The sequence below is a fragment of the Seriola aureovittata genome, chromosome 9 (genome assembly GCF_021018895.1).
Source record: "Seriola aureovittata isolate HTS-2021-v1 ecotype China chromosome 9, ASM2101889v1, whole genome shotgun sequence".
Lineage (NCBI taxonomy): Eukaryota > Metazoa > Chordata > Actinopteri > Carangiformes > Carangidae > Seriola > Seriola aureovittata.
The window spans coordinates 10,670,553-10,776,007 of record NC_079372.1 but is presented as its reverse complement, the minus strand read 5'-3'; the positions used below and the strand labels follow the sequence as shown (position 1 = coordinate 10,776,007).

Here is a 105,455-nt window from a genome sequence, read left to right as displayed (position 1 = left end):
GACAATAATGAGGGAAATAAAGTATGAAGAAATACTACAGATAAGACAATGAAATAATTAAACTGTGTCCCAAAACTGCAGACTAACATTAACAATATTGAATAGGAGAAAACTGATTAGATGTCAACAACATGTAACGAGGAACACAAAATGTATTTTAAAAAAAAAAATAAAAAAATCAGATAAATGAAACAGCACTGATGCAGAAAATTAATTCACCAGGATGTTAGTGTAGAAAATTACATGTTGAGTGGGTGAGTGACAGAATCAGTGTTGCTTGTGGAGGAAAACCTCCAGTTTTTATTTCAGACTGCATCTATATGTGCATTTCTAATTATTCAGAGAAGAAAAGAAGCTTTCTGTGCAACTGCTCATCTGTCAAAATTCTCTGTTAAACAGACAGTCCGTTAACTGTTGTGATTTAAAAAAAAAAAAAAAAAAAAAAAAAAAAAAACTTTTCAATGCAAGAAAAATGGACGTAAAAAGTGAAAACTTTAATTAGCAAAGGCAGGAGCATATTCACACAAGCAAACAAACTCGTGTCTGTATTAAGTGCAGAAAGCTGTTCAGATATGATTGTAAGGCATGACTAAGAATCTTAAACACAAAAACACTGAATCCATTTATCGTCACGCACATTCCCGTCTTAGTAAAACTCACTGTCACTAGCTAACATAAATACCATTCCTCGTCAACATTTTTCTTCGAATACAAAAATATGTTATTTAAAATTAAGTCACACTCCTATGTCCCCAGCAACTCAACAGTGCTACAGTAACATGTTTCTGGAAATGTGGGAAGGTAAGAACAAACAGAGAATTGTTACATTTTCAGAAACAAGACCAGGTCACATTTGATTGATTTTGCAATGAAGCAACAGAGGCATAAAAACTGAATGATGGTTCACATTTCTTAAGTGTTTCACATTAATGAATTAGACAGGAGCTGCATGTGCTGTGGCTCAATGTAATGTTAAATAATCGGGAATTTAAATTATCCCAGAAATGCCCAAAACAGAAATAAACCAACCTTTTTGTCGTTCGGATTTTGCACATTTGAAGGGTTCATCACCTTTTGAGGAGGACGGGTTCAGTGGACAACCTTTTCACAAAATGTATAAGCTACAACATAATGAAAGACAGTTTCTGCTCAAAAAAATACAAGACTGGTTCATCCTGAGTTATTAAATTTCACATCCAATATGATGAGTAGCACACAAATACACGTTAAACACACAAAGCAACATTTTTTTTTTTTAAACACAAACTAGTGATTTGGTTTTCAAGCACTCTTTCTTCAAAAGATCTGTTAATAACAGAGTGGTCTTGTATAAAAACTATTTCCATGGCAAACCACAAAAGACATATATACTGTATATATAAACCTGTTTCCACACGCAAAAACGTACACACAAAGAAAATAGCTCTGTTATCGTCTTGCAGCTCTTAATTGCTATGCTGTTCTGAAAATGAAGTTTCTGTATCAACACGAAGACAATGGAACTGAGATTTTGCAGTCACATCCCACAGCATTCATCTGGAGGGACAGAGGCACATTCAGTATGTGTTAAGGGCCTGTGGTGTTCTACTTTACGAGAACAGAGACCAGACAGAGGGCTTCAGTCTGACCTGTAGTCTGGAGAATAGAGACGCAACCTGGGGCTGCCGTTTGGGTCGGTTCTGTGTATTGTGCGGTTGAAGGAATTCCCCACTGGAGAGTCTAAACCTGAAAAAAAGACAAAAATACAGCACTGGGTAAATAAAGAATCTACAGCAGAATAATTCTTACTTTATGGAAAGAAAATAAGTATAAACAAAAGATAAGTAGAGCAAATCAGCTTATGACAAATGTGGCAGAATTTAAAAAGGGAATGCAACTTGGTTCAAAAGTCACAATCAAACAGCCTAACTTGTATTGATAACACATATTAATGTCTGCCACACATGCTGTAGCAGACAGAGCCCAGGCATTGCAGCAGCTTCATTTGTGATAAATTGGAGATTTGGGGACGGATACAAGGCTTTTTTCTTGGTTTTACATCCAAATGACCTTTAATTTACAATGGGTGAGGAAGCATTAAAAAAAAAAAAAAAAAATTCTGTCTGCAAAATAATTGTCTTGGATTCTATCAAGAACCCTCTTCTTTTCGTTTCTAATTAATTCTCAGTGGAGCCTTACAGCCGAGTAGCATCACAGATTTAGGGATTACACAAACTTCTCTTTATTCATTAAAAGGTCAGTGAACTATTGAGCTCAAATATATAAAAACATGCACTGACATATAGCAGTTAATCTGCTTGGATGTACGCTTCATGTATGTCTTTATTTGCTTAATAGCGGTGGCAGGAAAGTGTCACAGTGACAGTGTCCTACCCGTGATGTGCGGTGGTGTCCTCTGGATGAAAGCAGGGTGATAAGTTTGCTCCCTTGGAGAGAACACTGTGTGGAGGACTGCAGAGAATAAAAAATACATTATGTCTAAAAATACCCTCACAACTTTAAGTGCTTCAAATCATTACCACCACTGATGGGACACAAACAGATTTTGCCAAGTTGTGATTGTGCTTAATTTTTAAATGAACTTGTCAGATTCCTTTAGTAACTGAGCCAGCACTTGCAATGTTGGAGACATTTTCAAATTAATAGAAAAGAAATTACAGCATTCGTTTAAGCTACCCTTATTACATTTAGAGAGAAAAATAAAAGTAAAAATAAAATACAAAAATAATGGACAAAAATAAAACAGCTCTGTTCACAAATGCCACACAAAACTAAGTCCATCAAATAAGGAATGAAATTATGAGGTTGAAAACAATTACTGGTAATCCAAACATTTACCAGTGAATAGATGTTACTCATTATCATACAAAATAATCCTGTTATTTAGCATTTCCAAAAGAAATGAGGTGACCCACCGATGATGATGATGGCTGTACCGGCCAGCAGGGCAAACAGGGTGAAGAACATCATCTGGTAGCTGTTTGCGAAGCTCTGCAGGGAGTGGTCCCCCTCCATGTTAACAACTGGAGCAGCAGCTGCTGAGACAGAGCGGCGGAGATAACAGGCTGTCAAAACCTCTCCAAAGTACTGAGAACATACAACACACTAACAAATATTAACTATGGCACAGAGGGATAATGATGCTTGTTACAATGGTACTGAAATCTGAATGGAAGGATGGTTTTTGAAAACCTGCCTTGTCAGTTTGTTTATTTCCTACAGATGACGAATACAGATCATTGAACAAAACTACACAACATTTAAATATTTAATCTGCAATCATTCTTTCCAATTGAAACATCTCAGTGTAAACTCAACAGGCTGTGACTTGTACTTCAGCAGATGCCCAGTGCATATCCTGTTGTCCTCAGTAAATTTGGCTATGATTATCTTTCCTACTGCAAAATTATGACTATGATAACCATTACAATAAACCATCTGAGAAGTAATGTGTGGAAAAACTGTGGATAAAGGTAAGGCTGTTGTGCTGACACTGTACAATGCACCTGCCTTACAGTAATGTTAGCTTATCATGCAGTAAGGCGGTGGAGGCAAAGCAACTGAAAGGAACACTGTAAAAATCTACAACTTATTTTTGGAGTAGGCTGCATGGGTTGCAAATTAATTACAACGAATTACATATAAGTTGTAATTTGTTCAAACTTGATTTTTGAAATGGTGACAGCCCTATTAACTTTCCTGACACATAAAAAAAAAAAAAAAAAAAAAACTCTTAATGCAAAATGACTGTGGCTTGAGGCACAGTGACTTGTCATTTGCACTGAGAGGATATCTGACCTTGCATTGCAGCGCTGACATCAGCTACATGAATCAAAGTGACTGGGATGAGGAGACTCTGGCCGGAGGAAGTGCTGCTTATAGAAATAGAAGCAGAAACTGCTGCCTGAGGGTCCATGGCACCGACGGTATACTTTGAGAAACTGGGAAAGCCATGATGTACCTCCTTCTCTTGGACAGCAATGTTGGGAGAAGTAGACACCACCTAAAGACACAGAAAATTAAATGCTAACTTTTTTCTCTCCCTCCCCCCCTTTCATTAACAAGGGTCATAAACTGTAAACATTTAACAATGCCATAGTTTACAAGAGAAACAAAGTTGTTGTCTGACCTCCATGTTGGTCAGGGCGGCAGTGGGGCCGTAGATTGTGAGCTCAGCTGATGGATGCAGGTTTGAAAGCAGCAGTTCAGTCTTGTCGGAGTAGAGGCCTGGCTCTATGGGCAGCCTGGCACTGACCTGATCCCCAGAGAATGTACTGCCCTCCAGGCCTGCTTTCACAAGCAGGTTGGTCATGGACATGCTGAGCACACGGGTCTGTTGGTCAGACATTGGCTGCAAGGTCACGGAACATGTGTAGAGGCCTGGAGCGAGGATCGAAAGAGACAGAAATGTAGTACAACATAAATTATTGATGTGTGCCTTTGGGTCAAGAAATGACGCTGGATGTCACAGTGTCTCAAAAAAGGTGCAAGATGCATACAAGGAATATACATAGTATTCCCACTCCCATTTGTTAGGGAGGGGCATTGCTCCCATTAGGACCTCAGTGCAACTCAGCTGAATGGTTATAGCCTTGTACATACACAGTGGATCCCCTCAGACATAAGCAAACAACTGAGGTGAAGTCCCAAACCGCAAACACAATTAGACCAGTGCTTTCAAGCAATAGGGAACCTCCTCAGTTCAATATGTCACCTGGACACCTTTTATAGTCACTGCTAAATTCATTCCATGGGCAATGCAGGTATTGATTATGCCCTTGTAAACAGCATTTTCCTGCCCCTCGTGCAGAGAATACACATAAACACTGTGTCTAAGTTAGGTCAAAACATAATTTTATTTTGGAAAACAAAATGCTTCTAAAAAAAGGTAGAAAATGGTACGAGTGTCAAAGTATGAACAGATAAGAGAGGAAAGAGAAAAGGAGCATTCAGTTGATGTTAAACCACTAGGTTCAATACAATCCATGGTCTAAAGGTAAAGAGGAGAGCCCCAACGCCACAACCATGGTTCATCACCACAGGTGTGATCTCTGGTCTCAAGTCATCTCAGGCTTACCAATGCTGGCGTCGAAGCTGATGTGTGTTTTGATGACATCAGTAGCAGGGAAGTCAATAGCATCACTGGTGAAGCTGGGCTGGCAGCTGACCGAGGTTTCTGGATGCAGATGAGGAATAGCTTCAGTCTGGGCAGAGGAGCAGGTTCCTGCAGGGTAAAGCACATTGGAATAAGACATACAAAACCTTTGTGCTCCATCACACACAGTCATTAAATCGAGAAAAATTGATGTCAATATTAATCACTCTGATTTTTGTTTATATAGAGTTTTGAAAGAATAGTTACAACAAAAGTACATTTTTTGGAAATATGCTGGTTTAGATAGATAAGAAGATACCGCCTTATATCTGAGTAAAATATACTCCCACAGCCAGCTGATGGATAGCTTAGCTTAGCACAAAGACTGGAAACTGGGGGGACAACTAGTCTGCTTTATCCTAAGGTAACAAAATCCTCCCACAGCACCTCCCACAAAGGTTAATCAATACCTTATATGTACTTAGTTAAATTTGTGCAAAAATCACAGTGTAAAAAAGACAATTTCCAGATTACGTGCCAGACTATTTTCTAGTTCTGTGCAGGTGCCAGGAAGCCAAAAGATACTCCAGAAGTTACAAGTCACAGTCAAGAAATAATTGTGCATATATCAACTATAATAAAGACAGCAAAATATTGATTTCACACTTTTTTTTTTTTTTTTTTTTACAGATTAAATAAAACAAGATATAATGTGTTAATTAGTGATCTTTGGAGGTGTGGTCGGCTAAGAGAAGCTAACAGGCTGCTGGCTCCAGCTTCATATTTACTCTACAGACATGACAGGTATTAATCTCATTCTCCAATTCTCAATGGGAAGTGAATAACAGTGTTTCAAAAAAATGTTGAGCTAATCCCTTAATTGCTGCTTAACTATAACTGAGTCAGTTCCGTACCAATGAGGTTTGTTCCTCTATCTCTGGTTGTGAGTAGGACCTTTGTCTCCTTGCCGTTCCTGACTGGTGCAGCCTGTGCCATAGCTGCCGTTCTTGTAGCTGCTTCCACTATTACCTACAGAACCAGAGAGAGACAGGGAGCAGCCAATAAATCCAAAGAAGATTCAGTTGTGTGCTTGGAATAATCATATTATTATTTACATCCACAACTAATTGTTTTCATCAATCATGTTAGGCTGTCAGTTAAACAAACTAATTAAAACACAGTTGAGTGTTTCAATATAACATTACTGCTACCTCTATCACTGTCTCCTCTCACACTGATAAAGAAGAAAAAAAAAAACACATCTTCTTTCAGTTCATCTTGTTATAATGCTTATGAGCTTTCTGTTTAAGATAAAATACCCTGCAGTATATCTCATCAATCATCAAGCTCACAAGCAGGAAGGCACATGACTGGATAGAGTACGGTGACACTCCACGCACCACCACGTATGAGACTCTCCACAGTGGTAATGTCACGTATACATGAGGCATAAAAATGGTACTGAAAGGCCATGATGGATACAATATACACCTGTTGTACTCTCACTCTCGTTATGATATATTGCTGAAGGATTGATACAGTGTGATGCACTGGCAGTAGAAGATTAAAAGCTCTGGAGAATAGAGATGTCGAGAGTAGAAATAAAAGAGAGAAGAGACGTGAGCTGCTTGCATAATTACAGCACTCAGAACTTGCTTCTTGAAGCTCATTCATCACAGCAATGACTAAAAGAAAAAAAACATATATACTATGGTACACATTATGCTTCATCACAGTCTGTCAGATAGTTAAGATTGTACTTTCTACCTAAAGATGACATACCTCTCTGTACGTTTTCAAAACACCAGGTATTTCGTAGTACACAGTAACTGTCCCAGAGTCTCTGGCTACAGCTGCACCACTTTTAGGATCCACCTGAAGAACACCATTAGCTGAGGAACTCCAAGTACCATGAGCACCTGCAGAGAAGGCAGGATAATGTCCAGCTTTAAAAACCGCTTGTAAAATGAAATAGTATTGATGAAGTATTCCAATGGACTTGAGATGAATGGCACTCTATTCTTAAAAGGGAATTGAATAAAAAGCAGAGCAAGAAAGTTGGTGATGTAGAGGAACACAAAGGCAGCTAATACATAACTAGACTGTCATCATTACAGAGCCAAATCAAAAGCCAACATTTTATTAAATCCAAGATTTTTTTGCTTGATTTTGCTTAAATAACATGTGAACCTCTCACCGTCTGGGCTGTTTAAATGGGCAGCGAAGCAAACTACATCTCCCACCACCAGTCTGTGGGCCTCATGTGGATAGATAGCATGCTCAACAGGAACTGGGACATAGTCTGCGACTCCCATGTTTTCACTGTCCCACACTGCAATAAGGGTGAGGCCTACATTGACCGTCCGCACCGTCAGAGTGTGGTTACCAGGACCAGCCCCCACCTGCACCAGGTCATCTCTGCAGGACGGAACAGAGGTACAGGTTTTATGTTATGGATATATTTTCTATCATTAATAAAACAAATCATAATTGATTTGTAAGTGCTACCACCAAACAGAACTTTTGACTCTAAACCTCTGATATCAATGTACCAGAATGTTATTTTATTCATCATTTCTTTTAGAAATTCCTTTTATTTTGTGAAATGGAAATAGAGTATAAGCAATAAATAAAAAAAGAGATTAAGTATAGTGAAAAATTGGTGTTCTAAAACTATTTGTTAATCTTGACCCATGAAACTCTCACAAAGATACATTATAAATTATGTTTGGTGCATTTTGTAAAACTCTCTCCACTTGTTGTCCGTCTACCTCTACACTGACTGTCAAATACAAGCAAAGATTAAAAAATAAATAAAAAAATAAATCTAAATTCTAAGAAAACAAGATCTTTTGACCTAAATTAATTAAACTAAACCACAAACAACATGCACTCATCACAGACTTTATCAGAAACACCAAACTAATATTAGATAGTTCCTCCCTTTGCTCTCAAAACAGCCTCAGTTCTTTGAAGAGATTTTGCTCCATGTTGATATGACTGCATCACATCATTTCTCATCATCACATCACACTCGCGCTGCCAACCTCCGACCTCAGATCTGGTGACTGAGGAGGCCACTGAAGCACACTGAACTGATACCATTTTGAGACTTTTGCTTTGTGACAAGGTGCGTTAGCATGCTGGAAGTTACCATTAGAAGATGATAAATTGTGGCTATAAAGGGATGAAGATGACCAGCAACAATACTCAGACTGTGACATTAAAATCATGATTGATAAGTATCAAGGGGCCAAAAGTGCCAAGAAAACATTCTCCACATCAGTACACCACAACCACCAGCCTGGACTGGCCTGGAAAGTTGGGTCCATGGATTCATACTGCTGACACCAAATTCTGACCCTACCACCTGCTGCCTCAGTTGAAGTCCAGATTCAACAGACCAAGCAACGCTTTTCCAGCCTTCTACTGTCCAGTTTTGGTGAGCATGTGCACAGTGCAGCCTCAGATTTCTGTTCTTGGCTGATTGGAGTGGAACCTAATGTGGTCTTCTGATGTTGTAGCTCATCTGCCTCAAAGTTCAACGTGTTGTGCTGAGATGCTTTTCTGCTTGCCACAGTTGAAAAGAGTGGTTACCTGAGTTACCGTAGCCTTTCCATCAGCTCCAACCAGTCTGGATATTCTCCTCTGACCTATCTGGTGCTTACTGAATGTTTGTTTTTCACACTATTCACATTGTTTTCCCCACTCTGATGTTTGATGAGCAACATTAACTGAAGGTCCTGTATCTGATTTTATGCATGCATTATATAGGCATATAGGTGTTCCTAATAAGTGGCTTGGTAAGAATAAACACATCAAAAACACCTGGTAGATCTGTATCATTTTGGGATTAGCGGGTTATTCATTAATACAATTATTCATTAACAAAAGGTCAAACATTTGCAATATGAAGTTATTGTAACTAAGTTTAAAGAGGAAAGACCACGTCCTGCTTAAATCAAATTTCTCACTCTTCACTGCAACACTCCACATCCCATCATTGATCCCCATTTGACTGTCTGTTCATCCCCTTCTGCTCCTCATTCACCCCGCTCATCTTACCTGTCATTCTAATGAACTCATTTGTTATCATAAATGCCACCATCTTTGTTACTGAAGACCTTGGTAAACTGAATTGGGCCAATACTAAATGTGCTTAAATTAACCACACATTCAAGAGGTTTTTTAAAAAACAACACTTCATATGCTATAATGTTTTATTTCCCACTGCAACAGTCCAATGTCCAACTGTATTCATCTTTTCCCCCTGAAAAAATTGTTTTCACCTTCATCTCCAAGCATCCGTTCTGAACAAATGGTTCTGAACAAAGTGCTCCCACCACAGATATCAGTAAAATCCAACTGCCTCCTTGGAGACATAGGATCTAATTGCAGTCCAACCCTCTTAGTCCCAAGACTATTGGCCTTTTACTACTCTGATTTTGATACTTTTGCCCTAAAATTGTCTGTCAGCTCCTGGAGAACAAGGTAATAGAATCAATTTATTGTGCAGACAGATGAGGGAGTCCCTCATCGGGAGTGCAGCTCCTCCCTGCCCAACACTCCCATTATTTTAGCTCACTCACTCACGTGGAAACTAATACATCTGAAATGAGGAACAGCCCAATAAATTAATGTTGTGAACTCCACGTAGAGGCCGCCACTAAATCCTGCCATGACCTCAAGTACTCTGGCTACACTGTGCAAATAATAATGCTCACAGTCTGAACAAAAAGTTGTTTGATGTATCACAGCACTGGCTGTATACAAGAATGGAATTTTTTTTTCTTTTTCCAGTGTTATTGGTATACCTTGCATGGATCAATATCATAAAAATACAACATGAAAAATACATGCAAATTAAATTGTAAAAATGGATATTGTGTCAAGAATCAATGTTTGGCATTTTTACGCCGAGAACAGTGTTAGATTCCGACTGAAACACATTTTCTGTTCAGCTGGGAGAGGGTGAGTAGTTTGTGGGTTGACACGACTTGTCTGGCAGAATCTGAAATAGTGGGAGACATTAGGTCACGCTAGACTGAATGAGGTTGCACGAATGGACCACTCAAAAGAAAGGCCGCGGTACTCTCTCTCTATATATAGCCCAGAACAGCAGGATAACAGCTTTTCAACCTTGGGGTACTATGAAGGAGGCAAAACATATCCTCTTCTCACCTTTGTTTATCTGGACGTCATACTTCACTCATGATGTCACACAGAATGTGCGAATGAGTGCATGAATTATATCAATGAACGCATCTCGTAAAACATAATGAGAAGTGTTAAAGAACCTATAGGTTGTGTGGCTGACCTGTTTGTGGAAAACGTTAGGTGAGAGTTGGAGCTGTGTAGGACCTCTCCAGTGCTGGCATGAAAGTGGACAGTGAAGGTGAGGACTATGCCCAAGGGGAAGGCTTTCAGACTCTCTCTGGTGTGTGTGTGGAGAACTGGACTGGTACTGTAGCGCACATAGGACACAGGCACCACCTGAGAAATGAAAGGAGGAGTCAGGGTCACACTCTGTAACTGCAGGGACAAGGTCAGCTGCCATTTCCAGGGTCAATACTAATCCACTAAGAATAAGCCTGGAGCAGATATAACAACCAAACAGCTCAGCTGACAGATGGTTACTGTTTGATATATTACTATTTTAGAGAGATGTTACATAAAAATCTAGGACAGCAGAATATTCCTAATGTATTCTTGCTTGGGCCAAACAGATGGATAAAACAGTGCTTTCTGTAGATTAACAATTTTTTTTATAAAAACCAAGCCTTTTCTATACAAAAATAAAAAATGCTAGATGTACAGTACACAAGGATGCTCTGTATATTTAAAGAAGTTGCTTGAACTACCATTCTCTGAACAGCTCCCCTTTGGGAAGCACCGTTTTTTTGCTCTGCAGTGCATATTGTAATGACAAACTACTCTATCGTAATTTAGTGTTAAACCGAATGACCTACCTGAGATGGACTGAGATGGATTTCACTTTCAATATCCATCAGATACTGCTTTTAAAAGAAAAAAATCTAAAACACGTTTCATGCAGCCGCTCTCAAACTGACCTTCACAGCAAGGATGAGAGTTTGATTGACACCAAAGGTCTCTTGTGAGGTGATCAGCAGAGAGGAGATGCCAGTGAGAGAGCCAGAGAAGAGAAAGCCCTTATCATCCACTTGAGCGATAACAACCTGGTCGGGAAAATCCAGCATCCGATAAGAGAGTGCGCCCACACCATCCCTATTGGACAAAGAAGAACACAATCACATCAGGTGTCTCTGACTGATGTACATGTTCCTGTCATTTTGCATTGTGCAACAAAAGATGCTAAAGGAATCCACATATGCTGTGCACATGCTGTTAGAAGAGACAGAAACCACCGTGCAGGCACTTAACTCACCTGTTAGTTTGGAGTTTGAGGGCTGAGTTTGGAGCCATCAGTAACTCCCCCGCCTCTACTTCAGGGTTAAGCATGTGCAGCTTGTCATAGACCTTGATCAAAGCGAAATGTTGAAACTCCAATTATGAGAGGACTTTAATCATTCTTTGATGTTTAGGCACTAGTGACATGTCATAGTTTAATGCAGTTTGAGGCTGGATGCATTCAGCTCCAACTAATCTGCAGTCTTATCACTTCATGAAGTTAACAACTCCAGATATTCCAAAGCTCAGCAACTTCAGCACTCTGCTGCCTTAAATGTCAGATTTCACTAGTATGAAGAAGCAGCAGGGGAGCATGGTCATTATAAGCACAGAAGTCCATAAAATTGGTCTTTATAAAATATGTGCATATAGAGTGTTTATAATACTGGTGCTCAGGACACAAAGATACAGTGTTTACTTCAGTGTTTTTCAGGCGTATCTACAGGGAGTTTCAGTGCTGTACCTGGATCTGGATCTCATCTTTGAGCTCCTGAAGGTTCCCAAATAGCTGTCCAGTCTCAGGGCTAGTAACTCTCAACACCACCTTCAGCCCTGTCCGCCCTCTTGTTCTTCCAGTCACCATCATGCCAAAGTTGTGCTCTGACTGGAGCTCCACGTTCGCCTGAAGGAGACAGGCACCATTATGAGAACGGCAAAAATAGCAGCAGCAAATCAAATAAAAAGGCAAGAGTGATGAGGAAGCAGGGACAAGGCAGAGGCTGACAAGGAACCAGAGACAAGGCAGATGCTGGTTTTTAATCATACTGTAATGCAGAGACAGCACATCTTAAGTCAATCTGATAAAAGGATCGAAGGGACAACAGGGGCCAAAAATAGGAATGGTTCAGTGACAGAAACTGTATGTGATGTCGAATACAAGAGCAAAAACCCAGAGTGCAGGGTACCTCAGTGTGTCTTGACTGGACATCCACGATGTCTCTCTTGGTGGTTGACCAGTGGAAGGTTAGCCCAGGTAAAGCATTGCCGAAGGAGAAGGGTGTTTGACTATTAGTCAGACCCATCACATATACAGGCATCTAGAAAAGGGAACAAGCTTAATATCAAGGCAATCAGCGAGTACAATACTACCCGTAGAGAGTACTGAATTATTTTCTTCTGTAACTCTTCTACAAAAAATAAATAAATCATACCTGTGCTCCTGTCTTCATTCTTGTAATAGGTGCTCTGATTCGAATGGCTGTCAAAAACACAACCTCAACTTCTACTTGATCCTGAGAAAACAAGAGAATAAGCTTCTCATCTGTAATATATAAGTGAGCCACACACTTGTCCACATCACCAATATACAAACACTTACCTGAGAAACAACAACTAGCTTCCCGGTTTCAGCATCAACTGCTTGGACCAGTCCAGTCACAGTAACATTACCAATGGCAATACCCCTGACGTGGCCCATGCCGTTAACAGACGCTATCTCCTCATCGGAAATAGAGAAAAGGATATTGGACTGCGGCTGAGGGCCTCCCTCAGATGTGATCTATAAATGACAGGAGGAATGAGAAGGGGAGGGATGGTTTCAAAAAGAGAAAAACAGGAAAAAATGAGAATCATTCTCACATTAGAGACAGTGACAGTTTAGTCAATTGCATTCATCAATGCAGGAGTCTGATAAATCGCTGAAAGCTAGTATGCTTTATGTATTAAACTACTCTACTAGATTAGGAAAATGGAGATCCAACACAAATAACATGCAGTGCAGTGTGCTTTAATGTTCAGCAATTAGGATTCTTCTTGGATAGATGGTAAATGTTTTCTAATCAGAGCACGAGTAGAACCAAACGAAAGGCAAGCTGGATGTTTGAACCAGGAGCAATTAGGCAAACAACACCTTCCAGAAAAGTCCTGGCACAGTGCTCTTTTAGAAGATAAACTGACGCCCAGATGAACTTGTCTGGCAAGATGAACTGAGGCCAGCTGTTTCCAGACAGAGCCCAGGCATCAGGATTAGACATACCTGCATCATTGCTCCAATTAAAAGAGTCATTTTTCTTGGGATGAGTTTGAATGGAGGAAATACCTAGAAATAAAAAAAAAAGAAAAAAAAGAAAAAAAAGTTAAAATATTTGCACCTATGCAGTCAAACTTTGAACTAACGTTACAAAAATTCAAACAAAATTATACCTCAATTTGCTGAGGTGGGGATGAAATTTTTCTCCCATTTTTATCCACAACAACAGCGGACAGAGTGGTCTGACCAATTGAAACACCTTTCACCAGGAAAACAGCTGTGTCATTTTCTGTGGACTCTGCTAATGGTCTGCAAAAAAAAAAATAGACACTTACATGAATCCTTGCAAGTTCTTAAATCTAGCTTCTTTTTTTAATCTCTTACTTACTTTAGAGAGACTAGTGCAGAAGCTGCCTTGAGTTTTAGATTCATGAATTGGAAATAGCTGGCTGGGAAGGGCTTCTTGTTATCATCCAAGACTCTGACATAAGCTCTCACAGATTTGCCAATCTCCACCTGTAATCAAGATGAATGACATCCATCATTAGAAAAATAATTATTTTGGTTCACAGGTAGTTCAAACCTAATGACACTAATTCCAGACAGGCTAGCCTTCATGAAACTTGGGAAGGAAAGTGAGAAAAGAGAACAACCGTATTTAGTGTTCAGACATCATTGAGGCATTTCAAGAATGTGTGGTACTGACAATGGGGATCGCCTAGTCAATTAACACCGGGACCCTCCAAGATAAGGGATGAAAACTGACCTTGTCAACCACTCTCACATAAACCTCCAGGATGTCAGAAACATGTACTGTGGCTTCGGCAGGGGCTGGAAATGCCAGACACAGGTCATGAACCATCACCTTCACCAGCCCTGGGTGGACAGGAGAGACCTGGGCACACACAGAGAATCAAAGTGATATTTTCATTAGAAAAAAAAAAAAAAAAAATCCCAATTCTCTGCATTCACTGAAGCAATTTTGAGCATTGGTGTACTTGAATCCATTAACCAGCCAAAATAAAACAATCATTAGGTTTCTTGGAAATAATACACAATATTGCTCAGCATCACAATTGTTTATTCTGCAGAAATAATTCTTCACAAATCACAGTCTAGATGTTATTTCTTACCTGTGTTGTTCCTTGGGCCTCCTGGAAAACCACGTCTGCTATCCCTTTCACACTGGTATTGACAAAATAGTGTCCTGAACCCTCTCGTAGGGCCAGGTTCACCTACGACACAACATACATCAATGCATTGTGAGAGAACTGAAAATGATTACGTGTCTAAAATGATTCCATATTGCCTGTGTTTTTGTCGCCTTGCACCTGACATCAAAGGAGACCTCTGCCCACACTCTTAAATCCTCTTACACAGGTCACTAGCTGTTATTTAACCCCAACACCTGCCAAACATTGCCCCTGTATCACATAGGATTAGAAGAGGGAGGCCCACTGAGCAAAGTTTCCACTTTGTCTAGTGCAATAGTTATTAACATTTAAATTCATTCAGTTGTTGCCAGTGTGATGAAATTAATCTCCACTGTTTGATCTGCAGCAGAGAAGATTAAATAATTTCATCTATGATTAATTATCAAAAACTAATAATACTATATAGTAAAACAAGCCATGGGAAGCCAAGAGGTGGTGCTCACAACGCATGACATGTGTGTGAGGCCCCAACACTGATAAATCTGTCTCTTACCCGCACATCTGGGTGGTTGTATATGGTCACTGTGTCAGGAGAGATTTTCACATCTTCAACCAACAGGAGCTCCAGAGTAGCTGAGACAGGGGTCAAGGGGTCATACTGTCCAAAAGTGGAAGAAGAGTTGAAACAGAATTATTGCTATGGTTACATATGTAAATATTATACAAACAGACAATACAGTGTGCTGGTAATGCTCAATTATGAAGGGCAAACAGAGTATGAATAAGGAATAAGGAATTTGAAGCTGGGACAGATCAAAAGAACAACAGAAATGCAATACATGTAATTACAAGTTAAAAGTCTAGTGGAAATCTTCCAATGTTGGATGTTTGTCTGGTCAAAAATAACCTGACCTGATAAATATTTGACAGGGAGTGAAGGCATATTTAACTTTTATTTAATCATGTAATCTCATGAGCCCACCATCTCTTTGTAAGGGAGCCCTTATTGCAAGAACAACATTGATATTTTGAAAAATGTTTTATTCAGCTGCTTCTGCTTTTTAAGAGGAAGTGAAAAACCTTTTGACATCCCTTCATGGTTGAGCTGTTGGTTTTCACTTACTGGACTGGGAACCTTGGCTGCTGCTAGATGTGAAACCTGGTAACCGAGAGCAGTCACTGTAATGGCAGCGATGCCTGTCTGATGGTGCACAAGAACTGTCTGACGTCCTGCCACAGAAACAAAAACAAACACAATCAATGATTACATCAACACCAATCCAAACGTTTTGTCATCACTTATCTATAGAAACAAACAGGAAGAAATAAAAATGTATTCCCAATGACAGGTGAATCATAATGATAATATAATCATAATAATAATATAATTCCCCATCTGCCACCACTGTCTCAGAATTAAAGCCTGTTTACCCATTACTTTCTGAACAAAAGAGTGACGTTAAGCCGACAACCCACTGTCTCTTTAAAGCAAAACAAAATGCAAACCGAATAGGTTTAAGCAGATTGGGTATGTTTTACCGTGAAGTTTCATCTGTTTGTTGCCGTCCTCGAACAGTTGCAGCTCCATAGCCATAGTGGGTTCAATACTGGCCAGTGACACCTTCGTCGATTCCCACAACATGCTCAGAGAGCTGAAGTTGTCAAACTTTCTTCCTTGTTGATCAAAAGCAGCCAAGTCCAAAATGGGGTTGCGGTAATTTGAAACAGGTACCTAGAGAAACAGATTGTTTATATGATGGATTCATTTTGAAAACGTTTTACTTCTATTATGGAAAAATATCATTAATCATTAATATCATTTAGATAAATCTACTTTTTAATAACCATAATCTGTTAATATTTTCTCTTGTAGGGTGTAGGTATCGCTTTTCTCCCAAAACAACAAACACAGCTAAACACAGCTTGTTGACTTGTTACATCACATACACACCACTTGTTTGTTCTGCTGCAGCAGCGGGCAACTCAGGTCCAGTTGTGGGCTCGTATATACTGGGACTAGGGTGAGGCGAGACGGAGGAGCACATACAAACTTGACCACTGCAGGCTCCACAACAGGAAAAGGATTGGTTACACTGGCCTTGTTCCCCACCATCACCTCCAGCACCTGAATAACATAATGACAACTCAGTTGAAAGCTGATGGCAAAAGCATTACACTAATACAGCAAGGACAATCCCGTACACAGTGGGTATAACTATAACTATAGGTAGATTATAAGGCTAGAATTTAATTTTTTTTAAGAAAAAAAAAAGTTACGAAATCTAAACATACAATTCTTTATTTGGTGCATGAATTGTAAATAGAAACAATATGATTTCAGTAGATCTCACCTGCTCTCCCAGGGCCCTGCAGGTTGCTCTGACCCAGTGCTGGTTGTAGTTGTGAGATGAGGGACTAGTCAGAGTTAGTGTCACACTGGCCTCATCCTCAGCGCTCAAGTTGCAGAAGAACCTTGAGGGCTCTAAAACCCATGGCCGTGGCCCGCCCTCAAACAACATGTCTTTAGATGATCCCAGAGTCACCACAGCCACAGAGACAGGATCAATAGCCTGCCAAGTAACAGCATTTTTATATATGTTATAACAGGACATTTCAGGAATAAATGCTTTTAAAAACCAAAATGTAATAACAGTAAATATGCAAAAGCAAAACAGATATTTCACTTAAAAAAAATGAAAGCACATATTAATTTATATAAGCTTGGTTATTCTAGTGTAAAGAGGAACTTAACTGGGGAAATATGCTGAAATACACAGTATTACACAGCAAAGAAACAAAACTGGGTCAACCTTTAGCTGCCAGGGCACAACATGTGAAGAAACATCACAAAAATGTCTAACATTTTGAAGAATACTTCTCAATCCCATGATAAAAAAAAAAAAAACACAAAGTCTAAAAAGTGGCATCAAACAGCTTTTTTCTCTGTGTTTAATCTGAATGTAATATGCAGGAAAACCACAGCTACTGTTATCTGTGGATCAGGAAAGACTAAATGTTTCATGATAGATTGGGTCACCTCAACATCATACATATCATTCTGTCAAATTCAGATCCACAACAGCTGAAGTCAATTTCAGCCATGTGCAATACCATCACCCAGGCATAGAAAACAAATCAGTGGAGCAAGTGTATAATGCATTATTAAAATGCATAGAGCGCAGAGGAAACCCAGGAGGAGAAAATTTCAACACTCGCTGATCATCGCATTTCTGCTTTGACTCTAAGGAGAAACTGTGTGGGTGAATTGTGAGATTGTGTGCATGAGTGAGTTTGCTTCCTTAGAAGACAAAAGCTAACTGGTGCTTTGAAATGAGATGAAAGAATAAAAGAAATGACAACAAAGACTTCATGTAAAGTTCAACATTATTACACCTTGCAGTTGCCCCATAGCATTAAAAATATGTGAGGTAGATTATTAAATCCACAAAAGGAAATGAGCAGTTGGACTTTAATTTTTGAGGCCCTGAGAAAGTATCCATTATGTGCAAAAGAGGTCAAAAATGATAAGCCTCAAAGTTCATGCTAATCAACAAGATTCTGGAAGGACGAGACCTTTGGACTCACACGAAGAGGAAGATAGGCAGCGATGGTGATCTTGGCACTGAGGTGAACGTTGCCGTGGGTGTAGCTGACAGTAAGCGTGGTATAACCGGGCGCGAGGGCCTTGGCTCTCACTCCACTGCAGTGGTCCTGGCCTGGAGCCAACCTCCCTGCATCAGGAGGAGGAATAGAGGAAGCCAAAGAGTAAGAGAGAAAGTGAAATGACAATGTACAAATAACCACGGAGACATACTAATGTCTCTTCCCGTCTTAAACCACATTGGAGAACAGAGAGGTCTTACTATTTGTCCCAGCTCACTCTAATGATAAATAATACAAGATTCCAAAATGAAAAACTGTGGATCTTGCTAACAGATGAACTTTCAAAGAGATACACTTTGTAAAGACAATCCATCCAAATCCAAAGCCATAAATAATTAAAAATGCTTCAGTGTTAGAGGATTGTGCACAAACTGTTTGTCAAGCAGAAATCACACACTACTATTTCTTTAATTCTTCCTCCTTAATGTGAAACTGCTTTAGAGAGTGCACATCTTTGAGTAATGACTGTAATAAATTAGGTTTTTATTACAGTTACTACAGCAACAATCAACACTGAACACAAGATGTGCCCCTCCCACACAGGACTGAATACACAATAAGACTACACACATTATAATGAGCATCATAACTGGCCTCCTCATATAAAACAGCATCACTCCAGCATTGCTAAATAAACCTAAATATTTTCTCATATGTCTCAGGTTCAACCAACGATGGCCAGGAGTCGTTATCAGTGATAACTCTGACCGACTAACTGTCACTAAACAAACACAGTATGTGATGATAGCTGACCAGCTGCTACATATGAGAACATTGTGTTATTATTTCCATGAAAATTTGTTGCATTACATCTGACCTGGTCAGATCACCCAGGCTCACCATCTAGCAGTTGGAATACACCGTGGCTCTCTTCCTCAACCTGCAGGTCAAAGTGGGAGCAGTCGCTCAACATAACCCGCTCTTTCTCCGCTTCCTCCAGCAGGCCGAAAATCCTGAGAGGCAGATCCAGAACCAGACCCACCTTAGCCTCTACTGGGCAAGGAGCAAAGTCCATGGCAACGGGCTCAACAACATACACCTGAGGGAAAAGAGGTTCATAACAGCTTTAAGGAGTGTAAGATTCAGGACTGGGAATGACAGTAAAATGGGAAGATTTGAGCTATAATAATGTAATATAGTTTTGATATATAAGTAGTGGCTACTTTGGGAACAAAAATGATGAGCATCTCTCAAGTGTCCCAAGTAATCTTCCCCACCAATGTTTGGTGACAGGCACACCAGACTTAATGAAAATGCATGAACATTTTGTTTCAAATCTAAAATAATTCTCTATACCACTAAATACTGAGCCTAAACATCCATTCTGCTTCTTTGGAATTGTGTGGGTGTAGTTTTATCAGATTTGATTGATAGCGGCCTGGCAACCTCACAACTGTTATTACAACCGTTCTGTCTGTTAAACAGCAGAGACTGAAATACCTTGTGCAAAATAACCATATCTGTGTATTCAAGTGGGACCCCATCACTCTGTTAACATATATACTGGTAGTATATTGTGTTTTAGCCTATACAATAAACTAAAGTCTTAATCTACTAGTATGCTTTTGTTAAATTTTTGTAAATTATTATCTTAAACTACTTCCATATTAATATTTGACAGGTGTGTTGGTGTCTTCCATGTCAACTTACCTTCATTTGGCCAAAGTGTAGTGGGTTGCGTAGATCATGAGCATAAACTATACTGACGCCAATGTCACTGACAGTTGTCATCACTCCTTTCACCGTCACTGTGGCAACAGCTGTATTGGAGGAAGACCAGCTAAAATTTCCACTCCCTCCCATCGCCTGTCACAAACACCAGAGAAGAGTTGTCTTTCATTTTTGATTTTTGAGTGTTAAAATGACAAAAATCTTAATTTAGACTCATAAAAAGAAGACTAGTTGCTAAAAACACTATCATACAGAAGGACTCATGCTCAACACTTCTGTCCTATGAAAGATTAAAAGCCATTCAAGCACAGAGTTTCTCACGTGCTGAAAAGGAATAATTACCTTTATTGTGTACTGATAAGCTCCAACTTTGGGCTGCCATGGAAATGTGAGAATACTCGGACTAAGAACTATGGGGTTGTAGATTTCCACATCCTGTTCATTGTGGACTGGGTTGGCGAGTGCATGGACCCTTCCACTCTGAAACAGAACAGAGGCCACAGGAAATGATCAAGCTCTCTCTACTGAAGTGGGAGAAATGGGCAGAAGGTTAATGCAATAATTATGCTCCAAATGAAATACAGACTGATGGATTAAAGTTCCAATTAAACTCACTTCATCCACAACAGCCTTTAGGGTAGCATCAATGAGAGTCAGGCCTTCTTTGAGCGTTTTGACACGATGATATGATCCATTCAGAGAAGACTCCAGGAGTTCAAAGTACTCCGCAGGAAAATCAGTGCCGATACGAACATTCTGCAAAATCAAATTAACCCACACACAGAGTTTCAAACTTTCACAGCCAGTAGATTTCTTTTTTATGCATCAAGATTTTGATTTCATATTTTCAAACTGGTGACAAATCAGTGGTTTGAAATGTTGGTTAATAAAACTCTTAGGGCAGTGCAGGAAAATCCTATTCAAATTACTGGAATGAGACCCATTGTCTACGCAATGCCGCTAATAACACTGAACAAATAAGCAGCGCCAATGAAAAAAGTGTTTGTGAGAAAACCAAGCAAGGAAAACAAATTAGACAGCTTCTATAACTTCAGCAGAGGCTGTTTCCTGTTCTTATGAAATGTGAAATTTGATTTTATTGATAGCTAGAACAACCCACTGCTGGTCACAGGGCTAATCCAGTGAAATTTTTTAGCAACAGACATAGACATTCACACAGATACACAATTAACTTCTTTTTTGTAAATTAAAGATGGAGTAAGTGATTCTAGTCGACTGTACTTTTTTGGTGATGCAGGAACATCTACTGGTTCTCCACAACATAATTGCTTTGTCAAGGAGAGATAGCCGAGGAACAGAAGAACAAAAACTGAAAAATAAGCGGTATGATCAAGCAAGGGTGAGGAGCTGCACAGTCTAGGACTAGGAAAAAAAATTCAGCCCTGGACTTGTCTGCTGGGACTGGCCCGCACCGCGAATGACATGCACACACTGAGGGCAAGTACAGAGACTAACGGGGCTGGTAAAAACTTTATGGATGTTTTGACAGTCCACCAACTCAATGTGCATCCATGAATTTGGGGGGCAGAGCCTCTGAAGGAGCACTAACGTGAGGGGTGTATTTTCTTTCCTCTTGAGTTCAAATACCAACAGCTTTCTCTAGCATCCCTTACTCCACGTTTAACTTAGTGATTTCACTGAAGTGCACTTACATCAGAGAGGTAAATTTTGTTGCCGGATTTATCAAATACTTCGATGAAGACATCATATACTCTGCCTGTTTCGAGCACCCAGCTGTCTCCTGGATAAATTTTAAAACCTAAACAAATTAAAAGAGAGAGAAGTTAGCCAACTCTTATCTACTGACACTACGAATTACTTCTCATTAAGTTTTCAATGGTAGAGCGAGAAACACACCTAGGTAGCCTGGTTCAACCACATATAGAGTGCTGTTGGGTAGACGAGACACTCCTTGCATTCGAAGGCCTAAATGGAAGCTACTAAGGAAAATTAAATCAGGCACATTCATGGATAAAGACCAATTTTTTTTTTTTTTTTTTTTTTAAAACCAAATTCACAATACAACTAGTATTTTAGTCGGAGTCTCTGCTCACAGACAAAAACCAAGAGTTAGCGTTAAATCACTGCAGTTAATAAACACAAATTAGCAGATATATATTTTCAGCTTAAGATATCACAGCAAACTGCATTACACTGCCATTATAATAACAATTGTGATTTATCAGAAGGATACTCTTATGATCCAGCACCACGTTGATATGTCCAAGCTGAACTCCTGTAACTGTTGAGATGCTTTGATCCAGACTGGCCACAGCAACATCTGGGTTTGCATTAGGGCCAACCACACTGTTCTGAAGGTGCAGCTCATACTGATCACACGGCATAGACAGCTCTGGACAAACACAACACAAACACAAATTAACTTAAGAGGTGGCATTTCTGCACTACACAGAGCTTTGAAACTGGAACGGAAACAGAGCAGCTGCTCCGCTCGTCAAAGTGAGTGGCATCAATGACTTAACCAACATTTTTGCTTCATACTTCGATGTCGTCAACCGATTCTTAGGCTGTGACCTTGCTAAATACCGTTTCATAAATAGTACAATATCTAAAGTAAATGTGAAATGATCTGCAGAGTCAGACCTGTGATCGTGCCCTGTCTTATCTTCAGGACTTTGTATTTGATGGAAGTTCCCGCCAACAAGTAGACATCATGTGCAGGACTCAGCAGGATGTTCTCTAAAATCAGCAGTCTCACCTCCGCAGCACCCACATCCTGTGGTATGGATACCATAGTTACAGAACAACACAGCTTCAGCTACCCACCTTAACAAACCAGAATAAACTGGTTGGAGTATTTTCAGATTAATGATATAAATCAAACCAACAAATTTAAACTGCATATGGCCATTGGTTATTTTCTGAGTATTTTATATAATTACTTAAAATAACTTTTCTTTCTTCTTACTTTGATACTAGCTTGTCTGGATGATTACAAAGATATAAGGTTTGCCTGATGAAAAGAAATGTGAGCTACAAATTCCTTGAAAAGAAAGAAATACAACTCAACTGCCACTGCTGCTTTGGCAGGAAGGAGCCATTAATATTATGCAGTCTTTAGCTATTTTTAGTCTGAATCTGAGCAGATAAGTGATCACAATTAGGGCACAGTTAACCAGAACTTATTCTCATCTTCTGATTTCTTTTTTTTCTATTATAAATTGACCAGACAACCCTTGTAATAGTTCAACTTTGGGGTTGTGTCAACAGCCAAGAAACACGTTTTTGTACAACCTTACAGCTTACCTTATATAATGACTCTTGTATTTTGGCCTTCAGCTTAGCATGCCCTGTTTTCAGTCCTGACACCAAAATAATATCGCCCTGTTTCCCAACACGCTCCATTTCAGATATGTACCCAGGGGGCGTGTATGTGGACTCAGAGAATTTAAGCACCCTTGAGGAGAGAAAAGAGACAGATTAGAAAATACGTTAGAAACTGAACTCGGTATGGGCACTTGCATCTGCCCTCAAGAATGATTCATTTTCAGAGGAAGAGGAAACAAGAAGTTAAATACAGTCAGCACACTACTTTGGTAAAACAACAAGTGTTAGGTTAGGTTAGCATATCAGTGTCAGTTGACAAATGTATAGTTACCCTTTGATTTGCTGTAAGATTTTCTAATAAACCGGACTGTGCAGTAGAGTTTGAATGCTGTAACACAGGGAATCTTACCGTAATGAATTGTAAGAGTCAGAGAATCCGTTCACATCTACGTCTTTCATTAAGGTCCAATCAAACACTAGACCTGCAAGGGTGCTGAAGGTGTTTCCTGCAATATAAAAAGACCAGAATGAGAATTGCTTTTACCTTAAGCAAGGAACCTTAAATATAAGTATAAAAATTATTATGTGAGGCATAATGAGGAACAGAGCATATTTGCATACACCTTCCAACTTGCTACGAGGCTGAGATCACTATGGTATGCTTGAGTGTATAATGGATGGTGAGAACAATTTCTGAAAGCTCCTGGCAATCGAATTAGCGAAAACAAAACCAATAGGCATTTCATTACAGGATGCATGCTGTCCTTTTGCAATCTACTCCATCTAAGGAATCTAAAATGCACTTTTAGGCCAAAGCAAACAAAAACAAAGCACCCGGCCCTGGAGCCTTCATCAGAAAGAATCAGGGTGTAGCTACAGCTCATTAAACTAAGTGTGTCTGCCCTAAATGGAACCAGTCGAACAGAACAAACACAGCCACCTCACAGTTGCAGCCTGAGGGGGAAGAAATGCTGCCTAGAGCCAGCTCAGTCATTACACTGAGAAGTCTTTAAAGCAGCAAATAAACAATAAAATGTGGACTCCTTGCTATAGGAGAATGGAGTAATATTGCAATTGCTGATGTAAATTACTCATAAAAGTCTTAAGGGAATGTTTAACACCAACAGACTATAAGAAGAATCATTTTATCCTGTGATAAGACAGTATATGACACCTTCAGAGTCCAGTGCATGAATTTTGAGTGCCAGTGGCGAGTCCTCAAGATGTAGCTCTCTGGTTGTCGACACTATCTGGATCTCACTGATGATGTCGACAATAGCATCACAGCGCAGTACCTGTCCCGTAACTGCAAATGGAAGAGAGGACAAAACATCATATAAACAATAAATACTGGACTACAATACTGCATTTCACCTCGTATGTAAAAGCTCACATAACAAAGTCTGATATTGTAATGGAACAGAAACTATAAAAAGACAGGGCAGTGATGCTTGCTGAGGCACAAAGCATAGAAATCTATCTCCTGAAGCACTTTATCATGAGTGTATGGAAATGGCAATGGAGACTGAAAGCTCTAAAGTTTCCTCTGCGCCTGGCAGAGCGTACTGTTATCAACTGAGTCAAATGTTGTGGCTTACCTTGTCTGCTAAATGGGGTGTTGTTACAGATTATATCAGATTATGGTTGGGTAAACCTAAAACAGCTGGAGAAAGTTAGGCCTCATTCTAAATCAGTGACTGAGGTGTGAACAGAACCATTTTTCTATTTGAAAGAGACATTTGAGATGTAGGTGGAAGGGCCAGTGTGTCTTATTTTCCTGATTACAAAGCAAATGCTCAGTCAACCATGACAGGCCACCAGTGTCACAGGCAGCAGATCACATGGAGCATAGAGCAACACATCTGTGCAAGAGAATGACAATTTGCATGGTCCTGGCCATTTTATTAGCTACTCTGACGGGAACAGAGCATATCTTTACATTCTGAACATATGTCTATGTCACCTGCATTTTGAATCAAGACCATGTGAATAGCTAACAGTGCACATTTGAGGGTTTGCATTCTTTCAGGAGATTATTTTCCAGGAGATTCTGATGACATATGATTGATAAAATCTGACATTTCACACAGGATACTACTGTACACCATATATACTTATATTTTGTTGTGTGGCTGCAACTACTACTGGCTTTTAGAACACATTATTTATATTTTCTTTTAATGTAAAATCAGAAAGCTGAGGAATAAAAAAAATACACTTAACGAGCCAGGCCTATGTATTGCTGCTGAGAATGCTTCCTAATTCTGGAGTGGCAGAACAACAGTATTATAGTATTATATAGTTTACTATTAAATATACACGATTTTCCCATATTATTGAACATTAAAAATGTGACCTTAAAAAAGTTCAGTGAATCTGACATTGCATATAAAATGCGCCAGTGGAGGTGCTGGCAACTGCAAGATGAACTTGCAGTTGGAAAAAATAAATCACACCGTCATCCTGTAAAATTATGATATCAAACATGCGCACAAAGGCTGAAGTGAAAACCGAGCCAGCAGCAGCATTTTAAACCTGCCAACAGCCGCTGAACAACTTAAGCAAGTTCCCTTATCTAATTATATAATGTATGTATGTATGTGACCAGGGGGCTCAATGGAATTAAGAAATTCATAAATCATTTTGCATCATAATCTAACAAAGTTAGTTGTACAAATATTCTCCTATACTTTTTGGACCTTATCTGCTGCTGAACACAACCCTATTATGTTCAGTTGAAGTTGATCCTCAGCAACAGAAAAACAAACAAACATAAAAATAATTTCCAAGAACAAAACTGTTTCAAGGTCAATTAACTTTCTTTGTTTTGCTTTTTTCACCATTTAAAAAACTAGTCCACAATATTTCAGGTTTCATTTCCTTATTCACATATAGGAACAGTTGTTGAATGAGCTACTTGTGTTTATTAACTGTTGATTCATATAGCATCACTGTACTTACCAACATCTTCGGCCAGAATGATGCTGGTCAGCCTGGAGGGATGGGTGGAGAGGGCCTGGAGAACAGCTTTCCTGGAGCAGCCTTTGCCGCTCACTTCATCTACAGTCTGGATGCTTGCTACCTCTGGTCTAGTGGAAGACCTGGAAGAACATGACCAGAATAAACAGATCATGAACATACAGTAATGTACAGTTGGGAAGCCATAAAGTTCTTCATTTGACTCAAAAACAAAGCAGTTTGCCCTCGCTTTCATCATTGAAAGATTTCAGGTGGAATAACATTTTCATATTTGGGGTTGAGCTGCAAATTTACTGCAAACTTTAAATACACAATATAAACATACAAAAATAAAAAATACATTGGAGTAACAAATAAATAACTGTAAAACTCAACAGAAAGGACAGAGGCACATACATATGAAGCAAAAATCAAATAAAGCATTGTGGAAAAAGAAGCTATAGGAGTCAAGCAGTTCTATGGATGGATTATCTTTAAGCAAATTAACAGGTGGGTAAGGAATCTATTCCTGCTGAGAAAGGAGGGATATTAAGCATGACCTTTCAGTACTCTTATGTAGAAACAATTTTACCATTCAAACAAAAAAATCACTATGGTCGCAGATCATCCAAGGTTTTATCACAGCTAAAGAACAGATAATAAGTTTCTTTACAGCTATAAACATTGAGAAAGGGGTTTCTTTTACTTTGGTGGAAATGCAGCATAATGCCTCTACCAGCAAATATTATCAATGTGTAACCTAGCGGTTTTGTTTGCCCCGCACATTAACCATGAGCTGACTTGCAGACAGTACAGTGCCGTAAAGACATGTGGCCTGACAAGCCCCATGCAATATGACACTCCTACTCACAGCATGCAGTTTTATGAGCGGACCTCGGGCTTCATGTGTTTTCCACTCACCATCTATAGCAGCCTTCAGTAGTTTCCAATGTGAAGTTGATTCTTGTACTTCTGGCAAGTGGTAGCAGCACTTTTGGGATATTTAGTTTCGAGCTACTGTAAACCTGAGTAATAGTTATCAATAATAGCAACACTGATAATTTAAAAGAAATCATTTTCGCCTCATGAAATTGCAGAGATTTAATGGCAGCGAAACTAACGGCCAAATGAATGAACGCCGAGTTGCTGTGCTAGCTAAACTTCCTCCGTCCCATTAAGTTAGCTACTTGTGCATTAGTTTTGAAGTTGCAGCTTTGGGAGGGGCGTTTAGGTGAGCTAACATCTTTACTAAAGCTATTTCTCGACTCAAGCACGTTGTCTTCCTGTGTCAGTAGTTGACGGAGAGCAGCCACATGACAACAGTTACAATGTCGTCTGGTCCTCTTATTCAGGTCCTTCGCTTTGTTTGTCCTCGAAGATGCTTTCAAACGCACAACGACAATTAGTTTGAAATCTCCCGTTTTAAATTATCACATAAGGTTGGCGAGCGACAGGTTAAAATAAGCATGTTTTGCGCAAATACCCGCCATTAACGATAATTGGACTTCCAGTGTGCATGCCGGGAGTAAGGAAACGTCATAGACGCGGGTGCATCGGGGAGGTATGACGCTCTTTCTTAAAGGCACAATTTGTTTTTTTACAACTGTCGAAAATTAAGTCTCAATTGCACTGAGCGACTTGGTGGTACAGTGGTTAGGAGTGGTTAACACTATCGCCTCACAGCAAGCAGTAACTGTGCTCGGCCGTTTCCTCTGGCTTCCTCCCACAGTCCACAGACATGCAGGTTCCCTGAGCCGGTTCCTCTAATTAACCTGTAGGTGTGAATATGAGCGTGAATGGTTGTTTGTATTGTTTCTATATGTCAGCCCTCTGATAGACTGGCGACCTATCCAGGGTTTATCCTACCCTGCAATGCACCCCTCAAAAAGGTAAAGCATTACAGCTGATGGATTAATTGTATCCCCTCTCCACAAGGCATAAATACAAACCAAAGTCAGCAGCTGCCCCTGACTGTGTTTTGTGTGAAGCAGTTCAATGAATTGTAAACATGTTTGTGAAAAAGCACCACTAAAATACAAAATCAACAAACATGATTTTGCATTATAGTACATTTAGTAAAATATACTAACTGGTAAGGAGTTGCATGGTGAGAGCTACATTTGATATAAATGATGCTAAAACAAAAGCAGGCCAATCTCTATCAACAAGCTTGTTGTTTGTATTGTAAACATATTATGTTTTAATGATGTTGAGGGCCAATAGAGAATGCAACAAGTACTGAATCAGCATATACTTCTGTGTGCCCTCTCCAGGTGATACTATACAAACAAGTCCAACTCTCCGCTGTCTACCTCAAGCTCAAGTGCACCCATTGCTCATCATAGACACACTCCAGTGGACAACAACTGGCACTTCAGTTTTGAGATCCCCTGGAGCAAGATGCCATCAGAGATTACTAGAAAAGCATGAAAAAAGAGCAGCTAACAAGACGTGAAAGGTGGGAACTGATTCACCTGATTGTAGGGGAGATCCTAACCATCTTCCCTACACCAGGGAAGAAACATCTTAGTGAAATTGCCAGGAAGATTGTTTCAACTTATCCTCCTCTTCTCAAATTGTAGGTAGTGGTTATGCCTCTCTTACCAAGCAGCTGCAGAGCAGAGTTTTACCTGAAAAGACAGGCATCCAGCACAAGTGAGGGAGAAGACCTGCCTTCAAAGATGGTGAGACTGGGCACATACGACTGTTTACATTGGTGACCAAAGAGGCTGCCACCAGGTGAAACTGCGGAGGCTCAGAAATGTACACATGGTAAATTAAAGAACATGGACAAAAACAGAAGTAAGGACACCAAACATATGATGGAAACTTTCTACACTTAGAGAGGCAACATGATAAGTGGAATGGAAACCCCTGTTCTGGTATCTGTTTGAGATATGCAGTATGATGGCTCACTTCAAATAACTCAAGGGTATGGATGTTGACAGAGGATCTGTGTCGAGTGAATGTGGAAGAGTCCTTTCATACCTCATGAGAAGAGCAAAATAGGAGACATCCTAGCAGGTATAGAAATCACAAAGAGGAGCATCTAGACGCTCATCTTCACAGGTGTCTTTTGCTGCTTTTGAACCATTTCATCAATGAAGACAACGGCGAGGTGTTCCTGAGGTTTGATGAAAGGTATCTGCCATCTGAAGTCTAAATTGCACCAAATATTTTAGCATCTCGTAATTTCATTAATTACAGTATTGAAAAAAGAACATAGTTCTTTCAAGAACAAGGAACACACAAGTATATTTTTAACATATTGAGTGGAAAATTAAGTTACAGTCAAACTTGGATGCGAATGTCAGGATAATACAAGGATATGAACATGTATGCCAAATGATGGCAAAATATTTTTTACAGTAGTTCCTTATTGTGGTTTTTGACATGATGTTAGACTCATCTCTTAACTTTAAATGTAACTTTTCCTTCTGTTTTGTACCGTAGGGAGTTCTACCCTGACAGAGGATCAATTCATGATTGCAGGGGACCAGACCATCGTGAATGGCAGTGTTCCCAATTTTGGCAATGCCCTTCTACTGATGTTTGCAACATACTACTGCCTCAACATCGTCAGTCCACCAGAACTGGGAGCAACTCTGGAAGTCTTGTAAGAGGTAAGACCTGAAGTGTAATCATTCAAAGTCATTCCTATCTTAAATCAAAGAGTGAACTCCCACATAGTTCTTTCTATATTGATGTAAACCTACTCGAATTAAAGATGAGACTTGGAACTTGAATGTAGTATCAATTACTGTATTTCAATCTGAATGTGCTGAAGCTCAGAGCCTGCAGAACAAAAATGTGTAGCAGTCCAGTGACTCATGGTTTTGACACTTTTAATGTACAGATATGATCATAACAGTTGATGAAAAGTCAATTCAAGATTTCCTTTTGACCTCAAGCTGTATTTCACATGTAAAGTCAATTAATGGTTGAACCATTCAAAGAATTAGTGATTCAATCAAAATGTTTGTAGCACTACATTCAAGTGTACATCTATCTGGTGTCTTTTCAAAATAAATCCAAACAAGGGGACCAAAGTAGAGAAGACTGAAAAACAGCAGTCCATCAATCCCATGGTTCGTTACAGAACATTACAGACTTTGAATGGAGAGAGTAGAAGGCAGAACACATATACACACACTTACACACACAAGTCTCTCTCTTTCATACACAGAATATTCTCATGTATAACTAAGTGTGTTCCACAAACCATTTCCAGTTGAATTTGTCGATTTGGATATTGGTTTGTATGCTCATTTGTAATGTTTAAAAGTTCCATTGCAGGCTCAATCTGCCTTATATATATATATATATATATATATATATATATATATATATATATACAGCTGTTGTGCCCACAGCAAAGACATTTTAATAATTGATTTGTCAGCTTTAAAAAATGGTGAACCAATGACAAAAGCAACTATAGCAATTGCCGCTTTTGATTTGACATTTTAAAAAAGTACTACGAGTTAAAAGTAAGTATTTTAAAGCCATCCCTAATGAATTCTTGTAATATGCTGAACAAAAGAATTAGTATGTTGTGATGCAAATGATAATAATAATAATAATAATAATGGTAATAATACTAATGATAATAATATATAAGCATACAGATTGAATTCTATAGCATAATTTTTATGTAAGTTTTTTTTTGGGCAACTGCTCTTGATGAAAGCAAGCATTAGCCCTCCCTGCTACTTAAGACAAGTGACTGAATATAATACACAGAGCATATAGAAAGTAGAATAGAAACCGGCCTGAAATAAGTAACTGAAGAAAATATGTACAGTATAATAGATTTTGAATTAGTTTCACATTAAACTATAAAACTAACCTAAATAACCAGACAAGAGAGACCATCACTAACACCTGGCTGCCGGTCTTTCTTGCACTGCATCTCTTACATGCATTTTGTAGCTTGGCTGTCTGGCTCTTCAGCGTTCAGTCAGGAACTTGCAATACGTAACTTTTCACCCCTAGGTGTCACTGACGGCTACCTATACATCATTCTCATCCAGGCATTGATGGCAGCAATGAGTAGGGTACATGTTTATTTTATGACTGGGTGAAGAAGGTAAATGTCATCAGTGCCCTCACACAATGCAGTGTTTAACAAAAGAACAGTGGCTGAAAAGAACAGAGCTGAAAATGAGCGAAATGGCAACATGTGCGAAGGTGCAATGCAGAGTTAAATCACTCTAAAAACAGCTAAAATCTAATTTCCCCTTTGTTTGTTTGTGCATGAGATCATTTTCTGGCATTAAAATAGGTCCTGAGATAAAACATGAATTGTGAACAGACGGTTAATTATGCAGTCTGAGTTCAATTGGCTGCATTATTTCTGATCCATCCTCTCATCCGCTTTGAAGTTATTACAGCAATACTCCTCCTGGATTGAGCCTCTGGTTTTCCAGACACAGAGAGATTCACAGCTTGATTAACAGATATAGGCTACATTGTGGTTTTGAAATGTTTTGCATAATGCTGCTGTGTGCCAAAGATGAGATATTGTTTGAGTCAGAGTGCATTAGCGACAAAGGCCCATCACTGACTGGTGCTGTGTTCCAACAGGCTCGCAACCATTGCAACAACAGCAATGAACATATGTGACATAGTGTATATTCACACCACAAAAAAAAAAAAAAACACATCTTCCTTCGCTACAATAATGGCAGTTGAGAATGAAACCTAAGAAGACAGTACAACTTTATTATTTTGACTAGGCTCCTCCGGTGGGCCTCAGTTCTACATTTATTTAAATCATTCTACTCTATCCATGGACAGTGCGCGTACAATTGATGTTAGGAGTGAATGATGTAATGTCTGAGAACATAGGAAAACAATACCTGAATGTCACTCTGTGTCTGTTGCACCTCACACGGAGGCTCAGGTCTAGACAACACAAAGTGCGGCACCAGACTGAACTCGTTCAAAGGGGAAAAGTGCTTGTAATATAGAGTTGTTTCTGGGCTGTGGATAGATCTTTATGTGATTTCCTCGGTCCAAATCAGTCAGTGGTGGAGCTCAGCAGCCAAAAACGATAGGAAAAATAGGGTCAGACTTTGTGCCTGTGTTTTCAGGCAGTTTAAATGATCATAACCCTTAAAAGTTACTGATTGCAGTACATTCAGTCAGCCATTAGTTCTTAAATGTTGTGCTATAAATGTTGACTTATAAATACTATGCGACTATATTATGCATGCATCAGAAACCATCAGAGCATTTCATCTCTGCAAACATGCAACGACACCACATACGTTACCCATAAATCATTTTCCTATATCACAAATGCCTGCAGCTGCTTTGCAGTTCCTTCCAGTGTCTCCTCATCTGGCATGCATCAGCAGTCGCATCCTTCCTGGTGTGAAGTCGGGAACTTTCTTAGCCACCATGCTTGGCTTGGTCCAAACAAGTGGGTGCAGAAGACCATAGCACTTACTTAAGTTCTTACTCAATGGCAATGTTCTCAACTGGTGGGTCTGCTTTCACCAGAAATGTAATAGGCTTTCAGCAGGATCACTGCTTCAAATAGTTTGTGAAGCTTAAAGTTCCCCTAGGTGCGAGGCACAGTAAAAACTGCTGTAGGTAGGCATAATAAAAAGGTGTTACCATCCAGTGAAATCAGCATTTGCCTCAGGGAGCTGCCTTATTTGTTCCAAGAAATGTAAAAGAGTAGCAGGAGGTGGGACCACTTCAAATGATTAGCATGGTTCAGCTCTGTGATAAGATGACAGATGTCCACAGGGTTTTGACTCTCATATTTTCTCTGTAATGTGGTGAACTTCATGGTGGATGATGATTTTTTTATTATTATTATTATTATTATTATTATTATTATTATTAATTGCAGTATATTGAAAGGGAAAATGAATCTCCTTAAATATCTGCTTTTCCCTTGAGAAGTAATAAACCCTTTCACTTACAGATTAACTTGGTCTGCATGAGGTAAAATGGAACAGGGGAAGTCTACAGAGCCGTGGTGTAAGTATTAAATCCCTTTATACAATCTACTACATGCTTTAAATTCCCTTGGGCATAGACATTAGGTGGATAGAGCTGAGTGGGTTTGTATTTGTAGTTCTATGCATTCATGATCATGAACAGTGGAGGTGCAATCTTGCCAAAGTGCTTCCATCTGCACCACATTTAATGTATACTAACTACCCTTTTAAAGACATTTATTTCTCAGTTGAATTGACGTCATCTAAAATCATATCAGTAATAGCGTATTTTAGACTTGTCTGTGACATGAAATGATTTTAACCACCTCCTCACCATTTTATTGATATGGCACCATTATTTAAATATATAAATTGAACATTCAGTTCTACAAGTGAAGTGAAGCTGAATTGAACTTTTTTCTATTCCAGAGCTGAACTGAAAGCTGTTGCTGCATGGAGCTGACATGCCCTCACCAGACATGCCATTTAACTGCAGCCTGGAAAGTCTTTACAAGGCACAGGTGGGGAGTCACTTTCCCCACATTACATTTGGGTCTTAATTTCCCATGGTGTGCCCCCCCCCCCCCCCCCCCCCCCCACAGAGTCACAGTGCCTTGTCTTTGCTGGTTTTCTTTAAAGACTTCCTCTCTCTCCTTTATCTTATCGGCCTGAAGCAGTGCAATGACAGAAAACATATTTGACTACACAAGGAAAAATAAATTCATAAAGAAAAGATTTACAACATTTGTTGGTCATTAGCCATAGGTGAGCTTTGTTACTAGTGGAGACTATTATTAGTGGATTAAAGAGAATCATCTAGCACTTTGTATTTGTATATACTTGTTGCTGGGATTCTTGCTGATGTATTACACAATGGTGTAATGGGATCATGTCTGAGGATGATTCCACATTCAAGTCCATGTGAAAATACTCATGGAGTGAACAGATACTGGACTGAGGTATGCAATATATCAATTTAGATCACCTCACACACCACCTCTGTGATCTAAGAAAGGTTACAACAAACACCACGAGGCTGTATCCACCTGTTTAAACAAAGACAGAGGAGCAGGACAATGCATCACACAATGGACAGATAACATTAACGCCTGCTGCATTAGGAGTCCCAAGTAGACAATGATGTCACAATCACTGGCATAATTTTTAATGAAAACCCTCAAGAACGTTAAGTCTATGCTATCGTCAAAAGAACTGAGGCAAGAATGACTTCACTCTGCTTGGAGAACAAATAATAAACAGTCTATTAAACTTTAAACTTTAATTTAATATTCCTAGTGTGAAATAGAGAAAGTGCCCATTAGGTAGATTATTACGAGGCAGGGTTGCAGTCAGTGGGCTTGGGCAATTAGTAGTGGCATAAGTCACCATTCAAACATGCATGAATGAGAAATTACAACAGTGTGGAGTGCAATTACCTCTCCCAAATCAGTGCGTGTCAGATGACATTATCTTGCAGGCTGAGAGCCATTACTGCACTGAGGGTTTGTAGCCCCAGAAGAGTACGAAGAGGTCAACTACTGTGGGGGGAACAGGCCATTTGGTCTCTGCCTGCAACATGAGGACATCCCTCTGGAGTCTGAGGGCCTCAAATGTTCTAAAACCTAAAGACATGAAGCATTTAGGGCTTCATGTCTGTTAAGTTTTATTACAGAGATGATTTATTTTTATTTGGAGATTGTTGAAAGTAAACAATTCAGAGCTGAAAGCTGCATTCATAGTTGTTGTCATGTCACAAAGGATAACATTCTTCTTAAGTAGTAATTGCCAAAATAGTCCAGTGTGTTGCGACAGACATGTTACTGCAGGTGGCCATGGGTCGTGTCTGTTATGTAATCTTTGTCATTTGTACAACATCTGTGGGAGAAAGGCTCATGTCAGATTTTAATTCCTTTGATGGTGATTGTACATGCTCACCAGCAGCTGATGGGTGTTGCTTGGTTGCATTTGAGGCTCCGTAGCGAGGCAGGGCTGCACAGAAGAGTGACAACAGCCTCCCTGGGGATTAGCCAGCTCCAGAGCCACTCCGCTCATGTGTCCAGGTTATTAATGATCATATGAGTGTGTCAGTTAAACTTGCATTCATTGGACTTGCATCATACATGTGCTTCCTGTATGGGGCACAGCATAACTGAGAGAGAGGAATCATTGCAGGTGCCATTAGTATGCGTTCTGTTAAGTTATGCAGGTCACATTATGATACAGTTAGATGCTCCTTTTTTTGATATTTAATTGATAGTTCTAGCAAATCTGTAAAACTGAGATGATTTTTTGACCTGGATATTAAATTAGATGAGAGATAAACTTTTCATTAAATCACAACAGACACTTCATAGTGTGTGACTTGTGCAGCTGTGCCTGCATGAGACTATAATGAAGAGAGGAAGCTAATAATGGGGCCACTGACTCATCTCTATCATTGATTAGTCAAGGGAGACCCCTGAAACAAAGTGGCCAATGGCCCCCAGTGCCCCTTGTGCCTGTCTGATCAGTCTATTCATCCACTGAAGCAGCTTTTGTCCATATTTATTCTCGCTAGCGTCTCAATGAAGACGGATCAGACTAGATTTTGAAAAGATAAAATTCACTATGGTCTGTTCAGAAGAGGCACGTGCACCATGTGCACCACAAATTTCAGCAGCTGTAATACAATCAACCCATCGAAAAAGCTCTGTTGACAAAGATCACAGACATCATGTGATGACTAATGATGCCTGTATGAGCTCCTGTGAGTAAACAGCATATGTTCAAATGCAAAGAAGACAAAAGTGAAAATTCTATGATTTTCATGCTATTGCAATATAGAGACTATATAACCTAAGATTATATGTCAAGGGGCAAATTTTTTGTATAATCATATATTTTAAGAGAGACTTTTACACACTATCCTAGTTTCACAATAATTCCTCTGAGATATGACAACTGACGGCATGTAGGCTGTTTTCCTCTGAAGTCAATGCGTCAGGTCATTTCTCGTAGTTTGGATTATTTTAATGCAGAAAACGGAACCGATAATATTTCAGAAGGTTTAGCAATATTTCTATGAAGGTTTGTCCCGCCCCCCCCAAAAAAATAGGGGAACGAGGGCGCTTCCCAGCCTCACAAGTCGGAGTCAGGGCATAAACTTTACGCACGAGTTTACTGCAGGAGCACAGCAGCACTGAGAGCTCAGAGACGCAAGGTAGGTAACAAAACTTTTACAAATAAAAACCTGTCGATGTCATCGCACAGTGTAATACACTGAGCATTTTAATTTCCCATGGGAGAGACAAATATTTGCGCGCTCTGTGATCTGGGTGATCACATTTTTGATCTCAGATAATATTTATTTGCGAGCTACTTTATGTCTGTTTGTGGTCGTATCGGGAATTAAATGAGCGCTTAATTCCTAGATATATAAGTCTAATATTTGCCCATACGACTATGAAGTTGAAGTCTCTTGTTCAACACGCTGAGGAATAATTCAGTGTTTTCATCATCACAAGTGATTGAAGTGCTGAAGTGTCTTTCTTTTATTCATTGCCCGTCATTGAGATATTGAAGGATCGAAGTTTCAGCGTGTTTGCTCGTGGTTTGAGGTTTTGATGTTTGCACGTGTGTGTGTGTGTGTGTGTGTGTGTGTGTGTGTGTGTGTGTGTGTGTGTGTGTGTGTGTGTGTGTGTGCGTGTGTGTGTGTGTCCATGTGTGTGTGTGTCTAAGCAAGCAAAAGCATAAAGGTCGATTTTTGTCTAGTGGAATGGCAAGGCACACAGTTGCTGTTTGGAATATGTTGTAGGACATGCCCTGAACTGATAGCTCAACAAACAATCCCACACACAACACCCCCCCCCCCCCCCCCCCCCCCCCCCCCCCCACAGAAAACAGCCTCTATCAAGGTCTCCAAAGGTGCAACCACATGAGTTTCACGTTCATTCCATAAGATTTCCTTGTCACCTAGTGGACCCCCTCTCACTTGCTGTGAATGTGATAGACCAAACACTTTTTTGGTTTTGGTTTTGGTGCTTTAGGACTGAGTTCAACACTATTTAAAGCACTATTGCAGAAAGACCGCAAGATCTGGTAAAATGATTTTGTACCCACAGCACACAAAGACATCATTGATTCTTTAAATGGAGCTGCAGTGCACTTTGTGTTGTTCGGTGTCTTTGCCTGAAGGATGAAGGAAGACAATGCTACAGATGTTACTTTTTTTGATGACATCTAGACATTTTGGTGATTTTTTTTTTTTTTTTTATTACTTTTAACCACATGCACTGTTTTTAGCTCAGCAAATATGCTGGAAATGGATTTCTCAATTTCAGTGCACAGTCGGGAAGATTCAGTTCTAGTTACGTAACCTTGTTACTGGCGAAAAGTATAATAAGTCACACCTAAATAGTTGTAGATACTGTTGTAACAGCATCTCCATACCTACAAGAATGCAAGTATGAGATGTTTCTATTGTAGAAAAAGTAATATCTAAACAGCTCTTTTGGTGGGAATCTGTTCCAAGGACATGGAGTTGAGGGTACTTAGAGGAAAATGTGATAACAGAAGAGGCTGTGGATAGAGCACCACTGAAAATGTTTAGTAACATATCAGCAGGAAATGTCTGAAGTGTGTCATGCAGAACGATTTTGAGTTCATGTCTAATTTTGAGGCAGACTTTTTTAGCATGAAATGTCACATAAGTCTCATGCGACTGGCACAAATGAGAGCAGTGAGGGAAAAACAGGAACAAGTAAAATAGAAAACATCTGGTTTTCAATGTGCACTCTGATTTGAAGTCACATCACTTGCTCACAGGATAAAGCCTGTCACAGTCTGACTTTGTGCTGCCACTCTGTCTCTGTACAGACATGTAGAGTTCCAGAAATCTCTTCAAATATATTCATAGCTTTACCATATAATATTTTATATATTATAACATGTCAAATTAAATTACTTCTGCTAGTTTATACAGCATTAGTTATCTCTGCTAAAGCACAGTATGAAACAGTTTATGCCCCACCGGTCATTATAGACAGACATTAACTATGGACTCAGATGACGGTACAATATTTGCACAACATCTCCTCCATATTCCGCGGATGCAGATGATTTTATGAAAATGCACATGCTGCAAATTGATAACCCATACAAGGAGTTCTCTGCACAACACAATCAATGCACTGTTTTTGTATGGAAAAGTATAACATTGTCATAGAGGGGTGGGTTTGTTATTTCATTATTGTTTTTTCAACAACTGACAACTTTTTGTTGGGTTATTATTGTACATATTTCCCTCAGTCAGTCGTACTTTTGGCCAAATTTCCATGTGCAATCAAATATAAATCACAGCTTTCATTCCCTGTGGTGCCAACAACAGTAGGCATGGAAAAATATACATTTGGCAGATGGTCAAATTAAAGCAGACAGTTAAAGCATATGTTTTTTATAATAACTTTGAAAAAAAAAAACCAAAAATAACAAGACACCGATTGTTATCAAGCTGAATGCCAGACAACCTTCATACTGTAAATATATCATTAACTTCTGTTTATCTTCACAGGCTGAAAGACACAAAATTATTTCTCATCTGGGGCAAAATCTAGCCTGAGGAGAAGTTTACTTTGAATCTACTTGGAATACTTCTTTTTTTTTTTAATGCAAAATGAACATTCAGAAGGCAGCATTGTTTTTATGTTGGAGGCTTCTGTGCATGGACATCTGTCTAAGCCAGAAAGACTGCACAGGCGTGGACTGCCCTGTTCTGCAGAACTGCTTTGAAACTGTTCTAGAGAACGGTGCCTGTTGTCCCAGCTGTACACAGAAGGGCTGCACCTGTGAGGGTTACCAGTACTACGACTGCATCCAAGCGGGCTTCCGGGAAGGGAAAGTCCCAGAGGGGGAGTCATACTTTGTGGATTTCGGAAGCACCGAATGCTCCTGTCCCCAGGGAGGAGGGAAAATAAGCTGTCATTTTATTCCGTGCCCTGAAATTTCCCCCAACTGCATTGAAATTTTACAGCCTGCAGATGGATGCACTCAATGTAGGCGAATAGGCTGTACCCATGGCAGCAAGAAATACGAGGCGGGACACTCCTTTCAGCTAGACCAGTGCCAGGTTTGCCATTGTCCCAAAGAGGGTGGAAGGTTAATGTGTTCACCTATTCCTGGCTGTGACCTTCGTAGTGTTAATAAGCCCACGTGGGTAACGACCATTGAAAACAACAACCCTTTGAGAGACATTACCAGCCGTCATGACAACCAACAAATGAGTCCCGTGGAGCCATTTTCCAAGCTGGCAGTGGGAAACACTCTACCACTGTATAAGCAGGACCCACCCAGTTTTGGCACAGAGGATTATGACTATACGCTGGCAGAGCCGACGTCTTCAACAATCCAAGATCTGGCCCAACCGCTGGAATCTACTACAGTACCACCAACCTACCCAGAGTCAAGCTCCACTTCCTTCAGCTCCCTTGATGAGAGGAGACATGAGCTGAAAGAAACACAAAAAAGCCCAAATCCAGTGAGGAGCGGCGAGGATGAGGTCACACATAACATCGATCCAACCACTACAGGGACTCAGAGTGAAAAATCAGCATTGCTAACGACCACAACCACACAGAAAGTGGCCACAGAGAACCACAGGCCACCACCACAGGAAAGTGGAGAAAGGAGCATTACACATAACAGTGACAGAAACAGAGTGGTACAGGACTCTTTAAGAGACACAGCATACACTACCCATGCCACCAAGGCAGGCAGGCACTTTGGCCACCACAAACGCAGCCAAGGCAGTCGCACCGCAAATCATGGCGGCTCCCCCTCTGTCAGTCATAAGGGACAAGAAAAAGTCCCAGTGGAACACAGGCAGACGCTCGGTAAAGAGGAGCAGGGTTTGTATCCCACAGTCCAGCTCAGGCCCACCAACAGAGCCCCAGTCAGGGTGAGAGAGGATGGCGAGCAGCCTCAAAGACAGCCCCAGACCCTCAACAACTACCAGGCTCAGGATGTGGAGGGAGACACAGAAGGTGAGTTTGCATATTTTTGAAAAGTTTTACATAATACTGACCTTTTATGATTCGCAGCATCTGAACTCTTCTTGTTGAATAAAAAAAGACTGAAAGTGGTTGAATTTGAAGGAAATAAGAAAAATGTTTTGATTCATTCGATGCCTACATCAAAGTACATCACAATGTGACGATTTATAGGTTCGTGATGGCCTGTGTTGGCCTGTTACATTTTCAGAGGACATCTTCCTTTTCCTCCTCTCACATCCTGTCCTTTGAGAAGGAATTCATAATCACTCCATTCAAGCTGGCTCTGGACCAGGAAAAACAATTGTCCATGGAAAGTCTGTTTTCCCTAGATAGCATTTATCTACCTTATTCAGAGGAGAAAAGAACCATACTTAGTGTATGTTCATTGTCGTGCATTCAGGTTGAGAAAATGTTATATTAATTTCTCCAGAGGTTGGTAAATAGCAAGTTATAGTAAACCCGGTTCCATTCTTTCATTATTATGCTTCTAATATATCTAATAAATCCGGAAAGAGGAGCTGAAATTGCAAATTCTCTCCCTACTTTCTTCCGGTGAGAGGACTTGGGTTGTGCCTCCTGTGTATGTCCTTCATGTGATTATCATGAAGCATGTTCTCAAACAGATCATCCCATGTCACGGCGTATAGGCCAATGTACTGCAGGCTGTGGGATAGAAAGCAGACAGTGAAGTGATTACCAGGGTACCCAGAAGATGAGTTACACTGCGGAGGAAGATATGAGAAAATACACCATGTCTTATTCCAAAATGTGAAGTCACATACTGTACATACAAGAAATAATAATAAAAAAGAATCTTCTTAATCTCATACAATGCTATATAATAATCCAAAGTTCTGTTGCTTTAGCTTTAACAAATAATGTAATTTTATTCAGTTCCATAAGTGCTACTGATTAACAAAGTTCCTGCCGAGGAAAACCTGATTAGATCATAATTTCCCCGTACTTTATAGCCCTATGGCGCGGGGTAGTCTCACTTTATTTCCTCGGATGTAAGTGAACTAAATTATTGAATGGGTGAAATTTATTAGCCTTGTCATTTCATCCTCGTAACCACTCCAGTGACTGAATTACTAAAGAAATAGGTTGGGGATTCTGAGAACTCTGTCTTATTAGTGGTGTTTTGTCCAGCAGACCACAATCTGGGGGTGTGTGGTTAACGTACTTTACAACACTATGATTTTTGTTGAGACCTGTCAGGACTTTTCTTTCCTTTCAGCACCTGGCCTCCATAGGTATGTATAGTATATGCAGAACGCATATGTGAGGTGTCTCCATGGGAGTGAGTTTCAGAGGTACCTGTCAAGTTAATTTACCAGCATAAAGTCGGAGGATGTAGGTTAGAAACTGATTTGTTGCTGTTTGCAATGAAACCTTTTCATTAGGGAAGACTACAGACTCAGGTCAGGTCTGGGCAAAATGTGAGCGAGTATAGAAACTCTTATTTATTCAAGGAAAAAACAGATATTTGCTTTGACAGACGTCCTCAAAGGTTTACCACACCAGCCATAAATGCATTACGATGAAGTCCAGCTAGCTATTCAATTGTAAATTATAGCTTCATGGTACAGAGTTTGAGCAGGATGGGTTTTTCTCCAGGGATAAGGAGCTTGAACTAACTGGTCCAGCTGCTCAGTTTATAGGATGGAATGGCACTGTGAGGGTTCACTGGTCAAGGTCGTTGGACAAAGTGAAGATCTGCAAAGCACTGACATGTTATAGCACAGACAGGAAAGCCCCAGCTGATAAGGGCCCGTGACTAATGCCTTTTATCAATGCCATTAGCTGAGTATGCCAAAGAGAGGAAGAGAGAAAGCATGAATAACAAGCACACAACTATTTTTCACTGAATATAAATGGGTTCCCTTTGCTGTGCAACAGAGCCCAAGATAAATGTTTTTTTTCTTTCAGTCAATAACTCCCTCTCATTTGCCCTCTCTCTTTCAAACCAGACGTGTGTGTGTGTGTGTGTGTGTGTGTGTGTGTCTGTGCACTCAGAAGGGGGATGGGATTGTTTAGGCTTTCTGATGCTGGGCTAGACCTGGTATAGGATTTCTTGGGGGTTGTACCTGTGAGCAGCATAATACCCATGTGATGAATGAGACCACTGTTGTGGCTTGATTGCCAGACGCTACTCACTGCTCCCTCATGAGCCGGTGTGATTACCCGTCTCCCATGAGGCTACTGGTTTCCAAATCTTCTTAGTAATCACCTCATCTGAAGCACACCTCCACACATGCTCCTCTCAGTAACCCCCCCCCCCCCACCACCACCACCACCACCACCCTTCCTACTTTACCAAACACCAACCATAATGTCCAACTAAACTTCGATGAATGTTAGATAGGGATGAGTTGATATGACACATGGCTGAAACATAATTATCATCACAGCTCTGTCACAACATGCTGCACATGGGAGCGGGTTGACCAGATGTATAATTTTCCCTAGGATGAAAAAGGAGGGTGAATTCCAGAGCTAGGGCCATGTGAGAGTTCACTCCTACTATACCACTACTGTGAAGATCAGTATGAAGACCGTAGCCCACTCTGGTTAATCTAGGGTGCCTTCCAGGTCATATCTAGGAAATTTGGCATATCACCCATCCGCAACTTGTCCGTACTGAAAAACCACCCGATCCACACGTCACTCGTTCTTATAAATAATAAAAAAAAATATATCACCAACACCAGATGCAGGAAACCAGTCATAAAAGAGACCCACTGTGTAAGTAGAGACATATTGGTGATAAATTGTAACACAATAACAGATTTGCCTCTTTCTCTCATCTACATCTGTCATTAGCATACGGGCAAAGTGTAGCTGTATTCAGATGTTTTCATACTTACGATACGATACGATACAAACAGTCACTCTTGTTCTCTCCTCTAAATATGAAATACAGTAAACCTTTCTTATGAAATATTGGATGTTGATATAATGATTTCTAATGCAAAAAAAAAAAAAAAGTTTCTTCTAATGGGACTTGTAAAACTTGCCAATTAGGTAATATTGTTCCTCTGTGTTATTTTAGTTCACCAGGTCCAAAGTCAGGATTTGGACGGATTTCCTCTGGCAAGCAATGACTGAATTTCCTGTGTTCTGGTGTATGAGCAAACCTTGGAATATATAAGGAGTAATAAGGCAAAGGGATACAGGTTCAAATTACAGGACTGTGGAGAGTGCAGTAAGTGGCCAGAGGCATGCAGTGGAATATACATTAACCAGTTTAATATATAAAAAGGGGGCCTCTAATGCAGACGTTGTATTGCAGACAACTTTATAAAACCTGGTGAGGAGGTGGTTGTTTGGGTGTGTGCGGCATCTTAAGGTAACACAAAAGCTATAACTCGCCATAATTCAATGCAGCATTAGTGACAAGTCCTAACAGGGTGTGTTTTAGTCTCTCATTCAGGCTATCCAACCACAACGAGGTATAATTGGATTGGAGGTTACTATTTAAAACCATCAAAGACTGAGGCAAGCCTTCGAGGCAGTTAAGACAACTGAGGGAGATTAAGACAAAAGTTGTCAATAATTGAAACCTGAATTGGCTGTTCTGGATATGAAGTCATGGTGATAGCAGGAGAGCCCTCCCTGTTATGTCACAGCCAGCTGTTCTTGGACAGTGATTATTTGTTTCAGAGGACACGATATCTCTGCAAGTCCTCATGTTGAAGGTGAGAAGAACACTGTGTCGCTCCCTCCCACGCTTAACACACACACACACACACACACACACAAATATTCACAAACACAAACATTCTTTTTAAGCTTTCAGCATCAATCATCTGACATGTTCAACCACACAAGCTTGTGTGTTATTCAACATTGTTGGTCCTGTCCTCTGCAGCCCACCTGTATTGTAAATCACTGCCAAGTCTGCAAAAGAAAAGGCACATGAGTCTTGATAAGTGGCAGCGCGCTGCTTTATGACACCTCCAGACATGTCGAGAGTTGCCCTTTTTGGTTGTTGTTCTAGCTCCATATTTTCAGAGGGTGTGATGTCACCACTTTTGGATTTGGACAAGAGCTAAGCATCTGGTGTTAATGCTAGTCTAATGGGCAGATATAATGACAGGTCTGGAAGAGAGAGATGCTCCTCAGCCACTTTTTCAAGTGCGTATTTTAGATCCCACATTGTGCAAGCACAATAAATCAACATGGCTAATTATTGCACAGCTGAATGGGACAAGTTGCTGTATGGGCTTAATTAGAAGGTGAATCAGAGAGACAGGAAGAGAACTGGTTAGACTCAGACGGCCTATAACTTAGCCGAAATGGTTTATCATTGTTTTCATCCTCAGTATTTAGGTGAAACATAGTCTCCCTCTCAAGGATTTCATTCGCTAAATCCTTTGTAAACACGGTCATGAGCTGTATGTATTTTAACTCTGTATACATCCCACGTTGTGGATAGACAAATGGAGCAAATCTGTGTAATCTTCAACTGATTCCACCTGGAGAAAATGAATAGGAAGCAAAAGAATGAGGATGAATAATTATGCTCTCTGTCTTTTAATATACATTCACTCAAGTTCAAAGAGACTTGTTTAACTGCGCAGCTGGCACAGATACCGTAACTATGTATCAAAGAGCCATTGTGCCTTTCAAGGTTTAGATTTTTCTAATTTCTAAGCCTTTAAATTATGCACACCGCTCTTGTCACTTGCTCTGTTCTGAGTAATTGCGTTGATCTCGATATGTATAGGTAAGTGAAAGAGAAGTATTTCGACAAAAATATAGTGAATGTGGAGGTTAAAATGCGAGAATGACCTTTGGCGCTCTCAGACACTCTCTATGCTGAGCTTCATCTATTTAGAAGTCCAATAAGATTTTTGCTCAGTCTTTCCTCTGTGTGACCTCCACCTTCACTCAAGGCTCACACCGGCTAACTTGATACACTTTAATGTCCGCTTCCACAGTAGGACAACTGAACACCGACAACGGTCATACATCACGCCACCGCCTTACTTCATATCACTCTGCCAATCTTAACCATCGCTTACAAACAGGCAAAGTGGATAATGCAGTTTCAAATCTAAATTAAGGAACAAAATACATTATATATGTGCTGTCTCTGTGCTGTAGTTACTATTACTTCAATTATTCCAGTTCTCTCATTAAACCTGAGGTAATGAACAAAGTAAATCTTTATAAAAATAAATCCCATCTTACACTGGCGACGTGGCTCTAACCCTTAGGATGAATTCATATGATATTTAGTACATTCGTTCATGGTCCCCACATGATGAAGCCTACTGACTTTCCCATGAGTCTCACTTGTACTTTGTGTTCATTAGCAAATGTTAGCAAGCGAACACACTAAACTCAGTTGGTAAACAAGGTCAACATTACCTGCTAAACAGAAGCATGATAGAATTGTTATCGTGAGCATGTTGACATCAGTAAAGTCCAGACCTACTGCCAGGGTTGTAGATTCTTAGTCTTGCTATCATTTGTTTTCTTTTCTGTCAAGCTTTCTATCTTTTCTGTCACTTTTCATCTGTGCTACAGCTGGAAACACCATATGTCAACAGCAGACCTCATTATTTTAAGTAAATGAATAATTCCAGTGGTGCGCAGTGTAATCACATAAAACAGCAGAAATAACAAAATAACTAAAAATCTGGTTCTAATTGGATAAGATAAGATAAGAAGGTAAAACATTCAGCCGACAGTTAACAAATAGTTTTTTTGTGTGGATCCAGACTGAAGAATATTTTGTCATGTGTGGTGTGACTTACTGGGAAGTCATGGATGTCATGAGTTGTGTCTTCTACTGTGGCGCAGGAGCCACAAATCAAAGCTGGAATGCACTGCCCTGTTATTGAAGGACACGTGTATACACGTATATATTTTCCCTGTAAACGGCATAATGTGTTTTTGCTCTGTCTGCTCCCTGACCCACTTTGAAATGAAGTGCTAATGTGTGATTCTTTCACTCTGCTCCAGCTCTGATTAGCCAGAATGTAACAAAAAAAGGCCAATTTTGGTCTGAAGGTAATTTTTTATAGATTCTTGGGTTTCATACTCCTCCCTGCCAATGAAAGTGAGAGCAGGGTCAAGGAGTCTGAAAAGAAAAACACAGATTGTACTTGCTATTCTCAGCATGTATTCACCAAAACCAGCTCTAAGTCTGTTTCTATGAGACAAGTGTTCAGCAAAAGATGAGGTTCAGTTGCACTTCAAATATCCTGTAACCAGATTTTACAGCATCTCAGTAATGAGATTCTCAGATCATATGTGGTCACCATCCTGCTCCAGCTGAATTCACACTGTAACCCTTCTTTCATGTGATTCCTCTGAAGCGCTGGCTGCACTGAGTGGGATAAATCTGGATATGGGTGTTTGGGTTTCATTACAGTATCTGCCAAGGATCTGGTGAAGACCTGCTGTGAGACAGGGGAGAAATGGGCTGCAGTTAATGGTCACTGCAACAACATGGAGCCACCCACCAGAGATAGGCGCTCCATCTGCTGGTAAGGACATCATGAAACACCCATTCGTGTTATTTATCTTAATTCTTATAATTTAATGCAACACACTGTAAATCAGCTTTAATGGTCCTGGACTTAACAAAAAGGTGGATTTGAAGAAACATTAGTACATTGACATTATTATACAGATTTTCCTTCTAATTAAATTTGTAGAAACTTGAAAACACAGTGCAGTCAGCTCTGTAGCAGCACTCATGGGAAGAATAGTCAGCCTGCTCGTTGTTGGAGGGCCACAGTTGCAGTCCAAACACTTCTGCACTCCTTTCTAACATATCCCTTTCTCTGCCAGGACTGCCCAACAACAGTGCTGTCTCGGTTTCCTGAGAGAAAGCCGGTGCCTGGCTGGAATTAATGCCGCTAGAGCAGGAAGTATGTGTGAAGAGGATGCCAGCGATAAATGTGGAATTGATTCCTACAAGGCAAGTATCTGTGACAAGATACCACGGCAAAGTGCGAAACAGAGTTCACTGGGTTTACAGTCCAACTTAATGACATTGTAAATTTTCTAATTAAGCCTAATACAGTCTGAATTAGCGATTGGAAATTATATTAGTCACTGTCCGATTGAAAACATGTGTGGATGGTATTAGTCTGTAGCCAGTAAGAGCCCCTCTGTAGTGTTTGAGCAAGTTTATTTTTGGTATCTCCTCTGAGGATTATTGCTGTGGTGCCAAGTCCCTGTTACTTAATTACATTATTTAATTTTAGACAAAATGATTTAAGCCCAATTACAAATGAAGATTCCCTCAGTTCTAAATCCTCACTGTCTTCAAAGCAGACCTCTGCAATTAGATTTGTCAGAGGTCAGTTGTTTGGCCTCTCTGAAATTGTGGAAACGCAGACTGATAATTGATGCTGTAAAACAGTAGCAGTGGCAGACGGGAGATTTTTATTGCAGTCAGTGAGAGTCAAATCATGTTGACTGCGTAACTCTTATTATGTTCGTCTTGATTTCCCAAATCCACTCATTTGCCATCTGACCTGTGTGTTGAAGGATACTTACTCACCTACTCAGAGGCCCTTGAGCAGCACGGGGGCCATTATTGACTCTGTGCTGCAGTACAGCTCTTAAATATCGGCTTTCACCACCTTTCTGTAGAATCCCTGTAGATTTAGTAACATTATGCCATCTACAGCCACGCTACATCACATCGGCCATTACTTGAGTTTTATGTTTCTCCATGCCCCGTGCACTCTCAGGGGTGATCTCGCTGAGAGTTACAGGGAAACAGAGTGAGAGTCTGTGAGCAAGGGGACAGTTGCCCTACATTAAGATTTGTAACTATCAAAGCTGCCACCACACTGCCATGCTAGTGGCTCTGTGAGGCTGTTTAGACACAGCAATGCTTTCAGCTAGGTTTGCTAACACGCTCACAATGACATGTGGATGTTTAGCGAGTAATGTTTGCCATATTCTCCATATTAGTTTAGCGTGTTAGCGTGCCAACATTTGCTAATAAGCAGTAAATGCAACAAATAGCTCAGAATGATACCATATTATTGGACAAATAAAAATTTTGACCTAATGATGGAGTTGGATGAAAAATCATGAGATCACTTAAATTTTTTAACATTACTCCTGAGGGAAACATGAATGCAGCATGAATTTCATGGAAATTCATCCAATAATAGCTGAGATTTCACTCAAAACCTCAAAAGTCAATCTCATGGTGGTGCCAGAGGAAAATTGAGCGAATCATCCAAGTCGTTAGGATTCATCATCTGGGAACCATATGTCTCTGCAAAGTTTTTGCCAGTCTGTCTAGTAGATGTTATTTCACTGCGTGGGTTCAACTCAGTTTCACAGAAATCCATCCAATAGTGACTCTTTTACTAAAAGGCAATGTCAACCTCACGGTGGCACTAGAGGAAAACAAGGGGATCACTTAAGTCAGCAAGTTTCATCCTCTCCAGACGAAAATTTCATAGCAATCCATGCTGAGATATTTCAGTCTGGACCAAAGTGAGGAACCGACCGACAAGTTTGCCATCCAGAGCCATGTCGCAAGTACAGCAGAGAAAAACAGACAAAAAAAACTTGCATATCGTAAAACTGCGGGTATTGTTTTTGAAAGTGAAATGTATTAAAGTATAGCATCTACTGTATAGATGTATATGATCCATGATTACACGTATTGAGACTGACTGTGTGACCTGCAGGAGTGCTGTGGCTGCTGTTCAATGGGGCTGCAGTTCCGCAGTGAGGGGCATCACTGCGAAGCCCACCACTACCTGGGCTACCACTGCAGACACGTCTTTCTAAACTGCTGCAAGGGGGAGGAGGGTTTGGCTGGGAGCCAAGACGGCTGGCACTCTGTCAGAGAGAGGCCCGCCCTTGACTCCAGTCCACCACCAAAAAAAGGTATTGTCAACAAATACTCTCACACTCAAATACACACTCTTCAAACACATGTTTCATGCCAAGGGAGGGGATGTTTGGTGGGCGAATGTAATACACACTGGTGCACTGCCAGGGAAAAGGACTGATTTAAACCAAAGGCGATCAATTTTCTTTATACTAGCTAGTTAAAAGGAAGCATTGTAGCAAGATCCCTGAAAAATAGTGCACCTCATGGGTCGCACAGAACAATGTATAATTGCCCAGTTCACCTCTGTACTGCAGTTCTAAGAAATCTAATCCCTGCCTGCCTGTCTGGAGTTGGATTTACATCTGTTTTGGTAAGCCACTCTGTAGTTAGAAGTACTCTTGTTCTGATTCGGTCTGGCTGCTATAAGGTGAAAAACTGATCAGCCATGTAGTCATGGGTGATCTGGTGCCTTGCATTAGGATTTTTTTCTACTTTTATGGCTGCTCAGTCAAATTAAACACTGCTGCAGATGAAACATCGGAAACACAGAAGGACATCTTTTGGTAACACACATTGTTACTTGTATTGATGCATTTTGTGCATCTTGTCATGCTGCACAATACTGTGTATTTTTGCAAGAGGCCGTCGAGGGAAGGGAGTTGCGCACTTGTTTAGGATATGAATGATGTGGTATGTGGCAGCGGTTGATGCTGTGTACTTATCTCTGTAAAAATAAACATTACAATAAAAACAAACGAGAAAAGAAACCCTCCTTATCGTTGTGGCCATTGTGTCCTCCTTGTAATTATTACACGTAAAATGTGTTTCCCTTCAGGGACATTGATAAAACTATTTTAAGCTTTTTATGCAGTTATTCACATCATTATACAGTTTCATTGCCTGTGAGAACATCAGCCACTCTCTCCATGTGCTGTAGTATCTGACAGCCCGTACCCTAAAGAGGCCTTCTCCATTGGTGAAGAGAGGGATGGGGAGAACGCAGTGGAGGGTCCCGTGGAGGTGGAGGACATGGATGAGTGTCTGATATACGAGGGCAAGATCTGCCACCACAGATGTGTCAACACGCCAGGCTCTTACCGGTGCGAGTGCTTCACTGGATACGTGCTGCAAGAGGACGCTTTCTCTTGTGCGCAAGGTAAAGTGGAGACCACCAATCTTATTTTGTCACACGGAGCCAGCTAGATATTTCCAGAGATGCCAGTAGACAGGAAAGCGACTCTCTGTGCCATTTGCTCTTTGAAATGTGATTTACAGTCTGCATTCCTGTCAGGACGACCCCATTTGTCCTAATTTGTCTACACATTTTACAGTGTATGATTTTCCTGGTCTCTTTTAGTTCCTTCCTGTCTGCAAGGCCTGATGCTGCCTAATAATAGTTATTCTAATCAGAAACTAACATCCCTTTCCTGGACTGGCAGCAATGCTCAACTAATCACTAATTCTGTTGTTGTCAAAAAGCGTTTCATCCTGAGGAGAAATCACTGAAAATCGTTCTTTGTACAAACTGAACCCCGAAGGTTTGCTCAGATGTGTTGTCAGGTAATGCTGTGTGACTTTTCTGCAGTGTACCAGACTTTAATCAACAGTGGCTTTCACCAACACCAGCCTGTCTCAACAGGATACTAATGTCAGAGCACTCAGCAAATTACAGTGATGGGATGGGGCTCACTAATAAAACCAAATGTTTGTCTGCAGGCTGTGCTTTTTCCTGTCTCACCTTCACTGCTATTACCGAGTTTCATCTGTAGCTACGAGACCTTCTATCATTGGATGAAGATGCAGGAATTGCACAAGGTTTAAGTCTCTAACTAAGACCACAGTAGGTGGAGAGGTGGAATTCTGGATAGCACTGTAATTCGTCGCTCCTGTGATGAGATTATTCATGTTTCTGCAGAGACGGTGGACGAGGAGAACAGACTGAAGGAAGATGACAGAGCGGCGGTGGATCCCACCGCGCCCCTTCCGCCCCCCTCCCAGCCCACTGCCCCAGTCAACCCCTGTGAAGGTTTGAAACATACATCTTAATGAGGGGAGAGAGAGATAGAGAGAGAGAGAGAGAGAGAGCTGCAGGGCTGACAGCTCCCAATGAGCACTTTCATTCACCCTCACAACTTAATCAGACAGCAGCATGCATCTTGATGTAGTCAAATATGTTTAGAGGAGAAGCCAGAACAGGCTGCTGTAGATTGACATGTTATTATTTCAATCTCACCCTTTCCATGAAATGTAATTGTGCTGCAAATGTCAAACACAAGCAGCGAGATGGAATCAAAGGTTAGATTGTTTTCTGCATCAGCCACTACAGTTCCTCATATCATAATATGTGCACGGTCACATTTTGTTTCTCTTGTTTGGTTTCCATGACACCAGGGTGGAGGTCCACCACACTGTGGGCCAAAAGTAGGAAATACAATATGACCAGGTCAGGGATCAACCTGGAAAAAGGAAATGAGCAAACGGCATTACAGCAAATAGTGTTCAGTCTCCCACGCAGAACCACAAAGCTCTCCTCTGTTTCACCCGACACACTGTTGTGTGGAGTAGTAGTACAGTATATTTCATTTGACCTCATTATAAACTATTATTTTCAGGAAACAGCCCCTGTGAGCAACAGTGCACCCCAGTGGGCGGAAGGCCGCAGTGCTCCTGCTTCTCAGGGTTCTCCCTCAGGGCTGATGGACACTCCTGTGAAGGTAAGGAACTAAAAACCTAGTTATAATGCAGAAAAAGATTTCTTACACAGACAATGTGGAAATTTTGTGCAATCATACGATGTGAGTAGTGCGGCTTGCCATTTCAGCCCTGGTTTCAGTTCTTTTTCAGCCACTGGAGTTTGGTTCCAGTTGAGGAGAGTTTCTTGGCAAGAATGCCTGTTACTGATTTGTCTCTCTGTCTCATCAGCGCCTCTAGATTTGCAGGGGAGATACAGCCCTAATCCCCTTCACTCTCAGCATCACACTGTGACACAGACAAAAAAAAAAAAAAAAACATAAATGGGAGACGTTCGTTTCATCTTGCTCCTAAACAGACTTTCTACCAGAGGGATTATCCAAACTACCCATGCCCTATCACGATATATATCTCCCTGACTGCATACCATATATATATATATATATATATATATATATATAAACCCTTTATTTTCATGCGTACTCAGAATGGCTGTGGGCTGTGTGTTTTATCATGAGGCTGATCAACTACTGCTCTATGTGTCTAAGCTGTCTGCCTAGGGATATACTATATCTTAAAGTTAAGCCATAACCGCTGGTCTGTCTCCTGCTTGACAGTAGCAAACGGTGGCAGTGACACAGAGAGCAGCTCAGCGTGGTGACAAATTTCTCACAGTGTGAATGTTGTACCCGGCGGCCTTGCCCCTAATCTCTCTCCCAAAGGAGGGTCTGACCTGTCTCCTTAATCTGCTTCCCACTGCTGACTGTTATACACACTCCATGGATCAGCTGACAGCATCTTTTGTACCTCTCCTTGTCTGCTTTTTCTAAACCTCCTCATCCAGCGTCTTCTTCTGCACATTTTACTCTTTCTTCTCAATGACACATTTGTCTTTTCTTATACTTCTTTTCTTTTTTCTTTAAACATCTAGATGTAAATGAGTGTTTGTCCGCGCACGCCTGCCAGTTGAATGAGCGCTGTGTGAATACTGCAGGGAGTTACATCTGTCAGAGACAGATCACCTGTCCCCCGGGGTACCAGATCAACAACGACATTTGTGAAGGTACACCACAGCTTATCAGCATTAAGCAGCATCAAAGTGTTCACTTCCACCCACAGTGAATATGTTGTAAATACCAGCAGGAGAGCATTTGTATTACTGCATGTTCACAATGTGAGGAAAGACACATTGTTCAGGCAAACAATCACTTTTACCACCTTTTTAAAATTTTTACATCCAGTTATTATGTAATTTCACACAGACAGGAGGGAATAATTGGAAATATGACTCCAGAGAGCTATTTCCATTTAGTCCCAGTATGAAGAGCTGCCTGGCTTGTCTTAGGGGGTGGTGCCCGACTTTCAGATGCAATAGTAAACCTCCCAATATGTCTCATTATTTCCATGCACCATAAGCTGTTCCTGTGCAGAGGTCTCGTTCGTACAGCAGCAGCGGTGTTCAGGAAGAAGCACCCCCCTAAGATGAGTTTTAGATGTGCTGTAATGTGCTGTTTGCCGCTGCAGATGGGTTTCTGCAGGCTCGGCCAAGGAGACTCGGCTAATCTTCAGCTCCTTGTGAACTTAAAGAATGTTCAATCAGGCAAAACGAGGATTTAACAAGAAAGTATGTTTAGCGGTAGGCCTCCCAAACAGCTGCCACTTCAGGCTGTCGGCATAAGTGGTGAGAGAAAAAACATCTTTGTGCCGTGCTACCTATTTTCTATTCATGGCTTACTAAGAGACTGTAATGAAACTCTCCTTTTGCCTCCTCTCACAAATGAAACAAAGTTACTGCACAGGGGAAAACTGAATTGTGTTCCTCTCCCCTGTCTAAACAGAATGACTCAATTAAGACAATTGCATCAGTGCATCAGTACTCACTGTAACTGAGTGTTTTAGAGAAGCTTTAAAGATCTGATCACTTCTTCTGTCATAGTTCAGTCAAACCAGGATGCACAGAAGTCATACTACCAAAATCAGTGCAACCTACTCTTTCCAGTAGTAGAAGGTTATTTAAATACAATCCAATTATTTGTCTGCACATGCAAAGTTACAATACCAACAAGAACTGCTAGTGGTAAATGCAGCATGATTTTCGTGCAAATTTGCCAGTTGGCTCAGGTAAAGCCTACAGCTTACTCAGTGAATCATGGCAGCATTACACTTCCTGTTTACATCATCCAAAGCACAATGGGAATCAAAAACAAACAACAACTAAAAAAAAAAAAAAACCCACTAAAAAAAACATGATTGACAGAATCAATATCAATGAGCTTTTTTTATGATTTTCATAATCAGTGAGAAAACTTTGGACAAGGATTCAAAGCTATATGACTGTAAATAAAGGGTAAAAAACAGCCAAGGATTCAAGGGGTTAAATTCTCCCACACAGTAAGTTAACTCTGTGACCTCTCTAGGTTCCTTGAGCTCATTGCCTTCACCGGGAGGTCACTGTTATTCTCTCGCACATTTATCCTGTGTCCTGGCTTTTCTCTCTCTGTCTCCCTCAGTGTCAGGCTCACTCAGCTCTTGTGGACTCTGCCAGGCTTGTGTCAGGAGCAAGATGCTCAATCACTATCTGCTGTTTAGAGACCTACCCCATATCCGCAGGGCTCCCTGCCAGGGCTGGTTTAGGCCTCCATACAATAATTATAGTGGTGAAATCCTGCAGACCTGCTTGAAAACAGAAGATACTGATGCATTATGCACATACACACATACACACACACACACATATGCACCACCCTCCAGCTTCGGTTCATACTATGGCAACAGATGTGGAAGGCTGATTGACGGGAGGTAAATCCCTTAGCAGACAGGTGTTCAAGGACTCTGGGGGGGAATATACTGGAATGTTCGCTTGCACACTGCACAGGAAGACTGCTGCATGTGACTTCTGCTGGTTTGACTCATTAATCTGACTGAAATAATAGACTGTCATTCAGGCCATTCTTTTGTAACAGGCGTGATTAGCACAGATAAGATTCCTACGTTGTAATACAATTCTTTCACGCTTGATTAACCTCTAGAGTACTGAGAGGGAGAGCTTCACCACAGATGAACAGCAAGGAAAAGTGAGCACCTGTACAATCTGCCGTTGAACCACAGTGCCACCCAGTGGTGAAACGTGGCTTTACACGCCTGCGTCTTGCAGCACACACTGAGTTAACATGTCGTAGATTCTTAGACTGAAAATAATTATGTTTGATTTGTGCTTTATTTGCACTTAATTGCTTCCTCGGTCCGCATCAGCTCATTTATTTATCTTCTCCCTCAGATATCAATGAATGTGTGGAGGGGCGCCATAACTGCGGGCTTGACTTTGAGTGTGTGAATACCGCGGGCTCATTCAGGTGCAACCCCAAAGCTCAGTGTCCCGTGGGCTTTAACCAGGATGCACAGGGCAACTGTGTAGGTAAGGGAAATCACTTTCTTAATGAGGTGATTATATAATTATTGTCCCTTGCAGCACTGTTTGCAATGTTTAACAGTCTTGGGCAAGAGCCAGATGTATTGATGTGTTCACTCAGTGATTACATCTTGTTTTCTCACTGAAATTGTGCTGATAGAAGCAATAATTAAATCATTAGGTGATAGTCTGGAATTAAAAACAAGTCACAGTGTTAGTGTGTGTCACTTTGTAAAAGTTAAATATTATAGAACAAGCAAGTAAGGGTGTATTATTCAGTTAAATTAATTTCAATACAACTATTCATCGCTGCCACCTAGATGTGTACGTGTGTGTGTGTACAACAACTACACACACAACAGATGGGAAAGAAAAACAAATATTGTTAATCACAAAATTAAAAATATTCAAAGGCTAAAAACCTAAAAGAATCTATCTGGAACTGGTAATAGAAAACAGTCTAAAAGGATTGGACCAAGTATAAACAGTCTAAAACCCTACAGTGGTAGTGAGGCCATGCCAAAGCATAAAAGCATAAAAACAGGTGTGTTTTGATTTACAGTCAATATGATTCTTGTTTTAGAGATTCCCTATCTTGTTCCCAAACACAGATGAGTGAACCAGGACAGACACACAAACAACAAAATTTCCCCACAGGTGAATCAGAGACTGTGTAGACATCATGGTCATACAGCGTGCAGGTGAATCAGCGGGGCTGCAGTGACAGAGGGGTTAAATGCCACACAGACAGGAGATCAGAGAGGTTGCTGTTAGGGGCTGCAGAGGGGTGGATAAAAGCCGATCCTCCGTCCTCCTCCAGTACAAACTGATGCTGTGGAATTAGCCCCCAGGGGCAGGAACTGGGGCATGTCGAGGCAGCCGACGCCACTGTAAAAGGAGTGTAAAAGAAATGCTCTGAGAAATGAGAAAATGGGGAAAATGTCAGATACCCACACACACACACACAACAACAAAGTTATCCAGGGGAATGCATCTGTGTGATGTGTGTTTGCTTTGATATGTGTGGCAAAAGAGCTGCCCTCTGGTCTCTCGTGCCCTGCCTTTGAGCCTTTGGGTCTTCCCTCTTCTTCTATCTTTCCTCACCTTTATCTCACCACCTCTCCTTCTCTCTGAACCAGACATTGATGAGTGTGGTGCTTTGGCCCAGCCATGTAGTCCGGGATTTAACTGCATCAACACAGCAGGATCCTACATGTGCCAGAGGAAGATAATATGTAGCCGTGGCTATCACGCCAGCCCTGATGGATCCCGATGTATCGGTAAGTTTTGAAGTTGGTACACGAGGAGCGTGGAATCAGATTTGATACACAGACTGTAGGAGATTGTCAGCAGCAAATCTGATGCTGGCAAGAGACGTGTGAGTTGATTTTTGCTCATGCACTTACATAAAAATAAAAAAATTAAATAATCAAAGAATAATATTACTTTTCTTTTGTATTTCTTAATGATTAAATAATATAATAATATACAGGAGATTTATAAGCTCAGAACTGATAACAAAATTACGTCCATGATTGATGCTGCTTGAGTTTCCTGAATCTCATCATTGTCTCTTTACCGTTCTCGTGTGTCTTGTAGATGTGGATGAGTGTCAGAGCAGTCTGCATCGATGTGGAGCGGGACAGCTGTGCCACAATCTGCCTGGTTCCTATCGCTGTGAATGTCAGACGGGCTATCAGTATGATTCATTCAGGAGGATGTGTGTAGGTATGTTGGCCATCACGCACACATCATCATCATCATCATCATCATCAGAAGTACACATGCTAAGTTTTAAAAGAAGGAAAAAAAGGAGCTTTTTATGTTCTTCCTCTTCCTCGCTCATACTGTGCTCCCCTTCCCTTCCTCTCGCCCTTCATCTCATTTCTCACTCTTACTGTAAAGCTAACCCTCTTCTTTGTCTGCCTCCTCTGCTGCTCCTCTTTATTATTCTGTGGTGGGAGATCTGCTGCTGTTTCTCAGCCTCTGCTGCCGCCACTGGTCTACTGATCACGTCTGCTGCTGCAGAGAACTCTGTTCTGCCCCTGCTACTGCTCCCTCTGTTTGTGATTCACTGTGTTGTGACTCTCATAATAATGGACTCTGCCCAAGTGTTTAGACTATCAGCAGGCAGCTGGTCCCCTCACACTACACTCTTCGTCGACATGCGCACGAACATGCACAGGCATGCACACGTACACAGTCGTGTGCAAACCTGCACATCCTTGGCTACACGTGCACTTGCACACATGGGTGCAAACACACAAATGCAATACACACTTTCAGAGGTATGATGACTCTGCTTCTTCCTCTCAGATGTGAACGAGTGTTGGCGCTACCCAAGTCGTCTGTGTGCTCAGACCTGTGAGAACACCCCAGGCTCCTATGAATGCTCATGTACCTCTGGCTTCCGCTTATCCGGCGATGGCAAGAACTGTGAAGGTGTGTGTGTGTGTGTGTGTTAATGTCTGCCTGTGTGGGTGTGTGTGCATCTATGTGAGCGTGTTGACGCATGTCGTTGTATGTTTTTGTGAATTTGTGTGTGAAAATATGCCTGTGTGTGTGTGTGTGTGTGTGTGTGTGTGTGTGTTTGTTGGTGAACCAGGGTTGTGTGTGTGCATGAACAGTGCAGGTTCCTCGACTGATATTAAAGCTGGCCACTGTAAAGCATATTGCTGAGGATGGATGGTTGTTAGAGGTATTACTGTATTATACTGTGTATCATGCCATGCCTTCAAGCACGAACCAGTAAAAACATAATTGGCTTAATAACAACATCTTGTTTATATGTTCGGTTAAAACCACTGGAGATCCTTTGATCAAGTGAATTGTGACAGTAATGAGCTCTAACCTCTAATCTCCAGATGTGAATGAGTGTTTGGCCAGCCCATGCAGTCAGGAGTGTGCCAACATCTATGGTTCCTACCAGTGCTACTGCAGACAGGGCTACTACCTCAGGGAGGATGGGCACACCTGTGAAGGTGCGGTGCGCTCTATTACACATCAGAAGCACCACGTTTATACCGCGCTTATGTTTGGACAAGTTTCTGAATCGGTTTCTCATGTTTTACGTCCTCCCTGTCACCCAGACATCGACGAGTGTTCCCAGAGCATCGGCCACCTCTGCACCTATAAGTGTGTGAACGTTCCTGGCAGTTACCGGTGTGCTTGTCCTGAATATGGCTACACCATGTCTCCAAACGGACGATCTTGCAAAGGTGAACCCCTCCCTTCAAAGAAACCAAACAAGAAAATCATACATGCACACTCAGTTACTTTATTGGGAATGTGCCTCAATGAGTTCTGCTCTGAAATAGATTTTTAAAATGGCTCTACACCCATTTCACTCAGCATAGAGTGCATAGTAGTGGTTATGCTCAGATAATTATAATTGGTACTTTTACAGTGGCTCAGTAATTACACAGTCTATAAAACTTTATTGGCCTAAAAATCTTGTCTCACTAATTTGCATTTTTTACTAGAGCAGTTCTGTTCCCCACAAGGACGACTTTTTGTCCTACATGTTTCAGCAATGAGGCTTTTCCTCAAAGTTCAACTGTCCTGTGTCAAACACACACATTTCCTCCTCCCCAGGCACTAAACCAGCTACTTGTGTATAACTGTGTGTTTTAGATATCGACGAGTGTGCCACAGGGGCCCATAACTGCTCCCTAGCTGAGACGTGCTATAACATCCAAGGAGGGTACCGCTGCCTTTCCCTCAGCTGTCCCCCCAACTACCGCAAAGTGTCCGACACGTAAGCCGGACATCGGTCGAACACCCACACCAGTGATACCTCACTGATTTGACAAAAAGGAAGATCTGATTTCTGACCTTCCCTGTGTCCCTTTTAGGCGCTGTGAGCGGATCAGCTGTCCCAACTACCTGGAGTGTCAAAACTCTCCTCTGAGAATCACCTACTACTACCTCAGCTTCCAGTCCAACATCGTCATCCCTGCTCAGATCTTCCGCATCGGGCCCTCCCCCGCCTACTCCGGGGACAACGTCATCGTCAGCATCACGCAGGGAAATGAGGAAAACTACTTCAGCACCAGGAAGCTGAACGCCTACACGGGTGCTGTGTACTTGCACCGGCAGGTTGAGGGTCCAAGAGATTTCCTAATTAATGTGGAGATGAAGCTCTGGAGACAGGGGACGTTTACTACTTTCCAGGCCAAGATCTACGTCTTCATCACAGTCAACTCGCTCTAACAGCTGGAGCTGATCTGTGGCCGCCATGGACCTTAACACAGCTCATGAGGACTTTTCATATCACTATGTCATAAGATATACCACTGTCTGTCGTGATTGGTTTGAGTAGTTAATCTTTCTTATGTCCGGCTGAATATTAAAACTTTGCTGCAAGAGTAGTAGAATGAAACTGTCTGATTCTGATACCTTGTCATTTCTTGTCATTTCACACTTGAATTGCAAATCTTGTCATTAATTTCCTTGGATGTGAAAACCCATTCCTTACTTTCAAGAATCCATTTACATTTGCATATAAAATAATACATATGGAGATACGAAAAGATCGAAGAGTTTCTGCTGGGGTTTTTAAAAAAATATATTTATCTTAGTTTTCTCCTGTTATCAGATGATGTGTAGTTTGATGACTATTGTGAAAGCAAAGGAAACTGTTTCGTAAGAGTTTCCATCAAAGTGCCTGAACGTGTTTGTCTCTTCTCTCCTGACCTGTACTGCTGTCTTTGTTGTGTCTTTGAGATATTTTAAAACCTAATTTAATGTTACTCTATGTGGTGTATTTTTATATCCCTGTAATCAGACACATTATAAATGGATGTATCATATTTTTTATGCTAGATTCATAAGCTTCTAAGTATTTTAGTCAAATTTATATACATAAATTTAAAAACACCACTTTGTTTTTGAGTATTGGCTAATTGTATTTATTAAGAGGAATATTGTTTGTGGAGGAGGAGTGTGAAGTGTGTGCTTTTGTTTTCTAATCATTCCTGAGCAATTTCCACTTGTCAAACCTGTCATGCACCAGTTCTTGCTCATACACTTATGGTGAACATTATTCCTCAATGAAGTTGGTAAAGTATATAATCCAATAATCCATTCTTGTCGGGACACGTCACACGGTAAATATCCGTGCCTATTTACATACCTCTTCACACCTTGCTCGTGAACTCACCATGAGCATCATCCATCAGCACGCAGCGGTTTGATGCTCGCACATTTTATGATGGACAATAAAAGCAATGATCATGTTGTGTTTGATACAAAATAAAATTCTTGTAGTCTTCTTATATTTATCTGTAAAGTCTTTTTGACTGCACAGTTGAACATTTACTGCAGTTTGCAACATAGAAAGAGTTACACTCCCACCTACAGGGTGAATGCAGCCCTGCACTCTAAAATGTTGGCTTTCCTCCAGGGCAGCAGAAGTGTCTTATACAACACAGCACTCTTTAAATCTCATGAGTGGAAAATGCACAAATTTCTCTTTCATAGTGAAGAAATTTAAATCGATTAAAGTATACAAATTTGACAAACAAATTAGATGATTCTCCTTTTTTTTATCATCTCCATTTTAAGCTATAACGTGACCTGCTGCCCCTGCTCAGAGTTCAGCGAACCTCCTGGACCTGCTGTAATCATCGGAAAGGGTGTGAGTGTCTCTGTGACAGCTGTATTAATGCATGTTGCACATCCAAACAGAGCTGCTCGCCAGTTTTCTGTTCTCTCGGATGAGTTATACTGTCAAAGGTCATTTCAACAAAAGAGACTGATTTCTATGATTTCTGCACTAATTTTAGTCCCTTACTCCTCGCTTGGTGACAGTGATAATAGTTGGTTAGTCCCAGAAACATCAAGGAAACAATCAATACAGCTCTCATCTGAGGCGTTCCTTCTGACATAACTCACAATAATAGCTATGTGTGTGTGACTGACTCGAGCTTTCGAACACACCCAGTGACTGAGATGCCACTCTTGGTATGTACAATATATAACGAGCCCTAGAGCTGTGATTGATGTCTCTTTCCCCTAATTAGCTTTATCTGCTCTTCAAGATTAGGTGGTGCTGTGTTTCAGGGACAGTGAATCACGCATCCCAGACAGGGGAAGATACACACATCTATTATGGGTTTAGGGACGGTGACAGGAAGTTTTGAAATGTCCTGGACTAAGGAAGAGGGACTGTAGTTATAGAAGAGACACACACAGTGCTGCAAAGTCACTGTGCTAAAGATCATCAGGTCTGCTGTATGGTCTCAGTGTTGTCCCAAATGTGATTGGTGACTTGTTTTAAAAATATCCACTGATAGCCATAAGTAAATTACATAAACTCTTTAAGAACCAGTGATATCAATGTTTTTAAAATCCTTTTATTAATGTCACTGTTATAGTATAATATGTTTGATCAGTTTATTGCAGTTTTATTGTATGTTTATTTTTTTTATTCAATTTCAATCTCCGTACTTTGACTTTGTAACTCACTTTGTAAACAAAGTTGAGTATTATTATTATCATTATTGCTAATGCTGCAGAATTTTAGGCATTAAATTCATTCATCATTCATCTTTGGCTGCAGGGGATCTGAGGGATGGTCTGGGAAAATCTGGGTTAGGAAAATGAATGGGGAATGCTCTACCTTCAGTCAGTAGTAAATGATGACATGCCCTTGAGCAAGGCACTCAAATCACGTTGCACCAGCAGAGATCCGCCTGGGTTGTTTTGTCCAATAGTTAGCATTATTTCAATTAATATTAGAATTAGGCTATTTCCCCAAACTTTGCAAACTGTTATAATTTAGCCAGTTATAAACTTTTGTGTTAGTATTTGTTACTGACTGTTAGTGAGAGTTTTAGCGTAAAGCTTGACTTGGTCAAAACTACCTACTGGTACTGGGTGAAGTCAAGCTTTGACCCAAACTAGATCAATGTTGTATAAAATGCTGCTCACCAGGGATCCAACCATGAACTGCAACATCACAGCTGTGGACCTCTGACCCCATTATCAATTTCCTGTCTTATTTTGTCTTTATGCTGTTTAACAAAGACATAAAATGCCCAAAAAATTATTTATAAAGCCCAGTATCACAAATTGGCCTCAAGGTGCTTTACAATCTGTAAAAAAAAAAAAAACCCTTTGTCCTTAATCCCTTTATCCTTACACGCCCAGTTTTTTCAGAATCAGGATAAATTCCTTTTATATCAGAAAAAATTTAAGAGACCTCAAGAAGAGCAACAGAGGAAGGATCAAGAAAGAAAGAAGTTCCAGAGAAAGGTGTAAACATTTAGGTCTTTATATTATCCTCACATATTGTTTCTGGAAAGTGAGTTGGTTGTTGAATTTTTAAAATATATATTTGTTTTGTTTTAATCTCCATAAATAATCCCTTTCTCTGCCACGGTATTAGGAGGGTGACAGAAATCTCAAACTGACAAAAATCCTGGCCTGGAGAAAATAAAGATAAAGGCCCCTTGACTTAAATTCAATAATAAAATGAAAAATAATTAACGCTTTAATAATAATTAGCTTTGTTGCTAAAAAATAAAGTGCATGGATTGTATTGAGTAGCATTTATGTAGGTGTTTATGATGATGATGATGATGATGATTTTCTACAAAGTCTAATCACTCTTAAGAGGCTACTTTTGGAGGGAAAAAGCGAGTCTGGGTGGAGGTCGGAGCGAAGGTGGGGTGAGGATGGAGTGTGATACGAGGGGGGAGGAGGGAGAGGGTGGTGTTACAGACACGCTTGCCTTTGATAGCTCAGGTGGTCATCACCTGAGGGGGAATAGAGCGTTAATGGGCATTCTCAGCAGCAGACAAGCACAGGCTAGCGCTCCCTCTTCCCTGGCTGCCATAAACAGGGGGAAGTATGCATCATTAGATTAGGCTCAAGCTAACTACCTGCAGTCAAGCCCACTCCACACAGTAGCTAGCCGTGTGCAGAGTGGACAGGCTCAACCTCCGGCCTCCCACTGCTCAGTACGATTGGCTGGGTCAGCTGTGAGTCTTGAGGCACTGCAGTGTGATTGGTCAGTTTGTGGAGTGATTAGCTACATCACAGGAAGTGTTATTATTGTAGATTATGTTATGTGTCAACATAACTGTGTTATAAGCAATTATATTGACAATAGGATATGATGATTTACCACTTATAGAACACCTTAATTACATTGGGAGACAATAGAGATGCCTATCAGAGCTCAGTCTGTGAAAAACCAAAGCGCTTCAAGAGAGTTTATTAAAAGGTAAAACAACCCTGGAGCAAATATGATTTCCATGGGTGGATCACAATTATTTTGGCGAGGGATTGAGCTTGAAAAGACACATGGAGAGCACAAAGAACATTTCTGTAAGCTTAAACCTCAACGGGTTGAAATAAAACCAAACAACTCAGGATAGAGAAGTGCAGAGCGAGATATTATGTTTGTCTTAACGCACATGTAAAAGGAAAACAAGCAAAAAGAGAGAAGAAGAGTTGGGAAACACTGAAAAGAAGACAGAGAGAGGAATTTGCCTGAGAGGAGAATGAAGGAAGGTATGTGAGGTTGCCTGTCACTTTGAGGCGCCTGATAGCTCAACCTAGGTGTCATCCCATCGCACTTGAGCAGATATTGCACCATATCTCTAATATTCCACCTCTGTGAATGGACTTGATCATACTGCATGCACGTTAATATTGAACCAAGCTCTAAAAAAAAAAAGAAAAGACATTTTACCTTGAGTCCGACCTGTGAGAAGGAAGAGATGCAGGTTAGAGTATGAGATTTAGCCCTCAGGGCAGATCGAGAAGAAAACGAGGCTCATCCCTGCAGGAGTGGATCAACCTGAGGGGAAACTCCTCTCCAAGGCTCCCTGGGTGGGAAGATTTACAGCAGTCTTAATCACAGGTCGACACCTTGGCAACAGGTTCTCTGGCCAATGGGAGAGGAGCCACAGATGATCGCCTTGTTAACTGCCATTTTTGACAGAATGTAATGCTAAACATCTTTGGCATGTGTGACTTTTGACACCACAAACCGTGTTTTCTACTTTCTGGATCTACAGTATCAACTCGCTCATAATTAGGGTTACATTTGTAGGACTGTATAGTATGGAACATGTCATTAAAGGGTCAGTTCATCCAAATTACAGAAACATATTTTCTCACTTACCGCTCATGGTATGTAGCCAGGACAGCATGGCTGCTATTCACCTTGTGTGTGTGTGTGATGATGGCCAGATGTGGTCGTGTAGACACCTACTGTCATGGGAACACCGAGGCAGCTGGCAGGTGTTTATCAAGCGGTAACCTCTGAAGCTGAAAATTGAAGCCAACATGGAAGCACCAAAAACTGCACTTCTTTGATTGGCCGCTTGAGGTTGGCTCCAAAAGCGAGTCAATCCCAATAGACTCCCATGTTAAAATGCTCAACTTTAGAAATAAACATGTTTACAGCCTGGTACAGAAAACAGTTTTGATGAATTTTTATATACTCACCTACTTAAATACTTTAAATTGTATTAAGGCTTAAAGATCTGCATAATTGAAGGCATGCGGGTGACCGTACTCCTGCCACAAGCCGGCACGCAGCGAAGTCTCAGCTCCATACGCGCCCCTCCTCTTTCCAAGTTTTTGTATTACCCAGGAGTTCGGCAGGGTCAGGTACTTGCAAGGTGGCGACGGTGGAGCAGCCCACTCTGAGCTTCAAAACCGCTCTTCAGAAACCTGTAGGTGACATCGCGGAGGCTACATCCATCTTTATTTACAGTCTATGATAATTTATCTGTCTGTGGACATTTTGTCAATGCAATGGCGTCACAAACGTAGACAATAGTCGCAAAAAAAAAAGTGTGCGTGTAGTTGAGTGGTCCGACTGATGAATACTGTACTCGTTCTCTGGGTATTCATGGGTCAGACCGTGTTAGGATTAGGACCTTGACCTTTTTTCCACCTCTTGTGCTCTGCTGTTTTCCCCTCTCTCATGTGTTTGTTTGTTCTCAATTTGTCATCTGTGTCTGTATTTGTGTGTGTGTGTGTGTGTGTTTGTGTGTGTGTGTGTGTGTGTGTGTGTGTGTGTGTGTGTGTCAGCTGGTACCTCCTGCTGACTCCAGTCTCCATACTCACCTGCTTCTCATCATGCAATCAACTCCACAACCTGCTGCAGTATAAAGGAACGGTTCAGCTCACCATTCTTCGCCAGACCGCTCTGTCACATTGAGTGGTACAAACTCTACGGCCAAACTGTGTTGCAAACCCGTTGCTCTGTGTCTGTGTTTGTTTCTGTCCCGTCATCTGCCATACTATCAACAGTCTCTCGCCACCATCGCCATCACCAGCCCTATTCTCCACAATCTACATAATTTATAATAAAAGACTTGCTTTTTTAATGTAATAACATGAGCACCACAAACTAAATTCTGTGCCATTTCATTGATGTGGAGGTGGAAGTCTCAGAAAACGATTATTCAAAAAGCTGGACAAATAAAACTTAAAGTCTTGCGATGGGATCACACCAGCCACAATGTCCGTCAACATGTTCTGACCCATGAGTTCTCAGTAGTACTCATTTAGGAGCTGAGTAAACGGATAAACAGTGTTGTTCTTCCAGTCGTTAGTTCCACCATTTATTCACAACTATTGAATGGATTGCCCTGAAATTTGGTACAGACTATCACGGTGCCCAGAGAAAAAATAAAAGTACTTTGACAATTCCCTGATTTTTTTTTGTAGCGCCACCATGAGCTTGACAGTTTTGCTTTTGAGTGGAATGTCTCAAGAACTGATGGATGGATTCGCATGACATCTTAACTGTCAGCATCTTAGCATTGTCACTGTTAGCATGTTAGCATGCTGAGTCTAACAATTATAGCCTACCTAAAAGCACCGCTCTGTCCATGAACAGTCTCACAGAGTCACTAGCATGGCTGCAGACACTTGGTGAACTCTTTAACAACCAGGTGTGTGCTTTTTAAATTGCAGATATGAGACCAGACTTACATTTGTGTAGGTTAATTGATTCATTCAGCTTTAAAATCTGAAAATATTGTATTGATAAGTATAGAAAAAGAAAGTAAGCAATATACAGTTTTTCCACTTTTGTTCAAATTAATATTCACCTAATTTCACTATTTGCTATTTTACCAATCAGTCAACATCTACGTACTTATTTTAATTAAATACCTATTTTGCTCCTTTAATTGATGATGACAGTGATAATGAAGATGATGATGCATCAACAGGGTATATCAGTGTAGACCATCTGCAATCCAAATCATTTGTGTTTATCTAACCATACCACCAATGCCTTGAGTTGTGATGAAAAAAAAAGGGCCTCCCCAATTTAAGCAGTGATATTTCACAATATTCAGCAAATGAATTTGCAAGATGCAACAGGTACTGCACTGCTTTCATGACTGTCTGCATACCAATGTGACCGCAGTCTAACTATTACTCTCTTTATCTCTGCCCCCTCCGGCACCAAGGTAGAAAACCCTGTGTTCTCTTTCCAAAAAAACCTTTCTTTAAATCTTCTGTGGGATATGTACATTTGTTTGTGTTTACCCCTACAGCAAAGTCTGTTTATGACTGTTTTTCATTTATAAGAAAGCAAAGTGCAGCATCCTGAAAAATAGTATTAAGACAATTCTCTTGAACGATTGGATATGAGACTGAACACCACATCTGCTGTGGTGGTAAAGACAACATTCTCACTCAGTTGCCCACCGCCTGAGCCCTGGCAGTGTTTTGTTAGAGAGATTGATGCCTGTGTGTTTATTTGGTGTAAATCCTGTTGTATGTGGCAGTGCGCAGTTTCATTCTGACTGACAGCTGCTCAATATTCTTGTTCATGAACACAAGCAGCAATCAGCATAAATCATGTCATTCACTGCACTTTATACGCTTCAAGAAATATTTTTTTTAACGACAGGTTGATTTGTTGTTATTTCTGTCTAATTGTCTAACTTGTCACTGATGCACACGCTTATGACTCACAAGCAACACGCCCACATAATGGTCTTGTTGCAGTGGGGAAATTTCCCTAACTCTGCCCAATAACTTACAGGTAACAAACAACTGGAAAACTGCTTCACCTGACATACAGCCATTTTTCTGGCTGACGGGGGGGGAAGCCACAGAGAACCAGTGGAAATTCTCATCAGGCTGAAACAGTGTCACTGCAAAGGTATGAAAGAGAATGAGGTCTGAGTCCTGTCAGATCTGTTTTCCCCTCTGACGCAGAGTGGACAGTAACATCAAATGTCATGTGTGCGTGTGCCATGGAAAATAGGTCACGGCTAATGTTGACTAAATTCAGACCTTGGTTCACCCAAATTACAACACAGCACTATCCTGACCTGCTCCTGCAGTAGCATGTACAAATGCATATAGCTTTGGTTTCATTTGGCCAGGTTTCGAGATATTGGTAGTTCTGTCTATGGTCTGGGGATGGTCTGGAGTAACAAGAAAATTGTTCTGGAGACAGATGTTATACACTTTTAATGTTTCAGCCACCACAAACGAAACCACATTTGCTTCCATTGTATTGTGGAGTTTAATTGAGGGAATACACTCCCTGGCCACTTTATAAGCTACAGTGAACACAACAGATCTGACACAAATTCTATATTTAGGACGTTTATAATGTTGAGTTTTTGTTGACACTGTCATAGAAGTGTTAATTCAGCTAGAGACGGGTGACAAATTGAAGAAAAAAACCTGAAAAATGAATCAGAAACAGGATCAAAATGACTCCATCCATAGGGTACGAAGGATCACTGAATGGTCTGATGATGTGAGTTGTATTGGATTGCATTAGATTCTACAGGTTAACCTAATAAAGTGTATGTTTAATAAAGTGTTTCTTTGTAATTTGAATGAGCGCATTCTCTTGGTTTTCTCACTGATACTTATGTCATGCTGTCCTTGCAGGACACAAAAAAAAGATATCTTGCTTCAAGCTCCATATGTTGATAGCGGGGAGGATACGGCTGAGACTGAGGGAGGTGAAGAGGAGCAAATATTTCAGTCGGATATCTGGGCAGAGCTGAGGAAGCTAAGAGACATGTTGGTGGAGCAAAAAGTAGAGCTGAGGCACCTTGTGGCCAGAGTAACAGCTGCTGAGAGTCTGGTGGAAGCCTTGCAGATGGAGAATAGAGGTACAGTGTAGTGAAGGACTCACTTTACAACAAAACAGATTCGCCTGCGCTTACAAGAGCACTCTTATTACAGACATGGAGTTCAGGATGACTGCTGCTGAGAGCTTAGCAGAGGAGCTGCAGATGGAGAGTGACGGTCAGAACTGTACTGTGCTTTTGACCAGTATTTTTGTGCTGACTCTCTGACGTGTAAACCTTTACGCGTTTATGTCACTTTAGCTCAAAGTACTGAACTTGCAGTCGCTCAGCAGATGCTCAGCACTCTGCAGCAAAGACTGACAGACAGTGAACGCCGCGTTGAGGAGCTGGAGAAACAACAGGACGGTAAAGATTATGTACCGTAATATGTAATGTATTATTATGTGTGTGTGTGTGTGTGTGTGTGTGTGTGTGAGAGTATGGGCGTAGAGGGAGTTCAGAGAGTAATTCGGAATTGATTGTGTGTTGTTCTTCAACTTTGCCACAGTGAGAAAACTGGCTTTTTCTGCCTCCCTCCTGGCGTCTGGTGAAGGTAACACAGGCAGTGAAGAGTTTGTTCCACTCATCTACAGAAATGTATTTACCAACATTGGAAACCACTACAATTCAAACACAGGTAATCTGATCAGGCTTCTTATATTTGAGAAATTTGTTTGAATAACTTCACTTCTACAAGTTGTGACTAATCTCTTCTGTCTGTGTTTTAGGTTACCTCACTGCACCAGTCAGAGGAGTGTATTATTTCAGATTCACTGGCCATTTAACAGAAAATTATGCGGGTACAAGGATGAGAATTGTCAAGAACGGACATGCCATGGTTTTCGCAGGGAACCGTCCCATCACATCCACAGATGCTGAGGACAGTATTTCCAATGGTGTAGTGTTGCAGTTAGAGGTGGGAGATGTTGTTGCAGTACAAATTTCCGGAGATGTTTGGGATGACCAGTACCACAGGACAACCTTTAGTGGCTTTCTGCTTTTTCCTTTGTAAGATATTACAATTGGCAACACGAGAGCTACATTCAAGGCCCAATTAGTGTCAGGTTCAACAATGATGACTTTTTGTACCATATGACAGGATTTATGAAAATAAAAATAACAAAATACAAGTTTTTATTCTCTAATCTTTCTCCTGTCTTCTCCTGCTTTTGCAGAATTTTAACAAACCCTAAACATCCAAAATAGGCAATGTCACAAAAATGAAGTCTGTGAAAATACATCCTCTGAAAGCATGTCCAGGTTTACACTGAAGTAATCAGCCTTAGGGTCAGAGTTTAATGTGAACACCTGAGTACAACATAATGAATGTCTTCCAGGAGAGACTGTCTGAAAATGTTCACTGTTAATCTAATTTTTAAACGATATCACATCTACTCCCTCTCTATGACAGCCAGCTTTTCGATTCACCTTCCAGTGTGGTCGTTAGAAGCAACACTTTTAATGTAAACAGAGCTCATTTTAAGCTTTTTCAATGAGTGAATGATGTTTGCTTTTCTAGATAGAACACTCCCGATTAATTAGCAATACTCTGTTTACAATAATAATTTGTATCTGATATGGTTTTTGCACAGAAAAGTTTGGGTAACACATTGGGCTTCATTACCACAGGCCACGCCAATCCTGAAACTATAACACTCTGCAGACATGCATGCAGCATTAACATTAACATTTAGGATGCTAAGCAATAGCTTTCAAGTCTGAAGTGACACTTTCCAACATTTGGATGTGCAACTATCTTCACTGAGAAAATTGTGCATAATAATAAAATTAAAAAAATATTCATGGACCACCTGCAATTATGCCAACTGACATGTCATAATGCTGCTTACCTACTTATAGAAGCGGGGGTGGTTCATTGGTACGGCTGCTGAGTCTGAAGCTGCATCTGATGGGCCAGGCACCAGGCGGCCCTCCTTTCTTTTTTCCTTTTTTGCCATAAACAAGAAAATAGAAAGAAATTGTTATTAATACACTGTAAATAAAATATTCCACTTAGGATGGTCTAATAATTTTTTAAGGCTCCTGATACTGAACCATGATTGGCTTGCGAAAATTGTGATGTCGCAAAATCAGCTCGTACAAAAACGTCTTAAACTGAGACAGAGAAACTTTTCCCCTTCAGTGGAACAATGTGTTACGGCCTTTTAATGTCAAACATATATCGTTTTTCACAGTAAAGGTCAAACATCAAAGTGAAGTAACAATAAGCAAAACACATCTTCGAGTAGAGGGGGGCTTTAACATAACAAGTGCATTTACAAGACTACAGTACATGTGTATGTAGAGATGGATGGCATACGTTACTGGTCTGTATCTTATTAGTGAGAATGAGGTCAAGCTTTCAAACAAAGCCTTCTAACAAAGGCCCACTTTGGATAAGGTGGACACATTACGTTATGAAAAAAGAAGAAAAAAAAACTCCAAAATTCCTCAGATAAACGTGGAAGAAAATGACATCTCATGAATGTGATCATTGTTTCCTTTCTTTTGGTGTTTCACATCATAAACCTCCCGGAATGCAGCTGCATCAGCGTTTGAGCTTTGACTAAATCCATTCAGACTCTTTGTTGTGCAGTCATTCAGATCGCACAGGAACACACGCGCATACATACACACACACACACACACACACATACTTATACAACACCACACCTCAGTTATCAGTCATCTACTATGGCTCTGATAGCCATGATCAACACACAACGTAGAACCACGCAAGCTACACCTCCTTTCACTGTCAGTGTCTGTGGTGAATTCTTTCTCCCCTTCTCTTTTGCTGCTTTCTGCATTCCCTGTTATTTCCCACAATGCACAGAGAAGACTATCAGTTACAATCCATCTACAATCTATCAGATGCCCTCACGGTAAAATTTTACACCCTTACTGGAAGATATAGCAGTGTAAAACACAGTGGGCAACATAATTCCATATCTTTTGTCTTTCGAAAGAAAAATGGAGGCCAGTACCGAGCAAGTGTGCTCGAAGGAATAATTCAGCTGTGTTTATGGAAAGAGCCTGGAGTGCACTGGAGACGCGGCGTCTCCTTTGAATCTGATGAGGTGTTTAGATCAGACCTGCAGCTATGGTACGGCTAAAGAGCGCTGTTAGTCTGATCAAACAGCTGCCAATATGAAAAAGACTGCCATATCCTCTCAGCACCCGGGGCTGTGTGAAATGAATACAGCTTCTCTGGTTTCCCTCTCACAGGCACCTCTTGGGTTGGAAACATTTTTTCATAATTGCATTTAATTCTATGTTAGGTGTCCCCACAGTGCCACTATTCAGGTTAAGGCTAAGCTGGAGGAGCTTTTCAACCTTTGTTATCGGGGCTTTTGCTCATTTAGAGGGAATATTATTGATCTGACTCTAAGAACACAAGAAAACACAAAATACTAAGTTGTATCCCTGTTATTTTCAATATTCCAATTATTCCCATGAACACAGGGTATTTTTAATTGACTGTGTGTATGTGTGTGATACACCCCTTTGTTTTGGCATCATTTAGTAGCTGATGAATCAGGTGGCTTGGGAAATGGATCATGGTTGAGAGTCTTTAATGGGAGAATTTGAAAACCTTAGTCTTTGCTTCATGAAGGTAGTCTTTCATTTGATTTTTTTTCTCTCTCTCCGGGAAGCTTAAGGAGTGAAGGCTCATTAAAGCTGCGACAGTGCCGGGAAAGTTGCGTGCCTCTCTCTATCTCACTTACAGCTTTTCCAAGAGGATCTATTGAACTGTGAATGTTTTGGTTAGGGCTGAGTTCACCAGAAAAAGCCTGTGTTAAGTACAATTTTGTGGGCATCTTCTTGGTGGGTCAGGATTTCGCACAGAAAAAACAGCCGAAGCGCAGCAGCTGCATGGCAGATATGTTCGAAAAGTTAGTGAAAGTGCACAGACACACTCATGCCTCCACTTGTATGCATGTGTTCCCACACACACAACAAGAGAATGACAGTACTTCGCTTGACTTTAAAATTAAAGGACAGATTCATTATAGGATTATAAAGTCAGCTCTGGAAAAAGAATCAGCATTTTGTGAGATTAGTATCAAATCTTCATAGAGAATAACTAATGATGGGGTAATTTATGGCAATAACATTACAGCGATCGCCAAGTAAATTAAAATAAAATAGTCTAAAAATCAAACGAGAAGAGTCTGATTACAGCCCATTTTACTCAGTCTAACCTTTTATTAGCACAGTTCCAGTGTTACTATTTGCAGCTTGTTAATCATTTGTATATGATACCATAAAAATATTCATTCATTATTAAGAGAGAACTTGAAGGTGAGTCATAATGGCAGTTTATGATACAGTTGTATGCATGTGGGAGCCCCCAGTAGGTGCTATTAGTCTTCTTTTCTGCACTCCAGAAACATGTTTGGTGCAAGCAAAGGCCCGAAGGCGAGCTGAGAGTACATGTGCATTCCTTTCTGCCTGATTTAAAAGAGAAGTCTCATCTTTTTTTATGCACTTAGTTGATCAGAGATGAGCAGGAGGCATTCCTTGATCAAAATCCTGACTCTAAAAAGGTAAGAAGTCATGTGACCATTCTGGAAATTTACTTTAATGCTGATTCCATCCACTTTTCTGTTGCTCAAGGGAAAATGTTGAGAGACACAGCTCAATGTAGAAGACGAGAACATTTCTATTAGCATCCAATGAAGCTTTGTTTAATGTCTTACGCATGACATGTTCACATATAGCCGAACATTGTGCAGCAACACAAAGGATCCTGCCACCAAATGTACACGTCTACCTCTGCTGTCCTGTTTGCACCGTGTTCCTCTCAATTTCAGTGATTGAAAAGTTTTGGTGCAGACAAGGTGCCAGCAAAACACACACACACACACACACACACACACACACACACACACACACACACGCACACACACACAAAGAACCACACACACATGCAGAAACTCATGCACAAGCACAGGTATGCACACAGAGGGCAGCTCTGAGCCAACAATTCAGTGGAAATGAAGCCCTGCACAGAGGCCAGAGCCTACAGATGTATATCTACTCAGAACCCTGAAAACACCTGATTGTACTCAGATTCAAATGCTGAACACTGATGATGGCCTGCACAAGCTGGAACACACAGGATTGTTTTTTTTACTCGTGTTAAGTAGTTTGACATGAAATAAGCTGCCCCTCCTAAATTTTCTAATTCATGTATTTCATGGGCATGAAGGCCTCTCCATGAGGTACATTATGAGGGTACAGCTACATAAAAGATTGTTGACAAAACCCAGTGTTATGGTGGGTCAGGGTTACACACTCCTTGGCAATCACCTTACATATTATAGTGTGTAGTGTTAATTTGTGCTGTTTACAAAAGAGCTTAAAAATAGGACATTGTATCATTGATGCAAAACCTCTTAAACAACCATGGTAAGCCAGTATCATCCAGTTGCACAGCTGCACTGCCAGCAGTTTCAGACCTGCAGCCCTGGACCTGCAGTTCCACTCAAACCTGGCTCACCTTCAATAAGGGAAGTTTACACCTGCAGATGCAGACGTGCCAGTGTCCACCATCTACAGGAGAGTCCTAACCAAAACAAAAGGAAACAAAATAGAAATATGTTGACTAAATTCTATATTGTGTGTTGAATATGTGAAGTAGAAACTTTGGTAATATTGAAAAAAACTATTAAAAAAATGTATATTGTTTACTGAATAGCTGCAAATGTGACATTTCTACAGATCATTAACATTTGCAGTCATGTGCTTGATGTTCTGGCTAATTTGATTTTTACAAAAGAAAATTATATATTATATTTATTAGATTAGATTAGATAAAACTGGATTAGATTAGATTAGAAAACATTTTGTGTTTGACATCCTCAAGATGAATTGAAATTCCTAAGTGAGAATTTTCTGTAATACTGGCTGGAGGTTAACGTGAAGACAATTGTTAAATGTAAAACATCACACAGATACACATATATAGAACAGAGCTACATAAGGCAAAAAGCTTTCGCTGTAACTCTCATTGTCTGCCAGTGCTGCTGGTGTTCAAATTACATCAGCAGTGAAAGAAATAGCAAAGAAATAACCTACTTAATAATCTAATTGTGTCTACGTGTCCTAAATGGGTTATCTTCAGGAGGTGGACATGCAGATCTTTGTGGTCTGAAGGAATTGGACAGGAGGTGACATAGCACCAAGTAAAACCACATGTCACTTTTTAGCTAGATGTTTAGTACACATTAAACATCAAACCAGACATAGGCTAACAGGGATCATAAGTGAGCTCTATATGTGCTGATGGGTCAGTCTTCATGCTAAAATAAGACAAGCTAAGATAGCCAGCTGTTGGCAGTAACTCTTAGCTAGAAAGCAATTTTCCCAAAATGTGGAACTATTCCTTTAATTTCTTTATATTTGTATGGGGCCATCACAAAGATAGACTTAAATATAAGGTAGTCTCAGGTAGTCTGAGTTCAGATAGACGTCTAAATTCATCCCTTGCACAATGCAGTTCTTGACTAAAAATTGGACTGTGGTAAATGAATTCTGGGTAAATTAAGCCATTTTTCGAAATAAAAAAAAATGGCCGACCGAGTCACGGCATCCAACTGCTGTCCTCCGTTTACCCCAGCAGATAATGTTTGTCCACTGAAACAATTCACCAGTTTTACTTGGGAAATTCAGCGAAGTGCAACAATAACAAAGAAAATTGAATTTAGAAAAAAATTGCAGCGACAGTAAACAGTGTCAATCCCATCGTTGAAAAATATGATACAAGAGGCAAAGAAAGAAATGACTGGGGATCCCACACACACACCGGCCAGCGTTGGCCCTGATAGCAGCCCACCGGAAGCCTCGCGAGAGGGACAGACGGACGCCAGTAACAGCCAAGAGAATACAGGTAACATTAGGTCAATAATGTCTCAAGCGATTGTTTGAATCACAGCAGTCAAAAGCAAAAAGTTTACTTTGTGACGGTGGTTTCGTTATGCTAACAATTGAACGATACAGCTTATGTGCAAGCAAGCTACCGGCAAGTTACATGTCACCAAGCGCTACAGTTTGGCCTTCAGAATAAAATAGTGCTGTCGGCGTTTATTTTTCTCACTGACCCTGTCTGTGGACGGTCTGGATGAGACAGCAGTGGAGGAGAGGCAGTTACTGCCATCTCTAAAAACTCTTTCCCCTCGCATTGCTATTTCCATAACAATGTTAGTAAACAACAAATTATGAGCCATGTTTTCCTTTTTTGTTGTTGTTGGGTACTACTGGCCAGCACAGGTATCACTGATTGTTACCATGGTAACATTAGTCTTAGATCTGAGTTAGCCTGGGGGTAAGGTGTGTAATTTTTGGGGGCTTAACATTGTATTTATTTTTGTGAAACAGTCTTACTTGCATTAAACTGATTTATGAGCCAAATTAAGACTGGTATAACACTACAGAGATATCTTTGTGAAACTGGCCCCAGTTCTAACCACTGCTGATACCTTTACTTTCCTATAGCCAGGTGGCACACTGACATCTGTTTGACCGATCTAATGATGAAGAGCCCCCCTTACTAAAGAATTAACAGCCTGCTTATGGATGAATGAATGAATGAATATGATTTATTGTCATTATTCAAGAAAATGAAATTATAGTGCAGCTCCCAACATAGTGTTGATAAAAGGTAAGTGTTGGTAACAAAAAACAAAATACAAACAAACAACAACAAGAGGCTGAGAGGCTTTGTGCGTTTGTGAGTGAGTTACAGCCCATTTCCGTAAAGCACTTTGCATCCGAAAAGAAACAAGCAAAAATGGTGACGCAGTCTTATTTACTTTGGCTTGGTGCTTATCTACCTTGATGACATTTGTTTGGTGAAACATAGTTCTGGGTGGCCCCAAAAGGTTCCTGAGAGTCAAAACCTAGATACACAACTGTGACTATCTACTGTATGTCAATCTCCATCAGGCTTTGAAGTTTCAGCTCCAGAAACATTTTGTTTATTATTTCATGTTAGCCCTCTCTTTTAAAATCAAGTGACCTTGTTGTGTGTGAGGTAATAGATCTTTCACCCTCGACAGCTCGGTCAGATATATCACCCCTGACACAGGAGGTTGTGTTTGGTCTGAATGACGAAGTATCTACAGTGCGTCTATCTCTCATCTTAAAAATCTCAGGCTGAACCTGGTGGCTGAGTTGTTCTTCAAGCTGCATTTTCTTCCTGTTTCATCGTCATTTAACGGCACTGCCTTTTCCCTTTTTTTGCACGACAGTCTATTCAACCAGTTTCTAGCTTCCTCTTTACATGAGTATTTTTACCTGCAGGGCTGTGTTTTCTGTGTTTTTGTTCTACTCTGCCTCATTGACTCTAATATGGGCTTCCTGAATGGGTTATCTTCAGACTTGTTCCCACAGGAGCTGATGACTCAAAATGATTTCAAAGATGCATGATGAGAATGCAGATCTTTGTGGTCTGAAACAACTGGATTTGTTGCGATTTATCCTACAGACCCCAATCAAAACTTCAAAGACAGCTAAATGTTGTTAGGAACACAAAGGTCTACAGAGAATGGTGGGGCAGCTGTCTTTCTCTCTTCTGTACTTTGTGCAGATTAGAAGCCCTGGGGTCCTGAGGCAAGTGCGTTCCCCAGTCCACACCCTGGCATGTTCCCTCCCTATCAGATGGGTTATGCAAACAACGAAAGCTTCTGGAGATAACCGAATTAGTATGCAAATCAAAATGAGAGTGAGAGAGCAAAAATTGAAATATCAGCAAAAGATGGATTGTTCACAATGTGTTACAGCAGAGACATGAGCGTATCTAGAGATGGCTTATGCTCTAGTGCGAATCAGCTCAAAATGTATATTTGTCTCATATTTCAGAACCAAATACCTGCAAAGATCTATTCCCATCAGCCTCCGCTGCACTTTGTGTTTAGAGTTGATGTTAGCATGCTAACACGTTGAACTAAGGTGGTGAACATTGTAAATACTTTACCCGCTAAACATCATCATGCTAGAGTTGTCATTGTTACCATGTTAGCTTGATAACATTAGCATTTAGCTAATGTACTCTTTGAAAGACTGCACTAATTAATCCGCGTCATCTATTTGTGATCGAAAGCAGTGGAGGCGTGGCTTCATACGTGACATCTCTTCAGCTGGCGTAAAGCATTCCTCACAAACTGCTTGGTTCTCACAGCCAACCGACTATGGAATGCATACTGTCTGCTCTAAGTGGATTTCAGTGAGGGTAATAAATATTCTGCGGGTGAGCAATGGGCAAAGTTGTATAATGATGAAGAGTTGAGGCTTGCCTTGGAAGAAACAGTGTCACCCAAGTAATGAACTGGCTTCAAGTGTTTGTTATTTCAAAAGACATTTTTCCTCTTCAAGGTGCAATCGTCATACAGTTGTGGACTATGCTGTGGCATGTTGCGCTCAAGAGAAAACGTGGAATGGGATTTGTTTTTGGTGTTCCCAAATAAACTGTCAGTACAAAAAAAAAAAAAAAGCAGAATCCAAAAATAGTATGACTGAATATGAAGTCGGAACATGGTGTAATCTGAGACATTTGCTTCTGATTGACCAATTGATTCGAAAAAATTCCTCCAACATATTGAATAATAATCCCTGCAATCGCCATGAAAAGTATAGGTGGAAACCTCTAGTTATAATAATAATAATAATTTTCTAGCCATCATCTAGCACAAGACACTAAATTGTAAATAAGACATTGGTTTTATGCTTTTGTCTGATTTATTTACAGTTATTATAGATTTCTTCCTAGGTCTGTTTCTGGAAACAGAATCGGATGCATTTCTTATTTCAAATCATCAACCTTTTAAAAATTAAGATTTTCCAGCAAACAAGAACCAACAGAAATCCCCACATGTGGTGAAGTTATGACATGCACAAGACAACAGATATGCCTTAAACACACTTGCAAACACTGATGTTTTCCTGAACAAGATGGGGATAAACAATGATAAATAAATAAAGGTGTTTACTACACTTTAATTTGCAGTTGTGGATGTAATGAACAGCTGCCAAATCCATCCACAGTGTGCAGGGGCATTTATCCTTCCCACAAAACACAGCACAAGTCAACTTACCTAAACACCCGGGGCTATTAAAAGCACACTGCTGCATTTTGGCACCTTCCTTGCACTATATGCCTTTTGAGTGTTGCCACATGATTAGCTGATTATAGCATGAGACACACGTCATGACTGTTTGTGTAATCTGACAAGTGTGAAACAACAGGAGTTTTTCTTAAAATACGACACTCTGTTTGCCTAACCCAGAAAGTCATCAGGCTGTGTGTTGACTGTTTCCTTTGCTTTTACCAGCAGCAAGCATGTGGAGGTTTGATTTTAAATCATTGTGTGCTTGGGTGTTAATGTGGGAGGATTAACCTGCCATCACGGCAGCCCATTTATTGCCGTTCTCCTACACATGAAACAAGGCTTCCATGTGCAAATACAGTTATGCAGGTTGGCACAGAACTCTGAAGGAATGTGCTGCTCTTCTTTTTATTGAATGCATAAATTCAGGAAGTCCAAACATCGGCTGACAGTGCTCGCTAACCGGGAGAATTCTCAGAAAGCATGTTACAAAATGTAAATGCGCGCACTCAGTCAATCCCACTCATCCATGATGGGATAGCTCTGTCAGTGTGGCCCTCTCAGATGGAATTACTGTCATAGTTGGCAGGATGACTCTCTTCAGGTGATAAAAGAGGTGTTGATACAGAAGCATCTGGCAGGCTTCTGAGCTCCAGACAGATTCTGCTCTCACTCTATCAAGCCACAGACAACATCTGTTTGGGCCGTAGATTAGCCCAGTTAGCTGTTATTGTGAATTGGCTTGTTGCTTGTGCAGAGGAAAATATTGACTTTGTTGATACAACTTAGATTAATCATAAATTCACCCAGGAGAGGAGCGTACACAGTCATCTTCAACATCTCCTCCACTGCTCTCAAACAGCAGGGTTTTTCCTGAATATGCAGCCCAAGGCTTGTTTTCGAAAGGTTTTGATTGATCACCAGGGTTTAGAGAGGAATCTCGCACAATTTAACACAAATCACGAAAGACTTTGAGAAAAAAACCACAAAGATGCTCAAAGCCAGTGGCAATTAGAGTTGTACACAGTTTGACGCAGTAACAGTACAGCTGGTCTCATTCATGATTTTGACAGATCTGTTAATTGAGATTTGACTGATGTCGGTTTGTAAACTTTACTGATTGTTGTGTACTTTATATCAAAGACACACTGACACTCAATTTGATTGCTATGTCAGACCAAACTTATCAAGAATTTTCCAGCATTGCTATCAGTCGTGTAACAAAATTAGAGCTGACCATTCGCACATATTAACCCTCCTCAGTATGTCAGTGTTTCTCCTGTTCTCAATTACATGCACAAACACACACACACACACACACACACATACATATATATATATATATATATACACGTGTGTGTGTGTGTGTGTGTGTGTGTGTGTGTATATACACAAGCAAGCAAAGACATTTCTCCTGTTTCTCACATGTGGCCAAGATCCCGGAGGGACCATAGCCATTTTTCATGTAATTACAGAAAACCTGCCTGACTGGCTTTGAGGCAGCTTGTGAAAGGAGGGACCAAGTCTTTCTTACATTGTACAGTACATCTAACAAGTTACTATTAGCAAAAGGTAATTTCATTTATTTCACTAAGAGTTCTTATAGGTGTGCCAGAGTAAATTGACTGGTTGAACTGCACAAGTGTGATGCCTGAATTGCTGATATCCTTCACTTCCTGATACTGTGTTCTCATATTAATTACATAATTTAGTGCTTCTTTATTTTGTTTTATGTTTAACTCGATTTTAACAATGCACCAAGTTGTTTTGTCTTTCTAGACTTCACCTTAGCTACACCTTGTCTGGTCCCCGTATCAATCCTGCACGTGTCTTCAGTTTGAGCTCTTAGCCTTGCAGTTCAAGCATGTGTTCACAATAGTGGAATTTTTCCGTTATTGAAAGACACAAATATATCATCATATGACCCAACACTGACAACTACAGTCTGCTCAGAGAGGGACAGTAGTAGAAAGGAATTTCCCCCAGGACAGACTCAATGAACTGACGCTGTCTTTGGGGTGTACAGCACGTCTGCAGCAGCAGTAGAGGAGGCAGCTCTGAGGTAATGTTTGTCTCTGTCTCTCTTCAAGATAAACCTGTCATTAGGGTACTGACGAACTTGTCACATTCTGACTCTGTTTTCCTTTTTTATTTCTTCTCAGAGTGATAGTGCCGAACTTTACGAGACCACTGAATGTTGTGATCCAGTGTAACACTTCTCAAAGGCAGCAGAGGAGACTTTTATTGATTCTGGTACCTGACTGTAGGGGGCGACTGTTACTTTGGATTCTCTCTCATAATACACTTGACCATTTTTCTCTTCCCTGATTATTAATAATGGTCACATCAGTTGACTGGGAAATAAAAACAGACAGAAGTGGCCTTTTTAAATTGCTTCAACTCACCAAATATCACTCAGATTCTATCTTATAGCCTGGAGCCTGGGTTTCGTAGCTTTTGTAGTGATAAGTCTCTGTAGGCTCTTTATCTTGTGTTCAAGTGTAAATCCGTCAGGAAACACTCTTCTCTGCCTTGCTAAATAATTGAGTCATAGCTGTTTTAGCATGTTTATGCCCCCAGGTTGATCTTTAAGAACTAAAAAATTCCTCATATTTATATAATTAAAACTAAGGCATTAATATGTTCATCTGCCTGAACCTTACTGACCTTGTTGCTGCTCATGACTTTACAATATGGCAGCATGCAGCCTCTCTTTATGCTGCACCACAGTTGTTTGATGTCCTAACGTGTCTCTCACTGTGGCCAATGAAGACGTGCCACCTGCAGCAAGCTTCCACCTGTTACAAGCTGCTGTGGTGTGAGCATCTGCAGGTATCACCTGTCAAGCTTCATCATGTTAGAGTTAAAGTTCTCCTGCCATTGTGTTTGTCAAGGAAGTTATAATCAATGTTTAATACTAACAATGGATCCCATGACTACTTGTATGTGAAAGGGGTTGCTCGCTGCAGTTCCTCTGTTCTGAAGAGTTTTTCATTGTCTTTTGGCTCATTGTTTTTCGTTTTGTTTTATTTTACAGCATGCTACTTTAAAGGGGCTATTTGTGTGTATGTTTGTCTGCTGCCAAATGAGGTTTCTTGCTGGAAGTGATTGGTGGTTATTGTCACTTAAAGATCTTCAGCCACCATTGTCTTTATAATACAAGAGGTTATAATACGGCCTCTGAGCAGCGCTAGGTCTTCAGGGCAGATTGGAGGCTACAGTCACTCGCTATTGGAAAGTGGTGAAGAACAAGATGTGATAGAGATAAGGATCATTAGTGTTTTTTTCCACCACTGGAGACAGCGCTTGGTAAGTAAAAAAAGTTTGATGCTGAACTCACAACATTTCCTCTAGACTGGAAAGTAAACAACTGTTCATGCTAATGCTAGTTATGTAGCAATAGCAAAACTTATAAATAGCTCCTTTAAAGTTTTGTTTCACCCAAACTGCTCTGATACCTCTCATTTTATGCTAAGCAGGTAGCTGACTCCGCAGTACAGCTCTAAAAATCCACCTGCTACCTGTTGAACACCAAACAGTGGACACCGTTAGCGGCTAGCAGGCAAATATAGTGGAACAGTCAGGAACTACAGAGCCCACAAGAGACCAAAAACAGCTAAAAGGGAGCAAAATCTTGAACTTACATTCATCAAAAGGCAAGAAACATGACTCCAAATGAGTGCTAATGTTGCTCCGTAACTGCTGGATGTGTGAATAGGCAAATGTTTGCCAAGGTGATAATATGCCAGTGTAGTTTACAGTGGCCAAAAATATCAGCTAGGTTGCTAGGAAGACAATTTATTTTACATTTTGCCTTATTTGATAACCGAGTCAAGCCAGACGGGAAACACTGGGAGGGAAAGTGAGCATGTAAACATGCGACAATGTTCCTTATTGTTGAACAGTTAGGAAAAAAGGATGGGTGAAGAAATTAAGAATGGGGAAAAATGTATATATTCTTGTAGTAAAATCAGTATCCATGTTGTTTACATTTGGCCTCCCTGCAAACTCCATCAACATTCAAATATCATACCTGCAAAATTATATTTTATAACTGATGGTGATTGGTGTAAAATATGCAGATTGGAGTCTTATCTTAAAATTTCATAACGATAAGGGAAAGAAATCACTCAATATTCACCATTGTGTATATTTCTCCTTCAGACACTGATAATATCAGGCGGCCTCCGGATGAGGAAAACTTGTCTGACAGTTTTTCGAAGAAAGCCCTTTTTGGAATGCATCCTCATTCTCCCAGTCTGCTTTGCAGGTGTCCTCTAAGCAGAAACCATCGTCACAACGAAGAACTGCTTCAACTTCTTGCGAGTTTCACACTCGCTTTGTTCAGCCTACTCGTCCTGTCACTAAACACCTATCCTTTTGAAGAGCGGTGATTTATGATGGAAGTGATCACTGTGGTATCTGTGCCAGCTGACAATGCTCCAACTGCTTTTGTTCTCTCTTCGGGAGTTGCAGGTGACAGCAGATCATAGTCTGGATCATGTTTACTCTCTTCCCCTTGTGACAACTGTAGGAGATACACCTCTGCTTTATAGGTATGATCCTCATAGAGTGTTTTTCTCGCTACGTGCCCTACTAATATTACTGTCAGTGCAAGGCAGGGTCATTTATTTGGCTGCAAAAGAGCAAAAAAAAAAGAAAATCTAAAGACGTCTTGCCAGAAACCCTTTAGGGTGTTTGTCACTGTCTGGCACAGTATCAGGAGTCACTGCCCATTAGGCTTTCTTTCTGGATTTAACTGGGCCAAGAGGAGTCACTCGCTAATGAATGGCCAGGCAAAAGAAAATGTCATTTGTATTGCCTGTTTTCACTATAGTAAAGACAACAACAGCAATATAACATTACAATAACCATAAATCAACATACTGTAGGTATAAAGCCTTCAAATCCTTAAAATCATTAAAGGCAAGTGAAAGTGAGATTCTCTCCCCTTCATCGCTCTCTTTATCCCGTTTCCCTTTTGTCCTATTCTTTATCTCATTACCATCACTGAAGCTGAGCATCCAGCTGTGTTCCCCTGCCCTACAGACAAACCTCTGACCCTGCACTGAACTGCAGGATCATCTACCACTGTCACTGAATGACCTCCATGACTCTGAGGTCATTCGGTGCACATTACCTACCCGTTTCAATTCAGTCTTTTTATTTTTAAAGTGGGTAAGGAGCGTAATAGTGATTGTGCATGCATTGTAAGGAAAAAAGTGAGGAATGGAAAAAATGAAATATGTTTAGAGGAATGAACAGAATGACCGGAGATACCACCTGTCAGACATCTCTACAGAGGCCTTTACCTTGTTTACAGCCAACACTGGCTATTATTTACAGGGAGCCACAGACATAAAACTTCATACAAGTGGTTATTACAGTTCATGACATCAGTATCATGAACTGTGTACGCAGTTAACCACAGGCAAAGGCCCGTTTGTGACCCACACACAAAAACTGTAAATTGTGCAGAACACATTTGCTATGTGTTGTCACAGAAGAAACGTTCTCTTTCAAAGGCTTGTCTGGAATATGCATTTCAGTTCAGCGGCAGGAAATGAAATGAAGATAACATGATTGAAAAGGACCGTGGCACTGACTTCAAAACACTTTTGTCACCAGCATTGTGGGATACATATCAAAAGAAGTACTTTCAGGTATCTCTTTACCTCTTTGGGTTGAAGGTGAGGGTGTTTCCATATCTTGTCAAAGCATGAGTGGAGAAAGGGAGAAGATTAATGATATAATAGCTCTGACCACACGGTTTAGTTATTTAAACTGGCAGCATCAGCTCAAATTGTTTCATGGCTTTCTGCAATGATACATTTAGGAGCGTGTCTGGACAGGTTACAAGATGCTAGAGGAGAGAATTCATTGCAACTCCCTCTGAACTGTTCAGCCAAGAGACATGAGCTTGGAAGCTATGACACCATCAGTGAAGTACACGCAGAATGTTTACTTCCCAGCAACTTGTTTGTGCACCTTTCCTGTTGACAGACCGAGAAATTAAAAATTGAAACGCCTTCGGCATTGACTGATAAATCTGTTGCCTAATATACAGGTGGAAAAAAAAAATCATGCTTGGCTGTGTTTCCAGTTTCATTTCAGTATTTTCTCTATCCTCGTTTAAACGTTGTGTCTATGTGAAGGTGAGCACTTGTGAGGGAAAGGTTTCGTAATCAGGACAGGAGTGAAGTGAGAAGTATGAAGCTTCATAAATGAGACTGTGGTTTAAAATGAACCTGCCGCCTTGTCACACCAACACAAAACAATCAAATCAACGAGAGAAGATGCCAGCTGCTTTTTTGTAAGTGCAAGGAAAAGCTGTCAGGTTTAGAATCTGGCTGGCTGACTGTCATGACGCTGGATGAAGATCAGTGATTATTTGCTAAGCGTCTCTGGGTCTTATGGGGTTGTAGTGAGTTTGGTGTTTTTGTTCAAAACATCCCGTGTCAGGACGCCCGAGACGTTCGGAGGATTACTGTAAGCTTAGCTCAGGTGACGTCTTCTGTGGAGGGGGGTTGGTGGAGGGGGGCAGGTATGAGGGCCCTCCATAGCTCTGTTCCAAACCACTCCAAAAACAAGGAAAAGTATCATATGGGGTGCTCAGATCATTTGAAGATACAACACTATGCGCCATCAAAGGAAGCTTTTAACATACTCACTCAAAGTTCTTATTGCCCCATTTCTCAAATGCATTACTGCTCCATGATTACATATTTCAAGAGCTTTCAAAGGCAGGTTAAGTGGGCTGGTATGTTCATTCAAATCATTATAAATGGCTCCTTCAAAATCCCCCCCAGAGAGCTGATCCAGCCTGTGTTCTTACCTTAATGCCCCTGACAATACCTTGAAGCTATTTGACCACTGTGTTTACCTGTAAAATCAGATAGACCCTGTGAGGGCCAACCATTTGTGGATCTCTCTTGCGGGGAGTGGATATTGTCGGCTATCTCTGGTTTCCATCACACAGACTCAAACAGCACGCGGTTAAGAGAGTGCATGAATGAGCTCTGCACCCATACAGTATCTCTGGAATCACATAAAGACAACCTTGTGCTCTGCAATTTACTGTGCAGCGCTCAGGTGCTTGTGCATGTCTCAACCAGAGGAAAAACAAAAGTATGACTGACATAATCATGTGTCAGAAGATTTATGGTCAGAGAGAGCGAAGGGTAGAGAAAAAACTGGAGAGCACATTTTCTCGCTCCTCCTCCTCCTCCTCCTTCAAATTATTGTCTTTAGCGCTGTCCACTTGTCTGAGTGAAATGTTGGAAGCTGTTGAAACGGAATAGTTCACACAGAGAGCCTTGTGTTGACGAAGGCCCAGTGAAATGTATGATTTAACAAGTCTTTTACTGTGAAATTATGAGTCATTTCCTTATTCACTAGTGGCATATTTTTAGTTGCCACAGGTTTTCTGAGGAAAAGTAAAAGCAAGATGCTATCTATGTTTCATGTGTAACTTATTCTGCGATTAGCTGCCATGCTGACAAATCAGAAATGAACAGGTATGACTGTATAAAGAAATCGGACCACTCTGGACAGTACAGTTAGGTTTAGCTTCGCAGTATGAACTGGAAATTAATCCTAAATTCTATCACTCTATTCACTAACTACTGCATCATCAGCTAATTTTTAATTTCAGTTATAAATTTGGTTGCTGACAAGCCAGTCTAATGATAAAACAAAAAGCAGGATGGGTCTTGCTTAAATATGTTTTAAAAGACTCATTGTTGGCTTTGACACTAATTGCTGGCTGGGGCTCACTGCTCGGCCGCCCTGATGTAACGGGTCATGAGAGAAGATATGGAAGCTGTGGCAGGCCTCCAGCAATAACACAGGGAGTGAGCCAGACTACCAACCATAAATCTGCAGCTACCACCAATTTCCAACCACCACAGGTGATGAGTGTGAGTGTGTGTGTGTTTCTGTCTCTGTGTGTGTGTGTGTGTGCGTGTGTGTGTGTGTGTGTGTGTGTGTGTGTGTGTATTTATGTGTTTATAAACAAAACTCCAAAGAGTAAAGCAAACCCCACTTCAGAGCAACATGGATATTACACCCCTGAACATCTTGGCATGGGCCTGCTCCTGTTTATGGAGAAACACAGCTAAGAGTATAATTAGCATTTCAGTGATCCTGCAGGGTGTCTGACTTATAGGCTGCGATATCAAAGAAGGTGGTATTTTGTGCTTGTGACTCAATGGAGATGAAGTGACTGTGGCCTCTATGCGGTGGTGTTTTGCACCTGACTGGAAAACACTGCAGGTGGATTATCCTGAAAAGTAGCTAAACATCACTGTTTTAACGGTAATGGCATCAAAGGTTTGATGGTGTAAATATTGGTTATTGATCCACATTAGTGAAACCTTGTTCAAAGTATCCACACAAACCTGTGCTTTTGCCCTTGTTATTCAAATGTTCGCTTACTACAGGTGAAAATAAATAGGTGAAACATGTAAAGGACTGCTTTTGTTTTGTTCATGAGATAATGTGATGTGTGTCACACACACAAACCTCTAGTTTAGGTTTAACCAGTGCTTTTGGAGCAGCTGCCTTTTTCTTATGCGTGAGTCTTTTGTATCAATATTATGAAAGCTGAAAGCTCTTGTCAGACAGAGACAAGCCTCTATTATTATCCATTTCACGCCCTTTTCTCTTTATTCTGGGCAGATTATCACTGCCAATGACACATGATACGGCTAATCTACTGTAAATTAAACCTGAATTCTCATGTGTTTCAGCTCATTCACTAGAAAGTTAAAAAAAAAAGTCGCTTTTACAAGGAAAATACCCACATAGAAATGTTCTAACATACAGCACAGGTGAAAACTTTACAGGCTACATTTGTCAATCCCAGGAGATTATTGGGAGCAGGTTTTCCATCAACACCTCTGGGCCCGTCTCCCGACAGCACTTCCAGGCCAATGAGAGTGGAATCTGTAACGACTGTGGGCTTTAGCATCGTTAACATTTCCCTGACACGTTGGCCGGCCTCTCTTGGAGACTGCCCCGCATTTTCTCTGCTGCACTGGAGTTGTTGTAGCAACTAGTGGCCCAGGAGTGAATGAAGCAGATGTGCGAGTCATCTATCACCTGACAGCTCCCACTCCCCCGACTGAGCAAGTCATCACCGTGACAGTCTGCCCGACCAGTCTCATCAATTACACTGGTACCCTACCATTAGAGGACAAACACGTTTCTCCTTGGACACATTCAACTGCTTCCCAGTCTGCAAGATGGGCCCTCAATTAAGCCTGAATAACTTTCCCCTCTCAAAGAACAGATCTCTTTCTATGGCTGAGTATTGCTCACATTGTACTTGCAGGAAAAGGCCTTTGAGAGCTGATTTATCTCCATGGAGACCATATAATAATTGAGAACATTTATCTTTATTTTATGACACTTCACGAGTGCCTGATGATGATGCAAACCACAGCATAGCTACTATTAATGAAGATTTACTTTCATGTTCATCTGAAAGTAATGACTCTATCAGTTAATTGATTCCTATTCAGTGAGCCATTAGGTTAATTTATGGCATAATGTTCAACAACTCCATTACAAGGCTTGTTTATGGCAAGAAAATACCAGCAGTTTCTTTTTCGATTTTCAGTCTTTCTTATGTGTAATTCCGAAACTGGCCGTTTACAGAACATTACAACTGTTCAAGTGTGTTTTATTCTTACAATACTATTGCAAAACTAAATAGTCCTCATATGTTTTTATAACGTGGCATTCTCATTTGTTCTTTCGTCATGATCGGAGTGAAACTTGAGGAAAAACGAGGAAGCAATAAAGGAAATCATGTCTTCCTAGTGTTATTCTGTTCCTGTATTCCATCAGTAGTAGTCATGAAATGCAGTAAACACAGACGTTTGAACACATGACACATGAACAGTTTCTATCACTTACAATATACAACTATGGCAGTGACAGCAGGGGCCAACTTACATATATCAGATAATTTTTTCACAAGGGTTTCAAAACAGGGTGTCAGGGTCAGAACTTGACATTGAATATGCAAAACATATAAATAAGACATTCATATAAAAATAGGCTTTTACAAAATATACTCTATTAACCAATATTTACCAAAAGTGGAAAATGTGCCCATGTTTTTGATCAGTGAATAAGTCAAGTTAAGCTAAATGAGCTTGAAGTGAGCAATGCCATTGAAGACAGTCAGTAGAGCGTACAGCCTTCTACCTCAACAAGTGGGATTCTCTAGACTAGCAGCAAACAGGGGGCAGACAAACTCATGAGAAGGTCAGAAGGTCAGTGTGAGTAGCCTACAGCAGTTTCATCTGGAACAACATTATTCTACAAGACGACACATTATTCCAGGCAGATTCAAATCCAGTGTGTTAACCATGGACAAGTTTTGGTTGCTTTAATAAACTAAAACCTCCCAACATTTAGTTACTTTTGATCCAAAATGGACAAAATCAGTAGTTTTCTTTATAGAATAAATTAATATTAATTATTTTCATTCTCTAAATACAGTATGTTAAATATTCCAAATGGTTGTGTCATTTCATCTGCGCACAGGGAGTGAGGACTACAGCAGTGTGTTCTGCCCAGCAATCACATCCACCATAATTCATCTGCATTAGCAAAGTCCAAACAGTCAAGATGTCAGTAAAATGTCCACATGTATAGCTTAAAGTCTTGACATTTTGCCTTGGTGACGCACACTGCGGTCATCCAGTCCCATATGCCACGGTACAGTTTTGTCACACTGTCTCCGCACTGCACCCCAACAAACACAGAAATCCATGAAGAAGAGTGAAGAGCTTTGTGTGCAAAAGAATCGTGACGCCCCATCTTCCGCTTACTGTATTCGTACACAGTACAGTAGTTCCTCATTATGTATGAAAAGACTGCAGTGTCAGCCTTCTTGTTAAGTTTGACAGTTCCAGTTTGTCCATAACAACACAAAGATATGAACACACATGCTCCCATGCATCAACATCATCATGACACACACACACACACACACACACACACACACACACACACACACACACACACACACACACACACTCACACACACCATCCAATAAATATTCTCATTTGCATGTGTACACCTCTGTCCTCTCACTGCAGGTGTTGCACTTAACGTAGCAGCACCACAGGAACTTGCAGTTGCACTGCCAGACGCGGGAGTACTGGTGTGTGTTGTATCCCCGACCGCAGCACATCAGGTCACAGCCGCTGATGTGTTGCATCATAGTCTTGTTACACACCCTGCCCTGCGTCCCCAAGCTCCCGGTCACAGGGTCCGCCTCGCAGTAGTTAGGTGACTTGTCTATGTACACCAGGTCTGTATCCATGGGCTTACGGTAAGAGTAAGGCTTCTTGATCTTGAGGAATTTAGGACGCTTGTTGCGGCTGGCTTTCACCGGTTCCACGTGCACCGCATGGGCATACTTCTCCTTGAGAATGTAGCCAAGCTCGCGGAACTTGGGAAGTGTAGTCCAGCAGGTTTTGGTGGTGCAGGAGCCTGAGACACCATGACACTTGCATTCCAGTCGCATGTTCTTCTCCAGGATCTAGACGCACAAAAACAAGTTAGTAACGTGGTAACAACTGCCAACCGTAAAAACACATTCTGGTGATGAGTCATTGCTACACTCTCATGAATGAGAGCCATGCTAGATTACTAAAACCAAGTGTCATGTAGTTTACTCTAATAATGGTTTTATCACTTAAAGAAATTTTGTTATATTTTTCAGAATTGCTGCTGAATTAAAATTCATGCCATGTCTACAGATTCAAAAACCTGGTGTATTTCAATCCACATTTCAACTCTTCAACTTCAAGGAAAGTGACAAAAGTGCAACTTAATAACAATGTGACTGACAAATACACTACAGTTGGGGATTAAATACAGCCCCACCGTATAGCAGTGTCATACCATATACACAGAAGCCAAAATAATGTATCGGATTTCAGGCTCTGTGTGTGTAGTTACCACACACAACACACAAATGTCAAGAGTGACTGTACAAGGCGTCGAGTGACTAGGATTACTGCTAAACCCTGAACTGATGACAATGAGAAGTGCCACTGACTGAAACTGGAATTTTCGTTAGCAACAAGGTCAATTGCAATTTCCCTTCGCTAAAATGCTTGGTGTTTGGTATGCGATATGGTCTCCTACAGCCAGTGACAAGATATTTATGCATCTGTGTTCTTGGCAAGTGAACTGTAACAATAAAACCCAAATAGAGACATGAGAACAAGAAGCAAAAAACAACTTTCCCCTGAGCAAACCACTTCATAAAACCCTTGGCTTCAACTCCCTAATCCAACAGTTGTTCTGTGACCAACACTTGTGACAGCCTTTGTCCTGACGTCTTCGACCAGGGAGCTGTGAACGGCGCTCCTGCTCAGTGTCACTGCTTTTGATTAGCATAAATAAAGGAGGGGGGGGGGTGACTATCAAAACAGAGAGTCTATTTATTAGCAGAAAGAATGGGAAAGAAGCAAAAGTTTGAATCGACGAGTATAGTCTTTTCCCTGGGAGGCAGTTCAGCCGTCCAGATAAGCCAATTTGAATTCATGGCCCTGAAACGCACGCAGAAAATGATCATTCTCAGCACAATTGTGTGCGAGGAGGCTTTTCAGCCACCGTGTTGGACGTGTTGGTTTTGTGAATGAGGCTATTTTGGCACAGTGAGACAGAGAGAAGGGGATATGAGTTAACTTGGGCAAAGCTGCTTCTTTTATTCTTCACTAACTCCGACCTCACTTCGGCTGTTGGGCACATTACTGCACTCAATCTCTAACCTCTAGACTTACTGGAGTCTCTTTGCCACTCCGCAGTGCTCTGCAGCCATGCATGCAGAAAAGCAATCAAAGCAGGGCGACACACACCTCGAAAATAACATTTCCGGCTAAATTTGTTTGATTTATCGTATTTTTGTTTTCTCTCTTTCTGTTTTTCTTTTTCCTTCAACTTCAGCTTTTTGTTGTAAACAAATGTTTACTGTTACTTTATTATTATCTGGCAGTAAGCAAGGCCAGGTGCATGGTATATAAAATTTATTGTGACTTGATGAAGATCCAATTAGGACTGTAGGCCCAATGATGTGATTAAAACTGTGGTTAGAGTTGCAGGTGCAGTGCATATAACTACACTCTTCTGAACAACAACAGAAACACATACTACTCAGTGAAGATCAAACCAAGTAACCAAACAGCAAACACCCATGAGGTGCATTTACAAGCACACTTCACCTGATGTGGGTTTATGATATTAGAGAAATTGTGGGCGGGGTTTCGTTATAAAGGTAACTGTATACTGTCCCAATGGTGCAAAGCATGGGGGGGGACTGGGCTAATGCCTTTTTGTACAGTGTCAATCTGTTTTCAGAGAAGAGATCTGGGTTGTAATCAAACCCTGCCACTTAGACAGCTCTTCCCCTAAAAGCAGCCTTTTATTCCGCTGCTTGTTTAATCTTGGCCCCATTGCCCAGATCCTTGGCAAGGTTCACCCGCACCGCAGCATGGCAGAGACTGTTAACAGGACCTTAGGCCAGCCTCGGACTAGATCTAGTTCACCATCACATTTGGTCTTCACTTGTATTCTCTGTGTCTTGAAAGAATCTTTTTAAACTTGGAGATGGGAGGAAATATTTTTCGCAGCATTTTCTACAGTCTATAAAGTCAATGGTCTGACATAATCCAGGTGCCAATCACTTACCTTGCGTCCCACCTCATTATTATGGAGGTTCATGAGTGTCCTCGCATTCTGCTTGACCTCCCGGGCATCGATAAATACTTTTGAGAAGCCCAGGCCGTAGCTGATGTCTGCCGAGCAGCCTCCCCACTTCCAGCCTTGGTCTTTACTGTAGAAACCCTGCTTCTCCTTGTCACAGCTACAGTCACTCAGGTTACCCTGTGTACAGGCGGCGGTAATGGCATGGGCCACCCCTGCTGCAATGATGGCGTAGGTGAACGCAGCCTCTTTGCTACCTAGGGGAGCAAGAGAAACAAGGTGATGAATATAATATAGCTTGAATAGATTTAGATTTTGTGAGAAAAAAGAATGTCAAGGTGTTTCACCTCCAGTTCAAGGGAAGTACAGTAAGTATGCAAAAGGATTTTTAAATAGGAAAAAGAGATTAATTATTAACAATATGTGTGCTTACATCACAGTCTTACTGACATATCACTCAAGGGCTGCAGTGTTTTGAAACCCGACCTGGAGACTGTCCTGTCCGTGAACCAAAATGGCTGCTGGCGATATAGTCAACAAAGCAGCATGAATAAGAGGGTTGTCGGCAAGGAAGGGCTATTGATCCGCTCAGAAACTGTCACATTCTGTGTAAACTCATAAGGCATCAGAATCTTCATCCTGCCGTTATCTCACCCAAGTCCAGCTCACAAATCATTTACACACACGCGGAAATATCGACAAATAACTAAAGGTTAATCCGACAGGACTTATAGAAAGTTCCTGCAGCAAAGTTCTCCAGTCGAATAATGAGCCAAGAAAAAAACCACTACAAAGAGAAAGTCTAATATATCTCATTCAAAACCATATGTAATGCAAACAAAGCAATACTTTTTTTTCCTTCCGATACAATGTCAAAACAGCCCGTAGTGTAATATGTGCATATTCATAAACATGATCACCAAGTTTTCATTTCCAGATCTGTGATTCATTATAATGCAAACAGGAAACTGCTGGCGACAACATCCATCATATCTACGTGTAAATAAACTCCTCTCATCTCTGTTTGTTCAAAACAAACATTATACCTTCTCTGCGCTTCCTCCTGCTTCACTATGTAAAGCTGCCATGTTTTTGATAAACATCACCATTGAAAAAAGAAGAAGAAGAAAAAAAAAAAACTCATATTGAGGCATCAATTATGTGGACGTTTTTATAGACTTGATGGGCTCCGAGCCAAAAAAGAAGGTGTGTCAGTTCTGACTGCACCGTTGTTAATTTTTCCCCTGCAGTTCTGAGTGCATGGGTTCACCACAAGAGATGGAATGAATTCTTCATACACTTGTAATGAGAGGTGGAAGATATTAAAAGGAGAGTGGACAAAAGCCGGTGTAAGCTGAACTGGGAGTGCCAGTTCACTGTTCTTCTGCCACATTTTGTTTCTCTTTCATCTCTACAGTGTCTCAGTGTGCTGCCTCTTTATATGGACCTCGTCTCATACAGTTAAGTGCATCTACAAAGTTCAAGTGCAAACTTAGTTGAAGCCTACAAATACTTAAACGGCTGATGCACCTTGCATTACTCCTCAGTTCACTGGTCATTCCTCCCTTTACTTTAAGAACAATTGCAAGCTACACGGCTCCGCTCAGAATGGGCAGCAACAATGGCATTCATTTACAACCATTCACCTTCTACGCTAATCTGATCAGTGAAACCAATCTATTTGGTATGGCTGTCCAAGCCATAGACTAAAACTCCTCTCTTGGAAACACAGACCAAGTTTCTTGATGGGCTCAAAACTCATTCATAAAGGAACAGATTGTCAAACACCACTGTTTTCATTTCAACAGTATGAAGAGATAATCCTTTCTTTCCAATAGCAGCATGCAAGATGGCCTCAAACAGCTGGTCCAAGCTATTGACCATTGTGTAGAAGGGTATTTGGATTTTCTTATATACTTCAATAGCTCTGGTTGAAGAAAAAATATTTTAAAATTCTTGTAAGGTTTGTAAAAAATAGTTTTTCAAAGTCACCTTTGGTTATCAAACTCCCTATAATGATGTCATAAAGGTATCATTAGAAAAATATCTTTATGCTCCATTAAACATTGTTTAAACCAGAGCTTCCTGGTATTGGTGCCTTCAATATCTGACAGTCTTTAATCGAATATATCAGTTCATAATAGCCAACAAACCAGCCACAAAACTCCAGCCATGATTTCAATATTGCCATGTTCATCCTGCCTTTGAAGGAGACCTTTGTCTCAGCAGAAACATTGATTTGGATTAATTTGTTTCTCTAATTTAGTACTTTCAAGTCTTGCTTTCCTCTTGGCTTTTCCCCACTGTAACTTATACCCGTGGTAAGATCTACAGTCCCTACAGTGGGAGCCACAGCACCCATCACTAGACGGGATAAAGACCAGTGAAAATGTGTCTCCAGAGGCTCCGTCAGGCTGAAAAGAAAGGCTGCCAACATTCACAAGAGCTTTGTTACAGTGCTGGCTTCAGAAACCTTTTATACATGCTCAGAGAGCCCTGCTCAATGAAAAGTCTGGAGCAAAACTAGGCCTGATGTAAATGACACTGGTTCCTTATGGGATGTTCCCTATACTATAGATGCAGTGATACAAAGCAGATGATCATTTATTTGCAGAGGAAGTTTGTCTGGTGCAGATTTTGACTGCAGATCAAGTGCACCAGCTAAATGGTTATGTTTTGCGAGGCATAAAGAAAAAGGGTATATGTCAAAGTTTATTTTTTATTTATTTAGTTTAATTTATTTATTTATTATTCTTACAGAAGGCATCGGGTCATAATTTGAACTTCTTGATAGGCCTAGATATATCTGATAATTCATTTCGCAGTGTTTTATAAATGCTGATCATAATTTTGGAGGGGAATCGCAAAAGAAGCCAAAGTAAAGTCTGGATGCATTTTACGCGCAATGCGCACAAATACGCATAGATATAAAATGTGTTAACCCAACTGCCGGAGAAAACAAAAAGAGTGTCAAATTGTAAACAAACGTTAACAGACAGCAACATACCCACTTTCAACTCTTTTCCGAAGACTGTCCTCTCTCCAAGCGCAGAGCAGTTCCAGCGCCCGTTTTTGAACTGAAACTGACACTCGTTGATGCCCATTTGGGCTCCCTCTCCGATGACGATAATGGCATCGGGGCGACTCTGACAGATAATCCGTTGTCTGGGGGCCAAACCGGGGATCTTGTTACAGATTATGCTCGCACCTAGGGCCACCACCGACGAGAAGCCACTGTGAATGGAAGATGGATAGGACTTAGAAAAAGAAGCCATCAACTCTTTATTTTTTTGTCTCCTCTAATAAGCACACTGCACTTTGTGGTTTATTAACTGTAACCTTAATATTTCATATTTACCTGTATAAAATTATAATTTTGTTCGGATAATTATATTTTAACACTAAAACGTATCTTAAAATCCACGTTAATAGATATTCATTAACATGTCTAAGCTGCAACATAAGACACATTTTGTAAGTTATAGGCTGCATTAAAGTTGCAGATACTTTTCATGCTTATGTCGGCATTATTTTTTATAATAAAGGAAATGTCGTCAAGTGATAAGCACGCAGTTGCCACGGGTCTAACAGATAAAGTGACGCTGTTCTCTAAACGCTTTATTTCTCATGAATAAAATCAACAACCTGCTTTGGAGCAAATATTGGATAGACAATCGGCGTTTTCGAAGGACCAACAACAGATCATGGTTATTGTCTTTTCTGTTGGAGAATAACGCACAACAAACTAATGAGAAGTCAAAGGTACGCAGCTCACCCAATTTTCAAATAAACAATTCCCAGACAAAGTAAAACTCTTAAAATCCAGCGTCGTGTTCTCCGACTCATTGCGGCCCCGCTCTCAGTTTCATGCAACGATCTGTGGAGCTGATGAGTAACTTATGAGCGACGCTTATTCTCCGATCGATCGCAGCCCAGGTAACTCCAGCGGAACTCCAAAATGACGAAAAGCATCAAAAACTAGCGCAGCTCGGGAACTCTTACAAGTTTGCCGGCTATAGGGTATCATCCGAACTCCCTTTACTTGGCCCCCTTTCACTGGGCCCTCTTGTCATTGCGAGGGTGTCACAGGTAACCCGTGGGTGAGCAAGTGCGATTATCTCTTTCTCACAGTTCCTCTGCAACCCGCAGGTCTTGGCTATATATCTGGCTCATCTATCTGGGGCGTGTTCACAGAGACATGGGGCCCTGCTGAAGAATCCCGCCAGGGCTGAATCTCAACACACACTCACACTCACACACACACACACACACACACACACACACACACACACACACACACACACACACACACACACACACACACACTGATTGGGATGGCTATTTATTGGGTTATTAAGTGGGTCAGGGCTCAGATTAAAGTCACCATTCATTTATATTTTAAGGAGATTTTTACCAAGTTTGCATCAATAAAATTTGCAATATTTTTCCACAATTGCCAAAAAGAATAAAAGCAAAAATAAATGCAGATATAATCTTAAACCAAGACAAGTAAAATGCATAGATTTTTTTTTTGATTTAATGAATTATTCCCTCAAAAAAAGGACTCAAACTGAAGAATAGTCTCCCCACTCTCCGAGTTTGCATGAGGTTAAATCACAATTATGAAATTTAATACATGCATTTATGATATTTTAGTTGTTTTTTTATATTCAAAAGAAGAATTCATCCTCTTCTCACTTTTATAATGTGAATATGAATGGATCTGGTGCGCGCTACCTGTAGTGCGCCTCTGTGCCGGCACACGCTCTGGATCACCTACCTTTTATTATGGCGACATCTGGTGGAGCAAACGGGGCCTTCCAGGCAGAAAAAACAGCTAAACAAATCACTTCGCTTTGTCCCTGTATTCTTTCCGTAGCTTGGCCAAACTTGACACGGCCCATAGACAGCTGATCCACTGTATGGAGGTTATTGGTGAGTGGGTGGAAGATTATTGATGCCAGTATGGACCCCCACCACCCGCATTACTTGATCGGTGATTGTCTTATTCATATTTTCACATTCATAACCGAGGACGATTTAGTCATTGCCTCACATGTGTGTAAGGTAAGGAGTGTCCAACTTGCGGAAGTAGCCCAAAGTCAGCCTGTTATTAAGGAAAATTGTCTGTTGTGTCTGATCATAAATGAATATTTGCAGGATTGGCATGAAGCAGCAGACACTCCTTGGTTATGGAGGTGAGTTATCTTCACTTTCATTTCTGTCCTCTCCAGCGTCAATAAATCCATAAAGTAGGCGGGACGATGCACTCGTGAATAATAAAATTTGCTGTAATAGGATGATGGAGCAGTTGATCCCCCGAGTTCAACTCAAACATCAAATCTGTGTTTCCCCTCAGGAGGCTGTGTCTGCAGCGCTGGAGCTTCTGTAATCTTGCTGTGCTGGGGGAGAGACTCTCATGGAAGAGGTACTTCCTGCGACGGTGCCACATAGAGATGAAGATGACGTCAGGGCGTTCAGGAGGTTACACCTGCAAAAGCCTTAGAGGACACACAGGTATGCTCTCTCTTTCTCTCTCTCTCCCCTATGTTTCTCATCCCATCCCACATGTGCATTGTCCATCAGGCAGGGTGGTGGGGTTGGTGTACCTGCAGGGGAGTTCAGCCCAGCATCCTGACCTCTGGAACAGCAGTGCCACAGTCTGCAGCGCCTCCACTGATGGGACAGTTCGAGCATGGAACATCCAAAATGTCAGTGTAACACCCCTCAACATCATCGTGCATGCCCAGTAATCATGTTAACAGTATTTCTGGAAATGCAAAATGTTTTCTTGTTTGGAGGCAGAGTTAGATTAAAGATTGATTATGGACTTAAAATGAATTTAATGAACATTGATTTATGTTGATTTTGAAATTTGTTTTTCATATGACTTAAATTGGACTTTTATGTAAAATTCAACAATACGTGTTATATGCTGTCAGTCCTTATCAGTCCATATATCAGATGCCACAAAGTAAAGCCAGAAGTGAAAGTGTTTGAATGTGGGCATCATATGCGTTCACGCCTTTTATCCATTAAACTGATATTTGCTGCTCCAAGCCACATGTATGCAGGTTTCATTCCAGCTAAACACTTATTGGAACAAACTTTCTCCAGTAGTTTCTCCCTGCTTGGCTGAAGGTTGCAGACCACTCCAATAAAGGCATTTACCTGATGTGGCAGTTTTTGTTCTCTCAGGGTGAGCTTCTGTGGTGCAGTCCTGTGCAGAGTCCTTTGACAGAGATTGTAAGTGATGAACAGCACGAGGTTGTGATCACAGCAGACTCCACAGGCCTCATTAAGACCTGGCAGATCCAGACTGGCCAGGAGGTGGCCTCATTTTCCACAGCATCTCCAGGCTGTACATTAGTCCAGTACAACATCAACAACAATTGGTTTCTCACTGTAAGTAACCTCAGTATTTCCTGTTGTGTAAACCTTAAAGTAATATAAAAGAAAGTAACACGTGCTTTTCAATATATTTTCTTCCAGGTTGGGACCAGTCAGGGATCTCTGTGTACACTAGCTGATTCAGCTTTGACTAAAACGACCAGCATGATGGTGTGTGACACCTTTAAAGTAAACATACTCCTAGTTTCACCTGACAAAAAATGGATCGCAGCTGGAACCAAGGACCATGATGATTTAAGTCCAAAGGTATTTCATGTTGTCTTTGACAGTCTGGTTTCATGTTTGTTTTTCCTGCCCTGGTCTGTTCTTGTGCATTTTCTTTTACCACATTACCTCTGTCCACATGACACAGCGGGAAAATAAGTGTTCATGGATAAGAACAATGAAGCATTAATACACGTTTTGTAGATTTCTGTTGTTTGGTTTGTTACCAGGTGATTTACACCGAGAGTTTGACCTCTTCGTCTGAGGACGAAGATCCTCTGTGCCAGTCTCTGCCAGTCACTGGGTGCCAGGCTGCTGTCTTCATACCCACCCAGCCTGCCAGACTGGCCATCATCCACTACAAGGAGCGCTCAAACAACAAAGCCCTCACTGTCTTCGATGTCAGCATTAAAAAAACTAAGTACAAGTCAGAGATCCAGGGTGAGGACAGAGATATGTGTAGATTGAATGGTAATATGCTTTAGGTCTGACACTGAATCTCATAATAGCCATTGAATGATAACAGTCGGCTGCTGAATCATCCTAGTAAAACTCACTTTTAACCACAGACACTGCTGAGCTCGTACAGACACGGCTCAATGTGATCTGTTTTACTTTTTTTTCTGGTGGATGACTGACATGCTATCACTTCAAGATATTTCTAATAGAAGACTCTATTTACAATAGCGTTTAATAAAATAAAGACTTTCGCCTATTTTAAATATCAGTGTTAGTGTCAGCTCCTCAAAATTAGAGAGCAAGGGCTTGATTCTGGACTCAGTATTATTCGGTGATGTCCAACAGACACATAGTGAAATTCATTAAAAAAGAGGGAAAAAAACAGGAAAGAAACTTATTGAATACGTGGCAAGGGTTTTCTCAGCTGGCAAACCAGCCACCCTTACTCTGGTTATTGCTATTTTGACATACATGATTAAACCCCAGATGAATGCAACAAGTTCACACCTGCTTTCTGTTTTCAAAAGGCCATTCTGGGAAATGTAAGAAATTGAATTAGATGGAAGTTAAGTGAACCTTGGTTCCTCAAATATGTAAATAACAACTCACCATCACAGAATACTTCCTTGAACACAGTTTGAAGATGGATTTCTTTCCTTAAAAGTTTGGCTTGTGTTGGTCTTATTTTGAATTTCTTCTCATATTAGTCCAGCAGGTGGAGTCCTTTCCCTTGACACTGAACACCAGGTCCTCACACATCCTCCTGGAGGCCAAGGACAGCGACTGCTTAGTGCTGTCAGCTGACCAGGAGCTGTGGGTCTACTCTCTGAAAGGAACCCTGCTGGCTAGCTTTAATGAGCATACCATGCCTATCTCCTCTATGTGTTTGGTAGGCTGTTTTCTCATCTGGTTTTCAAAGAAATATCCGTTTACCTGTTGAAATTCTTTGTTCCATACAGTACAATACACCCTCTGTGTTTTTTGAGTTTTTTGTGTGTGCCTTCACATTGACAGGATAGCTTTCGTGTGGTGACAGCATCTCAGGACCTTTCCTTACGAGTGCTGACATGGAAAAATGACAGAGACAGTGGGTTGACTCTGGAGAGCAGATACCACTTACTGGGAGGCTCTCACACAATGTCCAGGTACTGTATGCTGTGACATATTAGTATGTGTCTGTTGTTATCAACAGCAGCCAAGTTAGCGTCAATAGTATGCCCATAATGCATCTCATTAGAGCAGCCTGAACACAGGTATTTTCACTGAATTTGACATGATGTAAATACCACCTGATATTCGCACCTTTGCATTTTTATGTTCCCTTCATTTACTGATCTTGTGACTTTATGCTTTGTGCCCTGTGTTCTAGAGGGTTCACTCACGTTGCCTGTGACTACACCAGTATTGTGGGCTCAGTAGAAGGGAAAGATGGGAAAGACGTCTTAAAAGCTTATGTTTTCACCTGCTGAGCATCTCTGCCGCAGAAAAAAAGTGCCAGCACGCAGTTTACAAACCCCACTGGAAGGAGGAACATTTGCTTTTACTGTTTGTCATATACTGTGTACTTACATTATGATGTTTCTTTGGTAGCTCTGTGTTTACAAAAACGAGAATGTAACATATAATATAGATGGGACGGGAAAGGCATTGATACACTGTGTGATGCAATGTGCTTGTTGAGAAAATACTCTATAACTACGCTTTTGGAGCTGAGGTAGTGTTGAATGTAACCAGATTTAAGGCATAATGTATTGCAAAAAATATGCTGGTGGCCTGTTCTTCAATATGTTGCCTCCACTCACTACTCAGGTAAAATAATACTGAGGCAAGTTAGTGATGTATTAGTGGAAATAAACTACATGCCATACATTTTTATACTTAACCCACATTGACAAATTAGTTATTAAATAATTTTGTCAGAAGGCACAAAAGCATCCTTTCCTCTTTCATGCCTCCACATGGAGGGTCGTGCAGAGCACCACACGTACGTACATGACTGGGAGCTCCTATGCTAAAGAGAACGGAGACATAAGCGCCTCATCTGCTTCGATGGCTATGCATCTCATGTGCTGTAGGATGCACCTTAGGACTGGAGTCATGGACTCGTACACTTTGCTCCCATCCTCTGAGTCATTTTCCATCTGTTCCAAAAAAAACCAAACAAGATTATTTAAGTTGTTGAAACAAAACCAGTGATGAGGAGATCAATTTAATTGTTGAAATTAAGTGCAAATAATTTGATGTGTTGTTTTTCTTACCCAGGTGAAAGCCTTGATAGTGCGATTCAGGAATGCATTTTCAATGTCTTCCGGTAACGTCAGCATATGAGCCATACAATCTAGTATGCAGGTTAATGTTTCTCTAGGAGCCTGAGAAGAGGTGACAAGGAGAGGAAAGGTAAAAACAAATTTACGGTTCATTGTCTTAGTAATTCGTTGTTTCAAATGTGGATCAGCACAGAGTAACCTCTGACCTGGTCAAGTGTATTGAGGGCAGTTTGAGCATCAGTGTTGTTGGGGCTCAGGGCTTTGACATCCTGAATGGAGATGACTGGCTCTTTAAGCTGCTCCAACCATGCCCACATGAGCCCAGAGAGGATGAAGGGATCTCGCTCCATACACAGCCTTTCCCACGCACCGCCTTGGTTCAGCTCTGCCTGCACACATTCAGTCATTTTAGACCCTGTCTCCCTCTATGTGAGGCAACTTATTCAGACATGTTCTTCTATACCTACAACATGTAGAATTTTTATATCTTGTTTAATGCTACCAATAAAGGTAGAACACTTGCATTAATGAATTTATATTTGTTGTACCAGTCACTTTACGGATCTGTATGTGTGGGTTAGGGGATGTGTTGCTGTTCTTTACCTGTAATTAAGGAAGGTAATATTGTTGTTTGTCATGTAGGAAAAACTCAAATGACCAACTCAAAATGTCATGTCAGGGTGTGGATTGTACATTTTGGCCTTGGATCGATGCATTACAGGTAACGTAACTAACATTTTAGCATAACATCATTCTTTGTGGTGGATAGTTTCTAAGCATTGCATAGTTTCTGATACATTCCTACATGCATGGTGTCCATTTCTACAACTACGCTACTGTATGGGTCAGTTACCTGCCAAGAAAAGACTTTGTTCTTGTGCTCGTCTTCCCCTTCAAGAAAAAGGTCCACTGCCAGGGCCTGTGCCACTAGCAACCTCCTTGCATCCAGGGACAACTCTGACTGCAGGGTGATAAAGGGCACCTCTGACTTCTCTGACTGATCCTCACCTCTACCTTGAGATTTCATTACATTCAGAGCTAACTCTTCCCTCTGCTCTTCCTTCCATCTGGACAACATGCTACCCTTTTTGGTAGCTTCATATTTCCCCATGGACTCACTACGTTGGATGGTTTTTTGCTTCACTTTCTTCAGCAAAATAACTCCATCTTTATAGTTTTCATCATTCTTGACTTTCCACAGCGAACCTGTTGAGCTGTGTGAGATGTCAGATGTGTTGCTAGTTGAACCTTGACGCTTGGATGTAGGGAGAGTGACCTCAGATGGGGAAATAGTCATTTCAACATTACTCTGGGACAGGGATCCGAGAGGTTGCGTGAGGAGATTGAGCTTTGAGCCCAGTCGTCTCAAGTCGGACTCACTGTAGCTCAGACTTTTGCGGTGGTAGAAGATGGGTGGCTCGTTGAAATGTCTGGGTAAGGTGAGCGTACCTGGTAAGCGGGGCTGCTTTGAAAACATTTCAGGGCCCATCTTCTCAATGACGCTGAGAGTCATCTCTATGTCGTGAATATCAGGGGCCTCCAGAATGTCCTCCTCGATCACCTGTCGATTATCTGCAATGTCCAACAGCAGTCTAGACACTAGCTGGACAATCTTTGGCAGGTACCTCAGCTCCTTCCTCTCATAGCCATGCAGTATGTGTCTCTGGCGGTTCAGGTACTGGGAAAGCGTGACTGGGTTGAATCGAGGCTCAGCACAGGAAAACACACTCCTCAAAGGGGCAAGGAACTGGACAAACTCTCTGACACAACGCAGCTGACCTCGGGTTTGGATTGAACCAGGGCGTTTAGCACGTACATATACAATAGCCTGGTTAGCAGTCATCCTGGTAGCAAAGGCCAAGAAAGATGCTAACAGCACACCTGCGGGGAAGAACAGAGAAAGCTTTCATTGCATGTCAGATTGTGCAGCTGAAATATCAGTATGTGATATCAGTGATATAATATCAGTGTGTCTTGAATAGTCTAAAACTCTTAGTACACCATTAATTCTAAATCTACCTGTTCTGCCGAGACCAGCGTGACAGTGAACTGCTATCTTTCCCTCCTGCAGTGCGAAGGACATGACCTTCACCATATCCAGCACAGTGGTGAGATTGGCCACTCCATAGTCACTCCAGCCGAAATTGTAGAAATAAACTGTCGTGGTAAAATGCTTTCAGTTACACTTGTGCAATACTAGAGATCTACAAAGAATTATTGCATAAATCACTTACTGTTGTTTTCCATGAAGACCTCTGGGCGGTATGAGAAGCCGCTTTCTGGCTCCAGAGGGTTTCCACAGCTGGCATGTTCACCAGGTATCTGTAGGTTGATTACTGTTTTAATACCATTCCTTGACACACACAGACACAAAGAGAGGCATGTACACTTAGTCATTGTCATCTCCAGGGACGGTGTTCATAGTCAGGAAGCTGCTGAGATTAAATCAAACAAAGTTGTATATACCTTGTGAATTGATCAATAATGTTATATTTGTCAATGAGTTCTGTCGAGGGTCTGGACATAGCGAGAAGATGATCAGTAACCCTAAAATAACAGAAGAGAAAGTTAGTGGGATGTAAAGTACATAGTAATGGATTTTTTTTTTTTTTGTCCAACTCACATGGCTTCAGAAAAAATATTAAAAAACCCCCATCTGACAGAAAAAGAAATTTGTTATGTTTTGTTCTACTATCACAACTACTTAAGTAGAACAAACAGGTGTACCAGGATGAGTAGAGGCCTTTTATAGCCTGTTGGTCATCACTCCAATAACTCGGGTTGTCATACTTGCAGGCTTGACCTCCACAGCCGATTGTACATTGCATATGTCCTGGGATGACATAACGTATAGCTTCTCCCACAATTGTGTACTTCGCCCTGGGAGCTCTGACTGTCATTGTTATTATAGGGGGAAAGAAAGGAAGAACAATCTGATTACACAAATTAGTCTTTAATTTAAAATTGTAAGCAATATAATTGATGACATTTTTATTGTATTTAATTTATTCTCAAAAATTTTAATTGGAGCTGTTAGAGTTGTGGTTATTCAGCAGTGTAAACATGTAAAATACTGTTAAACTGTAGTGCAGCACAAAGACAATATCAAATGCAGGTTGGTCTGTAAAGCCTAAATAATTAAGATCATCAGTGGCGAGTGCTCACTTAGAGGTGTCTAATCCTTGTCTGGCATTGCAAGGCTGTCATCAGGGCATTACTGTAAAAATAGCTACTCTTTTGGCATATTTGAAATACATTTTAAAATTGCATTTTGGAGAAATATGAACTTGTAGGTACATGGTTGTAGCTAACCATTAGTCATTAACAGATACATTTTACAGATCTGTCTTTACCAATCTTACTTACGGTATTCCATCAGAGCTCCACCTCTTGTGTTTGCATGGAGTGCCATATGAACAGTCACTCAGATTGACATCCACAGTCATAGCAGAGCCTGGACACACATTTCTGCCATGTTACGCCATGTCATATACTTTCATATGCTTTCTTTATGCCTGAAACACAGCACTGCATAACTATAACCAATTTCTAAGAATGGAAACTGCCATTCATAAAAAAAACAGTCCTCTACATTAAATTTTTTGTTTTTTAGTTTGAAACCTTGTGACCAATACATTTACTACAGGACAAGACAAGTTAGACACAGAATCACTTTCAAATACACAGTTTGATCCAGGATCGACATCATAAATCATATTCAGGCACATGTAAAGCAGACATAATCCATTTTAAGGGATTGGGTATCTGCTATTCTTAGCTGATAGTTTTTATCTCAGTACCTCATCACAGTACAAAATTAATGGTCACTCCTGTAATGTGCAAAGTAATCAACTTTGAATTAGCTAGCAAGGAAAGAAATACAGCTAATCTAACGAAAAATACAACAAAATCAAATGAATTAAATGTAAAAAAACATGGATTTACCTGTATGAAGTGAGACGAGATGTTTGTGACCGCCATCTCAGAACACAAATGGCTCACAGCTGCAGTTGCCAATATTTCTGACATCAGCTTCAA

The 105,455-nt window shown here is 40.8% G+C and overlaps 5 protein-coding genes and 2 long non-coding RNA genes across 10 annotated transcripts; 4 read left to right on the top strand and 3 right to left on the bottom strand.

The window, feature by feature from the left end:
• Positions 1-473: 473 nt before the first annotated feature.
• Positions 474-27,783, bottom strand: nup210 (nucleoporin 210). 3 transcript variants are annotated; one of them, XM_056385419.1, is made up of 41 exons: positions 27,170-27,783; positions 26,252-26,391; positions 24,465-24,596; positions 23,700-23,796; positions 23,270-23,420; positions 22,607-22,739; positions 22,197-22,355; positions 21,860-21,928; positions 21,655-21,761; positions 20,597-20,737; positions 20,324-20,461; positions 19,961-20,116; positions 19,151-19,349; positions 18,233-18,378; positions 16,999-17,217; positions 16,599-16,772; positions 16,187-16,379; positions 15,771-15,877; positions 15,201-15,305; positions 14,627-14,728; positions 14,260-14,388; positions 13,882-14,009; positions 13,667-13,802; positions 13,500-13,562; positions 12,843-13,022; positions 12,676-12,756; positions 12,430-12,561; positions 11,988-12,146; positions 11,502-11,593; positions 11,167-11,341; positions 10,413-10,588; positions 7,293-7,513; positions 6,878-7,014; positions 6,010-6,124; positions 5,078-5,224; positions 4,130-4,380; positions 3,799-4,003; positions 2,916-3,038; positions 2,374-2,451; positions 1,629-1,725; positions 474-1,536 (listed from the first exon to the last, which is right to left on the bottom strand). In XM_056385419.1, the coding sequence occupies exons 1-41, from the start codon at positions 27,322-27,324 to the stop codon at positions 1,533-1,535; spliced, it is 5,652 nt and encodes a 1,883-aa protein (XP_056241394.1). In that variant the 5' UTR covers positions 27,325-27,783; the 3' UTR covers positions 474-1,532. The 3 variants fall into 3 exon arrangements, with proteins under 3 accessions (XP_056241394.1, XP_056241392.1, XP_056241393.1); XM_056385417.1 differs by having other exon boundaries at positions 474-1,725; XM_056385418.1 differs by having other exon boundaries at positions 474-1,725; positions 2,916-3,035.
• Positions 27,784-27,895: 112 nt separating this feature from the next.
• Positions 27,896-29,383, top strand: LOC130175121 (uncharacterized). Its single transcript, XR_008828701.1, has 3 exons — positions 27,896-28,022; positions 28,522-28,706; positions 28,831-29,383. It is a non-coding gene; the product is annotated as an uncharacterized LOC130175121 (long non-coding RNA).
• Positions 29,384-29,702: 319 nt separating this feature from the next.
• LOC130175442 (uncharacterized) lies at positions 29,703-33,971 on the top strand. Its single transcript, XR_008828735.1, has 3 exons — positions 29,703-29,871; positions 33,189-33,244; positions 33,634-33,971. It is a non-coding gene; the product is annotated as an uncharacterized LOC130175442 (long non-coding RNA).
• A 2,336-nt stretch (positions 33,972-36,307) lies between these two features.
• On the top strand, positions 36,308-60,434 carry LOC130175441 (fibulin-2-like). Its single transcript, XM_056385926.1, has 17 exons — positions 36,308-36,403; positions 38,753-40,220; positions 46,615-46,729; positions 47,037-47,166; positions 48,908-49,109; positions 49,994-50,212; positions 50,972-51,082; positions 51,669-51,770; positions 52,679-52,810; positions 55,025-55,162; positions 56,296-56,436; positions 56,756-56,884; positions 57,473-57,598; positions 58,021-58,137; positions 58,246-58,374; positions 58,790-58,913; positions 59,011-60,434. Exons 2-17 carry the CDS (start codon positions 38,855-38,857, stop codon positions 59,366-59,368), a joined length of 3,639 nt encoding a protein of 1,212 aa, XP_056241901.1. The 5' UTR covers positions 36,308-36,403; positions 38,753-38,854; the 3' UTR covers positions 59,369-60,434.
• Positions 60,435-88,155: 27,721 nt separating this feature from the next.
• Positions 88,156-96,253, bottom strand: LOC130175089 (protein Wnt-7a). The gene is made up of 4 exons (XM_056385383.1): positions 95,852-96,253; positions 95,084-95,310; positions 92,062-92,333; positions 88,156-89,905 (listed from the first exon to the last, which is right to left on the bottom strand). Exons 1-4 carry the CDS (start codon positions 95,920-95,922, stop codon positions 89,423-89,425), a joined length of 1,053 nt encoding a protein of 350 aa, XP_056241358.1. The 5' UTR covers positions 95,923-96,253; the 3' UTR covers positions 88,156-89,422.
• Positions 96,254-96,930: 677 nt separating this feature from the next.
• Positions 96,931-101,076, top strand: fbxw12 (F-box and WD repeat domain containing 12). Of its 2 annotated transcripts, none has more exons than XM_056385382.1 (10): positions 96,931-97,143; positions 97,237-97,274; positions 97,436-97,560; positions 97,663-97,787; positions 98,275-98,481; positions 98,569-98,733; positions 98,922-99,132; positions 99,858-100,039; positions 100,165-100,295; positions 100,520-101,076. In XM_056385382.1, exons 1-10 carry the CDS (start codon positions 97,042-97,044, stop codon positions 100,617-100,619), a joined length of 1,386 nt encoding a protein of 461 aa, XP_056241357.1. In that variant the 5' UTR covers positions 96,931-97,041; the 3' UTR covers positions 100,620-101,076. The 2 variants fall into 2 exon arrangements, with proteins under 2 accessions (XP_056241357.1, XP_056241356.1); XM_056385381.1 differs by having other exon boundaries at positions 96,932-97,143; positions 97,436-97,593; positions 100,520-101,075.
• A 67-nt stretch (positions 101,077-101,143) lies between these two features.
• On the bottom strand, positions 101,144-104,317 carry ptpdc1b (protein tyrosine phosphatase domain containing 1b). The gene is made up of 7 exons (XM_056385178.1): positions 103,884-104,317; positions 103,652-103,770; positions 103,437-103,574; positions 102,271-103,298; positions 101,624-101,806; positions 101,409-101,519; positions 101,144-101,291 (listed from the first exon to the last, which is right to left on the bottom strand). The coding sequence occupies exons 1-7, from the start codon at positions 104,315-104,317 to the stop codon at positions 101,157-101,159; spliced, it is 2,148 nt and encodes a 715-aa protein (XP_056241153.1). The 3' UTR covers positions 101,144-101,156.
• Between the last annotated feature and the right edge of the window lie 1,138 nt (positions 104,318-105,455).

What these genes read in the sequence shown, in the direction of transcription:
- nup210 (XM_056385417.1), bottom strand. Translation starts at nt 27,324, where the DNA reads ATGATTTCTTTTAAATTATCAGTGTTGCTATTATTGATAACTATTACT. An exon ending in CATTCTGGCCGAAGATGTTG is followed by an intron (nt 24,597 to 26,251) that starts GTAAGTACAGTG and finishes TTCCATTTGCAG; the next exon opens with TTACGGGACAGGTACTGCGC. An exon ending in TTTTGAAAACGTACAGAGAG is followed by an intron (nt 6,125 to 6,877) that starts GTATGTCATCTT and finishes CTGGTTCTGTAG; the next exon opens with GTAATAGTGGAAGCAGCTAC.
- LOC130175441 (XM_056385926.1), top strand. Translation starts at nt 38,855, where the DNA reads ATGAACATTCAGAAGGCAGCATTGTTTTTATGTTGGAGGCTTCTGTGC. An exon ending in ATTCAGGAGGATGTGTGTAG is followed by an intron (nt 56,885 to 57,472) that starts GTATGTTGGCCA and finishes TCTTCCTCTCAG; the next exon opens with ATGTGAACGAGTGTTGGCGC. An exon ending in TACCGCAAAGTGTCCGACAC is followed by an intron (nt 58,914 to 59,010) that starts GTAAGCCGGACA and finishes TGTCCCTTTTAG; the next exon opens with GCGCTGTGAGCGGATCAGCT.
- LOC130175089 (XM_056385383.1), bottom strand. Translation starts at nt 95,922, where the DNA reads ATGAGTCGGAGAACACGACGCTGGATTTTAAGAGTTTTACTTTGTCTG. An exon ending in ATTGTTTATTTGAAAATTGG is followed by an intron (nt 95,311 to 95,851) that starts GTGAGCTGCGTA and finishes TTCCATTCACAG; the next exon opens with TGGCTTCTCGTCGGTGGTGG. An exon ending in CGGAAAAGAGTTGAAAGTGG is followed by an intron (nt 92,334 to 95,083) that starts GTATGTTGCTGT and finishes TTGCTCCCCTAG; the next exon opens with GTAGCAAAGAGGCTGCGTTC.
- fbxw12 (XM_056385381.1), top strand. Translation starts at nt 97,042, where the DNA reads ATGGACCCCCACCACCCGCATTACTTGATCGGTGATTGTCTTATTCAT. An exon ending in AAGCCTTAGAGGACACACAG is followed by an intron (nt 97,594 to 97,662) that starts GTATGCTCTCTC and finishes ATTGTCCATCAG; the next exon opens with GCAGGGTGGTGGGGTTGGTG. An exon ending in GGCTCTCACACAATGTCCAG is followed by an intron (nt 100,296 to 100,519) that starts GTACTGTATGCT and finishes CCTGTGTTCTAG; the next exon opens with AGGGTTCACTCACGTTGCCT.
- ptpdc1b (XM_056385178.1), bottom strand. Translation starts at nt 104,317, where the DNA reads ATGACAGTCAGAGCTCCCAGGGCGAAGTACACAATTGTGGGAGAAGCT. An exon ending in CCCTCAATACACTTGACCAG is followed by an intron (nt 101,520 to 101,623) that starts GTCAGAGGTTAC and finishes ACCTCTTCTCAG; the next exon opens with GCTCCTAGAGAAACATTAAC. An exon ending in CTATCAAGGCTTTCACCTGG is followed by an intron (nt 101,292 to 101,408) that starts GTAAGAAAAACA and finishes TTTTTGGAACAG; the next exon opens with ATGGAAAATGACTCAGAGGA.